The sequence below is a fragment of the Spinacia oleracea genome, chromosome 4 (assembly GCF_020520425.1).
Source record: "Spinacia oleracea cultivar Varoflay chromosome 4, BTI_SOV_V1, whole genome shotgun sequence".
Lineage (NCBI taxonomy): Eukaryota > Viridiplantae > Streptophyta > Magnoliopsida > Caryophyllales > Amaranthaceae > Spinacia > Spinacia oleracea.
Window position 1 is genome coordinate 168764798 of NC_079490.1, and position 122318 is coordinate 168887115.

A 122318-nucleotide genomic window follows, 5' to 3' on the forward strand; every position below is an offset into this window, starting at 1 on the left:
AAGCCCAATTTGAGGTACATGGACCAGGCCTTAACAACCACCACTCCATCCATTTCCCCTATACCGAAAAACCCAATCACTGCACTTAATGACCATAACTGGAAAAATGCTATGCAGGATGAATTTAATGCTCTCATTGAAAATGGGACTTGGGATCTTGTACCCCGTCCTCCTAATGTTAATGTCATTCGGTCTTTATGGATTTTTCGGCATAAGAAGAAATCTGATGGTTCTTTTGAGAGGCATAAAGCCCGTCTTGTAGGTGATGGGCAAACTCAGCGGGAAGGCATTGACTGTGATGAGACTTTTAGTCCGGTTGTTAAACCGGCGACTATTCGGGTGGTCCTTAGCATTGCTTTATCTCATTCTTGGTCTATTCATCAGTTGGATGTCAAGAATGCTTTCCTTCATGGCAATCTGAATGAAACTGTTTATATGTATCAGCCTATGGGATTTCGGGATCAGACGAAGCCAGATCATGTTTGCTTGTTACGTAAGTCACTTTATGGTCTAAAACAGGCCCCCCGGGCTTGGTATCAACGATTTGCAGATTATGTGGCTCGTATTGGTTTTTCTCACAGTCAATGTGATAATTCACTTTTTATTTATCATCTTGGCAAAGACATTGCTTATCTCTTGTTGTATGTGGATGATATTATATTGACTGCTTCTTCAGATTCCCTTCGGCGTACCATCATCTCTCAGTTGAGCTCCGAGTTTGCCATGAAGGACTTGGGTCCTTTGAGCTATTTTTTGGGCATTGCCGTAACCCGGGACAAAAATGGTATTTTCATGTCTCAGAAGAAATATGCAGAGGACATCATTGATCGTGCCGGCATGTCACATTGCAAGCCTTGCCTAACTCCTGTTGACACAAAGGGCAAGCTTAGCTCTCGATCTGGTTCTCCTTATGCGGATCCTACACATTACAGGCGCTTAGCAGGTGCTCTTCAATACTTGACTTTCACCCGACCTGATATCTCTTATGCTGTTCAGCAAATATGTCTATTTATGCACGATCCCAAAGTCGCGCACATGGATGCTTTGAAACGGATCCTCCGCTACATCCAAGGTACGATCAATTATGGCTTACATTTGCATTCGTCATCCCTACATTCTCTCATTTCATATACGGATGCCGATTGGGGTGGTTGTCCGGACACCAGACGGTCTACCTCGGGTTATTGTGTGTTTCTTGGTGACAACTTAGTTTCTTGGTCAGCTAAACGTCAGCCTACTTTGTCAAAATCTAGTGCCGAAGCTGAATATCGGGGGGTTGCCAATGTTGTTTCCGAATCCTGTTGGATCCGTAATTTGCTACTTGAGCTACAATGTCCCGTCACGAAAGCCACTTTGGTTTATTGTGACAATGTGAGTGCTATTTACCTATCTGGAAATCCGGTAAACCATCAACGCACTAAGCACATCGAAATGGATATCCACTTTGTCCGGGAAAGGGTCAAACGTGGTGACGTACGAGTTCTGCATGTTCCGTCCCGCTATCAGATTGCCGATATTTTCACTAAAGGTCTTCCGCGCGTTCTATTTGATGATTTCCGGGACAGTCTAACCGTACGTGAACCTCCCGCTTCGACTGCGGGGGTGTGATAGAATACATATTTTGTAATTAATGTAAATTAATTATATTTGTAATTTTGTAATTACTAGACTAGCCTTAGCCAAAACCCTAATCTAGTGATGTATATATTCTGACAAATTTAATGAGAAATCACGGCAAATATTTCTCACAAAAATACTACTCATCAATCTTCCAATATTTTTTTTTCACAACTGAATATTACTATGGCAGATATATATAGCTCACTACTTGATCATATGCTTCGGCTCAAGGTGCACCCAGGTGCATATAAGAATTATCAGTCTCCTAGTTATCTTCATTGTCAATCGATACGACTGTTTCAGACCTAAAAGGTGAAATTAGACTTTCAACATAATTCCATATGTCATCTATACAATAAAAAATGTCATCTAAGTAAGTTCCTTCCAATTCTTCAGATGCAACGTTAGCTACTTCGTTATGGTCAAGTAGCTTAAGCTGATCTTCTCTACTAACCAAACACTTCCCATTCTCTAATACACAAACCAAATCCACACCTCCAATATCGAAACAAAATGTCTTCTCCCACGAATTCCAGTCATCATGTTGCTTCAACATCCAAAGATCAGAAACACGATTATAATAATTACCATTCACATATTTAACACAACACAATGACAAACAATCTTCCATCCGAAATACATTAACTGTGTCATAACCAGTAAGCAAATTCATCAATGGAAATTTCTTTAAACGGCCAGTAAATAAGTTTAACCCAACTATGTGGTTTTCCTTACCCTTGTTTTGCTTCTGAACTTTGGGAGGCCAGTATATAGTATCATCAACTAACACAGAAACGTTTCTTCTAGCCATTGTAAAAGAGTAATTCAAAGTATCGGTTTTTCTCCATTTTCCAGATCTTAAGGAAAAAATATAAACACAACATAACCCTTCTTTATCCGTCAATAAAGACCCGACCCGGTAATCATCGATGGAAGATATATAACCAAACCCGATCGACACCAGTAAAATTCGCACCTAGACTATTATTTAAAGGAAGATTATGAACTTCGTGACATTGTTTCGTTGCAGGGTTCCATATATGGTAAAAAGATACACCAAGCAAACAAATAAGCCCATTACAACAACCCACGACATAAGATCCGACCCGTGAAATCCGACTAGAAGAGTAAGGAGGGGTTGTCATTGGATATTTGTACTTCAGTTCAACAAATTCTTTCACATTATTGAATTTGTCAAATGACAACACATATGAGCCTTTATCAATATGGGTGATGATAAAGGTCGCAAGTTGCGATGACATTTAGTTGTCGCAATCTTACGTGTCGCTGTTTAATTGGTACATATAGGCGCCACGTACGCTATGCATCATTAGAATATTTTTACTATCAATGCATTATTTTTACTATGAAATTATGTAAATAAGGTAGTCGATATAAAGAAGGAAACAAATTAGAATATTAAGATTTTTTTACCTTTTTTTGAAAAATGTATAATAGTTATATAAGTTAAATATTTTAGTTTCCAATTTAAATCATGACACACAAGTATGCCATGTCATCATTGTGACACGGCTTAAAGGTCACATGTTGCGACCTTTATCATTTTCGTATCAATATTTCCACCCTTAAATATGAGAGTTTTAGGGGAGGAAGAGGAGTATTTGAGGTGGGTTTTATGGAATTTATCGCTAGAAATAGTTGAAAGCCAATGTTTGGAAACACATTTGAAGCGATTTAGGGATTTTACAGGAAGTCTTGGTAGTATATGATCTAGTATGAGAGGTTCGGGAAGAATTGGGAATTGGGGTTTTAATGAAATAAAACTGTAAAACTGGAATTGATCGAAAAGAAGGATTAGGTTAGATATATTGACTTAAATAGGAATTTTATTGATAATTTGAAGAATATATGATGAGATCAAGGTAATTGTTTTCAAACCATTTATGACTATAACTAAAATTAAAATCAATAGGAATTTGACTTTCGGTTCTCCAAATACGTATTACTAGATGACTACTCTCCTTCCAAAACATTGACTGTATATTTTCTATCTTTTCGTTTCCATCCTTAGATTCTGAAAAGCTTTTTAAGTTCCCGTCTTTCTGTTTTCCATTCATTGTAGCAAGAAAAATCTTTCTAACTTTTTTTTTTTTTTTGACATACAGCTTTTACTAACTTTCATGGTTGATTTCGTGTGAACTTTTGTCGTGAATTGTTTTTCCTCATACTTACGAACAAAAGGTCTTGGCGCGCACCAACATATGATTTATACACCCGGTGCACAATGCTCACTGTGCACCCTGTTTTACAAAGAACATATAGTTCAAATACAAATAATATATTGTTCATACCCAAAGAACATATAGTCAATGAACATGTAGTTCAAATCCATAAAACATATAATTTAAATATTTCACTAGTACATATACATTGAAATTGTTCTCAATGTTCATTAAATTTTCAATAAATGTTCAACAGGGTGCACAATGAACACTGTGCACCCGGGTGTATAATCCAAATTGCGTTGCGCGCACAAAGTACACAATAAATTTATTATAAACCAAGATAATTTTTATGCAGATTATTGTAACTTTAACCTAGTATTTTATAACTTTTATCTTAAAAAAAAAAAAAAGTTGATAGATAAATATTTTAAAGAGTTTTTTTTTTAAGGTAAAAATTAGTTCATTGATAAAATAGTCATACGACATCTAGAATAGAAATCAAAATTAATAAGTGCAAAATAATTTGGATCAAATAAAATTCCAATCCGGCAAAACCACGATCGTTGTAGATGAGATCTGACAATGATGAATACACTCTTTCACATCGTTGTTTGATACAGCCTTCCACGAGGAGGTCTTTCGATCTGTTGTAGCTTTGGTATTGAATTAAATCTGATTCAATTGATTGTAGACGTAAGAATGACATCCGTTGTAACCCCACACAAATCTTCATCAATAAATCAACTTTCCCTGCGAAATTAAAAACATGGCCCCAAACTTTCACAAGGAGAGAGATAAAACTCAATAAATGGGTACAGATAACCCAATAAATGGGTAAAAAAGCTCTCCAATAGGGAGAGAATGGAGTTTTTATTCCGAACATGAAATCAAAATCTATAAAAAAAAAAAAAAAAAACAAGAAAAAATGGGCTTACCATCAACCTAATAGTTGGTGGTAGCCCCTAGAAAATTAGGGTTTTGAAAGAGGAAGAGAGAAAAGGGAGAGAAAAAAAAAAAAAGGATGAGCGGTTCTATATTTTAAAGAGTTAAATGATTAATTTTATACATTATTAGTGGTTTTGAAGAAATAATGTTTATTAAAATAAAAAATATTATCACTAAAAAATACATAACTTTTGCATATATAAATGTAACTTTTAATTATTTAGAGTCAACTTTTACTCCGGTGTACAATATTTATTGTGCACCCCTTGTAAATAAGAATTTGTGACTTACGAATCTACTACTTACAATAGTAACAATACGAACAATAAAGATATATAATTGTTTAAATTTTAGTTTTTTTAACAAATACTTAAATATTCAAACGTAAAGATTAAAATGGAACAACCATGACTGAGCACGTAGATAGTAAGAAAAAATCATTATTAAAAAATACTTGTTATAAACATATTGTATTGTGGATGCCCATTATATCCCTGACATCCCTATCATATATAATATATGTATATGTACATATTATATTGATGTGAAATAAGATTATAACCGTCATTTTCTCTCTTTCTCTCTCTCCCTTTCTCTCTAGTTTTATAACACGTTATCAACACCATCTCTAATCGACGAAGATAATTGAAATTGTCAACCCTAATTATTAATCTTGTTCGGTGACGGAAAAGGAACGAATCAAGCAAATCGATCAATAGATTCTGGTATGTATTTTAATTATTAAATTCTAGTGTTTATTTAATGACCGTAATCTGTTAGATTCTTTTATCTAATGGTGGCCTATGCAATATAAATGTCTTTAATGGTTGCCTATAGTTTTCTGTTTATAGTAAATGTCCGTAAATCAAACTCTGCTTTTGTTTTTGTGTTTGCTTTATTATCTTAATAGTATTCAATATCCATGATTTTATGATGTATATATATATAGTTCGACATAGTGCATTAGTGTTTATGATGTTGTGGCTTGTGATTATTGGTGTCAAATTGGGTAATTCATGAGATTGTCTTGTAGACATGCATCTCTTGACCGGTGGTTTCCCGGTGGTTTGCATATGACAGGTGGTTTTCATATTATGGTTATTATTTACTTTTTTTTTAATATTGTTTATACTTTTTAATGGCATTGCAAATTAAAGTTTTAATTGTATTTAACATATATGGGTAGTTGGTAGTTGGTTACGTTACAACGGCATATCTTTCCGGCAAACCATGCACGGTGTGAATTTATTTTGTTTTATTAAAGCATGTAAGGTATGAAATGTTATACTGCCATTATATATAGTCTTCTTACGTATGTACTTACTGTTTATTTATCACAACTTAGTATGTATTATATAGTGTATTTATGAATCATTTGGGTGATTTATATTATGAAAAGTCTTGTTTGTGAATTTGGAGAAATTGATTTTAGACAACCATTTGAACATGGTTGATTTCTTGATTACCACTTCTGAAGGAAATAATTGGTTATTAAAGTTTATGAATGCCCCCTCATGCATCAATGAGAATAATTATGAAGAGATGTATTTAGTGGGGAAAACAATATTTCTTACAATAGTTAAGAATATAATATATGTAAAGATCAGTGGGAGATAGCTTTTTAGTTTACAAAATAGTGGTATATATGGATTAAAATGATACATGAATGTTAAATGTGGTACTAGTTTTTGTTCATAAATCAATGACTCCTTTTATGAATACGAGTATGAGTTTATGATATTGATATCATGAAGATGAAGAAAGATGTATATGTTTATTGAAATTGATATATATGTATCACATTTACAATGTATACTTCAGAAGAGTACACGCTATCTTTCTACAAGTTTTGTTAAATTGTCTTGCTATTAGAAATGAGACACCAGTTTGTGTCGTTATATCACATCTCAACATGTCCAAATTATAGTATTTTATAATTAAAGTAAATGATCACATAGGGAAGATAACCAGCAGTTATCGAATGATATATTTTATATGATATTACATACGTACGATGTGATAATTCAGGCCATCCAGGTTTAAGAACACCCGTCATGAGAATTTGAAAATTCTTGTCAAATAAAAATTTATGTGCTGACATATGTTGTATATATTTTCAAAGGCAAGACATAATGATGAGGTCGAACTGTATTTCAATCAAATATTTATAATGAATCGATTGAGAATATAAATACAAGAGATATTAATTACTTTGAAAATTTGTATAATGATATGATAGGTGACTTGAAGTTCACCATGATAGTAAGTGACCCGAAGTTCACCATAATGATAGGAGGTGACTTAAAGATCACCAAGAAGTTAACAAGTGTTTTGTGATTGATTTAAGTATCATAAATCTCTTGATTGGGGCAATCATACGTCAGCATGTGATGAGAAAATATGAAGAAAAAAAATACAACTGCGCAGTGTATCTACTCCCCATGATCAATGTTAATCTCCAGAAGAGAACGAAAATATGAAACATTTATTAAAACACATGTTAAAAAGTGTATCATTAGTTGGTGAAAGATTGTATGCCCCATAATATATTGAAAATATTTTCCCAACTTAGGGGGAGACGAGCTAGAATAAGTTGGTAAAATTGAAAGATAATATATCGATCTCCATATGAGTAAGTGTAAATGCCAACTGTATGTCCTCAAAGTATGTTTGGACATAAATATCTATGACTTGATTATGTTAAATTGTTACATGTTCAGATGCATAAATGTGTATAATGGTCATAGTGCTCGATGTTGCTATAATGATCTTGCCAATATTTATTTAAATCTCTGCACCTGAAGTGTAGATTATATATACGGTTCCAACACAGTGATGAGATATAGATTTATTTATATGAAAAGGGCAAGATAATACAGTTGATGATATTATTGAAAATAAAGAAAACACTAATATATAGTGTATGAAACACCCTTGAAGTGGTATAGATATCTGAACTATAATAGATGGCCCGTGTGAAAGATGAATGGTGCCTATTGAATAATTATTCAGATATCATTGATGAATAGCATGCAAAGTATATGTTGAAGAATTTGATGATACCGGTAGATGATGGAACTGAAATATAATGGATTGAATAGGGGATTGTAAATCTATGTCTATTTCGATGTAAACATCATTATAATGATCAAAAGAGCTCATGGACCTGAAGTCCAACAAGTTATGGATTTGAAATATCCACACTGTACAGTGTTATGCATTTGAATCTTACATTCATATACATGTGTAGTTAATAGGTAAATGCATCATGCATGCATCATGCATCATACATCATACATTTAGTTTGTTTTATGTTTTATCATGGTATGATGTAGAATTATCCAGTTATAATTTCGTAATACATGTTTCAAAACTATTTTGATGCCGCATATGAATATGCATCCAAAGAATGGTAAGACGGATTTGCAACTTTATGAATATTATAAGAGGAGTTTCTTACTCCAATGGGCGAATAATTGCAAAAGAAGTATGTTATTCGGATGGAACACTACAAGAGGGGGGGTGAATTGTAGTATGGAACTTTCTAGCCAATTTTGCGGAATTATAAAGAAACTTTAAGCAAGTAGAGAAACAATGCAAGAGAGATTTTACGAGGAAACTTTCTAGGCCCAACTAGAAAAAAAACCTCGACCCACTAGGGATTTCAACTTAAACTCTTTTCACTATAGGGCAACAACTCAGTTACAAACCTATAAGGAACTCGGGCATTACTTGAGTTCCTCTACGAACTCAAGTTCCCAATAGTTGTTCCTCAAACAACTACGCTCTCACTGACTTCCCTAGAAGTCTCTCTTGACTCTTTTTCTTCACTCAAAGCCTCTCTACTTCTCTCTCATAGACTTCACTCAAAGCCTACCCAAATACAACAGGAACTTAGGGATGTCAGTGGGGCGGGTTTTGCGGGAGACCCGCCCCGCATCCGCCCCAAGTAGGCGGGGATGGAGGTAGGTTTGGCGGGTGATGGGGCGGGGATGGGTATAAAAATCGTACCCGCAATGGGTGATGGGGCGGGTGTGGATTTTGTGTTGAACCCGCCCCATCCCCGCCCGCCCTGCCCCATCCCCACTCGCCCCGCTTCATACCCACCATGAGTGATGTGTGAGTTTGGATTCATTTGCATCTTTAGGTGGTAATATGAATTTAGGTGAGACTAAGTTTTTTGTTTGAATTTTTTTGTTATGACGAGTATTATTTTTGATTATATATGTTAACTTTAGTCATAATGTATTTTTTCAATAGTTAACTTTCATTACTCCGTATATATGGCAAATGATTGCTAAATAAGAAAAATTAGGCGGGTATTAGCGCGGGTATGAAGCGGGGATAAGATGGGGATGGATACCCAGTTGGGTGGTGGGGCGGGGATGGATTTTAGCTTACACCCGTTGGGGCGGGGATGGGGATGAATTTTGTACCCGCCATGGGTGATGGGGCGGGGATGGGGATGAAAATTTTAGGTGGGGATGGGGATGGAGGGACCTACATCCGCATCCGCTCCGCCCCATTGACATCCCTACAGGAACTCACTCAAGTTCCTACCCCGTACACATCAGGAATTCACTCAAGTTCCTACCCAAAACTTATACAAGAATTCACTCAAACCCTTGACAAATTACCCATTACAAGAGCTCACTCAACCCTTGAACAACTCTTAAAATATAGACATTTGATAATTGATTAAACTCTAATATGTAGAGAGTGAATAACTGTAAAGGAACTCGAAACTGACAGGAACTTGGAACTGCAGGAACTGACTCAAAAACGTGGAACAAATATATTTTCTTTAACTACCTTCCACGTAAACCAGACTCTGTGGAATGACTGAGAAGTCAAACACACTTGAATGAATGAGAAAGCTCTCCTTTTATAGAGGAAGAAACCTCAACCACTTTCTCCTCCACTAACAACCACTAAGCCCTTCAATTTAGGCATGATCCCATGACTTTAGTCAGTAGAGAAAATCATGGAGTTAGGGCCAAGCATAATCAGGTTTTCCATGATCTCCTATTATTTCTCCACTTATGTAGTTTTTCCAAAACAACGTAAAACAATGATTTTAATTTTCTAAAACAAAACCTTTTATATCTGAGTTTAATAAAATAGAAAAATAAAGTTTATTAAAATAAAATAAATAACAATCAGATTTTATTTTACAAAAAGATTAATTCTTTTTTTATTTATTAAAAATAAAATTTTAAACACATAAAAACGCAAAAGATATTCAAAAAAAATCCTAGATTAAATAGGACTTTAGTAAAAACGAAATTTAAATAATAAATAAATAAATATATGATATTAAAATCAGAATCCTAACCTAGATAAGATTTTACAAAAATTATCTTTTATTTTAAAAACATAAATAAATAGAGTTTTACTAGGAGATAAATACTCAAAGTCAAAGGTAATTCCCTAACAACTAGGAGTTTTAAAAGCCACGTTATTGACACTTAAAATTACCTTAAGACTAGGAATATTATTGGAAAATAAACTGACGTTATTTCTCATAAGTTCCGACATGTTCCTTTTGGCACCGTGTTCCTTAATTATTCAAGTTTCTACATACTTACATGAATCCTATAAAATAAACTCTTATTTTCTTCTTCATGCTTCATGATGCTCCAACTCAAGAGCCTCATGTTGATAGTTCCGCCTCTGGAACTTCTCCATGCTTGTTCCTACTCAGGAACTTTATACTCGTTGTTCCTCTTAGGTTCTGCTGAGGAACTGATCTGTTTGTGTTCCTTTGAAGAACTCTGTTGCTGCTTGGATACTTGATTTATTGACTTAAACTCTTCATGTTTGTTTCTTCATCAAACCTATATTTGTTTAGCATACATATTGGAACTCAAACATAGGTTAGTCGTTTTCTAGTTATCATCAAAACCATAAAGTCGGTGATGACAACCAATACAAGCAAGATGAAAAAAAAAAAAACTAAACTAATAAACAAGTATGCAGTATTTAAGGAAACAAACTCTAAGTCTAATGGCACACTTATATAATTAGACTTCTCTTCTGAAGTTCCTTTCACTTCTAGAGTTCCTTTCAGGAACTTCACTTCTTCTTGTATATATCTTCAGAATCTTCCAATTAAATGATCTGTATTAACCGTCATTACTTGTTCATGCACATCTAAACAATACACACATTAGTTAGATAATCATCATTTGTTCATAATCATCAAAACACTATATTACTCAACAAAATATATATATGATGTTGATTTAATAACATGCATGTTATGAATCATGCAAATAAGAAAAGTTCCTGAAGAACTTATACATGATGTTCTTAAACATCTAGCCCTTTAAGTTTTACATATGAATGTCATAACATTGATCAAATATTATCAAAAGTCTTAAAGAGTGATTTTGAAATGACCGTCTCAACCAGTAGTTTGAGTTATGAAATATACATATTATTTTATTCACAGAAGAATTCTTGTTCGAATATGAGTTGATTCAAAATTTGAAGATAAGAGTATATAATGTCCTTACATTGAGTTTTATTTTATGGTCCAGAAAAACCATAAATTATATTATACCCTAAGTTGGACAGGATATTATTATTTTTCATGTATTGTCATGAAAGTATGACTAGAGAAATTTTGATCAACATTGATGATTACTACTACTTATGACCTCCAGAAGAAGGCTTATATATATGTCCAATATGAAAGGGTACATTTTGTAATATTATATGCAAGAATATATATTTATTTCAGGTATTATTTTCAAAAGTTTGGTGATATAAATACTCACCTAGTGCATACAAGTGAAGATTTGAAAATTCAAGTCAAATGGTGGAGAATCAAATTTCAAGGAGCTGCATGTTGATACATTTGAAAAGTTATCAACAATATTATATTCATTGAACTTGAAGATCTCAAGTGATGTATTCATCAGGGGGAAAAAATACGCGTTGCACTCTTTTTCCCTTAACCATGATTTTGTCCCATTGGGTTTTCCAGGTAAGGTTTTTAACGAGTCAACATCCCAAGCGTATTATGACGAATGTTGTACTCTTTTCCTTCACTAGGCTTTTATCCCACAGGGTTTTCCTAGAAAGGTTTTTAATGAGGCATCATCTCATGTACATTACAGGGCCATTGTATTTTTTGTAGATAATGGACATCCAAGGGGGAGTGTTATAAATATATTGTATTGTGGATGCCTATTATATCCCTGACATCCTTATCCTATATAATACATGTATATGTACATATTATATTGATGTGAAATAAGATTATAACCGTCATTTTCTCTCTTTCTCTCTCTCCCTTTCTCTCTAGTTTTATAACAATACTCTATCCATCCCTTTATAATCTTTATGTATTTTGTTTTGGGCATCCCTTTTTAATTTTTATGTTTAGAATATTTTTCTTCTTGTATTGTAACATTAAGGATTCATAACATACCGTCAAAAAAAAATAAAAAAAAATAATCATAACATAAATGCCAATCATCAATCTATTACTATATACTAAAAGAGACACCAGGAATGACACGTGTCAATTCCTAGTGCGATTTTTTCCCGCCTAAAACCACTTTCCTAAAAAAAGTATATATATTTTATTTTATTTTTATTCTCTGCCTTTTTAATAAAATATTTCTGTATGGAAATAAAACTTAGTTTATAAATCATGGAAATAATAGATACTCCCTCCGTATTTTTTTAAGAGATACACTTGCCTTTTCCGGCCGTATTTATTTAAGAGATACACTTGCCATTTTTAGTAACTTATCAACCCACCATCTAATTAAATAATACATCTAATATACCCTACCACCCACCATCCTATTAAACAAATATTTTCATAAACCCACCCCACCCTCCACCCACCAAAATGACATGGTCCCCACATATTTAATTATTAAAATATCTATCCAACCCCACTTGCTTTATTATTTTATTTCATTCAATTATTCTTCTTAATACCCGTGCCCGGCCAAGTGTATCTCTTAAAAAAATACGGAGGGAGTACGACGTAATAATAATTATTCTAAATTGGTAATATTTTAGTCAAATCGCTATATTAATAATGGAAAATATATCACTCAATATTTATGTCAAGTTACCATATTAGCATCTTAAATATGCACCTTAGATGAATAAATTTAAACGACTATGTAAAAAATGTTAAAACTATGCAGTAGTTTGGGAGATAATCAGTTAAATATATTGTGAAAAACATGATCAAAATCCGTACGTGCACAGAATGTAATCTAGTATTTAACAAAAATCGTACCAAATGATTTGAATTTATTAAATCATTTCTTGTAAGACCTAACATGCATGTATAGCGAAGATCTTTTTGCGTTTGTATTTGTGTAACCCTGCGACAGACCAATGTCGCTATATTTATGGTCATGTGCTAATAATTATAAAATTAAATTTGCCGGGTTTGGTTATGTGGTTCGATATAAGGGAGTCGGTATAAATAAGGAAACAAATTAAAATATTAAGATTTTTTTTACCTTTTTTTTGAAACATGTATAATGTATAGTTTATATAAGTTAAATATTTTAATTTCTAATTTAAATCATAACACTCATGACATGCCTTTATTGTGACACAGCCTAAAAATCGCGTATTGCGTCCTTTTTATCATTTTCGAATAAATATACGCATGTAAGTTTCCAAACCATGCATGGCTTCTTCTATTAGATGTCTTGTGGCCGGAGCACAATTAAAATACCTTGTCAAAGTCCATAAAGCCAAACACAAATACGAAGCTAACATGAAAGAATTTGTCTCAACATAAAAGTGATTCCAGATCACAGTAAGGTACCTATTACATTAAAGAGACCATATAAAATTGTTATGGAGTAATCACGTTCAAATTGTGGTTCTTGTAGAGAAATATTAACATTAAATATTTATGTTTAAAAAGAAACTCACCCTCCCAAGGGCGGATCCAGAAATTATAAAATGAGGGTCCCAATTTTATACTCCGTATTACACACGCACGCAAAAGGAGGAAAAAAATCCTAAAACTACATTAACTAACAAAATGTCTTGTGCGGACAAGGTGTACAATAACCTAACTTTAATGCAATTTGTTGTAACTTTAACCTAATTTTTTGTAACTTTATATTATAAAAATAAAAAGTTGATAGATAAACATTTTAAAGGACTAAGTAATTAATTTTACACATTATTAGTGATATCGAAGAAAATAATTGTAATTAAGAAAAAAATTATCTCTAAAACATAGATAACCTTTACATATATAAATGTAACTTTTAAATATTTTGAGTCAACTTTTACTCTGGTGTACAACATTTATTGTACACCACTTGTAAATAAGAATTTGTGATTACTAACTAATTGTTCATAAGTTAAAAAGATACGAGTATACAACGAAGTGATTAAAATGCAAAAAATCAGTACAGTTCATGAGTTCATTCGAAATGCGAAAGTTATGACAAGCTAACCATGATAAAAAAACAACAACACAATTCATACTAATCTAACAAATTAAATTAACACTGACATTTTACCACAAAGGGACATAATTAACAATAAATCATATGATAAAAAATCAAATCAACATAAACTTTTTGCCACAACTAGAAATCTTATGTACAAAAAAAATAGAAATCAAATCAAGCAACTATATTATTTGAGCTGAAACACTACAAACTTAGCTCAATTATGTTACTTGGAAATTGACATCACCCAAATTTCAATTAAAAATAAAAATTGATTCAATTGTTTACTTGAATGTTAAAGACTCAAGAGGTGATGGAGCCTAGAGGCACTGAGCGGCGTAGCGACAAGCTTACAAGGGTGGCAATAACTTAACAATGGTGGATCCGACGAGCATGTAAGGAAGAGAGAGAAATGACAGAGTTTTTCACTTTTATTCTTTTACTTTATTTATTTATTTACATTATATTTTATTTATTCTTTCCACTTTTACAGTTTCACGTGCAATGTACTTCTTGGACGGTTTCCTACTTTACCTTTTTCCTATGCACAATGCAGTAGTATTACTCCATATACTTAGAGCAAGATTAGCGCTGGTATAAGCTAAGACTTCCACATCATCTTTTTATTAATTTTTATTTATTTTCAATTTCTCATATTCTTGTTGAGATCCTTTCAGACTTACTTAATTTTTCCACTTCACCCCTCATACTCATTCAAGACTCCTCAAACTTAAGAAAATAATAAAATAAAAAAGAAAATATAATAATAATTAAGATTGAATTTACGGTTTAAGAGTCTTAAGTAGAGTCTTAAAATTCCTAGACTCTTGCTCAGACTTTTTTCATACTCTTCCACTTAAATGGGAGGTCTTAGGTTAATACTCAATAAGACTGTTGCTCAGACTATTGCTCAGACTAGCGCTAATCTTGCTCTTAGCTGCAATTTTAACTTTGTCTTTACCTTTTGTTTTTTTATAAAAAATAATGGGGGCCCTTGTGGACCCCTTGAGGTCTACATGGGTCCGCCCCTGCACCCTCCCCCTTAAACAAGAAAAGAGGAAATTAAGAAACATCAAAGAAAAGAATACATATAGGTGAATCCTAGGGATGGAAATGGGTGGGATTTGGATAGGGTGGAGCATCACCCGCATCCATCACCCGCTTTCATCCGCTCCACCCGGTCCATCCTTCACCCGCTTTACTCATCACTCGCATTCCGTCCATCCATCGCCCGCGGGTGAACCGGGTGGATCGGGTGATATTCGGGTGAAAACTATTAACCACTACAAATTCACCACCTAAGAATATGCATAATAATTAACCCAAAAAAAAATTCTTATATACCTACATTTACTACCGAAACATATAATTGTTTCTCGTCATGCATAACTTGGAACCCAAAAAAATTAAACAAACACTAACTTTAATAAATAATGGATTTACTAACACATTTTTATGTTTAAAACAAAAATAAAAATAAAATATATAAAATAAATGGGTGATGGATCGGGTGATAAACGGGTGGTGGGTCGGGTGATGGATGAAAAAACATCACCCGCATCCGACCCGCATCCATCACCCGCTTTTCATCCATTTATTTCGGGTTTTCATCCGTTTAATTAGAGCGGGTGACCGGGTTATTGGATCATCCAAATTTAAAAGAAAATTTAAATCATTAAAATACTCCATTTATTAAAGAAACAAAAGACAATACGAAGTAATAATACTTCTATTAATTTCATTATATCTCTAAAAAAAAAAACTTAAAGCATAGCGCTTAAGATCACCATGTTGCTGAATTATTACTAGCATATTCGGACTTAATTTCTTGATGATGATGGCTCTGGTTACAATCGCAATTACCACAAAAAGTTGATGACCCTTGATAGTAAAATTGTGGACACGTTGGACAATGCTTGCATTTCCCATATATTATTGTTGTAACTACAACCCTTTTGTTATTCTCATTAGAGCCACTACCATTATATCGTTCCATTATAAAACATAGGTTTTTTTTTTAATATAATTGAGAAAAGCTTGAATAATATTGACCTAGCCAGCCAATATATATATAAACATCATATAGTTGTGTATTAAACTATACATATCAATATGTTCCAAAAATAACAAGAATATTATACGTAATTACAAGATATTCATGAATCAAATTTACCACAAATTTCCACATAATAAGAAATGTTGAATAAAATAAGAATTTTAGTATGGAAATAATTGTAATACGATGCAATAATATTTCTTTTGTAATATTAACGGCAAGTATATTACTTCCTCCGTCCCAAAATTATCTTCCTGCTTTCCTAAACGAGCGTCCCAAAAATATCTTCCTGTTTCTAATTTTGGCTACTAAGGTCTCCACTTTCTCATGTACTATATTAATTAAAATTGAATTGAAAACCCCACCCATGTACTATATTCCACTTTTCCCATGTACTATATTCTCTTTCACATGTACTTTATTCCACTTTTCCATACAACTCAATCATCATTTGTACTTTATTCCACTTTTTTATGTATTATATTCCACTTTTCTTAAAATCCGTGTTTTCGGTCAAACAGGAAGATAATTATGGGACGGAGGGAGTAGTAAATAGTAGCAAGCACTCCGTGTAAATTAGGTAATACTTGTATAGTTTACTACGTTTATTAGTACAATTCCACTTGCATGGACCCGGTCCACCATAAGATTACCATGGACCAGGGTAATTAGGTAATTTTAACAGTGAGTAAATTATAGAAACTGTAGGTTCTGTAAAGTAACTATATCTCCAGAATAATAACTATGAACATAATAATGATAAGAATAACTATTCTATTCAAAGAGTAACTATATCATATAGAAAAGTAATTTTAACTGTAAAACAATTACTACTATATATTCATTCTTGCAGACAAAAAGAGTAAATTATAGAAACTATAGGTTCTGTAACGTAACTATATTTTTAGAATAGTAACTATGAAATAAATAATAATAATATAGTAATTTCGATGAGAACAATTATTCTATCCAAAGATTAACTATATTATATAGAAAAATAACTTTAGCTGTAAAACAATTACTATATTATAAAAATAAACAATATGATATAGATGGTTTAGAGGTCATATAGTAATTTTTTCTATTATATATCACATAATTACTGAAATATAAAAGAGTAACTATATCAAAAGTAACAGTAATTATAACTCTTGAACAATAATAAAGAAAACATTAACTACTTGGTTAGTTGTTTTAGCTACGACATTCTAATTCTTTGCATCTATTAAATAAACCATGTTAAACTCAAATGTTTTTTGAACTAAAAAATACTAATCGACACGTCCACGTGGACCACGTCTCTTTTTTCCACCAACACATCATGTCCTTCCTCTACCACGTTCTTGGTTTCCATTGTTGTCAGGATTTTCTTCTTCTCCTCCTGCTTTTGTTTTCCTTGTAGAATTTATTCTTTGCACGATTTCAATTCTGGGTGCATCATCTTTGTATTTCTGAATCAATAATATTTAAACTAAGTTAATAATTTAACATTTAAATATGAAAAAATAACATAGTAACTATGTAAAACGTGTAGTTTCTATTATGCATCATATAGTAACTCTTACAATTAACGATGGTAAAATACTTGCAGAATTGCATATATAGTTATTGTTATAGTCATATAGTTATTGTCAAAATAATATGGAAAAATTACTTTAAATAATCCTACCTTTTGACGATTTTCCGTTAATAATCCAACTTATGAATTATTATTTAATAATCCAACCTTTATACCCCATTAACTTTTATTGAACCCAAGTTACCGATAACCGGTTAAAAAGGTCAATTTTTCTACCTCCTTCCTCATCCTTCTTCCTCTTTCTTCCGCCTCCATATTCATTCTCTGATCTTTCTTCTCCCCCCTCCCAACAACTACCATGCTGCCAACCCCACCTGAAAACCACCCTCTAGCTCACTCATGAAATCCTACCCCCCTCCCTAAACCATTAACCCACTCTTGATACTCTCTACCTCTGCCAATCTACCATCCTCATCTTCATCTCCAACAGCAATCAACACCCTAATCCCATTCACGCAACCCCGTAACTCCAATTCCAACCAATTCTTCTCCCATCGAACCCGACGTGCGGTCGCAATTATGTTATATACAAAATCAATTTGGGGATTATGGTGTTCTTCTGTAGGTGGTGCTGAAGATGTCCTTAGTGGAGTCCGGAGATGCGATGGGGTGCGTTGGAGGGGGAGGAGAAAGAAATGGGCATTGATGTTGTTGGAGTTGTTTTCATCGATGTTGTCAATGGTGTAGATGTTGTGGATGGTGTTTATTGTTGTTTGAGTGAAAAGGTTGAATATGGTATGTGTTGTTTGCGTTTGACATTTTTAAGCATTAATATATTTATTTATTTTTAAATCAAAAAATAAACTAAACAATTAGGATTATCAAAAATAAGATAATGGTGGTAGGATTTAAGGGTGGGCATAGAAGGAGGCTGCTATGGCTTATGTTGTTTACTGTGGAGGAAGGAAAATAAGGAGGAGTGAAGGAAAAGAAAAGAGGAATCAAAATTTTACTTTTTAAAATAAAAATAAATTATAACGAATAGCAGAATGACACGTGTACATGGTACCTGTTGTATCAGGTTGGTGACCGGTTAGGTGCAATAAAAGTTAAAGGGGGACAAATGTTGGATTATTAGATAATAATCAAAAGGTTGGATTATTATCGGAAAATGGTTGAAAGGTTAGATTATTTAAAGTAATTTTTCCAAATAATATAGTCACTTTTATTAATAATAACATGGAGTACAAAGAAAGATCATAAAAAGAACATAATGATAAGATAATAACTATTAAAAATATATAGTTACTATTATACATGATATAGTAACTCTTAATATTAATGATAGTTATATACGAGCAAGGTTGTAGATATAGTTATTGTTATGATCATATAGTTGTTGTGATCATAACATAGTAACTCTTATTACTAATAACATAGAAGACAACAAAGAACATGAAAAGAACATTATAATATACATAAAAACTATACCAAACATATAGTTACTATAATACAAGATATAATACCTATAAATATTATTGATGGTCATTTATTTACAGAGTTGCAGACATAGTTGATGTGATAATAATATAGTAACTCTATCCATAATACAATAACTATATCATTAAAAATATAGAATAACATAAAAACATGCACATAACATAATAAAATAACATAGTACCTATTTCAAAAATATAGTAACTATATAAAACGTACAATAACTATTAAAGAAAATAAACATATGGTAACAAGTCATGATAAAATAAACATAATATCTATTTCAAACATATAGTAACTATATAAATAATATAGTAACTATTGAAGAAAATAAACATATGGTAACACATCATGATAAAATAAACATAGTACCTATTTCAAACATATAGTAACTAATATAATAATATAGTAACTATTGTACACATATAGTAACCATTATAATCACACAACTAGCTTAACATATAGTGACTATTATTATAATATAGTAACTATTGTACAAATATAGTAACCATTATAATCATATAGTCACTATCTAAAAAGCAGACACAAATATACTCGAAATAACGTATTACATAATGTAATCGTATAGTAACTATTATTTATCAAAAAGTCACTATAAACTGTCCTTAACATAGTAACTATCTTAAACACATAGTTATTGTTTTAAATTTATAATAACTTTCTAAAAAATATAGTAACTATTTTAAACACATAGTTACTGTTTTAAAGTTATAGTAACTTTTTAAAAAATATAGTTACTCTAAAAACTACTATTAACATAAACACAATGAATATTCCAATGACTATTAAAAACATTATTTCGCAACATAAATTAAAGGTAACTATATCATTTATATACTAACTATATGAAACACTAACCCAAATTTCACCCAAACAACAAACACTATTTCTACCTCTTGTGCTTTGCTGCATCAATTCTTAAAGTTCACAGCCTTTGTCTCTTTTTTCTAAATTTAAGGCATTATTTCTTCTTATACAAATGATATTGTAAAGTATTTTTGGAGATTCGTCACTAGATAGTGCAACTTTAGGACCTGGAATAACATGTGATTGATACTTCATATTATTTTCTTATACAAATATCAAATATATAGTAACTATATAATGAAGGAAATAATGCCCTTGGTCCAAGTATGCATTCTATGTTAAGTCTAATAAATGCGGTTCAGTATTAATTAAAAAGTTAATAATTCAGTGAGATCAAGTGAGCTGAATGCCTAGCTAGAGGCCGCTTCAGTTCAAGTGGAATTAATGATATTAATCCACAGCTTACTCTTGACTGAACCCGTAGGGTCACACAAATAGTACGTAAACGGATCAAGTATTTAATGGCATTAGATACTCCATCTATGGATATTCGGAATCGACGGATCTTGTTTTCAGTGGGAGCTGAGATCGTCACAGGGAAGAAATGAATGCTCCGGAAACGATGATGTTGCCGGAAACGGAAATATGGATCGTATCGGAAATATAAATATTATCCAAGTCATAGATGTTGCCGGAAACGGAAACATGGTACGTATCGGAAAATATTATCGGAAATGGAAATATTGCCAGAATCGGAAATATTGCCGGAAACGGAAATATTGTCAGAATCGGAAATATTATCGGAATCGGAAAATAATTCCGGAAACGGAAATATTAAATATTTGTTCGAAACGGAAATTGATTCCGGAATCGGAAATATTAAATATTGTTCGTATCGGAAATGAATTCCGGAACCGGGAATTTAATCGGAAGCGTATCGTACGAATTAGCATCGGACGAGGCCTGCCGGACGAAGGCCCAGCACGAAGTCGGGCCATCGCCCAGCAAGCCAAACGCGCGCCACAAGCCCAGCCAAGGCAGCGCCCAGGCCTACCGCAAGGCAGGCCCAGCGCGCGCCAAGGCCACGGCTGCGTGGGCCTCGCTGCGTGGGCTGCTGCTCGCACGCACGCGCATGGGCGGCCCTTGTGGCTGCCGTGTGTGTGTGAGTTTGTGTTCATGCATGATTCCTAAAACTATTAGAATTAGTATATGATTAAAATCCTATTCCTAAAAGGATAAATTAATTAATTAGAGTTCTTGTAGGATTCTAAGTTTAATTAATTCGTATCCTACTAGGATTCCAATTCCCTTTCCATAACTCTATAAATACGTGCCTAGGGTCACATATTTTCAGAGATTAATTCAAGTATTCAAAGTGAGTTTTGAGAGAAAAATTCAGCCACATTCCTTGCTCAATAGTGCCGAAAATTCTAGTACCTTAAGGGCGATTCTAGTTGGTCAATCTTAAGGCGGATCCGGACGTGCTGTGGACTATCTACGGAGGGACGACACTTGGAGTCCTAAAGACTTGTTCTTGTTCGGTTCGGGCGCAGATAGGGAAGGCACGCAACAAAGAGTATGCATCTAAATTATGCTATATAATTATGTGTAAATAATATGTATTCCTGGCTAAATGGTTTTTCCGCATGATTTATGAATTGTCATATGTATCATAACCTAACAGTGGTATCACGAGCCCCTTATTATTTTCATAATCTAAATTGCATGAACATGGTTAAATATTACAAATTTGCAAGAATTAAAAGGGGTGATTAATTTTCGTAATTGTTAATTAATTGCAAATTGCGTTTATTTAATTATACGAACGCAGTTTTTCGGCAGTTTCTTCGTTACTCATCCAAATCGAGTGATTTTTGTGTCAATTCCGCATGTAAAAGGCATTCTAAAATTTTGACAAAAATAGTGTTTTTCTGCCGAACCCAGAATTCTCAAATTCGAAGCCTAACTATGACTTTTCGAAGGTTTTAGTTTTTCGAATGCAAAATTTCGTAAATTTAAGATGTTAAATTAAATATTTGCGATTCTTGTTGTTAAATCTTGAATTTTTGATTGACCTACTGTATATGTTTAACAAGTTTGAATGCCTAGCCTTGTTAATTATGCAATCTAATTTGTAATTATGATTAATTTGTTGAAAATTAGAATAATTTAGAATTAATTTGATTTTCATAATTAATTATAATTTAATTAGAAACCTATGATTAAAAACCACCATAAAAATTGTAAATTTATGATAAATTTTAAATTTTTATGACCTAGGCTTGAATCCATAATAATCGGAAATCAATTGAATAATAAATTTTCGATTTTTTCGCCCTAAAATTATGAAATTAATATTATTTATTAATTTGTCATTAATTTTAAAAATAAATTTTAAATTTTATGCGATTCGTTCATATAACTTGCACGCACAAAGCAATGGACGCTTCGTGTTACCCTTAAGGGGTGTTGTATAGTGCGGGCATGCGACGACGAGCAAGGGAGCTCGTCGCCCGTGCGGCACGAATGCAATGAGCAAGGCATGGTGCACGAGCACAAGGCAACAGCCCTGCCTTGTGTCGTGGGCCAGGACCTATGGACGAATGGGCATGGGCGAAAGGCAAGCCAAGTCAGTCGCGTGTGGGCAGCAAGCGAGCTGCGCCACGACGCGCACTGCCTCGCGCAAGAGCGCGCAACCTCGCGCGCAGCGAGCGCAAGCTCGCGTGCCACGAGCGCTGCGCCCAGCGATTGATCGCGCGAAATTGCTCACGCGCATAGCGAGCGATGGCTCGCGCGCACAGCGAGCAATGGCTCGCGCGCACAGCGAGCGATGGAGCACGCGCAGCGAGCGCTGGCGAGCGCGCACAGCGAGCGATGGCTCGCGTGCGTCGAGCACTGGCGCGCGCGCAACAAGCACCACAGCGTGCGATGGCTTGCGATGGAGATGCAGCAGCTATGCGACGAGCGCATGGGCTGCGCGCACATGGCCAGCGATGGCTGTGTGCGTGCGGCCCATGGGCGTGCGATGCGTAGGGTGTTTGCGTTGCGATTAGATCGTTTTGAATGTTTAATTTGAAATTTTTCAGTTTACGTAATTTTAATTAATTTTAAAATTAATAATTTAAATTATTTTCTTGGATTTTGATTTTGAATATTGTAATTATAATAAATTTTATTTATTCTAATTATTTTACTAAAATTAAAATCATGAATTAATTTAAATACGACTGAAATTAAATTAAACTTTTGGATTCAATTATAAATTTATATGAGCTTTAAATTTTAATTAAATTTGTATGTTTCCGGTTAGACTAGAAATACATTTTTATGTTTAAAATTAGTAAAGCATATGAATTTATTGGTTTAAGTGGGAGCCCTTTTAGTCATAAACTCTTGATTAGGTCTACAAATCCTTAAGGTTAAAACAACTTGATTAGAATTAATAAGGACTGAATAATTGGTAGATTATTGGTGCCCTTGATTAATTGCTGCAAATGTTTACGTGATGCATAATGTGTTTTACTAACCAGCTATGTGGGCCATTCATGATAATGAATGGGTGAATGGTATATATTGTATATGTACTGTTTTGCAGGTTATGAAGTGACTAGTATGGCCCAAATAGGATAGAAAATATGGTCTGCGTACCATTAATTTGAATGTAATTGGTTTAAAGTACCAAAGTTATTTTTTAATTCAAATATGGTCTGCGTACCATCAAATAGTTGTAATTAGTTATAGCTTATCCTATTTGAAGAAAATGGTGCCTCCCACGGAGATTTTCAAGACGGACTTTGAAGTCAAAGCTTCAAGATGAAGTCGGGCCATACTAGATCACATTTATCTTATGCATGTTTTAAGTTATTTATTGCCTTTAAATATGTCTTAAAATGCATGAGATCAAAATCTTGATTATGTTGCATGATTAAGGATTTTAGTTCACTTAAAATCTAACCAACATAGTAAGAGCCTTAAGTTCCAAACTTAAAAATTGAGTTAAAAGGTGCCATGCCAAAATATACACTTGCTTGGATATCCTTTACATCAATCTAGTAATTGTTTTCGCTCAACGAGGTGTTACTTATTGGTCCTAAAGGGGCAAGGTACACAAATAATTGTGAGTACATGTTAGTTTTGGTGAAACTCAACGATATAAGTAAGGAGTCCTTTTATGTCGTGGCAAAATCGATAGGTTTACCTAATAAGTTCTTAGACGTACCTATCAACCAAGAATAGTTTCTAGACTATTAGCAAAAGGCTTTTGCTTACCTAAGATGTTCTAGGATTAAGTCGACAAACTGTGCTTAGTTCTTCAATGATTTTAGGATCTTGGAATCATTTTATTCACACCTGCCGGAACACATAACTTGAATAAAATGCTTAATAAACATTGAATTATGCATGTATGCTAGAATTTAAGTTTATTAAGAGAAACTGTGAATGATTATTTATTTGTTTATTCTTTTCAATTGTAGTTTTAATATGGCAAACAACAATCAAAACATCATCATGGGTTCTGAGCTTATGGTCAAGCTGAACCTGGCAAATTTTCTTGAATGGGAAGCTAAGCTAGTTGAAATAGTCAAACTCAATGGACTTGAGTATGTACTGTCACATCCCATGCCAAGCTACTATGCCAGAGACATGACCCCTGAGAGATTTTACGCCTGGGATGCGGATCTCAAAAAGGTTATGAGTCTCATGCTGAACAATATCCCTGATGATTGGGCTAAAAGGTTTTTAGCTTATGAACCTTTTACGCTCATCAAGAATCTGAGGGATATCTGTCGTGGAAGCACGGAGGACAGGGACCTGAACGTCCATGAGTTGATTGAATCAATGTCTGGTCTAAAGGTTAGTTCTCCCAACAGGTGTTATAGGATGGAGGTCCAAGAAACACATGTTCAGCTCCTTCGCACTAAACAGAGGGTAGGCGTCCCACTGAGGTTCCATGTGGATCTTATGTGTTCATACTTTGGTCGCCTAAGTCTACTAGGAACACCAATAAGCGAAAGGATGGCAATCTCTATCTTGCTCAATTCACTACACAGTGGGTTTGGTCGCTTCAAGCAACTATACCTAAGTGAACCAAGAGAAGAAACAGTTGCAGAATTTGTTCACCTTGTCAGAAAGGCTGAAATAATACTGGACTGTGAAGCCAAAGATTTACTCAAGGCTAGAAGGAGACCGTTCAAGAAAGGTGGAAAGTCCAAGGGCAATGCTAAATCAAAGCAGGACAAGTCCACATCAAGCTGTCTTTATTGTGATGGAATAGGCCATTACAAAAGAGAATGTCCAAAGCTAAAGGAAGATCAGAAGAACGGAACAGTCGTTCCATCTTCAGGTATTTTCGTTATAGACTGTATACTTGCTAATTCAACTTCTTGGGTATTAGATACAGGTTGTGGCTCACACTTATGTTCCAATCCACAGGGACTAAGAAGAAGTAGAAAGTTAAGCAAGGGTGAAGTCGACCTACGAGTGGGAAATGGAGCACGGATTGCTGCATTCGCTGTAGGAACTTACTATTTGTCGTTGCCCTCCGGGCTAGTTTTGGAACTGGAAGATTGTTTCCATGTTCCAAGTCTTACTAAAAACATCATTTCAGTTTCTTGCTTAGATGCTAAGGGATTTTCCTTTTTAATAAAAGACAATAATTGTTCGTTTTATTTTAAAGAGATATTTTATGGATCTGCTAGATTAGTCAATGGACTTTATTTATTAGATCACGACAAACAAGTATATAACATAAATACCAAAAAGGCCAAAAAGGATGATTCAGATCTCACCTATCTGTGGCATTGTCGATTAGGCCATATAAACTTGAAACGCTTAGAAAGACTTCAAAAGGAAGGAATACTAGAACCATTTGACTTAGAGGATTATGGTAAATGCGAATCATGTTTACTTGGCAAAATGACAAAGCAACCTTTCTCTAAAGTTGGAGAAAGAGCAAATGAACTATTGGGTTTAATCCATACAGATGTATGTGGACCAATGAGTACAAATGCTAGAGGTGGTTTCAGCTACTTTATCACTTTCACTGATGACTTCAGTAGGTATGGTTATGTCTACCTAATGAAGCATAAGTCTGAATCCTTTGACAAATTCAAGGAATTTCAGAGTGAAGTAGAGAATCAATTAGGCAAGAAGATTAAGGCACTGCGGTCTGATAGAGGCGGTGAATATCTGAGCTATGAATTTGATGACCATCTGAAAGAATGTGGAATTCTATCAGAATTGACTCCTCCTGGAACACCACAATGGAACGGTGTGTCAGAACGGAGGAACAGAACCTTGCTAGACATGGTCAGGTCAATGATGGGTCAGGCCGAACTTCCATTAGAATTTTGGGGACATGCACTAAATACAGCTGCACTCACTATAAATAGAGCTCCGTCTAAAGCTGTCGAAAAGACTCCATACGAATTATGGTTTGGAAAGCCTCCAAATGTGTCTTTTCTTAAGATTTGGGGATGTGAAGTATACGTCAAACGATTAATTTCAGACAAACTTCATCCAAAATCTGACAAATGTATCCTTGTGGGCTATCCAAAGGAAACAAAGGGGTATTACTTCTACAATACATCTGAGAACAAGGTGTTTGTTGCTCGAGATGGTGTCTTTTTGGAGAAAGATCACATTTCCAAAATAACAAGTGGGAGAAAAGTAGACCTCGAAGAAATTCGAGTCGAACAACAAACTCTAGAGAATGCTCAAGATGACATTCAGGATGAAACTCAGAGATCTTTAGAAGAATCTGGTGAGAATCATGGTCAATCTAGAAATGTTACCCCGCGTAGATCGCAAAGATATAGATCTCAACCGGAAAGGTACTTAGGTATTTTGACGAACGAGAGCTATGACGTTCTATTTTTTGAAAGTGATGAACCTGCGACTTACAAACAAGCTATGACGAGCCCTAGCTCCAAGCAATGGCAAGAAGCCATGCAATCTGAATTAGACTCCATGTCTGAAAACCAAGTATGGGATTTGGTCGATTTGCCAGATGGCTACCAAGCCATTGGAAGCAAATGGGTTTTCAAACTGAAAAAGGACAAGGATGGGAAACTTGAAGTTTTCAAAGCTAGATTGGTTGCAAAAGGTTACAGGCAAGTCCACGGTGTGGATTACGATGAAACCTTTTCACCAGTTGCAATGCTAAAGTCTATTCGGATAATGTTAGCAATCGCTGCATATTACGATTACGAAATATGGCAGATGGATGTCAAAACTGCTTTCTTAAACGGCGTTTTAACAGAAACTGTGTTTATGACACAGCTTGAAGGTTTTGAGGATCCAAAGAATGCTAAAAAGGTATGCAAGCTAAAGAAGTCAATCTACGGATTGAAGCAGGCATCCAGGAGCTGGAATATACGTTTTGATGAAGCAGTCAGTGACTTTGGTTTCATCAAGAACGCAGACGAATCTTGTGTATACAAGAAGGTCAGTGGGAGCAAAATTGCTTTCCTAGTATTATATGTCGACGACATATTACTTATCGGAAATGACATTCCTATGTTGAACTCTGTCAAGATTTGGCTTGGGAAATGTTTTTCGATGAAGGATCTAGGAGAAGCACAGTACATATTGGGCATCAAGATTTACAGAGATAGATCTAAAAGGATGATTGGACTTAGTCAAAGCACTTATATCAATAAGGTGCTTGTTAGGTTCAAGATGGCGGACTCCAAGCGAGGCTACCTACCCATGTCTCATGGAATGACTCTAAGCAAGACTCAGTGCCCAAAAACACTTGATGAGCGTAGACGAATGAATGGGATTCCATATGCATCATTGATTGGTTCAATAATGTATGCTATGATATGTACACGCCCGGATGTTGCGTACGCACTCAGTGCTACGAGCAGATACCAGTCAGACCCAGGAGAGGCGCATTGGACTGCTGCCAAGAACATTCTGAAGTACCTGAAAAGGCACAAAGATGACTTCCTGGTCTATGGTGGAGATGATGAATTAATTGTTAAAGGCTATACGGACGCAAGTTTCCAAACCGACAAAGATGATTTCAGATCACAGTCTGGGTTTGTCTTCTGCCTCAACGGAGGAGCAGTAAGCTGGAAAAGTGCTAAGCAAAGCACCATTGCGGATTCTACAACTGAAGCGGAGTACATTGCTGCACATGAAGCAGCAAAGGAAGCTATATGGCTAAGGAAGTTCATAGGTGAACTTGGTGTAGTCCCCTCCATTAAAGGACCAATAGCCCTGTATTGTGACAATAACGGAGCTATTGCACAGGCAAAGGAGCCTAGACACCACCAGAGAGTCAAGCATGTACTTCGTAGATTTCACCTTCTACGAGAGTTCGTTGAAAGAAAAGAAGTCGAGATAAGCAAAATTGGAACTGATGACAACATATCAGATCCATTGACTAAACCTCTGCCGCAGGCGAAGCACAACTCGCACACTGCAGCTATGGGAATCAAGCATATTGGAGAATGGCTTTGATGTCTCTGTTTAATGTTTTAAAGTTTTAGAGTTTAAATCTTTGTAAAACATTATTGGTTAATCATTCACAATAAATGAAAAGAATTCATTTTTCCATTTAATTTGTGGTTTATTAAATGATGAGTCCCTTCAATTTGACGATATATTCAAGATAGACTGTCAGGACCAGTCCTGTGACTAAGAAATTTCTATCAAGTGAACTTGAATGTCAAAGGTTGAAAATGGTCCCTAGTCGGAGTTTTCTATAAAATTGAACGCATAGAAAACGTTAGACGATTAGAATGCAAGATGACTAGTAGTTTTGTTTCTTGAACTATGTGGACATGGCAATGTCATAATCATTTGCATAGATACTTACTTTGGGAAGACTAGTATCGGACAAGACCTATGAAACTTTACTGTAAGAGATGAAAATCTGTCATAAGTAAATTTCATTAAAATTATTAGACACTAAATCCTCAATACCTGAGTGATTTGAGATTACTTGTTTGAGAACTGGTTGCTTTGACGTTGACCAACCGTCGCACCGTAAAAGGAGGCTATAAAGGCAACGCTCAGGTAATCACCTATCAAACGAAGTCTAATCTCAAGATCGCAAGATTGGGATTGTCCTCCCATAAATCGGGATGAGATGCTTAAAAGTTGTACAAGGCCACTCGGAGAGCTAGAAACTGTGAAATGCATGGCCGTGCTCGGATGAATCATAGGCTATGATTATCTGTTTATTTGATCAGTTCAACTCTGAAACCGAGGAACACCTCTGGACATAATAAGGATGACAACTCTTACCTTATGTTCAAGAGCAAGCATCGAGCGACAAAGGAATTAGGAAATGCACACTTGTCCCTAAGGACAAGTGGGAGACTGAAGGAAATAATGCCCTTGGTCCAAGTATGCATTCTATGTTAAGTCTAATAAATGCGGTTCAGTATTAATTAACAAGTTAATAATTCAGTGAGATCAAGTGAGCTGAATGCCTAGCTAGAGGCCGCTTCAGTTCAAGTGGAATTAATGATATTAATCCACAGCTTACTCTTGACTGAACCCGTAGGGTCACACAAATAGTACGTAAACGGATCAAGTATTTAATGGCATTAGATACTCCATCTATGGATATTCGGAATCGACGGATCTTGTTTTCAGTGGGAGCTGAGATCGTCACAGGAAAGAAATGAATGCTCCGGAAAAGATGATGTTGCCGGAAACGGAAATATGGATCGTATCGGAAATATAAATATTATCCAAGTCATAGATGTTGCCGGAAACGGAAACATGGTACGTATCGGAAAATATTATCGGAAATGGAAATATTGCCAGAATCGGAAATATTGCCGGAAACGGAAATATTGTCAGAATCGGAAATATTATCGGAATCGGAAAATAATTCCGGAAACGGAAATATTAAATATTTGTTCGAAACGGAAATTGATTCCGGAATCGGAAATATTAAATATTGTTCGTATCGGAAATGAATTCTGGAACCGGGAATTTAATCGGAAGCGTATCGTACGAATTAGCATCGGACGAGGCCTGCCGGACGAAGGCCCAGCACGAAGTCGGGCCATCGCCCAGCAAGCCAAACGCGCGCCACAAGCCCAGCCAAGGCAGCGCCCAGGCCTACCGCAAGGCAGGCCCAGCGCGCGCCAAGGCCACGGCTGCGTGGGCCTCGCTGCGTGGGCTGCTGCTCGCACGCACGCGCATGGGCGGCCCTTGTGGCTGCCGTGTGTGTGTGAGTTTGTGTTCATGCATGATTCCTAAAACTATTAGAATTAGTATATGATTAAAATCCTATTCCTAAAAGGATAAATTAATTAATTAGAGTTCTTGTAGGATTCTAAGTTTAATTAATTCGTATCCTACTAGGATTCCAATTCCCTTTCCATAACTCTATAAATACGTGCCTAGGGTCACATATTTTCAGAGATTAATTCAAGTATTCAAAGTGAGTTTTGAGAGAAAAATTCAGCCACATTCCTTGCTCAATAGTGCCGAAAATTCTAGTACCTTAAGGGCGATTCTAGTTGGTCAATCTTAAGGCGGATCCGGACGTGCTGTGGACTATCTACGGAGGGACGACACTTGGAGTCCTAAAGACTTGTTCTTGTTCGGTTCGGGCGCAGCTAGGGAAGGCACGCAACAAAGAGTATGCATCTAAATTATGCTATATGATTATGTGTAAATAATATGTATTCCTGGCTAAATGGTTTTTCCGCATGATTTATGAATTGTCATATGTATCATAACCTAACATATAAACCATATAGTAACTATATAAACCATATAGTAACTATATAAAACATATAGTGACTATTATTAAAATATAGTAACTATTGAACACATATGGTAACCATTATAATCATATAGTCACTATCTAAGAAGCGGACAAATACATACTCTAAATAACATAATACATAATGTAATCGTATAGTAACTATTATTTATCAAAAAGTCACTATAAACTGTTCATAAAACATAATAACTATCTTAAACACATAGTTACTGTTTTAAACTTATAATAACTTTCTAAAAAATATAGTGACTATTTTAAACAAATAGTTACTGTTTTAAAATTATAGTAACTTTTAAAAAAAGTATAGTTACTCTAAAATGTAAAAACTACTACTAACATAAACACAACGAACATTCCAGTGACTATTAAAAACACTAATTCGCAACATAAATTAAAGGTGACTATATCATTTATATACTAACTATGTGAAACACTAACCCTAATTTCAACAAAACAACAAACATTTCGAATCACTCAACAAAATAATAACTATTGTACACATATGGTAACTGTTGTACACATATAGTAACCATTAAAATAATATAGTAACTATTGTACACATATAGTAACCATTAAAATTACATAGTACCTCTTTAAACCATATAGTTACTGTATTACTCATATAGTTACTATTTAAAATCGTGAAGTCACTGATCGAATTCGCGAATTGAAAACGATACTTTGGTAAAACACAAATATTAATTTCTTCAAAACAACAAATATTTTCAATTTTAAATAAAAATAGACTTAAAATTCTTTAAAAAACAACAAACCGAGATGTGATCTCTAAAAATTCTTGCGAAGATTTGTAGGCGAGCGCAAATTCTTCGATTCGATTTCGGCAACGACGAACCTCCTTCTTGATCTACTACTTCCTCCAATTTTTCCTCATCAAATAGATCCAATCATAAGAATTATAAGATAATTACGAAAAAAAATCGAACAAAACCTAGAAATTTGGGCTAAATTTTGTAAAGCATAGAGAGAAAATGAAGAGAGAGAAAATGAAAGAGAATGAACAGAATGTAGATCTGAAATTTTGAAAAATAAAAAAGTTTAAAGCGTATATAAAGTGGGCTAGACACAAATCCCATTAAAACTCTTCAAAACACATAGTAACTCTTTAAAACACATAGTTACGGTAATACGCATATAGTTACTATTTAAAATTGCAAAATAACTGTCACGTGATAGTTACATATGTTACCCATAAAAATTACTCCGTTGCCCTGGTCCACGCTAAGTTAGCATGGACCAGGTTTATATTAGTGTAAATATTATTAGTAAACTTTACGGAGTAGTTATAACATGAATGAAAAGTTGCCTCGCCTTAGTATTGACTTGGGCCGTCGTTTAACAGCCCGCCCGTGTTGAGTTAAGTTTTGGTTCGGAAAAGGTTAGTGGATTACAATACGACCCAAATAACATATGGGCCATGTCATTGTTCGGGCTGTATTTGTGATGGCTTGCGCAATGGGTAATCGACTAATTGGGCACGATTAGTGTGTCTGCTAGTAATAAATTTAGGGTAGGTTCAGTGTTATGATGAACACAGCGACCTGAAACAGTTGATGAATTTAGATGATGAACAGTTCCATAATATTAATGTTATAGACGACCTAGACATAGTGGGTAGTTGTGATGGTCTTGTATGCTTGTATTTCAAAGGAAACTAGATTTTGAGCCCGTTTAATGAACGGACAATTATGTAGTGGTTTTTAAATAATATTTTAAAGTGTTAATTTGTTGAGGACTTGTGATTTTTAGTGGGAATATATGATTATGTATAGGTGAAATTTGAAAGTTGATAAAATATATAAATTAGATGGTGAATTAATATTTAGTGTTAAAGAGGGAGATGAGGAGGGAGATGAGGAGGACGATATTATATAAATTAAATGGTGTGATGTTGAATGAGGAAGATGAAGTGAAAGAGGTGTTGAAGCTATAAAATACGTCATATAACAAACAACAAAATGAAAAAAAAAATAACAAATTAATGGATGAAAGATGGGGATTACACATGTCATCTAATAATCTGTGGTCTTCCTAGGTATAGACTAGGTATAGATGTCTTCAGTATACGGTAGACCAGTGCACCAAAAGAAAAGTAAATTTGCTCAATATAATTGATCCAATTCATGAACAAATCCAATCAAGTATTGATTTTCCTCAATTTGTAGCAAGGGCATGTGATTATGTTGAGAGTCTTATTTCACCTTTTGGAGAAGATAAAGTGAACTATCAAGTCATGCACAAGTACAAAAAGGCAAAGTAAGTACGCTTACACATTGCTCTAATGGTTCCCTTTTATTATTTGTTGGTGATCACACTCCTTACACTACAGCTAATCTTCTATTGTCTTGTTTACATCATGCAGCAAGCAGTGCAGCACGCATCAATACCCTTACAACATCAGCTACACCTGCTCAAGTCTTCTAGAAGAATCCAGCCTAACTGCCTCCCTTAATTCTAGGATTCAGTTAGCATTCTGTTAGACTTGTATTAAAGCTGTTAGATTGTATTCATTCTGATGTGTCAGAATGCTGCCTTCTCATTGGCTTGAACACGTATTACTACTGCTGTATATATACTGAATCATGCTGTAATAATCATTCATTCAATGAGAATCACAATTTTATTTCATCAAATTCTTTCTTTCTTTCTCTCTTTCTTCTTTCTGTTTCTCAATTCAGTGATTGTCTATAGACAATCATAGTTCAAGAATCACCTAAAAGGCTGATTCTAACATGGTATCAGAGCAGGTGATCTGTTGATCCTGCTACATTTGTTCGTTTGATAATCAATCTGAATTTTACAGTTGATTTTGTTTCCAGAAAATTTAGAATTCAACCACAATGCCTGCAGATCAGCAAGATCAAACACTAAATCCTAATTCTGCTTACTATCTAAGCAACAGTGATATGAATGCCACAAAATTAGTGAGCATTGAATTTGAAGGATAATTTTTCAATGACTGGAAACGATCTATGATGATTGCTCTTTCAGCAAGGAATAAACTGTGCTTCATAGATGGCACTCTCAATCAACCTGCAGCAAATTCTCCAAACTACAGATTGTGGTGCAGATGCAATGACTTGGTGATTTCTTGGATGCTAGCCTCACTTGAGCCCAAAATAGCAAGGAGTGTTTTGTACTTGAAGACTGCAAGAGCAATTTGGCTAGAACTGGCTGATAGATATTGTAGAGAATCTGGTCCACAGTTATTTTCTGTTCAACAGCAGTTGAGTGAGTTGACTCAAGGAGAAGATGAAGGAATTGCTAGCTTCTTTACGAAGATCAAGCTGTTTTGGGACCAACTTGATGCACTTGAACCTCTACCTACATGTGTTTGTACTGGTTGTAGTTGTACATTGACACAACAGCTTCTCAAAACTCAACAGAATTAGAGACTCATTCAATTTTTGATGAAGTTAAATCAAAGGTATGAACATCCAAAGAGCACTATCCTAATGATGAATCCTTTGCCTACAATATCAAAAGCCTATGGCCTTTTACTTCAAGAAGAGCAACAGAAAGAGCTGCATGATCTCAAGCATCAACCACATTCAGAAGCAACTGCTTTCAATGCCAGAAGATTTGATCACAAACCTTATAAACCTCAGTATATACCTCAATCTAGTCAATACAATTCTGGTACTGGATATCAAGCTGCAGGAAATATAAATCAGTACAGAAATTCAACAAGGAACAATTTGTTCTGTGATCACTGCAAGATGAAGAATCACACCATTGATAAGTGCTGGAAGCTACATGGATATCCTAAAGATTTCAAAGGAAAAGGAAAAAGAGTAGCAGCAGCAGCTTCATTGGATGAATTTCCTACCAAAGATACACAAACTGAGAAAGAACAAGGGGTGGTTCATGCTACTTTCACTGAGGAACAATACAGTCATTTGATGCAGTATTTGAACAACAATCAGGTTGCTAACCAAGCTGAGAATTCTAGCTCTCACTCACTTGGATTAGCAACAACCTCTCACAAAGGTATTTTTTGCTTGACTGCTAATTTTAAAAGAACATGGATTCTAGATAGTGGTGCCAGTGATCATATGTGTTCTGACTTGTCATTATTTGATTCATTTGAAACTGTGAAAGATAATCAACATACCATAACCATTCCTGATGGAATTGAATTGCCAGTTAAACACAAAGGCATTATTCATCTAGGTGCTGGCATTACACTCAGAAATGTGTTACATGTTCCAGAGTTCCATTTTAATCTGATCTCTGTGTCCAAATTGTGTTATGATGCTGGCTGTTCTGTTTCTTTTACAAATAATGATTGTTTTCTTCATGACCTTTCCAAGAGCAAGCTTATTCTGCTTGGTAGGTCAAATAAAGGACTGTACAGATTAAATGATGAATTGTTAGCTTCACACAAGATCTTGCCTCACAATAACTATGCACTTACAACTGCTGGATCAGCTGCTGTTCAAGAAGCCAAGTTATGGGACCTTAGATTGGGCCACATGTCATTTGGGAAAATAAAAAGTCTAAATGGAGTTGATGTTCCAGGCTGCTTAGCAGAATCATTTTGTCAGATTTGTCCATTAGCAAAGCAAACTAGGTTTCCCTTCACAACCAGTTGTATTAAGACCACTAAGGCTTTTGAATTACTACATATTGATGTATGGGGACCTTACTCCACTTTAGATTCTTCTAGGTGTAATCAGTTTTTAACAATTGTTGATGATTATACCAGAATGACATGGACTCATCTTATGAGAAATAAAACTGACTCATTGAAAATTATGGATCAATTTCTAAATTATGTTGAAACTCAGTTTGCTTTACAAGTTAAACATATCAGATCAGATAATGCTCCTGATTTGATTGAAGGAGGAATGAAGGATTTATTTCTTTCTAAAGGGATTTTACATCAGAAAAGTTGCAGCTATACCCCTCAACAAAATGGTGTTGTTGAGAGAAAACACAAGCATCTCCTTGAAACAGCTAGAGCTTTGTTATTTCAATCTCAACTTCCTGACAAATACTGGAGTGAGTGCATTCTCACTGCAACATATCTCATCAATAGAATGCCCTTGAAAAGCATCAATTTCTGCACACCCTTTGAGAAACTCTTTAACAACAAACCTGATTTGTCTCATCTCAGGGTATTTGGCTGTCTTTGTTATATCACAACACCCAAGATCAACAGGAATAAATTCAATCCTAGAGCAGATCCCTGTGTTTTTATAGGATATCCATCAGATCAAAAAGCATACAAAGTTCTTAATCTAGCCACAAATAAGATTGTTACATCTAGAGACATTGTTTTTCATGAGAAACATTTTCCATTCCACTTTTCACCAACACCAACCACCACCTATAAGAATCAATTCTTCCTACCAGTGGCTACAGAATTCACTGACTTGTCCACCCTTCCTGTTTTTGATTCAAATCCACCTTTTCACTCTTCTGATTCTACAACCACTCCTGACACAATCTCTCCCCCTCTCTCACCTACTTCTTTCCAATCCTCTCATCCAAATTCTATACATTCTCCTTCTCCATCTCCTCCTCCTAATCTCATATCTTCTACTGTTTTTCCTTCTTCCCCACCAAATCAATCCTTGGAATTTCCAATTCTCTCTCCTAGAAAATCCACTAGACAAACTAAACCACCATCTCATCTCAAGGATTATGTTTGTCCTTCAGCTACCAGACACTGGTGTAATATTGTGGCTTATGACAGCTTGCCTGCTAAGCACAAAGTGTTCATTGCTGCACATATGGATCTTATTGAACCTACTTCTTATTCAGAAGCTGCTGCAGATACAAATTGGGTTACAGCCATGGAAAAGGAGATTACTGCCCTTAACAACAATCACACTTGGGATTTTGTTCTTCTTCCCAAAGGCAAGAAAGCCATAGGCTGCAAATGGGTTTACAGAATCAAGAAAAATCCTGATGGTTCACTTGAAAGATATAAGGCAAGGTTGGTTGCAAAGGGTTTCACTCAAAAGTTTGGGATTGATTATCATGAAACATTTTCTCCTGTGGTTAAAATGTCCACAATCAGATGCTTAATATCTCTTGCTGCCAGTAAGCATTGGAAATTATTCCAGCTAGACATCAATAATGCATTTCTACATGGCACTCTTGAAGAAGAAGTTTACATGAAGGTCCCTGAAGGTGTTACTGCTCCTGATGGTCATGTATGCAAGCTCACCAAATCTCTTTATGGTCTTAAACAGGCATCCAGACAATGGTTTGCCAGACTTTTAAATGAACTTACCACTCAAGGTTTCAAACAGTCAAAGAATGACTATTCTCTCTTCATCAAGCATGATTCTACAGACATCACAGTGGTGGCAGTTTATGTTGATGATATCATCATCACAGGTTCTAATGAGGACACCATTACTGAGTTAAAAAGACACCTACACCAGACTTTTAGCATCAAGGATTTAGGGCTTCTCAACTACTTTCTTGGTATTGAGGTTTGTCACACATCAGATGGCTATATTCTCACTCAAAGGAAGTATACTAAGGAGTTGTTACAAGATTGTAAGCTTGACATTACCAAACCAGCAGTCACTCCATTTCCCTTGAATCTTAAGCTTTCTACTGATGGTGATCTTTATGACAATCCAGAACTCTATAGATGTCTTGTTGGCAAGCTTAACTTTCTCACTCACACTAGACCAGATTTGGCTTTTGCTGTTCAGTCATTGAGCCAATTCATGCATTCACCCAGAATTCCACATGTTAATGCTCTCTCTCACACTCTGAGATATGTTAATCATACAGCTGGTCAAGGTATTCTTTTAAGAGCTACTGACAAGCTTACTTTACAAGCTTTTTCAGACTCTGATTGGGCTGCTTGTCCCACAACAAGAAGGTCTGTTACTGGCTATATTCTTTTACTAGGGAATTCTCCTATTAGCTGGAAATCAAAGAAACAATCCACCATTTCCAAAAGTTCATCTGAGGCTGAATATCGAGCTATGTCACAAGCTGCTGGTGAAGTTTCTTGGATTGTTAGGCTCTTAGAAGAGTTAGGTGTTACTGACCTCCAACCTGTTCAGCTCAATTGTGACAATCAATCTGCTTTGCACATTGCCAAGAACCCCATCTTTCATGAACGCACTAAACATATTGAAGTTGATTGCCACTTTACAAGAGATAAGGTTCTTGAAGGTCTCCTACAACTAAGTTATCTCCCAACACAGCATCAGTTAGCTGATATCTTTACTAAGATCCTACCTAGTCCTCAACACAGAACACTTTCATCCAAACTTGGCATGATACATGTTTCTCCCATCCCAAGTTTGAGGGGGGTGTTGGTGATCACACTCCTTACACTACAGCTAATCTTCTATTGTCTTGTTTACATCATGCAGCAAGCAGTGCAGCACGCATCAATACCCTTACAACATCAGCTACACCTGCTCAAGTCTTCTAGAAGAATCCAGCCTAACTGCGTCCCTTAATTCTAGGATTCAGTTAGGATTCTGTTAGACTTGTATTAAAGCTGTTAGATTGTATTCATTCTGATGTGTCAGAATGCTGCCTTCTCATTGGCTTGAACACGTATTACTACTGCTGTATATATACTGAATCATGCTGTAATAATCATTCATTCAATGAGAATCACAATTTTATTTCATCAAATTCTTTCTTTCTTTCTCTCTTTCTTCTTTCTGTTTCTCAATTCAGTGATTGTCTGTAGACAATCATAGTTCAAGAATCACCTAAAAGGCTGATTCTAACATTATTCATCATATTTAAAACTACTCCGTAGTACGTAGTCTGTTAATTTCAATGATTAATTTATTCATTCTGCTTAATTTCAGCAAAAACAGAATTCTCTTAATACGTTAGCAACTGAAGAAAAAGTAGAGGAAGAAGAAGAAAGATGGTAAAAGTGGTCAGAAGAAGGAGATGATTTCTAGCATGGGCTGCTCTTGGGGTGTGAGATCCACGCGATCATTTAGAACCTTGAAAATTTATAAACGTTGTAAATTTGATTAATTATTATTTACATTTCAAAATTTTAGCAGAGGGCTCTTAACATATTTAAGACAGCCTAGCTAGTTTTAAGGTTTGTATTAAATGTTAAATTTATGAAGTTAAATCATACGTAATACTTCATAATAATATTTTTTGAATAGGTGGATTATTACCTTTGAGTTATGGGGAAAATAATGTCATTTGGTACGCCGGAAATAGAAAACAATACTATAATATTAGGATATAAGGAGTAGTAATTTTAAGAAATATAGAGGGAATACCTACAAGATAATTTCCATTTAAAACAAAAGAAGGGCTAACATAACATCATACATCAACAATGGCTGTAACAAGAGGACAACAAAATTATAACCTTGACAAAATGGCAACATTATGCCCACATAACATTTGCGGTATACAACACAACATTTGCGGTTGATGGATCAACCTTCCTACAACAAGTATAACAATTCGCCATCTACTTCCTTTCCTCTAGACTCTTCAAGTGCAAAATGCTCATACACTTAACATTTGCGGTTGATGGATCAACCTTTTCTACAACAAAAATATAACAATTTGCCTTTCTTACCTCTAGACTCAAAGTGCATTAGCACTCCTACTTTCATGACAATTGATAACAATTATATATCAATGACTACCAAAATTAACAGACAAAACCCAAATGATCGGGGAAAAAACCGGCTTTGATAGAACTGATAACAACGGAACCTGCTCAAGTGAAGCTCTTCTCATTCATTCACCACAAGAGATTCTCGAAAATTAACTCGAGAAGATCTTGAAAAGCAAACCACCGTGAGTTGCAAAGAATGGAGCGAAAACAAGTGACTCAACAGCCATAAGTTTGATCAAAATGTTCAACGAAGGGCCCGATGTGTCCTTGAGCGGGTCGCCAATGGTATCACCAATGACTGCTGCCTTGTGTGGATCAGACCCCTTTGGCCCAAGAGTCCTTGCATGCTCCGAAGCACCGGCCTAACAGAAAACGGAAGGGGGGAAAATCAAAAATTGACCGAGAAAATCAGTTGTAAAACTTAAATGAGCTCTTTAGGTGCTCTTTAGGTGCCCTTTAGTTCTAAGACAATACCTCGATGTACTTCTTGGCATTGTCCCATGCACCACCAGTGTTGGAGGCGGAAATTGCTATCTGTTACAAGCCAGTCAAAGAGAATGATAAGCAAAGAAACAAGAAGTAAATCTCTATTATATAAGTGAAAAGCTGAGGTTATTTTAGTAAATCCACTTTTGGTGTTCTCCTTAGGTTACTAAAATACCTCAACACTTATAGAATAGAGAATATAATTACAACTTACCCAATAAGAAAGACCAAAGAAGCATTTTAATCAATCTGTTTATATGTATTCGGCTCTATCTAACTTATTTGTTTCTTATATTTACATGCATCACATTTATATTATACTTTTTACATGTTATTTCAGGTTTAAATGTAATAACACAAATCAGTTTCTTATATTCGCACGCATCGCGTGCATATAAGACTAGTAAAATAATATGTTTAAGCAATAACATAAGAATTCTCTAGCTAGAAAACTCTACCCTAGACCATTTCCTACAGACTAGAAAAACTTTGGTTCTCTGTTTATATATAGTCTACACGCTTCCACTTCTCTATCTTTTGTTTGCTCTCAAATAAGGCTTACGCAAATCCATATAGAAAAAGAAATGTTCAAAAGCATGCACACTTGGGAGTTAAGCTTCAATTTAATCATTTACTCACAAATCACAATCAAGTTCAGATAGGAAAAAAAAGGTTAAATATAACTTAGAACGATTTCAGCATCAAACCCACACTGAACAAGATCACAATCAGTTTCAATCCATCAATTAATCTGAAATATTGATTAGGGTATTCATAATGGTAAATAAATAAATAGTTAAACAAGAACAAATACCTGGACTCCAGAAACAAGGGATCCAGCCAGAACACCAGAAAGAGTCTCAACACCAAAGAAGGTTCCAACAATGAGTGGAGTGAGCATGACCAAGGCACCAGGGGGAATCATCTCTTTAATAGATGCATCAGTAGAGATCTTAACACAATTGGCATAGTCAGGTTTAGCAGTTCCTTCCATCAAACCCTCGATAGTGTTGAACTGCCTGCGAACTTCCTCAACCATCTTAAGAGCAGCGCTACCCACACTCTTCATGGTCATGGCAGAGAACCAGTAAGGAAGCATGGCACCGACAAGCAAACCAATGAAAACTTTGGGGGTCAACACATCAACGGTTGAAATAGATGCGCGACTGACAAAAGCACCAAAAAGAGCTAAGGAGACCAGAGCAGCAGATCCTATAGCAAACCCCTGGAGGCAGAAAATAAGATCAGAACACATACCCCATTACATGGTTACATGAATTTTGTGCAATATGAAGAAAAACACACTAAGTTTCTCATTAGTCATTACAGTGTCAAACAGCCCTGGATGAAGCCCACAAGCAACTACTCGTACTTGAATCCAAGAGTAAACTACAAAAACTCCAAAAGAATAATGGAACAGAAACTCCAAAAGAGATCAATGGTTATTCTAAACCTCACTGTGTTTCTTTGTGTCTTTCTTTGGCTTGGGGTTGTACTATCTTAACTTCTCATTTTGGCAACAAAAATTTATGTTTACTTGAAGAAAAAAAAAACAGAGGAAGTATATACTGATCAACATTCAACACACAGTTTATGAATTCAAAATGCAACCAATTTGGCAATCCATTTCAAAAAAAGAGAGCAGGTGCTACCTTCCCAATAGCAGCAGTCGTATTCCCAGCTGCATCAAGGGCATCTGTTCTCTCACGGATTCGGGGGCTCATCCCTGCCATCTCAGCAATACCTCCAGCGTTATCACTAATTGGACCATAAGCATCAATCGCAAGACCAGTGGCAATGGTGCTCAGCATTCCAAGGGCCGCAACAGCAATACCATACATGGCAGCAAAGCTGAAACTGACATAGATGCTGAGAGCTATAGCAAAGATGGGGATGATGACAGATTTGTAACCCAAGGCCAAACCAAATATAACATTTGTGGCAGCTCCTGTTCGGCAGGAATCAGCAACGTCTTGCACAGGACTGGCAGATAAAATATCATTAAGAATGTTTTCCAAGTCAGGAATTACAGCCACTAACACTTCACAAATAGATAATATCATGTCCAAGATCCTGGAAAAATGCTTACCTGTATGCATTACTGGTGTAGTACTCTGTCACGAAGCCAATGATGAGTCCAGCCCAAAGACCAACACACACACATAGGAAAAGTTGCCTGCAATGTTATTTTACTAAAAATCTTAGAAAACCCCATGTAAAGCTTCCTCGTGTGAATATAGAAAAATTCAAATAAATTAATAGTATCAATTGCTAGAGTATTTCCTCCAAGATTCTCATTTATCAAAGTGATAAAGATTGGGAACTACCCACAAAACTCAACAAATATTATTCAACTCATAGAAAACACAACAATTAGGTCCAATTTATAAACTAATACCAACTTGGAGAATAAGAAATTTCCAAAGACAATATTAAGAAACTGAATAAAAAGGCAATATTAAAGCCTATTCCAACTAAGCCTACTATAACTGCTAAAGGAATGATAAGATAACAAAATACATCCTCCTCAGGCCAAAACCCATGAGCATAAGAGGTAGTATTTGAGCTTCTATGACAAGTTGAGACAAAAATTCCGCCACAAAGACACAAGGCTCTGATTTTCTAAACTAATATTGACGACAATTGATGGATATTGGCGGAAATTCCTTATACTTGATCCTCAGTAGCCACGGTATTTCTAATACAGAAGTTGATCCACATTTAGATAGTTGTGCTTAATTCCTCACTCTAAAATATAAGTCAAGTTAGGTGATTAGCACAAATATGTAACTAAGACAAGTAAAACCTAGCAAAATAGGGGCCTTTTCAACACTCAGTACTCAGTAGCCTTCCCAATTATATTAAAGCATTTAGAAACACTGGTCATATTTCACAAACACCATGCAATTGAGGGACTAGACTCACTGGGCATTAAGCTGCCGACTTTTAAAACAAATAGCCTTTTGTCATCATTTGATGCTTAAGAAATATGTACAGTGTAGGTGCCCACTCCTTTATACCCCTACCAAAACCAATGCTAGACATTCCTTGAAATGAAGAAGGCACGGCAATCTTACCAATTTTGGACGACCTTTTGAGTGCCAAAGTTGAAAATGGTGAAAGTGGATGGAACAGCAAGCCAAGTGACAATTGCAACACCGACAGTCATAAGAACAGTTGAAATAATAAGCTGCTTCTTCAGTGCTGGCTCAATTTCGTTGACCTCTTTAATTTCAAAGAAATCGGTAGCAAAGAGAGTTGTGATCAAACAAACTATGATCCCCATCGAACTGACAAGTAGAGGATAACACATGGCAGTAAACTCATGGTTGATGCCAAAGGAGGATATAGAGGCAACAACAAGGGCAGCACAGGATGATTCAGCATATGAACCAAAAAGATCAGACCCCATCCCAGCTATATCACCAACATTGTCACCAACGTTGTCAGCGATCACCTGAAATAACGGAAGATAATTGTGAGAATTAAGCCAATAAGAGCCCTACTTCATGAACAGTGAAGATACTTACAGCTGGGTTTCTTGGATCATCTTCTGGGATGTTCCTTTCAATCTTTCCTACTAGATCAGCACCTACATCAGCAGCTTTAGTATAAATACCTCCCCCAACTCTACCAAAAAGGGCCATTGAAGAACCTCCAAGACCATAACCAGTAATAGCCTCAAATAGGCCTTCCCAATCATCGCCGTAGTACAGCTTGAACAAATTAATGGTAACATAGAGGACCAATAGGCCATTTGCTGCAAGGAGGAAACCCATAACAGCACCAGATCTGAATGCAACAATAAATGCCTTACCAACCCCCTTCCTAGCTTCCAAGGTTGTCCTTGCATTGGCAAAGGTAGCAATCTTCATTCCTAGAAAACCAGAGATGACAGAAGTGACAGCACCGAGCACGAAAGACACAGTGCTAAAGAGAGCCGTAGCCAATGCAGGCTTGCACTTCTTGAAGGGGTTGTACGTGCATGCTTGGCTTTCGGTACTAAAGCCTTCCACTGATCCCAAAAAGAGGAAAATGAGGACAGCAAATGCAACCATGAACACTCCAACATACTGATATTCCGTGTATAGAAAAGACGTTGCCCCTGATAACCAAACCAATAATACAAGTCAATAAACTGCTGAGAGGAAGACATATCAAAAAAGATTGTTAAACAGACAATGGAGGTACAATTCGTACAATAGACGTAAATTCTAGCTGACCATGACGTGACTACAGTTGATGAGGAAATAGGAAGTTCACCCCAAAAAAAATCGTATACAGGAAGTTCATTAGCTCACCCAAAAAAATCATATACAGAACAAGGAAAACAACCTATGAAGCTAGACAGGCAGTGCTCTACTACTTTATTCTCCCCTTAACATTCTTCACTAACCATAACTAATAGCACCACCGAATTGGCAAGTACTATGTCAAGGCAACAGAGGAATAGGGTCATTCTAGATGCAACAGGACACTGAGAGAACTTCAAACTCTATATGATAGGTCACAGAAAACCCAACGACAGATTGACTAATATTTTCAATCTATACATGCTAGTGTTTTTGTATCCAGATGGACGCAATCATGCATTATGATGATCTGTCAAATTTTAGCAGACCATCATTTGTTTCAGCCATTTGTCTCGTGATCTTCCTCTTAGCACGATGATCATACAATATGTATTGATGCATTGATATACGGCGAGTTATTTATTGATTCTAATGAGTTTTGAAAATTCCAAAACAAATTTTCGTTCTTTTCTATACAGAACATATGAAATTATGAGCAACTATACAATTTGAAATCGCACTCATTTCCCCATTCAAGGCAAAAAAAAACATAGTTGATCTCCTAATAGCAATTCAAGAAAAAGGGATCAAATGTGTTTTATGATCATTAAAAAAAAGCCGAAAAAATCACTCTAAATAAAGGCCAAATCCTGCAATTAGCAAAGGGACTGCAGAAGTTTTGTCAGCACCCACAATTTTGTATCGTATATCACGTGCGACACACGTGAGCGCTAGAAACAGAACAAACTATACTGGTAAGTGGTAAGTGGTAAGTGGTAACTATATAAAATTATAAATCAAGGGCAACACAAAAAATAGCAACCGAATCCCCCTTTTGTAGAAAGTGACAACAATCATTCTTATTCAACCAAATAAAATGAGCGGCAAAACGCCTTCAAAAAGAAAAAAGCGAAATCTGATCAAAAAATATGAAATTAAGATAAAAGAAAAGCAGATCTGAGCACTAATCCAAATCATTTGTACTTTTAATCATGGGATATGCTAATCCGATAAGGGATACATTTTTAAGCATTTAAATATTTCCGAAAGGAGAAGTGGTAAACACTCTGTTTAACTACACAGGCCGACGCGTGAGTTTATCATAAATTGAATATTAAATCAGAACAAATAATTTTCAACTAAACATTTAAATCATATGAAAATGCTGAACAGATAAGGACAACATCTAAGTAATAAACACTTCCGAACTAAACATTTAGATCTGAGATTAAAGAGAAAGTTTTGTCACCTTCAGAAATGGCGTTTTGAATTTCGGCGCATTTAGCGACGACATTTTGGTCATTAACACCGTCTTCTTCCTCAATCAAGTACTCATGATATCCATTCTTAGCACTTCCGCCGTTGTTGACGTGTCTTTCCGACGAGACCTTAACTTTAGCGACAATAAACCATTGAACAAGAGAAAATACGATACCGACGACGGCGCACGCCGGAATCACGATCTGTGTAACTAGATCTGGAATCATTTCGTTCAACGAAACCTTAACTTCTCGCCGGAACCCTAAAAATCGCCGAAACTCCGGCAATCAACACACAAAACAAGTACGACAACGACGGCAGCTAAGACACTGTGTTTAGGAGTGTTGACAGTGTGAGTAAGAGAGTGGAGTGAGTTTTTATAGTGTGTGAGAAATTATGAGGGGTGAGATTGGGTGTTGTAAGGTGTAGTGAGGTTACTGTGGGGAATTAACTTTAGGCCGTTGGATTTGACGGTGGTGATGATAGGAAGTTGGGTTGTGTAGATTGTGGAGGTGGGATGTCGTAATCAAGGGATTATGGAGGAAAGGGATATACTAGCATAATATGCGGCCTTTTTAAAAATAGGAAAAATAAATTATGTTTTGTGGGTGAATAAAATAATAAAATTAAAAGAACGTGAGTTGGACTGTTGGAGACATTAATTAACGTTGGAATACGGAAACCTATTTTGAGGGTTTTTACGTTATTGTTCTTATCTACACTTTGTACCTCGTGGCCTCGTGGGACAGAAATGTCCTTATCTACTCTCTCACCTACTGGAAATAGGGTTCATCGACCCAAATTCGGAACGGGCCGAACCAATCCAGATCGGATCGTGGATCGAAATTTGATAATTCAAGACCCGATGACCGGACCGATGATGATTGAACCAGACTCAGATCGGATAGAAAATATCGGTCTAAAATTCGAACCGGACCGGTTTTAACCGGTTATAAACCTATTTCTATATATTTTTATTTTTTCTAAAAATTATTTAAAAAAGAAAAATATATATTAAAAACTTTAATTGTATAACTTTTTTGGAAGCTAAAATAAAATATATCACAATATAGTGATATTTACTGCAGGTTAAAAGAGAGAATTAAATTTTAAAATAGTTTCTATTATATTATATTTTATTAAGAAAATATCAATCCGGTCCAAAATCAGGTTTTAGACCGGATCGGACCAAAGACGAAAATTATATTTCTCGACCCGAAGACTGGACCGATTGACTTCGATCCGGTCCGATCCGATCTAGATCAGCCCGATCCGATTCAGTCTAAATCAGTCCAGTCCGATCCATTATTTCAGCCCGGACCAATTTTTACACACCCCTAACTGAAAATCTTCTCATTTTATGCGTTCGGATCCTCTAGAATAAAAAAATAAAAAAGTTCCCACACTTCCCACCAAACTTCCACCTTGTATTCTCTCTCCTCTTACAAAAAAAATGACGCTGTATTTTGACATTATCTATGCCTACGAAGCATTATGTAAAATGTCGATTCGCCGGCCACCACTAATCGCCGGCCACCGCTAATCGTCATCCATTTATGCCGATTCCCGTATTTCTATCGTCAGATTCGAAAATTGTTTGATTCTATAACAGGTACTACTTCGTATAATTTATGGGATTTTGATTTTTGTTTATTTATATTTTATTTTCGTGTAATTCAAAGTGGATTCATGTACTTCAGTTATCAATTCATGGAAGCCAATGGTTGTTGTTGGTTTGGTGTGTGATCAACTAATGGATTATTTGGGTATTTCTTGTGATTAGTGGGTTGATTTGTGTTGCCCCAATTTTTATTTGAGTTAATTTTCGTTTGGTATTGATGAATTAAAAGGGATTCAATTGAAGAACTTGAACCGTAGTTTTGCTGGTAGTGTATTTAAGCTTGAACTTTCATATTACTTGTTTGATTAAATGCAAATTTTGTGAGTCCTTCGATTGTTATTGCACTGATGCTCAACTCTTTAAATGGGCTTGCTTTATATGTTTCATGATTGGGACACTGAGAGTAAGTAAAACTCACTAATTGTTGCTTGCTATGCATTTCTTTACTTTAAAGCTAGTGGATTTTCTTTTATGGATTATGGTGTCTCTTTGATATTTTTGGCTCAACATAGTACAGCAAGTAAGAAATCGCCTACTTCTTTATAGCCTATTAGCTCAATATGGTAGAGCGTTGTGTAACAATAAACACACAAAGATGTAGGTTCAAGTCCTACGTAGGCTACATGAATATTGTCAAACATTTACAAATTACAAAGAAAGACCTTTGAAATAGTTATACAAAGGAAAGGGGACCAAAGTATTCCAATAAGAATAATAGTAAAACTCGAAATACATCAAAAGACAATATGTGACAGCTAGACTAATTGAAGAAGAAGCACAATCATCTGCATAATGAAATCAATTTAAAGCCGAACTCTTGATAAAACTTGCACCTATGATAATTTTATATAAAGAATGTATATTGTTTTATATATAATGTAGCTGACTGATAATTACCAAGAGTAATCGTGTGTAGCTACTGCAAGGTACTTCAAATTTTGATCGTTAGTTCCAAATGACATAAATTGTTGTGGTAAAACCCTCTGATTTTCTCCTTCCTAATTTTTTGGTTCCAAAAGAAAGATTCTGTTAGCAGTAAAAAATAACTAAGAATAGTTTATGACATATATTCATACCTACCTGTGGCAAATGCCTTTAGCTGGGTTTTAGTATCAGGAATGTCTACTGTGTCTTTATGCAGGTTATAATCTCTTCTTGAACAACGCAGTTCTCCTCTCACAGTTACGTATGTAAAGGAGGGGCAAGAGCTCAGTTTTAGTTCAGCCTTGTACTTGTTATTTCTTATTACATTGTTCCCGTCTTACTTGCTTAATTATTTTATTAGCTCCCGTCTTACATTGTTCAAGATCCACCACTACTTGTGTTATGCTCACAAGAATCACATCTTGATAAACGAAGATATGTCAAAACGGAGGAAGTTTATTATGAATGAATGCACCGAGTTGTTTCCTTAAATAAGTGTTAGCATTTGTACATTCCAATATCAAGACATCAATTTTATAGAGTAAGGAGGATTAGTAGCATAGCACAGGGGTTCATGAACGTACGTACTATAGAAAAGCAAGCTGTAACAGGGGAGATCCTTTAGCATAGCAATTAGCACATGCAGGGCTTCATCCGTTCATGTATATATGCTCGATACACCGAAACTAATAAGTCGATCTTCATGGGTTTCAGAAGATTGATTACTGAACAAAGAATCTCTTTTCATCAGGTAAGAATGGTTTTGGTTTGTAACTATATAAACATAAAGCATGTACAGTTGGTAAAGTAGCTAGATGGCTAGATGCAAAGACTTTGGTAAAAAAATAAGCAAAGAATCCCAAATTCTTACATATACACCCGAAGTAAAATTTAGCAAAGAATCCCAAATTCTTACATATACACCCGCGTCTAAACTTTACTTCGTGTGTATAATAGACAGATTGCCTACATTGATTGGTCGAAGATTGTAGCAATTTGAACAAGTAAAGAATGTTCTTTACTTGAGGCTGCAGGCCATGCATATAATTTACCTGCTCTGACAAGGTAGGAATTATTTCTTGTGGAAGTTGTGTGGGGGTTCTTTATAAGAAAAGGCTGGTTTCTCTTGTTTTAAACAGTCCATCCAAATCCAAATCCAAAGCTTCCTATAACGCACAGTACATTTGCTAAAAACTTAAACAAAAAATGGTTGAGAGTGTGGTGAACATTGCAATGGAAAAGCTATCAACATTCTTAAGTGTAGAGGCAGAGTTGCTAGGTAGTCTTTCAAAAGATGTTAGAGACTTGCAAATGGAACTAGGAAGCATCAAAGCAGTCCTGAACAATGCTGAGAGGAAATCTGAAGAAGACGATACCATCAACGAGTGGCTGATGCAAGTAAGAGAGGTTGCTTACAATATCGAGGATGTGATTGATGAATACCTCCTACTCAAACAGCAGCAGAAACATCAACAACAACAACAAAAACAGCAAGAATCCTACCAGCAAATACTGATTCTGAAATATCAGTTCATCCTGATGACAAACAGAATCAGGAAGTGGTTGCGTAAAGCAATTGTTTGTGTCTCACAGCTGAGACCCAAGCATGAGTTAGCCTCCAAAATCAAAGACATCAAAACAGACATAACTGAGATAAGCACCAGAAGGGAACGATATCGATTCAGCACCACAACAGAGGATGAGGGCTATCATGATGAGGGCTATGAATATCTGCAAGACCCTCGAGTTTCCTCACTCTTCATGGACGACTCTGAGGTTGTTGGCATCGAGGATCGTAAGGCAGTACTGTTTCAGTTAATGAATTTTAAGATGGAAGAACGATTAATGATAGCAATGGTTGGTATGGGAGGAATTGGGAAGACAACCCTTGCTCGAAAAGTGTACGAGCAAGTCAGGAAGGATTTCGATGTCTATGCTTGGGTTACTGTCTCCCAATCATACAAAAGAAGGGATCTGCAGAAGCTGTTGAAAAGCATTTTTAATCAAATGCAAAGGGAGACATCTCTTGAACCTGATGCCTCCGAAGAATCCATCATCAGTATACTAAGGACTCACCTGCAGGACAAGAGGTACTTTACTCTTAAGCTACTTCTATTCTACTCGCCTTATTTTTTGCTGCATTCAACTTATTGTCGTTGGCACTTTGTTTTACAAGATTCATTTGTAACGTAAGAGCATAGGAAAATCAGCAATCATAGCACCTAATTGTCGAAGCCTAATTCCAAGGGACAAATAAAACTCCAGCTTTTGTTTATAAGAACACTACCTGGTAGTGAATCATACAATCAACATCCAGAGTCACAATAAATCATGAGAAGCAGATACTAATATCCATATTCCAAGTACTAAGAAATCAGAAGTTCAGAAAATTCCTCCATTTCAAAAGTTCAATAAATTACCTGAGCAATTTTTAACATTTTTGAAAGCTCACTCATTTTAAAAAATATTAGCAATATGGTATATAAATTAAAGCTTCTTAGAGTTTCTTAGTTAAAAGGTATTGGACTAAACAAACCAGGCTACATGATAATTAGACATATTCATTAAGAAATAATATGAGAATATTATTCCAAATTTCTTATTTTTTTAACAAACACAATACCTTATTTAATTTTATGGGCGTACTAATTTATAGCAATCCTTTTACAATAGAAAGTTAGATTATTGTGTGTACTTCATCCGTCTCGATTTACTCGTACCACTTTCTTTCCTATGTAATTTATAGCAATCCTCTTACAAGTGATTCCAAATCATTTGCATAACTACTATAAGAACTTTTTTTAAAGGAATTCTCACCGTTATTTTCAAAAAGCAATGAACCCACTTCTCACTAACTATAATAAAAATTAAAAAATAAAAACTTCAGTCAACTACGAGACAATAGAATACAACGTCAATTTATTTGCCTACATTCTTGTATCAGTCAAAGTGGTGCAAGAAAATTGGAACTAATAGTATTTTGTAGGTGTACTAATTTATATACATCTTGTTACAATATGCGCGCAGTTACATTATTGTGTTTGACGATGTTTGGGATATAGAGCTTTGGAGATTGGTAAAAGCTACACTGCCTTCAAATAATAAGGGTAGTAGGATACTAATGACAACACGAGAAAACAATATCGCTCTAGAATGGGAAGCATCACTAGGGGGTCATGTCTTTGATCTTAAACCTTTGCCTAAAGAAGAAGCATGGGATCTTTTTATTCATAAAATCTTTGGTAAAGGGCAGTGTCCTCATGATCTTGAAGAGTCGGCACGTGACATGGTGAAGAAATGCAAAGGGTTGCCACTAGCAATTGTAGCAATAGCAGGGCTTTTGTCAACTAAGAAGAAGGTTCCGTTTGAATGGAATAAGATGCGAAATAGCATTGACTTCGAGCTTGGAAGAAACCGGCGTTTATCAAGCACTAAAAGAATACTACTTTTAAGCTATTATGAATTGCCATATTATCTTAAGCCATGTTTTTTGTACTTTTGTATGTTTCCTAAAGGTTTCTCCATTAACGGAAACAAGCTATTTCGAGTTTGGATTGCAGAGGGTTTCATACAAAATCAACAAGGCAAAACACTTGAAGATGTAGCGGAGGACTTTGTGAACGAACTTGTGAATAGAAGTTTGGTTGAAGTTGATATGGTGAATGAAAACATACTTAAAACCATTTCTAAAAGAAACAGATTGTACAAGGTTCATGATATTCTACGTGAGATGATAATCATTCCGAAAACAGAGAGCTTGGGTTTCTGTCTATATCTAGGCAAAGAAAGTGATTTCTCCACAACAAAGCATTTTCGGCGATTCAGCATTGATCCAGATTTTACCAGCAAGAGTGTCTTAGAGGTCCTTAATAGCTCTAGTACTCGGTCTCTCCTTTCAGTTTCCAACTTTAATTTATTTTCAGAGTCTTACTTAAACTCCATCCTAAGGGTTGCCCGACTTTTAAAAGTATTAGACCTTGAAGATGCTCTAATTAACCATTTCCCTGAAGAGTTGGGAAATCTGCAACACTTGCGATACTTGAGTTTGAGAAACACAGATGTCCAAGTGCTCCCTAAGTCAATAGGAAATCTAAGGAACTTGCAAACTATAGATCTCAAACGTTCTCTACTAGTTGAGCTTCCCAAAGAAATAGCGCACTGCCACAACTTACGCCACCTTCTTATTGGAAATCGAGAGATGAAAGCTGTGAACATACAAGATGGGATGTTAGAAAATTTCAAAGAGCTACAAAAACTAGCATGTGTAGCGGCCAATAAGGTCAACATACTAGATGAATTATGGCATCTGAAGTATTTAAGGAGGCTGCAAATCACAAAGCTCAGAAAAGAACATGGGATGCAACTTTGTCGCGCAATAGAGGAAATGAAACTTCTTCGATCACTTAGCTTAGAATCAATGAGCTTTGACGAGATACTTGATATACAACACATAACATCACCACCACTTCTACTCGAACGTCTCTACTTGGGTGGTTTATTGGTGAAGTTACCAGGCTGGATTGCGAAGCTTAATAACTTGACCTCATTGTACTTGATTTCTTCACGACTAAAGGACGATCCACTCACCACTCTCCAAGGGATCCCTAATCTGGTAGGACTAACTCTAGATGATGCTTATGTTGGTGAAAATTTAAACTTTGGGTTTACAAGCTTCTCCAAACTCGTAAAGTTGTATCTCCTTCGACTACACAATCTGCAATCCGTAGCCGGATCTCTTCCTTCCTTACAGAGTGGAGAAGTTGATGATTGTCCAGTTTTACAGAGTTATTCAGAGAGTATCAAAGAGTTGATGAAGCTTAGTATTATAAGAAAGATTCGAGCTCACGCTCAAGCAACGAGGGCTGCATTACTATTCAAAGAAGCGGGTGAAAAACTTGATCAACAGTAATAGGTACAATGTATCATTTGGTTGACCACAGGAAGTAAAACTATCTATGAATGAAGAAGATTTTCCTTTGTGTTGAAATTTCCTAGGAAGTAGCTAGGAAATGTAGTTTGGTGAACATGGAAGTAAATTTTCATGGGAAGTTTCACTTACCTAAGAAGACCTAGATGAGCAACTTCCTTCAATTTTTGACAAGTGGAACTTCTTAGGAACTGTGGCTTCCCATGTTTTTTCAATCTAAACAACATCACAATCTTCCACTTCTTAGGAGGTTACACTACTCATGTTTTTATGTTACTAGTTGTTGGACCGTTCGCTAGTGCGTACGATCCCCCAAGATATAAAAATCTATTGTGTAAAAAAGTTACGTAAAAAAACAGGTGTGAAATTCCATTTTTAATAATGCAGCGACGAAAATGCTAAAAACGTCATGCTTAAGTTGGAATTGCATGTAATGAACAACGTAATCGAAATCCAAACAAATCATATACATCCAATAATTCAATCAATATTCAACCTAAACAAAAATCGCCACAAATAAGGGAACAAAAAGAACATATCCATAGTTGAATGTCCCGAGGAAGCACACCAACTAAAATTCATAAGAATCCAGGTCTAGGTTGAGAGCTTATATTGGTGAAAGATTCCCTCATAGGTGAAGTACAAATCTATATTATAAAGAGATTGAGAATCACATAAGTTCAAGAAGATGTGTAGAGACTGTGAAAAACTGAAAACAATTGATTGTGCACCTTCGAAAACAACAAATGGTACTTACGAAGTATATGATTTAACTTCAATAACAAAGCCTTGGTCATACACTTTTGGATCCAATGTATAAAAATAATGTGTTAATGAACAACGATTCACAAAATTATCGAAAGAAATACATTGTTACTTAAAAAAAGGCCCAAAATAAATTGTATGTGTGGTGGATAACTTTAAAAATGTTCCAATAGAAAGTAGAGCTTCAAAAAATCCAGTAAGTTCGAACTGGCATATGATCAATACAACATTGTCATTCGTCAAGTACTCAAGTCCTTCTCCAAAATCTGAAAGCAACAGTTGTATCACTAGTGGTACAAACAAACAATGTAATACAATACAAGTATATACGCCGTAACAAAGATCATCTCTAGTAGATTCAAACCCTTACTTTCAGAGCTAATTAGTCCATTACAATCTAGTTTCATTATAAATCGTACTATTGATGAAAATGTTATCATTATTAAGGGCATTTCTCGCATTTTCAATAAAGCGAGTAAGAAAGCTAAATGTATGGATTTAAAGATTGACTTGAGCAAAGCTTTTGACCGTCTTGAATTGGGGTTTATTCGTGATACTCTCTTATGGTTTAAATTCCCAATTTCCATGATTAATCTGATTATGAGTTGTATTACAACCGCCTCGATTTCTGTTTTTTGGAATGTCCAAATAACAAATTCTTTTCATCCTTCTAGGGGTATTCGTCAAGGGACCCGCTTTCTTCCTATATTTTTGTCCTTTGTCTAAAACGTCTTTCTCATATGGTTGAATTAGCTGTTAATGGAAAACTTCGGAAACCTCTTAGAATACCTAAAGAAGTGTCTATTCTATTTGTTTTATGCTGATGATGTTTTCCTCTTTGGTGCGGCCACTATTACTAATATGGAAATTATGCTGGAAACGCTAGAGGAGTTTGGAAGAATTTTAGGTTTACAAGTAAACTTTGCTAAGTCTTCTCTTATATTCCAAGGAAAATGGATTACAATGTTAGGAATTCTATTAAAAATGTTTGTGTTTTCCAAGACATTACTTCGTTTATGAAATACCTAGGATGCACCATTTCCCCAACAAGTCTAAAGAAATCTGATTTTTTTGCTCTTCTAGACAAAACTACTAGTAAAATTAGAGGATGGCAGGCTAAGCTTCTCAACATGGCTAGTAGAAACACTCTCATTAAATCTGTTTTTGATGCTTATCCCCTATATGCCATGCCAATTGATATCCTTCCTTCTTCTATTGTTCAAGAATTAGAAAGTAAATGCAAAAAATTTCTTTGGAGTAGGGTGGATCGTTCAAGATATACACCACGTACAAATTGGAATAGGGTTTGTGATCCCATAAACGTACCTTGGAGGTTTAGGTATTAGGAATCTAAAAAGATGAAAAATTCTAACCCAACCTAATAAAGTGTGGGTTAAAATCCTGGCCTCTAGGTACCTAAACCATTCCAATTTCCTGATTGTTTCTCTAAATCCACAGCTTTCCTTGTATAGAAAGATATTCTCAAAGGCAGGGATATAGTTAAGAAATAAATAATTATTAAAATTGGGAATGGTAAAGACACTTCTCTATGGTATAATCACTGGGTAGGGGAAACTCCTTTATACCTCCTCCCAAACGTCTGCATTCCTGAAGGTATAGCTCACCTAAGGGTCTCTCATATCATCAAAAATAATGCTTGGGACCTCTCAAGAATTAAACATTTACTCCCTAATTCTATCCGCAGTCTAATTAAAGCTACCCCTCTTTCTTCTTTCAATGTCAATCAAGACACTATCCGTTGGACTCTTGATAAGAAGGGAGGTTTTACCATCAAATCAGCCTATCACTCAATCCCCTTTTCCCACCAGTGTTTGTTTGGCTAATGTGAATTGGAAAAAGTTGTGAAAAATCCCTATCCCTTACGAATATAGGATACTACTTTGGAACGTTTGCCATTCAATTCTTCCTACTACCTTTACTCTTTCCCTTAAAATCCCTAATTTTGATCATGTTTGTGTGCGTTGCATGACAAGTATAGAAGATAGTTTTCTTCTCTTTAGGGATTGCCATAACACTAGTTGTAATACCTCGTACTTTTTGTAATTTATACATATATTTTAATATATTTATAAAGGTTTTTTATGAATTTAATTACATTTAATGTGATTTGAATATATTTTAATTTAAATAATTTAATTATTAATTATTTACGAAAAATCAGATTTTTATTAAATAAATTAAATGAATTTATTTATTCGGGAATTGTTGGGTCGTATTTCAAAAGCTATTTTAATTATAATCCAAGCCCAATCCAATTCCGTTGGTAAACCAAACTAGGCTTGCAAGAAATTAATTATAATTAAACCCCATAGTAAGCCCATCTCAAAACCCTAAAACTTGGCCCACTAGGGGAGGAAAACCTATAAATACAACCCACCCTTCAATTGATCCCTCACAAAATTCTGAAAATTCTCTCCTCTCCTCTCTTTTTTTCGTCTCTCTCTCTCCCCTTGCCCGAGTTCCTTCGGCCGCAAGCAAGTGCACACTCCGTTCCCTAGCTCTCACCCTCACCTTCGTGCACGCAGCCGAGCACCCCTGCTCACTGCTACCTTCCTCACGCGCCTCACGTGCACCGTCTCTCTCTCTTTCGCTCGCGCTCTCGCTCACCCTCGCACACGCACAACGACGAGCTACTGCTGTGTGCCGTGTTGTGTGGTCGATGAATCCCAACGCCCCTCGCTCCTCGCCCGTTCCGTGCGCGCTGCCCTTGCCCGCGTCTCTCGTGCCCGCTGCTGCTGCGTGGTCGCTGCTCCTTGCGAGCCTTGCCCGTGTCCCGCCTTCTGCTGCTACTCGTGCTCGCTGCCCGCACGCAACACACAAGGGTATGTGTTGTGTGTTGTTGTTGTGTTTCCGAATACTCCGTATACTTTTTGACCCTTTTCTAATTCCGTATTAAATTATTAAATTATTATTATTGTTTTGGATTATTTAAACTGTTGGGAATGGTTATGAACACCGTATTATAATGTTTTCGTATTTGAATTCATGAGATTGATTTTAATTATACGAACTATTATTTTCAGATTTAATAAACGATTAAAGTGCCAATTTTATTATCAAAACGTGGTTTTTATGATGCTTTATTGATAGGTTTTAATCCCAACTGTTTAGGCATATGATTTACATAATTTAATGATGATTTAAATTATGGGAATCAAACTTAATTTTCAGATTCAATATAAGGCCGTAAAGTGTTGATTTTTAATGATTTTAAAGGCCAAAAGTCAATGTTTTTGTACTAGGACTTTAATTGACCAATTGAGACTATTAATTTTTTTAAGAACGATTAATTTTTAATCAAAACAAAGGTTTTAGAATCTATAATAGTTGCTGAAAATTTGGTAAACATGGATAATAATTAAGTTTCTTTATTGTATTTATAGGATGTGATTTCTAGCTTTGAGTCGTGATTCGCACAGTGGCCCCCCGTACTTAGGTATTCCAGGTATGTACATGACTAGGGTGACCACCTATTCCATGAGGATTATATGATGTGTATTGATTGTGAATCATGTGAACTTAAAGTGTTGAGAATTGATGTTTGATGTGTGAACAAGCATGTTGTGAATTTATTATTGAATCTATGAATTCTATGTGGACAATCATGTTATGGACTTTTATAATCGTTGAATTATGTCAAGCATGTTGTTCAAGTTATATGCATGTATGAGTGTTTCGCATGCAAGTTTTTATGATTATGCTATTGTACGGGATGTCTGTCATACTTTGAGCCTAGTGGATATGCCTCAGTGCATCATTTATTTTGCCGCCGAGTAGATTATGTTTGGGAAGTTTATGTGAATTGAACTAAGGACTATTCGTGCTATGGGCACACCCCGCTTGTTAACTGGAAATGCCGGGTTATCTCAACAGTGTTTGAGAAGGAACAATGGGAGTAATTTCACTTGAGTCCTATGTTTGATCACAAGTTCTAAAGGATTAAAATAAAGTGTCATTGTGTAATTGCTTGCATGTTACGTTTTATGTTGAGTCTTGAGTCGCCTTGAACATAAAACATTAATTAACGTAAAGTGTAACCCGAATGATCTTCAAAACTCTTGGAACGTATATACCTTGACTCCTTGAGTATGAACAATTGGGGGGGGGGGGTCTTGTCGGAAACTTACACTCCTTGAATGATACAAGACGTTGTTTCATTATTTTGTTTTATCGCTTTTATGCGTAGGAATTCCGTCCGTATGGCCCGAATGTCGGTAGAAAGTCCACCCCTTATTATTTGGTGCTTGGTTGGCTCCCAACACCCTTATCTTTCCCTTTGTGGTTATTATATTTTTACTCGTTTGAAGCTAATTCTTATTAATCTGTGATTCAAGAGTCATGTCGAGTATCGAGTCTGTCTCCATGATTAATTGTTTATTAAATGGCTTTTGCATGTGGATTATTATATTGTTGAGTGAAGCATGTTAGTCTAGGTTTTCATTCTAGCTTGTTCGTACTCAGCTTTTGCTGACTTCGTGCTTCATGTCTTTCGGTCATGACCTTCGCCTTAATGACCCTATGATGATACAACATTGCATTTGCGTTGTTGGGGAGTAGTTTTCAATAAATAGGTTTGTAGAGATAACTTGCGGGAGAAGTTATCATAGGAATTGTGCTGAGAGATTATTTATTCTTCCGTATTTATAAACTCTACTTTTATTTCTAGTCATGACTACGATATTTATTTAATGGGTTTTAAACTATTTAATGCTTTGGTTTTGGGGCCCTTAATGGTTCCAGGTTGTTGATTGACCATTAACTATTTATTATGTTTTGAAAGTTAGTTATTTCCGCTGCATAATTCTGGTAAATAGCCTTAGACGTTATCACGGTGGCGGTAATATCTTGGTAATTCTTTTATATTAGTCGGAAAAAATAATTATAAATATAAGGAATTATCAGGGTGTTACACTAGTGTTTTTTAGTCCATGATCTTCCAATATCATGCTTCAGTTTTTGACCTTAAATTTTACCTCCTTTTTTTTAGTCTAAATTGGCATGATTGGTTATTGTCCCGGTTGTAAATTTGAAACAGTGTAGGGTTGACTTGTCTCTACTACTGATTGTTGACCATATCCTGCACAATGAAGTGGTTAACTAGCCTCGGGGGTGATCCGAGAATTACCCCTCCAATGCCTAAGTCAGATTATGATGATTGCTCTGTAACAAAATACTTGTAGGAATGATTGAGTGAGATTACGTACCTTTGGCATTAAATGGGGGTCCATATTTATAGACGGGTAGCCCGTACGAAGGATACGGGTTTTTACCCGTTGGTCCTTGGACCCTCCTGCTAGGACCCGGGACACTTATATCGGCAGTGTAATGCCGACCGTAGTTATCCAGACCCAAATATTGACTGTAGTGATGATCTTCAATAGTGATTTAGCTCCATATCTTTGGTATAGGATATCCTACTGGCGTGCCGATAGGGCTTCCTGTACAACTATCCCCTCAGAGTGATTGCAACTGCTTTGGCGGTTGATTTCTCTAAATACGGAACACTCCATACAACTAGCCCCCTCATAATGACTACACCCCAGGGTGTTGTTGTTATGAAAAGATCGGCCGTTTAATGTTGGTGAAATTTTGTTCTGATGCCACGACTAGCCCCCATTAGGACAAAGATTACCATGTTAGGGATTTGTTTGTTACACGGAAAATATAGGTTTTATATGCTTAATATTATTTTTTTTTTATCAAAATATTGAGTAAATATATTTCTCAGTATTAAATATAACGATTTGACTAAAGTATCTAAAATTTACTTTTAACATATTATTATTACATGGTACCTATTCTTTCCATAATTTCAAACCATTTTTTTTTACATACATACAAGTTTATATAAAATATAATAATAATAAAAAAGATTTTTTTAGGATAAATATTTTTGGCTGGAGTTTCGCATGCACTACAAATAAAGATGGCTGTGGGCCGGGCCGGCCCGAAGCCCGACCCGACCCGGTACGAAAAAAGCACGAACCAGCACGAGCACGCAAAAAGCACGGCCCGGCACGGACACGAAGTCGTGGACCGTGGGCCGGGCCTGGGCCTTAATTTTTTGGAAAAAGCACGACAAGGCACGGCACGACTCGACCCGGCACGACAAAGCACATTAAGTTTAGTCAAATTAGCCCTAGGCACGTGGGCCCGGCCTGACACGGCACGAAAGCACGTGGGCTTGGCCCGGGCCTGGGCCTTATTTTTAACTTTTCGGCCCGACCCGACACGACACGAAACAACGTGGGCCCGGCACGATTAGGCCCATGGCCCGTGGGCTCGGCACGAAGCCCGACCCGGCCCACAGCCACCTTTAACTACAAAGTAACAAGTGCTATTCCTGGTGTCTATTCCTGGAGTATTGATTTATCTGTCAATTGCTATTGGTTTTACTCCGTAACTTTAATGATTTAAAGTAGCCCATTACTCTATAAATTCGTAATGTTTAATTTTTATATTCTATTATACAAAATGTAAGTCAAATCTGGTGAAATTTGATATCCATTTAAAACACATGGAATATCTTATTTTTTACATACTCCCTCCGTATTTATTTAAAGGATACACTTGTATTTTTCAGCCGTATTTATTTATGGGATACACTTGCCATTTTTAGTATCTTATCAACCCCACAATCTAATTAAATAATACATCTAATTTATCCTTTGACCCATCATTCTATTAAACAAATAATTTCATAACCCACCCCCACCTCCCAGGCTCCCACCCCCAAAATGACATGGTCCTTGTTATTTATTAAAGTATCTACCCAATTCCACTTGCTTTATTATTTTATTTTATTCAATTCTTTTTCTTAATACCCGTGTCCGACCAAGTGTATCTCTTAGATAAATAAGAAGGGAGTACTCTTTAAAATGATTTTTGTACATTTTTTTTTAAAAGTTTAACCAAAATATTGTGTGCATTTAGATCTGTTAATGACAAATCCAAAAACGTTATTATCCAAATCTTTTCTTTCTCACCTAATCATATTTCATTCCGAAAATAGTCCACATATTCATATGTATCAATCCATTTACGTCAGCATTGACTAACTTATCCAATCACACGTCATAAAACACAATCACATTACATCCACCATTATTGGATAAATTAGTCAACCTTTTTCCCAATTTCCCAACAATTAAAAAAATAAACAAAACAAATTAATTAGTTTCCCTCCTCAAATTTCACGCTATTTTTGTTATTTTTTTCTCAACGGTTCAACGCTCCCCCTTTTCTCATTTCATCTTCTTCTTCAGCTTGAAATTAATTGAAACAGAGGAGGAGAGAGAAAATTACAGAGATCAAAACAATGTCGAAAGAAGCAGCAGTATTCATTGGATCAATCGATCAAGGAACAACAAGCACTCGATTCATCATCTATGATGGATCTGCCAAAGCTGTGGGATCTCATCAGATCGAATTCACCCAGTTTTACCCAGTTGCAGGGTATGATTTCTTCGTTTTTATGTTATGCACATTACGTGTTTGTGAAATTGCGCCTAAGAGTTTTTGAATTATTTTTTTTGAAAATATTTGGTGGGAATTTCTGAGGGTTTTTGTGCTGATTTTGTTTTCATTTCTGGGTATTTGTGAAAAGGTGGGTGGAGCATGATCCGATGGAGATATTGGAAAGCGTGAGGATTTGTATTGCGAAAGCGTTGGATAAGGCTACAGCTGAAGGGCATAATGTTGATAGTGGGTTGAAAGCGATTGGGATTACCAATCAGAGGGAGACAACTGTTGTTTGGAGTAAATCAACTGGGCTTCCTCTTTATAATGCCATTGTTTGGATGGATGTTCGTACCAGTTCCATTTGCAGGTTCTTACATAATTCCCCCCTTTTTTTTGTTGTTTAATTTTTGGTTTTAATTCCTTGATAATGGTATATGAAATTTAACTTGTCTTGTTGGTTCTTGTGAATGGTACAAAGTAATTATTGTATCGCTCTTGTTGTATTAATTGAACGCACATAGCTCTTGTTGTTGTTGTTTTGATGAAGCAGCACATCACTCATGTTATTTTTATTGATTACCTCTTGGATGCAATTGTTATTTTTCTTACTCTCATCAAGAAATTTACAAACTTTTAGACCACGTTGTTGTCACCTAATGAAACTGATTAGTTAAGCAATGAGATCAATTAGTTAAGATATTTTGAGTTTTAGTTAATAATAAGTTTGTTCAAAAATAATAATAACTATTCGACTCATAAATTTAACTATTTGTCTTTATACCTTAACTATTTTGTTATTCAATTAGTTATGATTTTATTACTCTTAGTTATGTTTTACACTAGTTTATTTAGTACCAAAAAAGTGGTCTAACCGTTAGGCGGTCTTACACAAAAGCTTTTGCAAGAAATTATCCTGCCCTTGTAAAATGATTTATAATCAAGGTGAGAATGTCATTGTTCCTGTGTTTTTCTTCTGAATCTTCTCTATGCCTCCATGAAAACACTATGTAGCATTTGTTGGTCTTTTATTTGCACAAATGATGATTGTAAAGGAGGAGGAGAAACGCTGCCAAAAAAGGAGGAGCAAGGAGAGGGAGAGGGAGAGGTAGTGAAAATTGCCTGGGTTAGGGTCGGACTGTGTAATGCTAGTGCTAGATATCCTTCTTAGTGAAAATTGCCTGGGTTAGGGTCGGACTGTGTAATGCTAGTGCTAGATATCCTTCTTTCATGGTTATGTTAATAGCAGATGTTTGTGGTACTTTTCTTTCTCTTTTCTCCGAATTCCAATCAAGGTGACGAGGTCCTATATATGTAGTATCCAATTACAGATCATTTCCTTTCATATGCATTCTTTATTACTTGAGGTTTGCTTGATAAATATCTAGAAAATGAAGACATTACTCATAGTTTTAGGGCATTGAAAAATGCTTGTTACAACGGCTGCAAGGCTGCAATTCAAATAGTTTATCCCAGTTGTAATTTTTTTCCTCCTGCCAGTTAGTGCAATTCTGACAAACTGGTGTACTGTAATGTAGGAGACTGGAGAAGGAATTGTCAGGTGGGCGTAACCATTTCGAACCATCTTGTGGTTTGCCAATTAGTACTTACTTCAGTGCGACAAAGCTATTATGGTTGCTGGAGAATGTGGAAGCGGTTAGAGAAGCCGTGAATAGTGGGGATGCTGTATTTGGAACAGTGGACACTTGGTTGATTTGGAATTTAACCGGTGGGGTAAAGAACGGATTACATGTGACTGATGTATCAAATGCATCACGAACCATGCTAATGAATCTGAAAACTCTGAACTGGGATAAGGAAACATTGAAGGCACTTGAGATTCCCCCTGAAATTTTGCCAAAGATTGTGAGTAATTCTGAGATAATCGGGAAAATTGGGACTGGTTGGCCTATCCCAGGTGTTCCTATTGCAGGATGTTTGGGTGACCAACATGCTGCAATGCTAGGGCAAGCTTGTGGAAGAGGAGAAGCAAAGAGCACTTATGGAACTGGTGCTTTTATACTCCTCAACACAGGTGCAGAAATTGTTCATTCAAAGCATGGTTTACTAACCACAATGGCGTTCAAACTTGGGCCTTCAGCACCAACAAACTATGCTTTAGAGGGCTCTATTGCTATTGCTGGAGCTGCTGTTCAGTGGCTTAGAGATGGTCTTGGTATAATAAACAATTCAGCTGAGATTGAAGAGTTGGCTTCAAAAGTTGATTCAACAGGTGGTGTATATTTTGTCCCAGCATTCAATGGACTGTTTGCTCCATGGTGGCGTGATGATGCACGTGGTGTTTGTGTTGGAATGACAAGATTTACTAATAAGTCGCACATTTGTCGGGCTGTGCTTGAGAGTATGTGTTTTCAGGTGAAGGATGTTTTGGATTCTATGCATAAGGATGCAGGGGAAAAAGGCGAGGTTAAGAATGAGAAGGGTGAGTTTTTGCTTAGAGTGGATGGAGGTGCTACTGTGAACAACCTTTTGATGCAACTTCAGGTATTTTTTTCTACACTATGCTTATAATTTCAGAACTCTTCACTTATTTATGTCAGATTAAGGTTGTTTTGAATTCTCTCATTGAGGAAGTCTTAAGCCTATAATTGGTAGAGAATCGAAATGCACTCACAATAAAATAATATTTTACTGTGTTTTCTGCAATTGTTGCATTTTCATTTAGTACCAAACAACATAGTTTGGTAGAAGAAGAGTAGTTGCATTTTTCTCATGTGGTACCAAACAACATAGTTTGATAACGTGGTTGCATTTTTTCGTGGGCCAGACTCAATTTATTACGGGAAGTTACCATTTAGCCCTTAGTATATGATTTAAATGCTCTACCGATTATAGTCTTAGACAACCTCTTTTTTCATTAACATTTCACTGCTTTCTGTCAGGCTGATTTACTAGGTAGCCCGGTGCTACGACCTGAAAATATCGAGACAACAGCTCTTGGAGCAGCTTATGCAGCAGGATTGGCTGTTGGTGTTTGGAAACAAAATCAGATTTTTTCAACTGAAGAAAAAGCTAAGACAGCACGCATCTTTCATCCAACATTGGAGGAGGGCTTGAGGAAGAAGAAGGTGGATTCCTGGTGCAAAGCTGTGGAAAGGACTTTTGATTTGGCTGATCTTTCTCTGTGATCAGTGCGTTCTGCGGTTTGATCTTCCTATCTCTGCTTATAGGGCTTATTATCTGGTGGTTTCTCATCATCATATGTTCTCTTTTATAATTTTTTTTTTAAAACTGAAAATTTGTAGATTTTACTTGATACTTGTATTTATTCCTCAAACCACAGTGAAAAAGATCTGTATAGCTGGTTACATTCTTTCTCACATATACAGAATGCTTTATCTGGATGGAAGATTTTTAAATAAGACTATTCTTGCTATAAGTTTCTTGTTCCGTAGTGTAGTTTTATACATTTCATGTATGACTAGCTAGTTTCTTTGTCATTTTATTGTTTTCATTAAGGACCATTCCAAAGCTTTCAAAACATAATTATCAAACATTTATATGAGATTCATTAGAGAGCAGTATATGCATACTAGCATTGAAATGTATACTCTGCAGTTCCTGAAATCACGACAACACGAAGTTTGTTCAATCCGCCTATTTCCAAAATATCAAACAGATGGCCAAAAATCTGCTAGAGTTATCTATGTTTAAATTGACAAGTACTTTGGGGACATTAAAGTAGAAACTTTGGGGGATTAATAGAGGATATTTTGGGGCTATTAGGGGTGGCGATATGCAGAATTTGTGTATCAGTCTGATTCATTCTTAATTCGTCTGATGCTAAATATTCATCAGACTGAACAAACTTCTTATGCTAAATATGATAGATTATAAAAACTAATCTTGGGGCTTCAACCATCAGCCTAAGCTTTTGGTTGAGTTGGTCCTTTGACATGGTATCAAAGCCAGCGTGATGCAAAGGTCACGGGTTCAAAGCTCTGATGGTTGAATCCCCAAGATTAGTTTTTATACTCTATCAAAATATTATGCTATACTTCCATGAACAAACTTTGCAGGTTTTTAATATATCGTTCCTAGCTTGCATCATAAAAAATGAAAAAAGGTAATTTCTTAAACATAAATACAAAAACAGTTATGTCAATGGCCACGAAAACCACCAGAGAAAATGATAATCCACATACTCAAAAAATGCTCTACGCCATCGAGGGTTGATGTAGAGGATTGCTGTAGTTGTTAGAAACAGAGTAACACATGATATGCTGAAACTCCATAAGAAATCTACCATGTCGATTCCAGTGTGATCTTCATCTTCTTCCGTAGTATTATTAGGAGGCAATGCTTTGATTGGATTATGTAATCCATTCTGTTAAAGATCAGCAAAGAAGTGATCAAGGAGATTTAGAGAAGAAGGGAGAAGGGAATTGTTTTATTAGAATTGAAATGAATGAGATTCTGTGAACTCAAGCTGCCTTTTATAGGCTATTACAATCTGTAATATACTAACTAACTTTCCTGTATTTAAGGAACAAGCTAATAACAAAAAGTAACAACTAAGCTAACTGTTGTAACTAATTCTTTAACTGACATTCTTCATCAGTTTGCAGTAAGTGATCAGTATGATCATCATGATCACCAACATCCCCCCTCAAGCTAGAGGATGTATCAAACATACCTAGCTTGGACTTAAGCTTATCATGCTGAACAGAAGACAAAGCTTTAGTCATTATATCAGCAAGTTGCTCTGAAGTTGGAAGATATGTAAGCTGAATTAACCCTTCCAGAACTTTGTCACGTGTGAAGTGACAGTCTATTTCTATGTGCTTTGTACGCTCATGGAATACAGGGTTCTTCCCTATGTGGATGGCACTCTGATTATCACAATGAAGAGTAACAGGAAGAAGATTGCTTACCCCCAAATCTTTCAGCAATCGAACTAGCCAAGTAGTTTCAGAGGCGGTTGCAGCCATGGCTCTATACTCGGCTTCACTAGAGCTTCTGGAAACAGTGGACTGCTTCTTGGATTTCCATGAAACTGGAGAGTTCCCAAGTAAGAGAACATAACCAGTGACTGAGCGCCTTGTGTTAGGACATGAGGCCCAATCTGAATCAGAAAAGGCTTGAAGAGTCAGTCTGTCAGTTGCCTTGAGAAGTATACCTTGGCCAATGGTGTGAGCTATGTACCTTAGTACATGTTGTAATGCTGCAACATGACTTAATCTTGGTTGTTGCATGAATTGGCTCAAAGTCTGAACTGCATACGCTATGTCCGGCCTAGTGTGAGATAAGAAGTTCAATTTTCCAACAACTTTCCTGTAATGTTCAGGGTCAGAGTAAATTTCACCATCTTCAGTCAAGAGCTTAAGATTGAGAGGTAATGGAGTTTTTGCTGCTTTGGAAACGTCCATATTGCAGTCTTGTAGTAACTCCCTTGTAAACTTCTTCTGTGACATAATGATGCCAGATTGTAAATGAGTGATTTCTATCCCCAAAAAGTAATTAAGTAATCCCAAATCTTTGATACTAAATACTTTATGGAGATGATCTTTAAAAAACTTTATCTCTGATTCATCTGAGCCAGTAAGTATAATATCGTCCACATAGATGGCAGCAATTGTAATGTGTTCATTGGATTTTTTAATGAACAAGGAATAGTCATTCTTTGACTGAGCATAACCCATTTGCTGCAACTCTTCATTAAGCCTTGCAAACCATTGCCTCGAGGCTTGTTTAAGGCCATACAAAGACTTATTTAATTTGCATACCATGTTGTGAGGATTAGAGAGCCCCTGAGGTACTGTCATATAAACCTCCTCATTGAGATTGCCATGCAAGAACGCATTGTTAATGTCTAATTGATGCAACTTCCACTTATTGCTTGCTGCAACTGACAAAAGACATCTAACAGTAGCCATTTTGACTACTGGAGAAAAGGTTTCCATGTAATCAACACCATATCTTTGAGTGAAACCCTTGGCAACCAATCTAGCCTTTAACCTCTCTATTGTTCCATCGGCTTTAAGTTTAACCTTGTAAACCCACTTGCAACCAATCGCTTTCTTATCCTTTGGTAAAACAACCATTTCCCATGTTTGGTTAGCAACCAAGGCATCCAACTCCTTTTGCATAGCCTCAACCCAACCACTATGCTGACAGGCTTCCATATAACTCACTGGTTCATTTATTTGTGCATTCTGGTTGATCAAAGCCTTCAAGGGTGGAGGTATATCATCGAATTGCACAAGATTACACCAATGATCAGTAACACTTTCTGCAAAACACACATAATTATCAAGGTAAGCTGGTTTCCTTTTTGTTCTTTCTGACTGTCTGACAGTGCCTGTATTGGACTGAGAAACTGAAGTTTCAGTGGCTGATGTTCTATTTTGAGATGTGTTTGGTATTGTGTTTGGGTTTGTGTTTGAAGTTTCAGGTGAATTTGGATGTAGTAATGTGTTTGGGTTTGTATTTGAAGGTATGTTTTGAAGAGAAACAGAAGAACTGGAAGTGATGTTTTGTGTACAATCAGACCTGGTAAGATCAGTATCTGACTGAAATATAAAAGGTTCGGGTATATCAAATATAGTATCCATGTCAAAAGAGGTGTTAACAGGCAGAAAAATAGGAAACTTAGGTATAGTATGGTTAGTTTCATAATGATAGGGTAAGTGCTTCTCATAGAACTTAATATCCCTTGAAACAATCATTTTTTGTTTTTCCAAATCAAAAACTTTGTAAGCCTTTTGATCTGGTGGGTAACCCATCATGACACAAGGAGAAGATCGAGAATCGAATTTAGACCTCCCAGCTTTCAAAGTAGAAACATAACATAAACATCCAAACACCTTCAAATGATCAATTTTAGGAGCAAAATTGTTCAATCTTTCATATGGTGATAAGAAGTTGATACTACTTAGTGGCATTCTATTGATCACATGAGTAGCAGCCAATAAACACTCTCCCCAAAACTTGACAGGAACCCGAGATTGAAAATACAAGGCTCTAGCAGTTTCTAGAAGATGCCTATGCTTCCTTTCTACAACTCCATTTTGTTGGGGTGTGTCAGAACAAGATTTTTGGTGTAAAATGCCTTTTTGTCTATAAAACTTCAACATATCCCCTTCACACAACTCTTTAGCATTATCAGTTCTTATACATAAGACTTTGCTGGCATATTGTGTATCAATCATAACAACTAAATCAACAAGAATGACAACTGCATCAGATTTATTTCTCATGAGAAATGTCCATGTATTTCTTGAGTAATCATCTACAACAGTAAGAAAGTAACTAAAACCATCATAAGTTTTGATTTTATAAGGTCCCCAAGTATCTATATGTAATAGATCAAAAGCCTTATTTGTTTTACTGCTACTGACAGAAAAACTAAGCCTAGGTTGTCTTGCTTTGTGACATACTTGGCACACAACATCTGAGCCTATCTTGCTACTTAAACAAGGGTGAACAAGATGTATTTTATTGAAAGGCATGTGTCCTAGTCTCAAGTGCCAAAGCTTGGCTTCTTCTTCATTATTCTGGGAAAGTTCTGCTACTGCAACTTGTTGATTCACTTTACCCTCCTCAACTGCATAGAGACCAGCAGTAAGATTACCAAGAACCAGAGAGTGTGTCAATGCTGGACCCTGAATCAAACACTTGTCGTGAGTGAAAGTAACCTCACAACCCAAATCTTTGCACAACTTATGTGTTGAAATCAAATTGAACTTTAAACCAGGCACATGTAACACATTCTGTAAAATAATACCATTATCAAATTTAACAGATCCTATGTTCTCAACTATCACATGTTTACCATCTGCTATTGTGATAGTGTTAGGAACCTTGGCAAACTTTTGATAAGAATCAAACAGATCAAGATTTGAACAAATGTGGTCAGTAGCACCACTATCAACAATCCATTTAGAATTGGAACAAGTTAGAAGACAAGTACCTGCCACATGAACCTGTGACTCAGTGTGTGTGTCAACTTCCTGAGATTGAAGAACCTTAATGAGGGTATTGTACTGCTCCATTGAAAGATGTGTCACAAGACTGTTCTGATCACCAACAGAATCACCATCTCCTTCATTTTGTGCAATAGCAGCATATTTTCTACCCTTAGCTCTATTGCCAAAACTTGGTGGATAACCATGTAACTTATAGCACTTGTCCATGGTATGACCTGGAATTTTACAATGATCACAGATCACAGCACCACTTCTTTTACCAGTGATTGTCAGTTTATTACCTCCATTTCCACCCTGAAATGTCATTTTTGGACCATATCCTTGTTGTTTAAATGACTTCTTGTAATCTGCTGCAAAGGCCATCACTCTTCCAGATTGCTCTTCATCAACAAGACTAGCTTGCCTTTGTTTTTCTTCTTGAATCAAGAGCTTATATGCCAAAGAAATTGATGGCAAAGGTTGCATCATCAATATGCTAGACCTGACAGTGGAAAACTTGTTGTCCAGTTTCATCAACAATTGAACTAGTCTCTCTTCTTGTTGTTGTTTCAGAAAAATTTGTGTACAAGTACACCCAGCACTAATACAAACAGGCAAAGGATTCATCTGATTAATTTGCTCCCAGATTGCCTTTATTTGAGTAAAGAACTCAGTTATTGAAATATCTGATCCTTGCTTGAGATCTGCCAGTGCTTGCTGCAATGTATAAAGTTGAGGGCCTGAAGTTTGTGAAAACCTCTCCTCAAGATCCTTCCAAATCTCAGAGGAAGTACCAAGGAATATCACGCTACGTGCAATAGAGTTCTCAAGAGAACGCAAAATATATGAAATGATGATAGCATCACATCTCTGCCAGGCAGAATATGTAGGATCTGTAACACTTGGCTTAACCAAGGTTCCATCAATAAATCCCAACTTATTTTTTGTGGCCAAAGCAATCAACATACTTCTCTTCCACTCACCATAACCTTCTCCATTGAATTTTTCAGAAACAATTGGCAAAGAAGAATTTTCAGAAGGATTGATATAATATGGTGAGTTAGGATCAGAAGTTGCTGGCAAATTTTCTGGCATTATGAATGTGTTTTAATGAGAAATATGTTCAAACTCTCAAGATTTAACTGCAGAAATTTGAACTAAGAAAGAAACACAAAGAATCTGATCAAACTCTCAAGATTGAACTGCAGAAATTTGATCGAAAAAAACTTTACAAAATATGAACTTCAATTGTTCATGAAGTGTCTTTTGCGGAAGAAAAAAAAAACTCAGTAGCAGCATGAATTACTCACCCGCTCTGATACCATGTTAAAGATCAGCAAAGAAGTGATCAAGGAGATTTAGAGAAGAAGGGAGAAGGGAATTGTTTTATTAGAATTGAAATGAATGAGATTCTGTGAACTCAAGCTGCCTTTTATAGGCTATTACAATCTGTAATATACTAACTAACTTTCCTGTATTTAAGGAACAAGCTAATAACAAAAAGTAACAACTAAGCTAACTGTTGTAACTAATTCTTTAACTGACATTCTTCATCAGTTTGCAGTAAGTGATCAGTATGATCATCATGATCACCAACACATTCACTTGATGATACCCATAAAGTCTTGGATTCCCCAAATAGTTACGCTCATCAAAGCTTGCAAACTGTCCTGTTTGGGGCACTCTCCCAGATAAGTTGTTGTATGACACATTAAAAATCTCTATGAAGTTGAGCTCGACAAGACGGGATGGGATTGTACCGCTCAAATAGTTGTAGGATAGGTCTAAGCTTTCGATTTCTTGCAAGTTTGAAATACTACTTGGGATTGATCCTGATAACAAGTTGTGGGACAAATTCAAGGACTGGATCTGTTTTAAGTCACCCAATTGGGGTGGTATCTCACCAGTAAGCTTGTTGCAGGACAAATCCAATCCCGACATAAGAATTAGATTGATACCCATATAGGACAGACGCTGGTTCTTATCTGAAAATTCCACTTGTTCGGGTATAGCATAGTATTTAAACTGTGAACCATCAGGATAACTACCAGCGTAGAGATTATTTCCAACAGTTGAAGAATCACTCCCGAAAGACATATTCCCAAAACAAATGGGTATTACTCCATGTAAGTTGTTGCGCGAGAGATCTAATATATGAATATTACTTGCCTGACACAATTGTTGGGGGATTGATCCGTATAGATTATTTCCAGCTAACAAGAGTACTGTAAGGGTCGAAAGTTTATCCATCCACAACGGAATCTTACCCGAAAGTTGATTGTTCCTCAGATCAAGTATTTGTAACTGTGAGCAGTTTGATAGAGAATCTGGTATTTCTCCTGTCAGACTGTTACTATGCAGATGCAAATGGGAGAATTGACAAGAGTTATAGCATGAAGGTATAGGTCCACTGAAGTTATTTTGTGAGAGGTTTAAATATAAATTACCAATTCTGCAAATTTCCTTTGGAATATGACCTTTCAGATTGTTTTGTGATACTGACAGTGTACCCAAACCAGAGAAGTTGCCAATCCAAAAAGGAAGACGACCACTTACATTGTTGTTGGATATATCCAAGTAGAATAAAGAAGAGCTTTTTCGAAGGGCTTCGTTTATTCTTCCTCCAAAGTAATTGTTGTTTAGCTTCAACCACTGCAAGGTTGGAAGGTTCATATCCTCTGGTATTATATCCCCTTCCAATTTGTTGTTTGATAGCCCCAGAAATCCCAACAACTTACAATCACTAAGAATTTTTCTTGGCACTTTCCTAGAGAAGTTATTGTTTGACAAATCTAAGCTGTATATTCCCCACATCTGAACAATTGAGGTTGGTATACGCCCTTCAAAATGGTTTCCTGAGAAGTTTAGAAATGCGATATTGGGGTACACCGTACCTATATTTTCAGGCAGCTTATCGTTGAAATTGTTGTTGGAGATATCAAAAATATTTAATGACAAATTAGTGGATTGAGGTAAGTGAAGGCCTCCTGTAAAAGAGTTGTTTGCCAGGGACAAAGTAATAAGGTTGTAGTTGGTCTTAAGCAACCGAGAAGGGAAAGCCCCAAACAGGTTATTATCGGAGAGGTCAAGGTAACTAAGATTGCTTTGACGAGACCAGAATTCGTCTGAAAAACTTCCGAATGTTTTGTTCAATTTGCAACCTTGTAAGCCCAAAGTTTGGAACTGAAATGTGGGTCGCCATGATGAATCTCCCAATTGGACTTCTAAGTTGTTTCTAGAAAGTCGTAAAACATGAAGTTTTGAATGGTTAGCCAAAGAAATCAAAGACATCTTGCCTTCGAAATGGTTGTCAGAGAGGTCCAAGTACTCCAAGTATTTAAGGGTTGAGAGAAACTTTGGGATCTTTCCACTAAAATGATTCCTTGACAGATCAAGAGTTTGCAAAGAGGACATGTTTTGGATACACGAGGGAAAATCCCCAGATAAGTAATTACTCCCAAGATGCAACTCATGAAGATTCTTCAGTATACAAATACCTGTATAGGAAGTTGAGTGGTCAGATAGCTTTTTTTTTTTTTTTCTTTTTTTTTTTTTTATACTTCTTCTGTGATGTGTTGAAAGAAACCAACTTAGGTGACATACCTTGGATATCACCAGAGAAAAAATTCCAACTCAAATCTAGTATTTGGAGCTCTCTTAAATTTGTCAATTCTGAAATAAGGAAAACCAAAGAAAAAAAAAATGAAGAAAAAAAACGACACAAAAGGTATGTATCAGTTGGGAATTGAGGATGGCTAATCGTCAAGAGTTTGTGACCAATTGGACACAAGTCACCCCAATACAACTACTTTTAGTACCAACACAAAATTTTGTATGTTAGAAAGTAAGTGTGAGTATTGTGTCCCACGTAAAAAAATAAAGTAAAGAACTTCTAGTTTATAACCTTAGTGGGCTACACCTCCTATTGCCAATTGGTTTTAGGATGGAACTTCACTTGGGTTATGTTAGTGGGCTTCTGTTTCCTCCTTGATTTTCCCGCTTGTTACAACATTGTCAATACCAATAAGGCAAATGACTCGTATTATGTACTCCTTAGTAGTGTATTGGTATACCAATACCCAAACCAAATTAATGAGTACTAATAAGAGTCACTTAAGTTCATTTTGGACACAAGCCAGTTGAGACTTAGTTCCTCGTTGGGAATTTGAAATAAGTGATTGATAGAGGTAAGAGCTAGAACAGAAACATAAAAAATATACCTTGGGATAATGGAAAGTTCGTATCATTCAACCCAGTGTCTTGGAGGGTTAGTCATATTATTGTAATGCTGGTTAAGAGGAAGATCGAGTTATAACTTATTGATGTAATTCTCAGACAAGTCGAGGGATATGAGTTGGGTAAAAGGACAGAGTAGTGTGATGTTGAACAGCCATTGCTTGTTGTTGTTGTCCCTCGCAAAAGCTTTTCCTTTTAGGTCCAGTTTGGTTACACGTCCAGTGGACACATTACAATGAACCTCAGCTCGGACCATTGGCAGCAATTATCTCCTTGTTTATCGGCGAATGACCATTCATTATTGCCATAATATTGTGGGTTTGAATACGATTTCATGTAGGTTTGGATTTCGAGCAAAGCAAGGCGTTCTTCTTCTACGCAACATTGTACAAGAACAGAATGAAGCAGAGCAGCCAGTAAGAATACCCATTGCAACTATCTTATTGCTCCTCTTACCCAACAACCCATACTTAATTACCCCCAATACCAAAATTTCATGTTTTTATTTTTATTTTTATAAATGCAATATAAGCTCAAGTCAACTTAAGCCAAGCCAAGGTGATCAAAGTCAAACCTTTGAAATTTCTTTATTCAGGAACTGCCCTACCATGTAGACATTTTTATTTGTTTGGTGTTTATTAGTCAAGTCTTATAGTTTTGGGTCAGAATGTGATTTCATGTAGGCCTTATTTGCGACTTTGCGAGTAATGCAATCGGTTCTTATTATTTCCTTTATTTATTTCTGCCCCGTGCTTTTATTATCTCCATTATATATATAGGGCGTGTTCGGTAGCGTTTGAGGTAGTTGGTAGCGTTTTGATCGATTCAAGACGCTACTTGTAAAATTTGTAAGTGTTTGGCGAGGTAGCGGTTTGAGTAGCTTTTATCAAACGTTAAAATTAGTAGGGCTTACGGTAGGCAGGTAGCGGGTAGCGTTTGACATATTTATATTAAAGTATTAAATAATATTTCAGCTTTTTATTTATTTATACAAATTTGTCAAAACCTACCTTATAAAATTGAATTTTTGTGAAAAACTACCTTATAAAAAAAAAATGTTGTAAGTAACTATCTTGTAAAAATTTTATTTTGTAAGATAATATCTTTCGTAGGATTATGAACATTGATTCAAGATTACGAGATTGACTTTGCTAGATGTATCTCACGTGGTATCTAACGGGAAAAATGGTAATCAAGTGGCACGTAAGATGCATATGCTAAAGTCAATCCCGAAATTTTGAGTCAACCTTCATAATTCGGAAAAAGGTAGTATCTTATTATTTTCATAAGGTAGTTACTTACCACAATGTTTTTATAAGGTAGTTTTTTCGCAAAAATATAATTTTATAAGGTACTTTTTGACAAATTTGCCTTTATTTTATAATATCACAATCGATATTTTTACCGAACATTCATTAGTTACCCGCTACTTTAACAACTAACCGTTACCCACTACTATTCACCGCTACCGCTACTTTTGCCGAACATGACCATAATCCAACTTTCACTACAAGAATTTGTATCTTTAATGACAAAAGTTCCGTCGCAAAAGCCTTTTGCGACGGGGCTAACAACCTAACAAAGACGGGAATAACAGTCGTAAATGTCTTTTACGACGGGTTAACGACGGGATTTTCTATTAACGACGACCCCCTTTTATGACGGGTCTGCGACAGGAAATCCCGTCGTTAATCAACAATTATTGGCCTTTTGCGACGGGATTTCCCGTCGTTAATAGTACAATTTCTTGTAGTGTTTTGAGATCTTGAAATATCTAAATGTTCTTCTTTTTTATGTAATCTTTTATAATAATTGTCGTACATTTTGGTCATGTCATGAGGATTAACACGGTTCGAGGTTTATTAGAGATTTGAAATATTACTAATATATATACTTTCTATATACTCCCTCCGTCCCGGAATACTTGACCTGTTTTCCTTATCGGGCCGTCCCTTAATACTTGACATGTTTCTAAAAATGGAAATATTCTAACAATATTATATTATTTCTCACTCCACCCCTATTAACTCACCTACCCCCTTACTCCATACAAAAAATAATTAAAAATTCAACCCCTACTCTCCCCCAACCCCACCTCTTAACACACCTCTCACTAACTATATTAAAATAATACCCCACTATCAACTACTACCTATTGAATTAAATAAGTCAATTCAAGTCCCTTAAACTCTGTGCCGGTCAAACCGGATCAAGTATTCCGGGACGGAGGGAGTATACATATACATATTTATTTTCCATATTCACTATTTCCCCTAGCTAAATCTTGTATATCTCATGTCTCTAATAGTCCCTTAAACAAAGCAAATGGTATGCATCATCAAATATTGTTGCAAGAGTGCAAGTTGTCTTCTTACTTCATTCTCCAAAAGATAATATTTCCTCCGTTTCGAAAATATCGCATCATTTGTTTTTACACTATTCACACTATAACTTTGGCTATTTTTTTGTGATTCGTACGTAAGGAAATTTTAGTCATGTGGGGTCATGTTAGATTTGTATGGACATATATTTTCTAAATATTAATTTTTAATAATTTTTACTTGCACACGGTTTGAGATATTAAGAGTTAAAGTACTGGTGAGAGAAGTAAAAGTCCACCATAATGCGATATTTCCAAAACAGAGGAAGTATTCAAACTCTAATACAAATGCTATGCATCATCATTTACTACTCTATACAAGTATACAACCAATTGTCTGTTGGTTCAGCGGTGATTGAGGCTGAACTTGGTAGGGAGGACCCGTGTTCGATCCCCCGCAACAACAATTGGGAGGGGAATGAAACCTATCCACCCAAACTCGTCCCGAATCCAGATTAGCCCTAAGGGTGAACCGGGTGCTAACAAAAATAAAATAAAAAATACAAGTATACAACAATACAACTTGAAAAAAAAAAGGGAAAATATGGAGTTATTTAATACAAAGAACGCCATGACATTGGCAACCACCAAAGAAGATACCAATCAACAAAATCAAAACATGTTTGACGCCACCGCGGATTAATATACATGATTATGATCGTAGCTAAGAACATAATTCCACACGACATTCCAAAGCTCCATAAAAATTCTACCACAAAAGCTCCTTCACGATCTTCATCTCCTCCATCTTTGATTTCAGTATTAGCAGGCGGCAATGATTCTGCTTTATTATTATGCAACTCATCCCCAGGAAACCCAGAAAGATAGTTATTTTCACCAAAGCTACCAAATTGTCCAGAAACAGGCACTCTTCCAGTCAAGTTATTGTACGATACATTAAAGATCGCCAAGGAGTTGAGCTCAACTAGTTGAGAAGGGATTTCGCCATACAAATTGTTAAATGAAAGATCTAAGCTTTCAACCTGTTGCAGATTAGAAAATCCACCAGGGATCGATCCTGATAACATGTTATGCGACAGATTTAAAGAATGAACATGTTCAAGTTCTCCAATTTCTGATGGAATGAAACCGGAAAAACTGTTGCAGGACAAATCTAAAACCGACATAATAAGACGATATCCACCTGTATAAGTGCGATAATCATTCTTTACAAGAACTGTCACTTCTTCTGGAAGATTATACTGCAACGAGGACCTGTCTTTTATAGGAGTAGCTGATCTTTTCCCAAATGACATATTCCTGAAACATGCGGGAATATTTCCTGACAAGTTGTTACGTGATAGATCTAATATATCTATGTTGGATAACTCACAGATCTCTAATGGCACTTTTCCTTGTAGTTCGTTACCACCTAGTTGGAGTACTCTTAAGTTCTGAAACTTATTAATCCACCATGGAATGATGCCGGTAACACGAGTATCTACTAGATCAAGGGTTACTATTTCTGGGAAATTTGACAGTATGTTTGATATTGACACTGTGAGATTATAATTCTTGTGCAGATGGAAATATTGAAGTGTTGAAAAGTTTGAGCATGAAGGTATTGTCCCTGTGAAACTATTCTCTGATAAATCTAGATAAAGAGGTTGCAGTTTGCATATTTGTGGTGGAATCTGGCCTTTTAACGAGTTATTTGAGACTGAGAGAATTTTCAAAGAGGACAAGTTACCAATCCAATTTGGAAGCATACCTTTTACCTTGTTGTTGGATATGTCAAAGGTAAGTAGAGTACTTGAACTTCTCATAAGACCGTCTTTGATTGTCCCACTGAAGTTGTTGTTATTTACCTTAAACAAAATCAAGGAGGGTAAGTGTTGTAACGGATGCAGAGAAAGATTAAATAACGTAAATAAAGAATGCAGAGATTTAACGTGGTTCACTAACAATGTGTTAGCTACGTCCACTGAAGTTATTGTTATTTACCTCAAACCATGTAAAGGAAGGTAAGTTCATATCTTCAAGCATTATATTTCCTTGTAAATTATTGTTTGAAAGTTGCAAAATGCTCAAGAAACGACTATTGTTGAGAAGCCGGCTTGGTAACTTCCCGGAGAAGTTATTGTTGGACATAATCAATGTTTCAAGGTACCTCATTTGACCAAGTGAAGATGGAATTTGCCCTTCGAAAAGGTTAAATGATATGTCTAACATAGTGATGTTGGGGAATACAAAACCAATACTTTTTGGTAGCTCACCTTGAAACTTATTGCTTGAGATGAACAAGAAGCTCATATTATGTTGTTTAACATTATTGTGAGGTAGCTCAAGATTAGTAAGAGAATTGTTCGAGAGTCTCAAAAAAAGGAGATTAGGGTAATTGTTTAACAACCAAGTTGGGAAAGGTCCAACCAAGTTATTATTGGAAAGGACAAGCATGGTCAGATTATATTGATATAACAAAAAAGTAGGGAAAGTTCCATGCGGTATATTCAAACTGCATCCATGTAATATCAACATTTGCAACTGAAAAGTTGGCCTCCAAAATACACCTTCGGTTTGAACTTGAAGTCTGTTTTCTGCTATGATTAAATTTTGAAGGTTTGAGTGGTTCGCGAATGAATGCAGGAAAAATTTGCCTTCAAAGTTGTTGGATGCAAGACCTAAGTATTCTAGGGACTTAAGATTAGACATGTCTGGCAACTCTTTACTCAACTCATTATTTGAAAGTTCAAGATAAGTTAAGGAAGTTAAGTTGTTGAGACAAGGAGGTAAGCGGCCGTTAAACGTATTGTTAATAAGAGATAGTTCCTGAAGATTCCTCAATCTGCAAAGCCAACTACCTGAAAGCAGAGGAAAAGGTCTAACCCAGTCATTACTGGACTCGTTTTGTTGTGGATGGAGTACATGATTGATAGAGTATAAAATTAATCTTGCGGTTTCAACCATCAGCTTAAGTTTTTGGTTGAGTTGGTCCTTTGACATGGTATCAGAGCTTAAGCTCATGGTTGATGCCCCAAGAATAGTTTTATACTCTATCAATAATAGAAGTGAATTGTTACTACGTGTGAGGCACATATGAGGTATATATATATGCTACTTTACTGATGCGACTGACCTTGGATTTCACCGGAGAAATAATTATCACTCAAGTCCAGTGCTTGGAGTTTACTCAAATTTCCCAATTCTGTAACAACGTACGACAACCAAAGTAATTAAAACATTCAAATTACGTGGTACTGCATCCGTTTTAAAATGATCTTTACATTTTGCGTTTTAGTCCGTTTCACAAAGTTCTTTACACTTTTCGTTTTAGTTCATTTCATAATGTTTAATTTTACACAATTTTTTTTTTTCTATTTTATCTTAATATTTGTGCAAATAGTAACTGTAAAGGTCATTTTAAAACGGAGGTATATAATATTTATTATCTCGCGTGAGGCACATATGAGGTACATATGCCTACTTAATTTACTGAGGCGACCGACCTTGGATTTCACCGGAGAAATGATTATCACTCAAGTCTAGTATTTGGAGTTCACTCAAATTTCCCAATTATGTAATAACGAAAACCAAAGTAAAACGTTAAAATTACGTGGCAAATGAATTAGCTATGAATTACTTGAACAAAAATATGTGCATACCTTGAGCTATTGGGAAGCTAGATTCGTTTAAACCAGCAGAAATGAGGGTCAATATCCTAAGTGATGTAAGAACACGAACAGAAATGTAGCCAATTTCAAGTTTGTTGTCATCCAGACTCAAACCTTGAAGATTCTTCAAAGTTGAGATATTTGTTGAACCTACGCATATGTACCAGAGGAAAATACTAATAAGATGGTAAGAACATTAACCAAATAAGTTAAGGGAGTTAATGTCCCCCCACACACACACACCCTAACAAAAAAAAAGTTAACGGAGTTTACATCCTTTGTTTACCAACACTACAAGAATTGTATCATTAACGACGGGGAATCTCGTTGCTAAAGGCCAATAATCGTTGATTAACGATGGGATTTCTTGTTGCGAAACTGTCAAAAAAGGGAACGTCATTAATGAAAAATTCCGTCGTTAACCCGTCTTTAAAGACATCTGCGTCGGTTGTTCCCGTCTTTGTTTTGTTGTTAGCCCCGTCGTAAAAGGCTTTTGCGACGGAATTTTTAACCCGTCGTTATTAGGTTGTCATTAAAAATACAAATTCTTGTAGTGCAAGGGTATCAGATACACTTTTATAAACCTCAAGGATATTTGGTGCAACTCTGAAAAGACGAGGATATTTCGTGTATTTTATTAAATATCATGTTTATTTCATAAAATAACCGGAAAAAAAAGAGTATACTGAAAACTGGCACTACAAGAAATTGTATCATTAAATACGGAAAATCCCGTCGCTAAAGGCCAATAATCGTTGATTAATGACGGGATTTCCTGTCTCGAACCCATCATAAAAGGGGGCCGTCATTAATGAAAAATCCCGTCGTTAATCCGTCATAAAAGACATTTGCGACGGTTGTTCCTGTCTTTGTTTGGTTATTAGCTCCGTCACAAAAGGTTTTTACGACGAGATTTTTAACCCGGCGTTATTACGTTGTTATTAAAGATACAGATTCTTGTAGTGTGAAAGATGATAGAATAATATAGATCGAGTAGTATTATAACAAAAGCAAGAGGAAATTAATAGTGATATGAGATATTACCGTCCTCCTCTACCAAGCCGTTGATGTGGTTGCTAGACAAGCTGAGGGAAATGAGTTGGGTAAAAGGACGAAATAGTGTGACGTTGAACAACCATGGCTTATGGTTGCTTAGTATCACCTTCGAGCCGAGGTTCAGCTCGGTTACACGTCCAGTTTTGACATTGCAGTGAACCTCAGACCATTGGCAACAATCCTCTTTGTCTCCAATGCCGAACGACCATAATTGTTGTCCATTTCTACCACCATAATAGTTTGTGTTTTGATACGATTTCATATAGGTTTGGATTTCGAGTAAAGCAAGGCGCTCTTCTTCTATGCAACATTGTACAAGAATGGAATGAAACATAACTAGCAGTAATAATACCCATTGTATGTATCTTGCTCCTACCCAACAAACCATACTTGAAAAAAAGATATTGTTTTTTTTTTATAATGCGTGTAAGAATTTTATTGCAATCTAAACACCCATTTATAACCTAGAGTTAACTGGCGTCATAAACCATCTAGGATGGACCATAGAACATAGTCAGAGAACTCAAAAAACCGCTAGCTAGGCTATCAAGCGTAAGAACTAACCTTAATGCAAAAAAAAAAAAAAAAAAAAAAAAAAATCAGGGAAAACCTTAGTGACAAATGTTGTCAAAGCCAAAAAGATGTTATTAGCTAGTACTACCTCCGTTTCAGAAAGTTATTTACGCTTTGGAAAATGTGTCAAAAGTATGAAAACTTTGATCATAAATTCCCACTATTATATACATCAAAATGTTAAATGTAAGAACTTGTTAGATTGGTCTCATTATTCATTTTCAGAATATTAACTTTTTATATTTTTTTTTCATACAAAATTGGATATATTAACGGTCAAACATTACACCGGAGTCCGTGCAAATAGTAAGTGTAAAGATCTTTTTGAAACGGAGGAAGTAATTACTAATTAATGTCTTGAGTGTAAATATATTATATATGCACTTTCTTAGTGTGGACAAGACTTTTGTGTAAGCCTATTAATTTGACTTGAGAAATCTCATTGAATTGATTTTGTAAGAGAATTGATGCTCGTTTTGTAGCCAAGCAACTTCATTTTCAAGTGTTCCGATCAAATAAAACTGTAAGACTCTCTAGAAGATTATTAACACGTGTCAATTTGTTTTATCGATCTGCTGAAAATTGATTTGGGATTGTAATTTAGTTAATGGCCACAATTTTGTAACAACTTGCATCTTGTGCTTGTTAACTGCAAATAAATATCGACGAGTAGTGATTTGTCCAACTTAAATTCACACAAATACACCGTTGATGCCTTGGGGTAATATAAAAGTCTAAACGAAAACGAACTCCATTTCGACATTTAACTAAGAAAGCTTTCCAAAGTCAAAGATCGATCGAATTGTGAAACCTTTGAAATTTCTTCTTTCAGGAAACTGCCTTACAGGCTTATACTATACCATGTACGGAGTATATTTTATTACTCCCCATCCCTAAATGATTAGCCCATTTTAATAGTAAAATCTTGTCAATTTTCAACATCAGCCCTGCATCTACGAAGTATATCTACACTACAAGAATTTGTATCTTTAACGACAACCTAATTACGACGGGTTAAAAATCTCGTCGCAAAAACCTTTTGCGACGGGGCTAACAACCAAACAATGACGGGAATAACCGTCGCAAATGTCTTTTACGACGGGTTTACGACGGATTTACGACGAGATTTCTATTAACGACGGCCCCCTTTTATGACGGGTTCGCGACAGGAAATTCCGTCGTTAATCAACTATTATTTGCCTTTCACGACGGGACCCGCCATTAATAGTACAATTTCTTGTAGTGCTATATCTAGTTTTATAATACGTAGTAAAGATATTAGTGGTCAAAATTGTGCATTAACAAGCGTGTACTGTTAAAACAGTACGAGTATTTTGGGACAGAGAAGTATTACGTATTAATAATGATATCGACAATTTATTTCCCCTCCTTTTCAATTTTTAAGCAGTTCCCCCTTTTTTCACGTAACAAAAAATAGTGAGTCCAATACAACAAAGGATTGACACAAAGTCAAACAAGTCATAGTCGATGACTCCCCACCAATTATGCATAGACGGTGTTTTGCATACACATTAATTGTTTGCTTTATTTTGTGGTGTATTGCATTGTAAGCTGCCTAAAGTCCTAAAAGACAAAAATCAAGCACTACTTCTATAGTTCTATTACTAGTATAGTACCCGTGTGATGCACGATTTTTATAATCTATACATAAATTTGTATGAAATCTGTTAGGAAATTATAACAAAATAGAGATTATATATATTTTGCAAATTAAAATTAGTTACTGATAAGTTTGTCATTGCTCATTTATCAAACCAACTAAAACAAATTAGAGTACATAGATAAAATTATTTTCATTCTCATTCACCACTTGTGTCAATCATAAGTTATCTCATCACTCTTTACTTCGATAGTAATGCGCACTTAATACTCACAAAATATCCCAATCAACTTCATTACCTGATCTCTTAACAACTACCTACACCATTTATTTTACTAAGTTAAAGATGACTTTTAGGAGAAGCGGGGCCTGCACACTCGTGCCCCCCTAAAGTTCTCATACCCATCATTTTCCATCCACGATGGAACGATACCCACCCCTCTCAATCCCCGTCTCGAGAGGTACAAATTAAAATAAAATTCATCCCCTCTTCATCACCCCCCTCGCGTGTATCTACACCCGCCTCAAACCCACACCTAGACTAAACTTTGGTAAAGGAGTTTTGAATTTTACAACTCTATTCTAGATTATTTGACAATTTGTTTGTCTAATTAGAGTAATTACATTGAGTAAATAAAAAAACATATAATATATAAGTTAGTAGTAAATTTTATTTAATATATTCATAATCAATTAGATGAAAGATTAGAGACGCAGGCGGGTCCAATTTTAAAATTCATTTTTGTCCCGTCAACCACGCCGTATACATTTTTACCCCCCACCACCCACCAAATTCTCCTCCATCCCTGCCCACTTGGAGAGGATCTACGGGGGGATCTTCCAAAAGATTCGTCCCACTAACAATCTGACATCCCTATATTCGATAAACAATCAACTTTTTCTTCCAACTAACTTTAAATGTATTGACATTAGTTTATTACAAAGTATTTTAATTGATTGTATTAGCTATAATATTGATAAAACAAATATATTTAAAAGTGACATAAATAATTAAGATTGGGTGAGTGTTCCCAAGTCAAATCAATTCAAACTCGCCCCATCAGTAAAGTGTGTACATGTTATCCTTATACCCGTCTGCCAACAACAAATCTCTATTTGTTAGTCAGCATTGGTCAACATTAGGCAATCATCTACGTTTATCTTTTTAGTCAGCCCAATCTAAAATTGAAACTCGCGCCATCATCAATTGGGATGCACCATTTACATATAAAAATTTAATTTTGCACAAAATTTTAATGTGACATTGCAATCATTTACATTAAGATATAAAATATATTTTTTATTGCAAACATATTAATAATAAGTAAAGTTAATCATCTAAGTCTTATGATTTTGGAAATAATTGATTACGATTAGTTAATTATAATCAATATGCCCTTAAGAGTTCAATAATATGAGCAGATAAATTATTATCCGTACTTCGTATAAAAGTATTACGATAATGAGAATGTGGCAAATTTTGTTTTTGATATTTAAGATTAAGTATAGGTCAGGGCCCGTCATGAAAAAGTATGTGGCTAGGGATCTCATTTTGTTAGTCAACATCGGGCCTATAAAATATTTGAAACAACCTTGTCAAATATATTAAATCAAGAGTTATCGTTTGTTATGCATATCCTGATTATTATATGACACAAATTCTTAAAAAGTTGATAGTATTATAATAATTTAATTGATAGTACATGTTCAACTATAATAAGATTTTCTATGTCGATCGGTTATCATAAATTTCATGCAAAAAAATTTATTTGGATTACAAATAGTAAACGATCAAAGGTAAACGTTCATTATACATTATTCACATCCATTATACGTAGTATGACACAATTTCTAAACAAAACATGATATTCGGTTATTCACGTTATAAGAGAGGAAAATTAGAGAGTGACATTTTCACCACCACGTCGATTTACTTCTCTTTTATTATAATATATGGAGTACTCCTTCCGTTCTCGAATATTAGTCATATCTGTAATCTTTTAACTATTCACAATCGAAGAAAATCTTCTAATTTATTTCCAATACGTATTTCAAAACATATTTATATGATATTTTATTTTGTTCTTCTCAATGTTTGGTTAGAACAATATCAAAATTTTATACTTTTTTAACATACGTATTTGGAGATATTTACGTTTAAATATTGAGTTGAAACGGGTGAAAAAGTCAAAAGATGACTAATATTTAAAAACAGAGGGAGTATATAGATATATATATTTAAATTAAGAAATTTATTGACATAAATAAATAAGTACGTAGTTCGTAGTATGATCGATTATTACCATAAGTAATTAGAAGATTTTAGAAAAAATATATATGAATTATATTAATTATTGCGCAATAGAGTAGTAGATAGATTAGATTACGCAAGTTTTTACTCATGTTTAAGAAAGTTACATAATTACTATCAACGACGGTGATAATTATTGAAATTAGTTTCTAAATATACTACATTAAAATAGTAAAATAATTGGCGGTTATATTTATCGAATTTAGTTGTTTAAATATTATAGAGTACTATAGTAATTTTTTTATACACTCTTATAATCTTATTCAGACTTGGTTGATTCTCTTATTTATTTGTATTTTAATTATGTAAGTACAAATCAATAGACTACTCTTAAATTTTTATAAAAATACTACTACGTACTCCATATAATGGATTAATTATTCGTAGTATAATGTTTATTACATTATACTAAAACAAACACCAGGAGTGACACGTGACACTTCCTTGTGCAAATTTTCCCACCAACTTTTGATAAATTTGTCTATAAAACGTTCGTAGTATATAATTAGGAAATGGTTATTAAATTAATAAATCAAGAGTACATACTTTTGTAAGATAAAAGTTCACGAATTTTTAATGGTGCTAGAAATTAAAACATTAGTAGATACATAGTACATGCGTAAGTAAAATGGTAATATATATTTTAAAAATTTAAGTTATTTTTTAGACTTAGCTATATATTTCAATTCAATTTTGTTTTACCTTATTTAGCTAGCTTGATATACTATTATAGGAATGATTAAGTATGTGTTGGTTTATTTTGATGAAATAAATACATCTTTTGTACTAATTGATCATATTTTTATGTGTCATTTAATTGTGTTAAAATAAGAATTTTCTAATCGATACTGAATATATTATAAATAAATTAGTATACATTTTAACGAATGAGTTTCCGTATTTCTTTATTTATATGATGTACTACCTAAATCGAGATTTTATATCGTTGCCTAAATGTCTATACAATGGTAATGTTTCCTTTTATAAAAAGATTTTAAATTGGTTATATTTGTTATGAAAGTATAGAAAAGATAATTTACACAATATTTCCCATGTATAGAGTGATTTTTTTTTTAAAGGAAAATAGAATCAAATATTCTTATGAGATGAAAGTTAACAAAATAACTATAGAATGTTTTAATTTTTATAATTTTTTTATTTCTAAAAGAGAGGCCAATCAATGAGTGACATTTGTCATCACCACATTGATTTCCTCTCTTTTAGTATAATATATAGATTATAATTGAAAAAACACACTGGTATAGCGGTATGGGACTGAAATTCATTACACGAACAACATGTACGAAGTAATTATATATTTTTGAAACATAAATACAAAGAAAGCTATGTCAATGGCCACGGAAACCACATGAGAATATGATAATCAACATACTCAAACATTGATCTACGCCATCGTGGGTTGATATGCTAAAACTCACTACAAAATCTCCCATCTCGATTCCTGCACGATCTCCACCTTCTTGAGTAACAGTAGCAATTCCAGGGGGTAATACTCTAATTGGATTATGTAATCCATTCACTTGATAATACCCGTAAAGTCTTGGATTACTCAAATAGTTAAACTCGTCAAAGCTTGCAAATTGTCCTGTCTCAGGCACTCTGCCAGATAAGTTATTGTACGACACATTAAATATCTCTAAGAAGTTAAGCTCCACGAGCTGAAAAGGTATAGTGCCACTCATGTTGTTGTGGGAGAGGTCTAAGCTTTCGATTTGCTGTAATTTGGAAAACCGACTTGGAATTGCTCCTGATAAGAAGTTGTTCGACAAATTCAACGATTGGATTTGCGTTAAATCACCCAGTTGTGGTGGAATATCCCCAGTGAGCTTGTTGCATGATAAATCCAACCCTGACATAAGAACTAGATTTTTATCCATGTAGGAGAGATAATTGGTTCTTAGCTATAAATTCCACTTCACCGGGCATAGAAGAATAACAAATGACTCTGGAATTTGGTTGTTGTCTCTATCAACTCGATCCGGAACTCACACCATATGGGTTATTACCAAATGTTGAATCGTCGTCCCAAAAGACATATTCCAGAAGCATTTAGGTATTCCTCCGTACAGGTCATTGCGCGAGAGATCTAATATATTAATATTACTTGCCTGACAAAGTTGTTGAGGGATTGAACCATATAGATTATTTCCTGCTAACAACAATATTGTGAGGCTCGAAAGCTTATCAATCCACAAAGGAATGCCACCTGAAAGTTGGTTGTCCCTCAAATCAAGGATCTTTAACTGTGAACAATTTGATAGAGAGCTTGGTATCTCCCCTGTTAGATTGTTACTGTGTAGATGTATATAGAAGAATGAACAAGAGTTGGAGCATGAAGGTATAGGTCCACTGAAGTTATTTTGTGAGAGGTCTAAATATAAATTATATTACCAATTCTGCAAATTTCCTTTGGAATTTGGCCTTTCAAATTGTTTAATTTGTGATACTGACAGCGTCACCAAAGAAGAAAAGTTGCCAATCCACCAAGGAAGTTGACCATTTACATTGTTGTTGGATATATCCAAGTACTGTAATTGAGAACTTATTTGGAGGGAAGTACTGATTATCCCCCCAAAACGATTATTGCTTGCCTTCAACCAATTCAAGTTCGGAAGGTTCATGTTCTCCGGTATTATATCCCCTTCTAAATTGTTGTTTGATAGATCCAGTATCTCCAAGAACTTATAATCACTAAACATTCTTCTTGGTAATTTCCCTGAGAAGTTATTGTTTGATAAATCCATGTTTCTTATTCCTCGCATTTTGACTATTGAACTTGGAATATGTCCTTCAAAGTTGTTTCCTGAAAAGTTTAAATGGTTGATATTGGGGTACACCTTGCCTATAATTTCAGGCAGCGTATCACTAAAATTGCTGTTGGAGATATCAAAAATATTTAGTGAAAAAATCGTGGATTGAGGTAAGTGAAGGCCTCCTGTAAAAGAGTTGTTTGCCAAGGACAAAGTAATAAGGTTGTAGTTGTTTTCAAGAAACTTAGAAGGGAGATCCGCATATAGGTTATTATTGGAAAGGTCAAGGCTGAGATTGGTTTGATGTAACCAGAATTCATTAGAAAAACTTTCAAATGTTGTATTTAGATTGCAACCTTGTAATCCCAAAGTTTGGAGCTGAAATGTGGGCCGCCATGATGAATCTCCCAATTGAACTTCTAAGTTGTTTCTAGAGAGTCGTAAAACATGAAGTTTTGAATGGTTAGCCAAAGAAGTCAAAGACATTTCGCCTTCGAAATGGTTATCAGAGAGGTCCAAACACTCCAAGTATTTAAGGGTTGAGAGAAACTTTGGGATCTTTCCACTAAAATGATTCCTTGACAGATCAAGAGTTTGCAAAGAGGACATGTTTTGGATACACGAGGGAAAAATCCCCGGATAAGTGATTACTCTCAAGATGCAACTCATGAAGATTATTCAATAAACAAATACCTGTGTAGGAAGTTATTGAGTGGTCAAATAGCTATAGTTTTATGCAGTTAATTTTTTTTTTTTTTTTTTTTTTTTGTTCTGTTTTTTGTTAATAGAAGCCTACTCAGATGATCACTTACTTTGGATGTCACCGGAGAAAAAATTCCAACTCAAGTCTAGTATTTTGAGCTCTCTCAAATTTGTTAATTCTAAAACAACAAGAAAAACAAAGATTGATATTATATGAATCAGTTTGAGATTGGTGTTACATAACCGTCTCTAATTAAGGGGGCGTTCTATTCACCTTAAAAAAATAAGTTTCAGATACAGTACCTTGGTATAATGCTGTGAGGGGGTCGAAAAAGCGCGAGGCTAATGCGTGACCTTGTCCCTCGTGGGTGTGACGATTCTTTTTATTCAATCAAGTGTAATTGGATTTCCTGTGAGTATACACCCAATTGACTAGTAATATAGGAGTCGCCATTCAGTTTTTAACGACAATGAGAAAAACTGACAAAACCCGATTATCGTGACATAAAGGGAGTGCAATTATGTTTGACCACGACGGCCGTAGGTTCCCTTGTGATCCCTGGTGTGGGGATCTCTCAATATACACCCGCAAGGTAGAGATTGAAGGTTCGGGGGACTGTAACTACCGAGAGGAGTAATTCGCTCGTCGATAACTTCAGAGGCAGGATATCCTTACTAGCTCAGCATAAATAATTGAAGGGACATGCGTTAACTATTAAACTAATCTGAGTTGATTTTAGCAATATGCAACATATAATACTAATTTGATCGTGATTATCTGATTTAAATAGCATTAAGGGACCTAGCATGATAATCCGATTTCCCAAAAATATTATATTTGTTAGGCGTGATAGAACAATCAGATTAGGTTAGTTTAACAGTTCATAAAAAGGGGCGAGGAAAGCAGTTACATCATCGAAAGGGGACACATTACGACGCACCCTTGAGAGGTGCGTCACGGTTCTCATAAAACTAACCACTTTGACTTTGCTATTTCTCCTTTTTATTTAACGAATCTCAATAATGGGACAGGATACGTTCTGTTCGATTTATGGATCGATTGCGACAGAACGCGTGAACAGTTTCGCAGCGAGAGGCTTAGGCTAAGGGCTGGAGTCAATACTCAGAATATAATTATGTGTTGTTGTGTGTTCTTTCACGTCGAAACTAGGGGCCTATTTATAGGGAAGAGTTCGTGGAAAGATAGAATTGCAGAGTTCTAATCCACAAAGAATTAGGAAAAGAGACGTACCCAGGTATTTTCAGCGCCCAGGCCTGGGCGCCGAAGATTTCGGCGCCCAAAGCCAGGCGTTGAAAATAGGGTCTGGGCAGTTTTGTTTAGTGAGATTCGGATTCCTAAAATCCGTAGAGTTTGAGATTAATTCGAGTCTTTTAGCGCGTATCAATTTTATGACGGAATGCGTCTGGGCCCGTTACGAACTCTAGGTTCGTTAGGATTTTAATTAATACGTGACTCCTATTTCCGAATCCTATTAGGAATAGGATTCTCGCGGTTTTCTATCTCATTTAGGATTTATGTTGGAGTGCAACACCTAATTCTGACAGGTTTCTATCTTTTATGATTTGCCACTTTTAGACGCTACCTTTTACGGCAGTTACTATTTTTAGCAGGTTTCCATAAATAGCAGGTTTCGGGTGAAATGAAATGGGGAATCGAGATTCGTTTATTTTATAGGAGATGCGTTGTCAAGTGGAGTTTTTATGCTTTAATCATCGAACCTTTCCCTTGCGGGAACGGGGACAAAAGTAGGTGTCTACAAATGCGAACTTTGATTTATAGAATCCCTCAGTAACACCTTCGAGGGTTAATATCTAGAGTGATATAAGAACACTTATGGGGATGATGCCCGTCCTAAAATCATTGTAATCCAACTTCATAACCCTTAAACTCTTCAAGGTAGTGTTTGGATACATGGAATTGATTTGAATATGTTGAATTGAAATCTAACTTGAAATGTAGAAATTGAATTCCAAATCAGGTGTTTGGCAATCACTAGTAATTTCAATTCTGAATTTCAATTCCATTGTAATGTTTGGAAAACAGTAAAAAAAATAAAAAATAAAAATACTGGGAGTATTTCAAATAAATACAAATTTCTCAAATAAAGACTACCGAGTATTAGTCAAGCACCAAAACCATATAAAGTCAAAATCAAAAAGTAAAATGGCAATCAATGAGACATAAATCATGAAATTGATTAAATAATCAACAAAAAATTACAATTATTACAGAAAATATAAAAATTAAGATTTTGATCAAATTTGGGAAAAATTCGATCAATGAGATCCCCATCAAACCACCATTCCTCTCCTCTATAAACTCAAATCATCTTGTTACTTAAAATGGAGTACCATTCGAATTTGGGGAAAAATAAACCCTAACTTTTCAAATTTTATTATCTCATCTTCGATCTCATCAAAGTGGTGCATGGAGCCGAGAAAGGAGATGGGAGGATCAACGCCGATGTAGATTGTCGGTGGTGGCTACGACGAAGCTGCGACGACACCAAGGAGGCTGCGACGAGGTTCCGAGAACAAGATCGGAGTGATAGAAGAGTGAGAACTAGTGGTGATGGAGAAAGAACAAGGGTGAAGAGGAGAGAGAATCAATGGAGGTTGAGAGGAGGAGAGATGATGGAAGATAGTCATCAATGGTGGTTGAGGAGAGAGAAAGGGAAAAGAAAAAATGAACGGCTTTTTTTTTTCATTTTGTTGGACCGATTAGGTCAACAGGTAGGAGGAGAGTAAAAAAATAAATTTCAAATGACAGCCATTTAGTTTGTATTTCAAATTCTTTACAATGGCCTTATTTTTTAAAGTCTTGTGGCCCAAATTCAAATCCAAATACTTTAGTTTCCCAAACAGATCATTTAGCCCAATTCCATCATTTGAAATGAAATTCTTGTTTCCAAACAGGCCACAAAGTTGAAATCTTTGTTGAACCTGCAAAGAAATTAAAATGGTAGCTAGATTAGGCAATTGATATTCTTCTCTAATTTAATGATATTGTAATACTGTAAAAAAAAAAAAAAAAAAAAAAAACAGAGGAAGAGTTATACTCCCTCCGTCCCGGAATACTTGACCTGTTTTCTTTATCGGGCTGTCCCTTAATACTTGACCTGTTACTAAAAATGGAAATATTCTAACAATATTATATTATTTCTCACTCCACCCCTATTAACCCACCTACCCCCTACTCCATACAAAAAATAATTAAAAATTCAACCCCTACTCTCCCCCAACCCCACCTCTTAACCCACCTCCCACTAACTACATTAAAATAATACCCCACTATCAACTACTACCTATTAAATTAAATATGTCAATTCAAGTCCCTTAAACTCTGTGCCGGTCAAACCGGGTCGAGTATTCCGGGACGGAGGGAGTAGTAAATTATACCGTCATCCTCTACCAAACCATTGATATCATTCTCAGACAAGTCGAGTGAAATGAGTTGAGTAAAGGACGGAATAGTGTGACGTTAAACAACCGTGGCTTATGGTTGCTTAGTATCACCTTCGAGCCGAGGTTCAGTTCAGTAACCCGTCCAGTGGTGATATTGCAGTTAACCTCAGACCATTTGCAACAATCCTTTCTCCCTCCACTATCGAACGACCATTGTTGTTCATTTCCAATGCCATTATCAAACGATTTCATATAGGTTTGTATTTCGAGTAAAGCAAGGCGCTCTTCTTCTATACAACATTCTAGAAGAACAGAATGAAGAAGCAGAGCAAGCAGTAATAATACCCATTGCAAGTATCTTGCTTCTTCTCCCCCATAATCCATTTGGTATAATGTCTTTAATTTATGAAATTAGATGTTGATCATATACAGTATGTAGTCTATAAGTCAACTTAAGACTTGTGGGAGCCCATTAATTCGACTTGTGCTCTTATTCTACCCTAACTAAGTTGACTTGATCAAGTTGGATATGTAATAATTTCGATCAACTCCATTTAATTTCGACATTTAGCTAGGTAACTTTTTCAAAGTCAATGATAACATATTATTGAATTGTCAAACCTTTGAAATTTCTTTATTCTAAGGTACTCCGTTTGGTATGGATTTGCATAATGAAGTGATGGGCTCACTTTAAGAAATTGAACATACAAAAAAAAAATATGATTTATGCACTTAAGTGCATATTGATCACTGTGCACCCTATATATATAAAAAAAACATATAGTTCAAATATAAAGAACATATAGTAAATAAACATATAGTTCAAATATTTCACTCGTAGACGTACGTTGAAATCATTCTCCATATTCATTAGACACTCAACGAGTGTTCATCAAAATGCACAATAAGCACTGTGCACATAAGTTTATAATCCAAAATACGATTCCTTAATCATGCTATCATTGTAGCCCTGACTCTACATAACGTCATATATAAGTTCATCCGATCCGTTAATGATGTTGATATTAGGCAAGATGGATGTTAGTTGTAATTGATTTAAGTCATTGTAGCTGAAAAAAGAAATGGGTTAATGGATATTTTTTTAAAAATGATTTTTGTTCCCTATTATCTTAAGCGATTTATGATAATTACTACGTATGAAAGAATGTTTGGTTTAGGTTTGCATTCCTTGTATAATTGTATTTCCACAACTCCTGATATCTACTTGAGAAGTTGCGGTTCACAACTATGAGAAGTTGCGGTTGCTCCGATAATCCGTTTTCAGCTGGCAGCGTTTGAAACCAGTACCAGTTGCACAAACATGAGAATTTTCAAGTGATTCAGGCTCTGTTTGGTAGGGTGTAAAACATTTTCATGGAAAACGATTTTCCCCCTTTTAATCATTTTACGTTGTTTGGTTGGGTAAGGGATGGAAAACAATTTTTCATGACTCCCTCCAAGGTGGAAAACCCTTTTCCATTTGAAAGGGAAGGAAACTGTTGATCCCTGAGTTTTGATGATGACAAGCCTATTTGTGCTTACATTCTATAGTCTAGAATGACAGGTCTATAAGTGAAAGAGCTACTCTCAATATGGATTGACAAATGAAGCAGCCTTGAAGGAAAGAGAACAAGTCAGATTAGTCCGTGAAGCAGCAATAGAACAAGTTGACAAAGTCAAGGCCTACAAATGAAGCTGCAAGAATTAAGCTTCTATGAAGCATTAGGAAGTATATGGTAAATACGAAAAGGTACAAGGTTATTATATCGATCATACTGCTAGGTCTGGGAACAATAGTCTTAAAGAGTCATCACCTAAGTTCTTATAGTTAGCATAATACACTAGGTGTAAGACCAAATGATTATCCGTATTAAAAGAAGTTTTAATATGATTAAATTAACTCGGTAACAATTAAAGATAATCTTTGGAAAGAGTTCGAGGAGGATTAAAATCTTTAGGTATATGGTAAGTAGAATCCGAATAGGTGTAAAACCTGTTTAAAGATTAAATAGTTTCTTAATGGAATTCTATCTTTAAGAGAGTCCTAATTTGATTAGAATTAGGAGTCTAGGATTCTAGGGTAAATCACAGAATCACTATAAATATACCAAAAGATCATCTCGAGTTTTTTATCAGACTCATTAGCATTAACCGGAGCTTTCAGGTATCACCTTTAAAGTCTTTATTTTTAAGAGTCTGTTCCTGTTCCCAGTTAGAGCAGTATTGGTTGGTAGGTCTTGTATCTTCGTATCTACTTTAGTTTTTATTTATTCTGTATTTCATTAAAGTTGAATTGATGTATGTTAAGCCTGAGTCAGGCTTACTAGAGCAAGAGTGAAAGATCTCAAGAGAGATCAGTGAGTTGGAACAATTGAGGGATTGTTTCATAGGGAGAAGGGAACAACGAGGGGTTGTTCCTAGTCATCTGTAATCTGAGGTGATTTACAGATTGTGGCCCGAGTAGATTAGGCTTGTAAAGAAATTGAGTTATTTTGCCTAATTAGTAGAAGTGTTTAAGTCCCCAAAGGGGCCGTGGTTTTTTCCTCTCTATTGGGCCTAGAGAGTTTTCCACGCTAAATTGCGCTTGCTCTATTTTGCTGTTTCTGTTCCTTATCGCATATAAATTATAAAACTGCAAAAAATCAATTCACCCCCCCTCTTGTGGAACTCCACGAAACTAACAATTGGTATCAGAGCCAGAACCCTTTACTGCAGGTAACTCTGACGGGAAAAACGATTCTGGAACAATGAATACTACGGAGAAACTAGAAGAGGGGTACTCTACCCAAAGACCACCCATGTTTAGTGGAAAGTACTACTCCTACCGGAGGAATAGAATGGAAATTTTCATCAAGGCTGAAAATTACCAAGTTTGGAGAGTCATTGAAGTAGGAGACTTCCAAGTCACCAAATTGACCACCTCTGGAGAAACTGTTCCTAAACCTATAACAGAATTTGACAAAGCAGACTACGAGAAACTTGAGCTTAATGCCATGGCTGTAAAGATCCTTCACTGTGGGCTTGGTCTAAACGAGCATAATCGAGTAATGGGTTGCAAAAATGCAAAACAAATTTGGGATCTGCTCCAAGTTACCCATGAAGGAAAAACGAAGTCAAAAGATCAAAAATTGATCTCCTGATGCACCAATATGAATTATTCTCAATGAAGACTTCTGAATCAATTCAAGACATGATAACTCGATTCACAAATATCATCAATGAACTGAATTCTCTGGGAAAAATCATAACTCCTGAGGAACAAGTGAGAAAGGTACTAAGAAGTCTTCCTCAAGATCCTTGGATGGCCAAGGTTACTGCCCTACAGGAAACTAAGGACTTTACAAAGTTCAACCTGGAACAACTGGCTGGATCTCTCTTAACCCATGAGCTACAACTAAATGCTAGAACCTCTGAGAACCCAAGAAACAAAGCACTGGCTCTAAAAACTGAAAACGATGAAAACTCAGAGGAAGATGAGGAAACTGCTCTATTTGCTAGAAGGTTCAGAAGGATGTTTAGGAACTACAAAGAGGGAGATCATCGAGGCAAACCAAATAGGAAATTCTCCAAAACTGACAATGGATTTCACAAATGTGGGAACTTGGAACACCGTATTAGGGACTGCCCACTATGGGAACAAGAAAAAGGAAAAGGAAAAGAAACTCCCAAAGAAAGATTCCGAGACAACAGAAACTCCTTTTCAAAGACTGATGTGAGGAAAGCTATGATTGCTGCATGGGGTGACTCTTCCTCAGATGAAGAACAGGAGCAACCAAATGAGGAAATTTCTCACCTGTGTCTTGTAGCTGATCATGAAGAAGATGGTTCAGATTCTGAGTCAGACAAATTCCAGGCAAGTCTTTTTCAAATTAAAAGCAAACTTGATTCTATGTCTAAACTAGAAATATTTGACTTACTGTCTTGTCTCACATGCGATTATGAGGATCTCTTAAAAGAAAAACTAGAATCTGAAAAAGAACATAAGTCCACCATTAAAAAACTCACTGAAGGATTAGAATGGACAAAAATCACCAACATAGATATTGACAACCGTTTCTTCAACCTGTTTGATCAGAACCTTCAAATAAAAGAAACCTATGAGGCTTTGCGGAACGAGAATTCCTGGCTAAAACAAGAACTGATTGATCTAGAAATTTCCAAGACTAAAACCCTCTATAAAAAGGAACTAGAAAAAATTCAACTAGACTTAGTCAAAGTCCACCAAGAAAAAACCTATCTAGAGGGAGAATTGGCTAAAAAGACCAGACACAGAATAGAAGGAACACCAAAATGGATAGAGGAAGCTAGAACCAAACGCACCGAAGGTTTAGGCTTCAACCACAAAAAACGTCACCATAGAAAAACCAGAGTAGATCTCTACATTGATATTGTTTGCACCTTTTGTGGCTTAATTGGTCATTATAGAGTCACATGTCCTAAAAATCAAAGGGGCTTGGAAAAGAATATGGATCTTGTCAAGACTAAATGGGTAAAGAAAAGCGATTTGATTCTAAGCAAGGAACCCAAGCTATGCTGGGTTCCTAAAAACTCTAACTAAATTCATTATGCAGGTCGAAGTGAGGGGGAACAACACATGGTACCTAGACAGTGGTTGTTCCAAGCACATGACAGGAGATAGAAACAGATTTCTCTCACTCACGACCTATGAAGGTGGAACTGTGACTTTTGGCGATAATAAGAAAGGTAACATTATTGGCATTGGTAAGGTCGGTAAGTCAAAGTTTCACTCCATCGATAATGTATTTTTAGTTGAAGGTCTAGGACATAGTTTGTTAAGCATTTCTCAATTCTGTGATAAAGGAAATTATGCTAAGTTCTCTTCGAATAAATGTAAAATTATCAACAGTAACACTAAAGCAGTAATCTTAGAGGGACAAAGAAAAGGGAACACATATGTGGTCAACCTCAGCTCTGTTCCTCACTCCAATCTGACCTGCCTCAGTGTTATTGAAGATGATCCATTGTTATGGCACAAAAGATTTGGTCATGCTAGTTTTTCTCTAATGAACAAACTAAGTTCGAAAAATCTAGTTACAGGTCTTCCGAATACAAAGTTTGCAAAACTGTCAGCCTGTGATGCCTGTATCAGAGGAAAGCAGGTTAGAACATCTTTCAAATCTAAGGGAATAATCAGCACAACAAGACCACTTGAGCTGATCCACATGGACTTATGTGGACCAATGAGAACTCAAAGCAGGAGTGGAAAGAAGTATGTGCTAGTGATTGTGGATGACTTCTCAAGATACACATGGGTAATTTTCCTAGCCAACAAGGAAGAAACATTTGAAGAATTCTTGGCCTTCGCATCTAAAGTCCAACGACAAAGCAATCATAAACTGGTCCACATCAGATCAGATCATGGTACAGAATTCCAAAACAAAAGATTTGACGATCTATGTAAAAACTCAGGAATAGATCATAATTTCTCTGCTCCTAGAACACCTCAACAAAACGGAGTGGTAGAAAGGAAGAACCGAACTCTTGAAGACATGACAAGGACGATGCTGAGTGCTAGTGGACTCCCCAAAAGTTTCTGGGTTGAAGCTCTAAATACTGCATGCTACATACTTAATCGAGTACTAATTAGAGCCATCAAAAATCAAACCCCATATGAACTGTACAAAGGAAGAAAACCCTCAATAACACATCTAAGAACCTTTGGATGTAAATGTTTCGTCCACAACAATGGAAAGGATCAACTGGGAAAATTTGACGCACGAAGCGATGAAGCCATATTCCTAGGATATGCCACAAACAGCAAAGCATATCGAGTATTCAACAAAAGGACCATGTGTATGGAAGAAAGCATTCATATTATATTTGATGAAACTGACTCCCAAAACTTTGCTACAGGTACAGCCACTGATGGAAACTTTGAACTAGGACTTACAAGAGAAATAGAAGACGAAGAAATAAGAAAAACTGTTCAAATAGAAGAACAAGCTCAGAATGACGAAGCACCTGAAGGAGGCACAACTGAAGTGGAACAGATACAAGCTGATGATCATACAGAGCCTAATGAACAAGAGGAGCAGCGTACTGAAGAAGTCACAACACCATTCCAACCAAGACCTTGAAAACATCAAAGTTCACATCCACTTAACCAAATAATTAGTGATCTAGGACGAGGAACAACAACAAGATCACAACTTAAAAACTTTTGTGCTTTCTATGCTTATTAATCCATGATTGAACCTAAATATTATAAAGAGGCACTAACTGACTCTGATTGGATCATTGCCATGCAGGAGGAACTCAATGAATTCGAAAGGAATAAAGTATGGCACCTTGAGTCCACACCTCTGAACAATCGAGTAATAGGATTAAAGTGGGCATTCCGAAACAAACAAGACGAACATGCAACTATAACCAGGAACAAAGCCAGATTGGTTGTCAAAGGGTACAATCAACAAGAAGGGATAGACTTCGAAGAAAATTTTGCCCCAGTAGCTAGAATGGAAGCAATACGCATACTCGTAGCATTTGCCTCATACATGGGCTTCAAACTCTATCAAATGGATGTAAAATGTGTGTTCCTAAACGGATATCTTAAAGAAGAAGTTTATGTGGAACAACCACCTGGATTTGAAGATCCAGAATATCCCTCACATGTGTATAAGTTAGACAAGGCATTGTATGGACTAAAACAAGCCCCAAGAGCCTGGTATGAACGTCTCTCTCATTTTCTCTTAGACAATAAATTCAATCGAGGTAAGGTTGACAGAACCCTGTTTCTTAAATCAAGAGACACAGACATACTAATTGTACAAATATATGTTGATGATATTATATTTGGTGCTACTAATGAGGACCTTTGCAAAGAATTTTCTGACTTGATGCAGCAAGAATTTCAAATGAGCATGATGGGAGAACTAAACTTCTTCCTAGGTCTTCAAATTAAGCAAACGGAACAAGTAATCATGATTCACCAACAGAAATATATCAAGGATCTCATAAAGAAGTATGGAATGGAGTCAGCAAAAAGCAATCATACACCCATGGGAACAACCACAAGGCTAGATGAGGATCAAGAAGGTAAAAGCGTAGATCAAACAAGGTACAGAGGTATGATTGGTTCACTACTTTATCTTACAGCAACCAGGCCAGATATTGCCTTCAGTGTAGGTGTTTGTGCTCGTTTTCAATCTAACCCTAAAGAATCTCATCTTACAGCAGTCAAAAGGATTCTAAGATACTTAAAGGGCACTGACGATTTATGTTTATGGTATCCTAACTATGATCATTTTGACCTCAAGGGTACACAGATGCTGATTATGCAGGTGATCTAGTTAACAGGAAAAGCACATCAGGAATGGTCCAGTTCCTTGGAGCATGTGCAGTCTCATGGGCATCTAAGAAACAGAACACGGTTGCTCTATCTACAACAGAAGCCGAATATGTTGCAGCTGCATCATGTTGTTCCCAAATGTTATGGATCAAGCAACAACTAAGGGACTTTGGCATGAAACTAAAGTGTGTTCCCATACTATGTGACAACACAAGTGCCATCTGTATATCCAAAGATCCGGTTCATCATTCAAGGGTCAAGCACATACATATCAGGCATCACTTTCTAAAAGATTATGTCGAAAAGGAATTGGTAAAACTTGAATTCTGTCCCACTGAAGACCAAGTAGCTGACATCTTAACAAAACCCTTGAATAGGGACAGACACGACAAACTGAGGTTAGAACTTGGTATGATTAAAATTAAGTGATACTTTGAGCCAATATGTTTCTCTAACCTTACTTAAATGATTTAAAAAAAAAAAATATTATTATGTTTAAATATTTTTGAATGGACTAACAAATACAATCTTGTTGCAAAACCCAGCTGTGTATTACCACAGTCACGTCTGTGCATCACTAAGGTAATTACACTAATCACTTGACTTGTATTTATTTTGCATTAGTGTGGGAAAATAAAAAATGAATGGAAAGCATATTTTTGGTTTAATGAATCATATGAACCCGGTGCATGCATGACTTTTCATTTTGTTCACTCACACACGCTTCCCACACACACCAATTCCCAACACCAAAACCCTTCACATTCCAAATTCTTCGCCTATAAAGTTAAGAAGCATCAGATCAAACCCCTCACACTTCCCGGAATTTTGAAATTCAAACCCTCATCCTTATCACTCCTCATTTCTCGTCAACCACCTCTCCTATATAATTATGACCCTCTACCTCCTCACCTTTCCAAATTCCACAAACCCTCATTCTCCCTCAATTCCGATTATCACCGCCGTTCCCCTTCAAACTATTCCACCACCACCCACTGACAACATGGCCCCAAAACCTCAAACTAAGCAACCAGCTTCCAAGTCTGCTGCGAAATTGACAACAAAAAGAAAGTTCTTAGTGAAGAAGGAGCAGCCAGCACCTGCTCAGGGGGAACTCCAACCACCGATGGAGAAGAAAGTCAAACCAGAGGAACCTAGGTATCATTTCTTTCCTAATGATCGCATGCTTCAAGGGTTAAGTGTCGATTTTTCTTGGTGTAGGGAAGTAGGGTTTGTCGAACTATTGGAATGTCTAGAGTCACAGGGGTGGACGTTTTTGTTTGAAGTCTGTTCAAATACTTGCATGTTTCCAGAAGCTATGTGGGAATTTTGTTCGAATTTTGTGTATTCTGAAGGGGTCTGTCAGTCCAGTGTCAATGGCACAAAAATTAGGTTTACAGCTGAAAAATTGGGATCATGGTTTAAGGTTCCTGTTTTGGGGGAAGAAGTGTATTATAAGGGGAAGGGTCAAATTGAACTAGGGAGAACTACAATGAAAGAAGTCTACTCGTACTTTGGGGGACCAGGGAAGGTACCAAAGGCCCTTAACCAGTCGTCTCTCACCCCTTTTCAAAAGGTTCTATTCAATGTGGTCCGCAGGGGTCTGGTTCCTCGTACAGACAAAAGGGCCTTAGCTAGCAGACTCGATCTGATCTATATCTATCTCCTTGAAAATCAACATCAAATTAACTTTCCTGCTATTTTCATCGCCCACCTTACCCACTGCATTTCCCAAAGTAACTTTATTGGCTATGGGTCTCTTCTCACCTTTATCATGAGAAAAATGGGAGTTGATCTTACCTCTTACACCTCTGAGCCACTTACCCAAGCCCATATCCTGTCTCGAGCCTGTCTAAATGGGATTAGTCTGAGGGTCATAGATGGTGTTGTCTGTGTGGGGAAGATGGGACCAGGTGACCAAGCTCAGCTTGAGGAAGAAGAAGGTGAGGAGATAGAGGAAGAGGACGATGTGTTTGAAGAAGAAGGTGAGACTGTGTTTCCTTGATGGTCAAAGGAGGGAACTCGGAGGGAGGGCCAGTTGATTTGAGGCCTAAAGAAAGATCCCCCCCTCTGGTTCCTGCAAAATCACAGTCTCTTCATCATTCACCCGCTTCTAACCCTCCTATTAGGCGCAGTCGTCGCATAGCTAGCTCCTCCAAGGGTGTTCCTCCATCAGCGTACCATGTTGATGTCTCTGATTCAGAGAAGGATGGAGAAACCCAGTCTGTGGCACCATCACATGACACCACTCTCAACATGATACTGGACAAGGTGGATCAGCTACAGCAGGACAACATTGCCATTCAAGCCTCAATCAAGTCACTTCGGGAGCTGATGGTTCAGGTGCAGGTGGATCAAGCTCAATTCTTCAATGATATGACAGAGCGGTTAGCTGATATGATTCAGGAGGAGGTGGTCCATACTGAAGAAGTTGCTGAAGATGATCCTGCCACTCCTCACCCCTGATCCTGCCAAATCCTTACTACAAAAATCCCCCCTTCCTGTTACCTATAAACAATTTTTTTTTGGTTTTTGGTGTTTGAAACTTGAACATTGTGTTTTGTGTTGCTGCGCCGGGTTTATCATGGCTAATTTTAATTAGCGCGCTTTTCCTACGTTCTGATGGTTTGATCTCACTAACTTGCAGGGTACTTACATTTCTTGTTTTATATGCTGTTTTTGCCTAAAGTTTTGCTTGCAGGGGTGCGGTCAAACTCGTTGACCGACTTGAGCTGCAATGAGGTTCACTGTTTGGGAGGGTAATATTATTCTGCTTTCTTTCCTTCTTTAAATCGTTTTTCACATCCCCTCTTTTTGATCATTCCAAAGCGGGAAGAGATTCCTATATTGGCAACTTGGTTCATTCTGATTTTACTCATACATGGTTCAAGCTATAGTTTCGAAATGTCTGTTTCCATGCTCATCACCATGTTATGTTGTCAGTCAAGTTAAAAGGTTGTCATCATCAAAAAGGGGGAAATTGTTGATCCCTGAGTTTTGATAATGACAAGCTTATTTGTGCTTACATTCTATAGTCTAGAATGACAGGTCTATAAGTGAAAGAGCTACTCTCAATATGGATTGACAAATGAAGCAGCCTTGAAGGAAAGAGAACAAGTCAGATTAGTCCGTGAAGCAGCAATAGAACAAGTTGACAAAGTCAAGGCCTACAAATGAAGCTGCAAGAATTAAGCTTCTATGAAGCATTAGGAAGTATATGGTAAATACGAAAAGGTACAAGGTTATTATATCGATCATACTGCTAGGTCTGGGAACAGTAGTCTTAAAGAGTCATCACCTAAGTTCTTAGAGTTAGCATAATACACTAGGTGTAAGACCAAATGATTATCCGTATTAAAAGAAGTTTTAATATGATTAAATTAACTCGGTAACAATTAAAGATAATCTTTGGAAAGAGTTCGAGGAGGATTAAAATCTTTAGGTATATGGTAAGTAGAATCCGAATAGGTGTAAAACCTGTTTAAAGATTAAATAGTTTCTTAATGGAATTCTATCTTTAAGAGAGTCCTAATTTGATTAGAATTAGGAGTCTAGGATTCTAGGGTAAATCACAGAATCACTATAAATATACCAAAAGATCATCTCGAGTTTTTTTATCAGACTCATTAGCATTAACCGGAGCTTTCAGGTATCACCTTTAAAGTCTTTATTTTTAAGAGTCTGTTCCTGTTCCCAGTTAGAGCAGTATTGGTTGGTAGGTCTTGTATCTTCGTATCTACTTTAGTTTTTATTTATTCTGTATTTCATTAAAGTTGAGTTGATGTATGTTAAGCATGAGTCAGGCTTACTAGAGCAAGAGTGAAAGATCTCAAGAGAGATCAGTGAGTTGGAACAATTGAGGGATTGTTTCATAGGGAGAAGGGAACAATGAGGGGTTGTTCCTAGTCATCTGTAATCTGAGGTGATTTGCAGATTGTGGCCCGAGTAGATTAGGCTTGTAAAGAAACTGAGTTGTTTTGCCTAATTAGTAGAAGTGTTTAAGTCCCCAAAGGGGCCGTGGTTTTTTCTATTGGGCCTAGAGAGTTTTCCACGCTAAATTGTGCTTGCTCTATTTTGCTGTTTCTGTTCCTTATCGCATATAAATTATAAAACTGCAAAAAATCAATTCACCCCCCCCCCCCCCCCTCTTGTGGAACTCCACGAAACTAACAGAAACCACTTTTCCTTCTTCCCTCCTTACCTCTCTCTCCTTTCTTTCACTTAATCTTCACCATCTTCTCCCATTTTCCTTTTAGGTACCAAACAAAGGAAAACTAGTTTGTAATTGTATTTTCCCTTGAAAAATATTTTCCATGGAAAATCATTTTACAATGAAAACGTTTTACGCCCTACCAAACGGATCCTTAGTTTCTTTTGAACAACTTCCGGATTTTGTTGGAGGATGGATTTCCATAGAACTTGGCTTGTACGTAGTAACTATTAAACTATTTATTTATTGAAGTTCCTTGCTTGCATCGAAAAATAAACATTAGGCATGGTAACCCGATGTTTAGTAGAGTACTTGTACTACTATATATTAAAAAATATTTCTAAAGTAGTATGTGTGACGAAGAATGTGACATTCTCTCTAAATCTATGTCACCCAATAGATTTTAAAAAGTTGGACTTTCGTTTGTAAAGTACTCAAATCAGCGACCTTAACGTTTAACATCATACATCATAATATGTTATCATTTTAATATTGTTGTTAGTATAGTAACGAAACTCTAAGGGCATATTTGTTATAAACTTAGGAAATGAAATGGAAAGGAAATAAATTAGAAGGGGAAAGGGCAGTGTTAGTTATTTTCAATATTAGTTGTTTGGTATACCTTAAGAATAGAATCACTTGTAACAAATTGGGGATACAGAACGGATACAATGTTATTACCATAGGGTTGGGAGAGGTAACAAATGGTAGTAATGGTTACCATTAGAAAATGGATTGTGTTACCACTCCTCTCATACCAAACATTAGGTAAAATGAAAATAGTTAAATTGATTCCATTTCCATCACTTAAACAAACTCTATACCAAACACTCTATACTCTAACTTGTATTAACGATTCTATCACAAATGTCATGCATAAGGATATACGAGTAATTATTAATTCTAGCATTCTAGGAACAAGTACTACGTGCCTATATATAATTAGTAGACCTGTTTATTGAACAGAGTAACCAATCGAGCAAAGGATTAGGGTTCATATAGGGTCAGTAACACAACCCGCTAATAATCCGCACCATTCCTGATCAGACGGGCCCGAAAACCAAATCTAGTAGTTAGCTTTGAAAAATAATCAATGTGTATGGGCCTTAAGGGCCTAAGGGGCCCAGACGGGCAGTATTGGGTCATATCGCTCATGCGAGATTGCAAGAAGCAGCAAGAAACTCAGCTCAACATGAGTACTCTATATGTGACATGGTCTTGCTTCATCACAGGAATAGACGGAACCGACGTCAGCACGCGAGCCACGTTGGAAAACAAGTTGACTTTGACTTTCGCTGCAGTTTTTAACCGTATATTTTATTGTTTTGTTGATGTTCCGGTGTTGTAAAGGTGGAAACAATGGGCTTCGAATGAAGGCCCTTTCGTGTGTGTTGAAGATCTTGCTTGTTTTGTATGAGTCGAGTCCGAATTCACCTGCACAAGAGTAAAATCACTAGCCTCGGGGGTGTTTCCGAGGAAAGCCCCTCCGATGCCTAAGTAAGAACGATGCTCGGATTCTAGAGAGAAGTTCCCTAGAAGAGTAGTCTTAAGGCGATAAATTGGACGTACCTTGAGGTGTGAGCCTTGGCGGCCTATTTATAGTGTTTGCATAATAAATGCCCATAGGTCATTTATTGCTATTGGGCCTTGGGCCTTAGTGGATGGCTGAATAGCCATGTTGGTTTGTGGCAGGTTTGATATTGCTGTTTTGAGCCATTGGGCTTTGGACTTAGTGGCCCAATTGAATATCAATTGGGAGCCCAAACAACATGCCCCCCCAGACCCGGTCCATTTAGAATTAAATGGGTGGGTTTCCAGCTGTCAGAAGTCCAAAAGTTCCCTCTCTTTTTTGAAAAGAGGCGACTTGCATTGATGACAAGTGTTGGGACTTGTTTTGAGTCGTGGAGATCGTGGGTTTGAAAGAAGTTAGTGCGCCCTTTTTTCTCTATAAATACGAGGCGCAAGATTTCCTTCAAACCTTTACTTTCTCTCTCTTTCACACAAAATTCCTTTCTTTTTCCGGCGATCGCAGCTTTCGAGTTTCTTCGGATCTACGGATTTCAGTCAGCTTTTATCTTCGGGAACTTGTCTCATTCACTTTGTCGGCGAATTCCGCTTCGGAAAAAGGTAACTTGTTTGTGAATTTCCCTTATTTTTTCGCTCTTTCTTCTACTCCTCAATCTAAACCCTGGACCGAGAATTTGCAACCATGGCGAAGAACAAAGGCAAGAGTAAGTTCGTCGTTGGTTCTTCCAGTGAGAGGGAGGAGGTGCCCTCGGAAAGGGTACCGAAAACTTCGAAGGGCTGGCCTTCGGATAAGGTGGTGGAGAAACGTTCGACTGGTTGGGATGCCTCCAAAGATGGCGCTGTTGGAGGATCTGGTGGGTCTGAACGCGCTGCTTCTGGTAAGAAGGCTGGTTCTTCGGGTCTCCGTCGGCCTTACCCTGAGTTTCCAGTTCATTGGACTGAAGCTGATCCGAAGGGTAAGTATGCTCCAATTTTGCATGAGACCACCAAGATTGATGGTCCGTTGGAGAAATCAGTCAGTGGTGACTGGTTAGTGGAGGCGAAGCTGGGGGCCTATCATCGGAAGGCCGAAGAACTATATGGAATCCAGCATGCTTTGGGGTACTGGTGCGAACTTCCCGATCAGGAGCGTCCTCGGGTGACTCATCCGCCGAAGGGGTTCATTTCTGTGTACACTCATCACTTGGAGAATGGTCTCCGTTTTCCCTTGGATCCGTTCATTTACGAGCTCCTGGTGTCGTACAACATCAGTTTGGCCCAACTTACTCCCAAGTCTATGAGGCACATCATCGGATTTCGATGGGTGTGCGATTTTGTTAACTTTCCCTGCTCCGTCTCCGTTTTTAGAGATCTTCATGATCTGTCCTTCAACCATGCTTCCAAGGGTGATGGGTATGGCTGGTGGACCATCATCAACAAAAAATCTCGACGAAGGGGCGAGCCGAACTATGTTACGGCTTACCCTTACCTCAGCTCTGACCATAAATGGAAGACGGAGTGGTTGCTCGTTCGTGTGCCGACGGATCCGAAGCACCCCAATTTCTATCGTCCTCCCAAGTGGTTCGTGAGGCCTGATCCTGATATGGTAGGGGTGGCTGCTCCGGATCGGAATCATCAGCACTACGTGGATCTCCTCCAGTGGTTTCTGGCTCGGGAGGATAATTACAAACTGCCGTCTAGCTGGCTCCCGAACCTTAACTACATCTTGCGGGAGGACATTCTTGCTGTCGCCGGTCTCAGCAGGATTTTTGACAGGGGTAGGTGTCTTTCGGCTGGGACCATGTTTCAGTGAGTTTGGCCTCCTCTCTTTCTCTTCGATTTATTGACTTGTTTCGTAATTTATTTTCGCTGAATACGGTTTCAGTTGTCTTGATCCTAAGATTCTGGGCATTTCTTTGGATCTGCGAACTATTCACGACTCGACTCCTGAGTACAAGTTCGGGAAAGAGAATCCTCGTAATCCTCGTCTGAAGGATTACATGTTGTCTCCTTCGGGTGTTGCTCGGATTTCTGAAGTTCGAGCCGATCCGTTTGATTCTGCTTCTTCTCCCGAAGTTGTTCCAGTGAAAGTCGTGCTTCCTCCCTTAAGGACAACTTCGGATCCGGTGAGTGTTTCTATCTCTTCGGTTTTTATTCGTCTTTTACTCTTTTTTGGTTGGCCATCGGCTAACGTCTTGGTCCTGGACCATCTTTTTAGTGTCCTGGGACTGACGCTGTGCCGCGCGCCGTTCCTTCAGTTTCATCCCCGGCTCGGATAGATATCTCTTTATCTAGGAACCGGGTACTTCACCTTTTTCTTTATTCCTTCTTTTGTTTTCTTCTGGTTTATTGACCCTCGATCTCCTTTCTTAGGATCAGAAGAAGAGGAAGGGTAGCACTCTTCTGAGGTCTACTGCGCATCCAAAGAAAGCGAAGGCTTCTCAGACTTCGGAAAAGGTATTGCTTTGATTCAGGAGCTTTCTTGTAGTCCATCTTTTTCTCTTCCGAAGTTGACCTTTGAATGCGCTTTTGTAGGAAACGGCTTTGGAAGATATGCCTCCTCCCAAGAACCTTCTTCACTTCATGCCCTGCCAGGGCAGAAGTTAAAGAGTGTGGTGGTTTCGGAGCTGCCGCCCGTTGATCAACCGTTGGCCGAGGAAACTGCCATCCCTTCTCCGCTGAAGCCTTCTACTCCTCCAGGGATCGTGATCCAGGATATCACCAAGGCGGTGGAGGCGCTCGAGACCGACTCAGTTCCTGGCTCGGATGTCCCCATCGTGGCCGAGGAAAAAGAGAAATCTGCTGATGTCCCTCTCGAAAGGGAGAGAAGTCCAGATAAGGTGATGGTAGATCTTACGGGTCCTGATGTTGAGATTCCCGAGGCTTCGGTGGCCGAGAAGACTGTCCCTTCTACTGAGGAGGAGCAGCCCGAACAGGGCAAGGGGAAGAAGAGGCGCTATGAAACTTTGGGCTCTACCTCTACTTCGGCTCTGGATAGGCTGATTCATGCTGACCCTTCCTCGGATGTTCCGCTGAAGCGAATTCCCGAAGAAGTGAGGGAGGCGATGGCTCAGTATGCTAGGCCTTCGGTCCTGGGGGAGGATCCCTTGGCTCATGTGGGTTTGCTGGTGGGTCCCGAAGCTGCTAGGGAGAACCTGCTTCGGGCCAATCCGCAGTGGAGGGTTCCTGGGGTCGAAGAGAGGAATACAGCTATGATGGCCCAATATTACCTGAATGAGGTAAGTGTTGGGATTTTCTTTGGGTTGTCCCTTTGTTTTATGCTTCTCCTATTTTTGCTTATCCTTTTCTCTTTCACAGGCTGTCTTCTGGTCCTCGTTTGCTTCCGAGTTCAGCTCGGTTGAGGAGAGAAAACTGAAGAAATATCAGGAGGCTTATGCACGTGATATTCCTATCTTGGACCAGAAGGCTGGGAAGCTATTCTCCGAGCTTGTGGAAGTCAAGCAACTGTACCTCCAGTACAGTCGCGAGGCTAGAGATATTGCTGGGAAGATCGGGGCCGAAGTTGGCAAGCTCACCTTCCGAGTCGAAGAGGATGCTGAGAAGATAGCTTCCTTTGACAAGGAGAAGAAAGATATGGCCACCAAGTTCGCGAGCGAACTTGAAGAAAAGGATAGACTTCTCCAGGAGATGAAGTCTAAATTTGAGGCGGCTGATAAGGAGAGCAAGGATGCGGAGGCGAGGCTCCAGCAGTTTGTCAAGAATCGGGAGATGATTCAGAATCAAGCTGACAAGGTGCCCGTTCTTCAGCTGAATATCCGAGAGAAGGATGAGTATATTCGGAAGCTGGAGCAAGACCGAGCTGACCTCTATACTGCCGATCAGTGTAGAGAACAGTATTGGAATGGTATCCTGGGTGCTCGGCGCATGTTTGCGAAGCACATGCCTCATTTCCCTTGGAATGAGAAGGTTCCTCTCTGGATGCGGGCCCAGGACCACTTGGAGGAATGCCAGGCTGACCGAGATAAAGCCGAAGCTGAACGCCAAGATGCTCTTGCAGAGGCTCGGGCACAGAAGGCGATTTCCGAAGGTGACACCACTGCTGGAGGTTCTTCGAAAGATGCTCCCCCAGGGGCTGTTTCTGAGACTCCCAATAGTTAGGGATTCAGGCAGTCGTCTTCCTCAGAGTCGGTTGGTTCCAGTTGAGGACTTCCGAATGTGTGCTTGCCTTTCCCCCTTTTGCCTCGGCGCTGCGTTGTACTTATTTCTTTTTGCTTTCTTAGTACTTCGGTAGGCCGGTATTGTCTGTTGATGGCTGCCGATTTTAACTGTTTCATTTTGTTTTCAATTTTTGAGGGTCCTCGGGTATGCACCGAGTTGTTTGATGTATTTGTACTTCCCCCGAATATTGAATGAAAAATGAATGTTTGTTACTTGGCTGCCTCTTTTCAATTTTTTGCACTTTCGAAGTTTTAAGTCTTTGCCTTTGAATCCGTAGATTTTCGAGCTCTTCTTTTTTGCAGACTTGCTAAGAAACCCTTTGATTTTGCGAGTTCTTCAAATCCGTAGATCTGCTAAGAGACTCTTTAATTTGCGAGTTCTTCAAATCCGTAGATCTGCTAAGAGACTCTTTAATTTTGCGAGTTCTTCAAATCCGTAGATCTGCTAAGAGACTCTTTAATTTTGCGAGTTCTTCAAATCCGTAGACATGCTAAGAGACTCTTTAATTTTGCGAGTTCTTCAAATCCGCAGATCTGCTAAGAGACTCTTTAATTTCCAGACTCTTCAAATCCGTCGATCTGCTAAGAGGTCTGAATTGTTCTTCCGATCTCTTGTGGTTCGGAAACCTGGGCAAGAGATCGCTAGTCTGCCTCTCAGTTATGACTTTGGCGATCCATGGATCTGAGCCGAAGTTTTATAACTTGATTTGAGCGACTGTTTGTTGCGAACAAGGTTTATCGAGGTGTCGCGAATCCGAGGATTCTGGACGATTCCCCGAAGTGTATGATTTGGTCATTTCTTGCATTTTATCAAGGAATGGGCAAAGTCAACCTGTTTTTAGTCTCGGATTGATCAGATCTGAGGCTGCATGTATATATAAAAGGACAATGAATTTGAAATATAGAGATAGGTTTAATGAAACACATGGTGCCAAACGGCTTTCCTCTTCTCATTAAACAACTTACTTGGTTTACAGACAGAGATCATACAAAATATTCCACTACTACAAAATAGGCTTATAGCAACGGCAATAAACCGTTACCATAGATCAATTAATTGTTGTAATAGGCCTATAGCAACGGTTTAAAAACCGTTACCAATAAGGGGCGTTGCTATAAGTCTATGGCAACAATTTCCTGGATTTAGGCAACAGTTATAATAAACTGTTGCCATAAATAACTATGGTAACGCTTTTTATAGGCAACGCTTTTAACCTATGGCAACAGTTTTCTAACGACTTTAGCCAACATTTACACATTTAAGGCAACAATTTTAGCCAACTTAAGGCAACACTTATTATCTTATTGTGGGTTGAATTTAAAACTAATGCAACACTTTCTTACACTTATAGTAACACATCCGGCCAATTGTATCTGTAGCAACACTTACTACCAAGTTTATGACAACGCTTTTAGTTTTCATTCTTGTAACGCTTACAATTGAGTTTATGGCAACGCTTTCATTTGAGTTTATGACAACACTTACGATTGAGCTTATAAAAACGCTTTCAATTGAGCTTAGGACAATGATCACTATTGGTCTAATATTATGCATTTAATAAATTTGAACAACGTATAATAAGATTTTCATAATAAATAAGTTCAAAACAATGTATACATATATCTTATTACAATTATCTCAATAGTAAAAAAAATATTGGTTCTAAAACTACATCCAGTATAAAAAAAAAAGTCTCTTGCAATCACAATACAATAGCTCTATTCTAATATTTATGTGCCAAAAACACTATCAATCTTCACATACTTAAAGTAGTCTTTCTTTGAATATATGCACCATCCTGCACAACAAACAAATGAAGTGTAACATTTTAATAAGAAACTTGTTATCAATGAATAAAATCCACATACGTAAGAAAAAAGAAGACCAAAATGAATGACAAAAGATAAACCTTAATATATAATGGGTAAAGGGCAGCGTTTTTCAATACCCAATGTCTCATGAGAATTCATTAAGACTCCCATTCTAGCTTATCTATTACAAAAGTATATAACGTAAAATGACAGTGAAAGTGGAAAATCCGATAGATTTTCGTTTAAAATTGATCTGTCCACAAAAATGTAACTAACTAAAACCTATTCCAAGAACACCAACAATTTTGAAACGATAACCAATATTGTGAGGGGGAGAAGGGTAAACTACCCAAATTCCAAGAAAAAACATAAGGAGACATGACCAAAACTTACAAAGTCATGAATTCCTAGTTAGGAGTGACTAAGAGAATGAAAATAGTGAATTAATATAAAGTGGAATGGCTGAAATAGTAAATGAAGCATTTCCAAGTTACTGTTAGACTATGTAATTTTAGATTAAACATGAAATAATATAATTTGCAGCATCATGGACTGAGGTGATTGGTAGACATAATTTACAAAGAGGCAAACCAACTATGAGTATTATGTAACTTTGAATAAATTCATCCTATTATTGCCTAAGGAGGGGGCAAATCTGAAATTTAAGGAAAAAAGAAACGAAGTCTCACATTTCTTTCTCCAGTAGCTTGCGAATAAAATCTTTCGAATGTGAAGTCACTTTCTCAGTTTTGTCGCAAACAATTAGTAGAGGAACTCTCTTATTTACAACACTGGCCTTGGTTAGGATATCGTACAAGTACCTTAAAACAAATCAGATAAACAATCGGACTTCAGAATCATTACAAGTGTGAAGTGAAAGGAACGTACAACAAAAGGATTGGAGGAAAAAAAATTACTGAGCGGCTGCCTAGCAGTTAGGCAAGAACTCCAAAGAATCAGCAACAAAAACAACACCAGCCACCTAGGGCATCTAGTTATCAAGCTAACTCCAAAGAATCAGCAACAAAAACAACACCAGCCACCTAGGGCATCTAGTTATCAAGCTTAGGACGAAGGCGTGAGTGCCCACTGTCCAGGAACATCAACTAAATGCGCATGCTTGATTTACCCTTCTCTCCATGTAAAAATGTGGAAGATTTAGTTGCAATTTTCATTATGAGATTTATGACCAAAGTAAATAACAGGGAAAAGGGGGTACTAGGAAATCAAGTTTATGAGCATAAATGAGAGCAATTGTCAGAAAATTGTGAGTCGAGCCAGTAAATTATTTAAAATCAGTCCCGGAGAGCAAAAACCTCAAAACCTAAACAATTAATTTTCAAACAAACACAAAAACTATATCCTTTTGTCCAACTCTAATGTGAAAATTAATTAATTAAATTAGTATAGTACCTTAGTGAGCTTAGAGTGCAGCATAAGAGTACCCTCATTTGGATCCATTGAAATCACAATTCCTTGATGTGAAAAACCATCTCGAAGATAACAAACAAGAGAAGACAATATTTTCATTCATATTATATACAGAAGAACACTCAGTGAATTGACCAATAGGTCTTACTAACTAAACAAAAAAATTGAACCAGCAAGTCAAAAAGAAAGGTCATACACAAACTTCTCAGACATGATGGTTTCAGAAACTAGAGTAAAAAACAAAGACCTAAGGACATAATTAACAATGAATGCAAAATGGAGATTGCTCACCTGGTAGAAAAGAACAGTTTTCCCACTCCCAGTGAGTCCGACAAACACAACAGTATTAGACTTCTTTCGCTTGAACAAACTCATTGTTTTGGGTGAAATTAAAGGTTAAAGATTAGGCATCATTTCACTTTTCCTATATATTAACCAAAGCGGCAACTTAACACGTAACAAGTCAAAGATATCCGAAGGTGTAAGAAACTGGCAGCAACGAACAAATCCAGATCAAAAACCTTTGTGGTGACACGAACACCAGATATAATTTATTAAGCATCAAAAGCTTAAAAAACAAATATTGAATCTGCGCTCATAATAACAACAATATAATTCGATTTGTCGATCCCTTGGGTGGTTTTTTGGTTAAGGGTCAATCACTCCAGCATTAAATGGCTTTCACTTAGTTCCTAGACCACTCCAAAAAAAAATAATTGTATTAAGATAACCTTAGGAACATCAACCTCCCTCAACTGAAAAGAAAAAAGGCCAATATTAAATGTCATACACATACACTTGCCAATGATTTAAAACAGCATGCATATGTGCATACTAAATCGACTGTATATGCGTATACTTCTCAAAACAATACTTAATCTATTTAATGGCAATAAACTAAGAATGTTAGACTGTTAAGTAAAAGAATGTGTTGTCCCAACCATGAAGGAAAAAACCATACTTCTAGTCGCAAGAAGACTACTTCTACTTCCTTGTTAGATCACAAGAACCGGGGAACACTTGAGCGAAGAAAGAATAGACATTCGGCCTTAATGGTAAGTTTTTTGAGCTGAAAATTGTTAACCCTTGATGTCTGTTAGTTAATTACCTGTCACATATATGAATAACATGAGGTGGAAGGCAGGATCTATTTAATTTTCATGTGAAACACTCAATCATTACTGCAAAATTTTGTATATGCCACTCAATTTTCATCCCCCCTACTCCACCCAGATGGGAAAAGAAAAAAACAGAAAAGAAGAGTGGAAATAATTAAGCCAGATCCATGTATTCCCCACATTCTTCCTGAATCAGTATCTTCTACGTAAGGCAGGCAATTAAAGCTAATCCAACACTTCCAGTAGAACCCCCAACTCTTATGCAAAAGAAACCTCAACTCATAAGGAATGTGTAGTATAAAACTATAAATAGAGAGTACATGTTAGTATAATGTTAGGATTAATAATACCTTAATAATATTATGTCCAGATGTTATAGCTGACACAACATAAAACACCAAAATTAAGAGGGAATATAATGTAGATCATACCTATATGTCCAGATGTTATATATATATATATAGAAAATGGGTATAATTAATTAAGAGGGAATATAATGTAGATCATACCTATATGTAAATTAGTAAAGACTATCACATTCCAAAATTTCACACCATGGATTATCGCGTCGATCAATATGGACAACCTGCAAATGCAAACCCCTTAAAGGTTAGTCTCAATGGACCTCTCTTTCCTTCCCCTGCCTCTGAGATCCCTTCTGTTCATGTTCACTTGCTCTTCAATGTTTTCAAACTTTCGAATTTCACGGCCAAGACAAGTTAGCAGAGAATCTGAGATATGCATGGTTTGATTGGAACAACTAGTAAATATGATTAACATAGTTGGATAACATTGACCAAATTCCTTCCACATTATATGGATTAATTAACTGAAAAATATCTTCTATTAAAAAAAAGCAAGAATTATTAGAATATAGAATTGAAAAGATGCGATTACCTTACAAGTCGTATCAAAAAGGACTTTGTGAGGTAAGATTTTTCACTGAAACTAGAACATTGAATCTCCTTTTACATATAGTAGTTATATTCTAAGATAATGGGCGGGAAAGTACGAGAAGATTGGTCTAACATGCAAATCAGTAGGCAATATAGTATTCTGCCCAAGTAAATCAATTAATTTAAGGAATTCATTGAATACTTGTAAACTATATGAAGCTATTCTAGTAACTATCACGACATTATTTGTTGTTAGCACTTTTAATGAAAAACTCATGTGTCAAGAAGATGGATTTACAATCCAATTTGGTTTCCATCTCTTTGACTTTTTCAGTATCGTATACTTACAGAGTTACAGGAAAGCAATGTGATTTAACTGAATTTAGAGGAAAAAAATTGAACAAGAACAATTAGTATCCCTTCAATTCAAGGGATTCCAAACTCCTAAAACTTCACAGATTCCCTTTTGAAGAAATAGGAAATCTAAGATTCGGTTTCTTATTGCATCTATACTAAGTCATTGATCTAAAATATGTACAAAATAAAAGCACAGGACAAGAAATTTGTATGGACTTAATCATTAGCCTAAACAAATATCTTGAAAATATAGGTTGCACCATCAAAAGGGATTTATATAAAACAAATAAAGTAAGGCCTGCAAGTTTATAGGTTTAGTAATTAACAAATCCTTGAACATTAAAATAATCTTCTATACAAAAATTGCACACTTGAATCATACTGTGGGACTAAACCCTCAACGGAATTCGCAGCCTCAATATCAACCCTAAATCTTAAGAATTCCCTACTTAAAAATCCCTAATTTAATCCTTTTTACAACACAAAAGATTAATGTACATAATTTCGATCAATAAATTAAAATTAAAGCTTGAATGGTGAATGCTTAGACCAAATTAAAAGGGAAAATTACATATTCACCTTGTTCCAGCTTTGAGGGATGCGAAATTTGATTAACGCTACTCCAATTTTCCATCGCCAATTAAGAAATCCAATAGCCATGAATTTGGTGCTCACCCCTTGCCATTCAAACCCAAAGAGAAGCAATGGTTCATACGACATAAATTTATTGAACTTATGTTTTTTTTTGGGAAAAAACTAAATTCAGGAAATTAGGTTTGAATTAAGGTAGAAAAATCAGAGATTGTAGATTTGAAAGGTGGAAAGAACAATCAATGTTGAAAAATTGCGATTAAACGAAGAATTTCAAAGGCGACCGGCAATGAATTAATAAGGAGTAGAGGAAATTCCAAGAAGAAGGCGAATGTAAAGGGTAAATGAAACTAGTTTGAGGGCTTTGTAAGTGTAGGAAATATAAATAAAAGTGAATGAAAATTTTGATAATAGTGGAAAACTGTTGCACTAGCTAAGACGAAAAAACATAACGTATAACTGTTGCCTTTAGAAAACTATTGCAACAGTTGTATTCACAGAAAATAAAATAAACCTTATTAGTGAAAAACCGTTATTATAGACCACTTATTGCAACGGTGTAAAAACTGTTGCTTTTTCTAGCGTTGCTATAGGCCACTTTTCTAGTAGTGTTTCTTGAGAACATCGGTATTCCAATGGTTCTTCAAGATTGTTCCATCTAATTGTTTCAGCATAAAAGTGCCTGGCCTTTTTTCGGAATGGATGATGTATGGTCCTTCCCAGGTGGCTGAGAGTTTGCCATGGATCCGTCCTTTCTGAACTGAGGCGGCGTTTATGAGTACTAGATCGCCGACCTTTAGAGGTCTGGCGTTGACTCTTCGATTGTAATGCTTGTTGACCCTCTGCAAGTAGGCTGCGTTGAGTGTTCTAGCATCGTTCCGAGCTTCATCTAGTAGGTCAAGAGCTTCGGACAGAAGTTGGTCGTTGCTTTCTCCTTGGAGTCCATCATACTTGTTGTATGCCTTGATCCTCAGACTTTCTGTTCCGATTTCCACAGGGATGACAGCCTCGGATCCGTACACTAGATGGAATGGTGTTTGCCTAGTGGCTTCCTTCTCGGTGGTCCAAAGGGACCATAACGTTCCAGGTAGCTCTTCTAGCCACTTGTTTTTGTCATCCTCGACTCTTTTCTTGAGTGCGTTGAGAATGAGTTTGTTTGCAGCTTCGGCTTGCCCGTTTCTTTGTGGGTGGCAAACTGCCGAGTAAGCTAGGTGGATGCCGAATTGCTTGCACCATTTTTGCAGCGGGGTGTTGTCGAACTGTTTCCCGTGGTCAAAGACTATTAGCCTTGGTATGCCGAACCTTGTGATGATGTTCTGCCATATGAACTTGCGGACCTGAGGTTCGGTGATGGAGGAAACAGCTTCGGCTTCGATCCATTTGCTGAAATAGTCGACTCCTACAATCAGCCACTTCTTTTGGTTCGCAGCTGAGGGGAAGGGACCAATGATGTCTAACCCCCACTGTGCGAATGGTAAGGGATATAGTGTTGATTGTAGAGTTTGAGCTGGTTGGTGGATAGCTGGTGCGAATTTTTGGCACTTCTCGCATTTCCTTGCCATCTTCTTTGCTTCAGAAACCATAGTGGGCCACCAGTATCCGGCCCGAAGGGCTTTGTGTGCCAACGTCCTGCCTCCGATGTGGTTTCCGCATATTCCGAGGTGGATTTCCCTTAGGATGTAGTCAGCGTCGGTTGGACCCACACACTTCAGCAATGGAGCAGAGAATGATTTCCTCATGAGTTCTCCTTTGGCGTCGATGATGAACCATTTGTTGAATCTTTTCAGCTTTCTCGCCTGTAGCTTGTCTTCGGGAAGTTCTCCCCTTTCTTTGTATGCAATCACTGCGTCCATCCAGCTAGGCTCGGTACGTAAACTGCATATTGTGGGGGGTGGCAAATCAATGCTTCTCTCTTGGTGAACCTCCACGTGGACCGACCTGTTTAGCTCATTGAGCGTTGAGCTTGCGAGTTTTGACAGTGCGTCAGCTTGCGTGTTTTGTCCTCGGGGAATGAGGATGACTTCAAAGGATCTTAACTTTGACGTTAAGGATTTAATTTTCTCTAGGTAAGCTGTCATGCTGGGCCACTTGGCCTCATACTCCCCTCGGATCTGGTTGGCTACAAGCTGGGAATCAGTTTTGAGACAAACATGTTCGGCCTCCAGGGATAAGCAAAGCTCTATCCCTGCAATCGCGGCCTCATATTCGGCCTCGTTGTTAGTTTCTTTGAAACCGAACTTCAATGCATACTCTATGCTTTTCCCTGTTGGGGGGATTAATACAACTCCTGCTCCCGAGCCGTTTACTGTGGAAGATCCGTCAGTGAAGACTTCCCAAGTGCTTTTCGTATCATCCAACATCTCTTGGTATGAGCACTCGGCCAAGAAGTCTGCCAGCGCCTGTGCCTTGATGGCTGTCCTCGGCTGATATTTGATGCCGAATTCTGATAGCTCGAAGGCCCAGGCAGCCAATCTTCCCGACCTCTCTATCTTGTCAAGTACTTTCTCGAGTGGTTGGTCGGTCAGTACTCTGATCTGATGGGAGTCGAAGTATGGCCTCAGTTTCCGTGCAGCTACCACCACTGCATATGCAACTTTCTCGATGAGTGGGTACCGAGTTTCGGCCCCTGTGAGTGTTCGGCTGGTGAAGTAAATCGGTTGTTGCTTTTTCTCTTTTTCCCGAAGGAGTACTGCACTGACGGTTCCGGGGCTAACTGCGACATATAGATATAGGGTCTCCCCTTCCTTTGGTCTGGCCAGTGTCGGCAGTTGGGCTAGGTGGGCTCTGAGCTGTTGGAAAGCCTCTTTTTGCTCTTGTTCCCATATCAGCTCGGGGTCCACTTTCCTCGGGACGCCTTTTTTCTTGATTGGCTCTGCTTCTCCTCCGGGGAGATTTTTTGGTTTTAGCGCTTTGAAGAAAGGGGCTCCCTTGTCCGAGGCCTTTGATATGAACCTTGTCAGTGCGGCTAACCTGCCGGTTAGCCTCTGCACGTCTCTCTTGGTCCTCGGCTCGGGTAGATCCAATGCTGCTTGAACTTTGTCCGAGTTTGCATCGATTCCTCTTTCGCTTACCATGAATCCGAGGAACTTTCCTGACTTCACCCCGAAGACACATTTTTTCGGGTTCAGCTTCATGTTGTATTTCCTCAGATTTCCGAAGGTCTTGGCCAAGTCCTTGACATGGTCCTCCTCCTTGATGCTTTTTACGATGGAGTCATCCACATAAACCTCGACGTTCCTCCCTTTCTGGTCGGCGAAGACGTGATCAACTAGCCTTTGGTAGGTAGCGCCGGCATTTTTCAAGCCGAAGGGCATCATTTTGTAGTTGAACACTCCTGCACTCGTGATGAATGTTGTCTTCGCCCTGTCATCGGGGTGCATGAACACTTGATGGTACCCTGAGAAGGCGTCCATGAAGATGAGCAGTGCATGACCGCTGGTAGAGTCGACCAATTGGTCTATCCTCGGCAGGGGATAGCAGTCTTTGGGGCAGGCTCGGTTCAGATCTGTGAAATCCACGCACATTCGCCAAGAGCCGTTTGCTTTCTTGACCATCACCACGTTGGCCAACCATTTTGGGTACATGCATGGCTCGATGAATCCAGCCTCCTGCAAATTTTTTACCTCTTCGGCGATGGCTTTGTTTTTCTCCGAGGAGTAGTTCCTCTTTTTCTGTTTGATTGGCCGAGCTTCAACGTTGACGTCCAGCTTGTGACAAATCAGCTTCGGATCTATCCCTGGCATGTCTGCTGCTGACCATGCGAAAATGTCTTTGTGATCCCTGAGCAGTTGGATCAAATCGATTCGGAGCCCCGAGCTTAGGGTGTCTGAATCTTTTTCGAGGAAGATATCCTCCATTTCTTGATCTGGCTCGGGAGATAGGGTTTCGGGGCGAGCATCAACCTCCGCGGGAGATAGGCTGCTCGTGCCTGCTTTTCTCCTCTTTGCCTCGTTCTCCTCTTCTGGAGTATCTTTCTTTTCTTCCTCAGCCTCGGAACCGTCTCCTAATTTAGGCTTTCGGTTGACGGTGTGGCAGGTTCTTCTTGCCACCTCTTGATCACCTCTAATTCGCTCGGCAAATCCTGCGTCCGAGACGTATATCATCAGCTGATGGTATGTGGATGAGATTGCTTGCATCTTGTGAATCATGGTTCTTCCCATGATGACGTTGTATACTGAGTCGCAATCCATCACTAAGAATTCGTCTCGAAGGGTTTTTGCTGCTTGGCCTTCGCCCACTGTAACTAGTAGGGTGATCTTTCCGCGAGGGATAGCTGCGGATCCGTTGAATCCGATCAGGGGGTAGCTGACTTTCGTCAGCGATTCTTCTGACTCCTCGAGGATCAGTTGCTCGAAGCAATTTATGAAGATGATGTTGACGACACTTCCTCCGTCGACCAACACTCGGTGTACGTTGTGGTTATTGAGATCCATGGAAATGACCAAAGGATCGTCATGTTTGTATTGGACCCCGAAGCAATCATCAGCGGTGAAGGTCATGTTCGGGGGGTGTGGTTGGCTGTCTCCCACGACGCTGAAGTTGACTCGATGGGAGAGAGCTCTTAGGTGTTTATTGCTGGCCTGGCCAGACCTCTGCCCCCCGAACACCACTAGGATGTCATTCTTCTTCTGCCCTGTTGCTTCGTAAACCCTTTTCTGGGATTGCTCGTGCGGGTTGCCGCTTGCGGCCTTTTCTTTTTCCTCCCTTCGGTCTAACAAGTATTGTTTCAGGTAGCCTCGGCGAACGAGGTCCTCAATGTTATCTTTCAGCGAGTTGCATTCTTCGGTGTGGTGACCGAAGTCATCGTGAAACTTGTACCATTTGTTCTTGTTTCTCCGAGCTGGGTTGGACTTGAGCTTCCCTGGTAGCTTCCACTTCTCATCATTTCTGTTGAGGCTAAAAATTTCCTTTCGGGGCAGAGCTAGTGGAGTGTAGTTAGCGTATTTGGGTTGAAGTTCACCTCTTCTCCCGTCTTTCTTCGGGCTCATATCTCTAACTCCCACTTTCTCTTTCCCTTTCCTAGAGCTGCCCTCGGGCTTACTCTAGACATTTTTCGTATCTCTCGGATCCGACGACCCTTTCAACCTTGCAGCAGCTTTGTTGAATTCTTCGGTTCTGATGAATGCATCAGCCATTTGGAGCACGTCGGCTATTTTGGAGGGGTTTTTCATTGAAAGTTTGTCACGGAATTTCCCCTCCTGGAGTGCGTGTTTCTAAGTGAAGATGGCCACGTCTGGCTGCAAGTTTGGTATATTTGTTGATTCCTTCATGAATCTGGCCATGAATTCTCTTAGACTTGCGTCTCTTTCTTGTTGGATTGAGGTTAATTCTGCGGTGGTTCGTTCGGGGCGATTGTTGCTCACAAACTGCGTGCAGAATCTCTTCTTCAACTTCTTCCAGCTTTTGATAGATCCCTTCGGCAGCGATCTGAACCACTCTCCCGCCACTCCGGTTAGCGTGGTTGGGAAATATTTGCACCAACATGCTTCGGAGTAGGGGCTCAAGAACATTTGTTGTTCGTAGGAGATGATGTGGTCCCTCGGATCCGTGGTTCCGCTATATGTCAGGTGTGCTGGCAGCCTGACCTTGGGGATTTCTTCCATGATCAGTTCGTCCGAGAAAGGGGATGACGTGGGAGTCATGATTCTTTTCCCGAGTCTAGCCCTGATGCCTTCGTTTGCCGGGGTTCTGTGATTAGAACGCTCGGGCGTACGACGGGGGCTAGGGGTTTGATCATGCCTCTTGTCTCTTCTTCTTTCTCGGCTACTGACCTCGGGCCGTTCGCTGGATCTACTTGATTCGCCTACCCCGAGCCTTGAATGGATCGAAGGTCTTAACCTCGAATGGACCGAGGGCCTCAACCTGCTGAGTACCGAGCTTCGGATCCGAGTGTTAGGAGTAGTCGATTCGCTTTGGAGAGCTGTTGGAGTAGGCGTTGGTCTTGCAAACCAATCTGGTTGTTGTTGTGCTCTTTTTTGGGTGTCCCACGTTCTTTCCATCCATCTCGACGTCAGGTGTGTTCCTGTCAAGGGAGGGATTTCTCGTTCGGGTCTGGACACCTCTACACTGAGCGGCTCGTTCAACCGTCGCTTGGTCCTCCTCTCCTCTCTGCGGTCTTTTGCCAATCCTTGCTGTTTCTCGTTGAAGAGGAAGTTTTGCATGATGGTCATGGCCGCAGTGAGCTCTTCCCTAGTTGGGATCAGAGGTCCTGCGTTTGTGGCGGTCGTAGCTCTGCTTGGCTGTGACCTCGCCACTGATTGAGGATGCGCTTCTTCGTCAGATTCTGAATCTGACCGCACTACCATATCGTCATCATTGTTGTTGACAACATCATTAACCATTTTGCAGAAAGAGGTGGTTAATGTCTTTCAAGGCTTTGAAGTGTTCTTCCCCACAGACGGCGCCAAATTGTTCCGGTGTTGTAAAGGTGGAAACAATGGGCTTCGAATGAAGGCCCTTTCGTGTGTGTTGAAGATCTTGCTTGTTTTGTATGAGTCGAGTCCGAATTCACCTGCACAAGAGTAAAATCACTAGCCTCGGGGGTGTTTCCGAGGAAAGCCCCTCCGATGCCTAAGTAAGAACGATGCTCGGATTCTAGAGAGAAGTTCCCTAGAAGAGTAGTCTTAAGGCGATAAATTGGACGTACCTTGAGGTGTGAGCCTTGGCGGCCTATTTATAGTGTTTGCATAATAAATGCCCATAGGTCATTTATTGCTATTGGACCTTGGGCCTTAGTGGATGGCTGAATAGCCATGTTGGTTTGTGGCAGGTTTGATGTTGCTGTTTTGAGCCATTGGGCTTTGGACTTAGTGGCCCAATTGAATATCGATTGGGAGCCCAAACAGTTGATATTTTAATCACAAGTAGCGTTACACATAGCATCCACCCATATCCGGATTCGACCTCATCGTACACTTTGATTTTGGTGAGTGATTCCCAATAAGAGTTTCTGCATACGGCGATGTTTTAATCCGAGATTGAGATCACATCTCATCCTATATACAATTATGTACCATTAAATAATGTAAAAGGACGTTTATATTAAAAGAATCATGTAAACGGACG

General features: G+C 37.0%; 6 protein-coding genes across 6 annotated transcripts; 2 read left to right on the plus strand and 4 right to left on the minus strand.

Annotated features, from left to right (window-relative positions):
- Positions 1 to 39192: 39192 nt before the first annotated feature.
- LOC110801873 (pyrophosphate-energized vacuolar membrane proton pump) lies at positions 39193 to 46010 on the minus strand. Its single transcript, XM_022007281.2, has 8 exons — positions 45504 to 46010; positions 43493 to 44067; positions 43040 to 43419; positions 42052 to 42138; positions 41615 to 41945; positions 40777 to 41187; positions 39951 to 40010; positions 39193 to 39838 (listed from the first exon to the last, which is right to left on the minus strand). Exons 1-8 carry the CDS (start codon positions 45739 to 45741, stop codon positions 39626 to 39628), a joined length of 2295 nt encoding a protein of 764 aa, XP_021862973.2. The 5' UTR covers positions 45742 to 46010; the 3' UTR covers positions 39193 to 39625.
- Positions 46011 to 49265: 3255 nt separating this feature from the next.
- Positions 49266 to 52968, plus strand: LOC110801882 (disease resistance protein RPM1-like). Its single transcript, XM_022007289.2, has 2 exons — positions 49266 to 50149; positions 51087 to 52968. Exons 1-2 carry the CDS (start codon positions 49266 to 49268, stop codon positions 52966 to 52968), a joined length of 2766 nt encoding a protein of 921 aa, XP_021862981.2.
- Positions 52969 to 60883: 7915 nt separating this feature from the next.
- LOC110801862 (glycerol kinase) lies at positions 60884 to 64630 on the plus strand. The gene is made up of 4 exons (XM_022007272.2): positions 60884 to 61227; positions 61379 to 61600; positions 62769 to 63735; positions 64134 to 64630. The coding sequence occupies exons 1-4, from the start codon at positions 61091 to 61093 to the stop codon at positions 64377 to 64379; spliced, it is 1572 nt and encodes a 523-aa protein (XP_021862964.2). The 5' UTR covers positions 60884 to 61090; the 3' UTR covers positions 64380 to 64630.
- Positions 64631 to 70680: 6050 nt separating this feature from the next.
- LOC110801883 (receptor-like protein 15) lies at positions 70681 to 72646 on the minus strand. The gene has a single exon (XM_022007290.2). The coding sequence runs from the start codon at positions 72570 to 72572 to the stop codon at positions 70695 to 70697; it is 1878 nt and encodes a 625-aa protein (XP_021862982.2). The 5' UTR covers positions 72573 to 72646; the 3' UTR covers positions 70681 to 70694.
- Positions 72647 to 76018: 3372 nt separating this feature from the next.
- On the minus strand, positions 76019 to 81006 carry LOC130459468 (receptor-like protein 14). Its single transcript, XM_056826849.1, has 5 exons — positions 80430 to 81006; positions 79377 to 79535; positions 78851 to 78919; positions 77719 to 78575; positions 76019 to 77582 (listed from the first exon to the last, which is right to left on the minus strand). The coding sequence occupies exons 1-5, from the start codon at positions 80827 to 80829 to the stop codon at positions 76329 to 76331; spliced, it is 2739 nt and encodes a 912-aa protein (XP_056682827.1). The 5' UTR covers positions 80830 to 81006; the 3' UTR covers positions 76019 to 76328.
- A 5289-nt stretch (positions 81007 to 86295) lies between these two features.
- LOC130472150 (receptor-like protein 56) lies at positions 86296 to 92229 on the minus strand. The gene is made up of 5 exons (XM_056842616.1): positions 91957 to 92229; positions 91289 to 91383; positions 87359 to 88006; positions 87076 to 87259; positions 86296 to 86868 (listed from the first exon to the last, which is right to left on the minus strand). The coding sequence occupies exons 1-5, from the start codon at positions 92227 to 92229 to the stop codon at positions 86296 to 86298; spliced, it is 1773 nt and encodes a 590-aa protein (XP_056698594.1).
- Between the last annotated feature and the right edge of the window lie 30089 nt (positions 92230 to 122318).

Coding starts and splice junctions, on each gene's coding strand:
- LOC110801873 (XM_022007281.2), bottom strand. CDS start 45,741: ATGATTCCAGATCTAGTTACACAGATCGTGATTCCGGCGTGCGCCGTC. Junction 43,420..43,492: donor ATGATCCAAGAAACCCAGCT/GTAAGTATCTTC, acceptor CCGTTATTTCAG/GTGATCGCTGACAACGTTGG. Junction 41,188..41,614: donor CGACTGCTGCTATTGGGAAG/GTAGCACCTGCT, acceptor TTCTGCCTCCAG/GGGTTTGCTATAGGATCTGC.
- LOC110801882 (XM_022007289.2), top strand. CDS start 49,266: ATGGTTGAGAGTGTGGTGAACATTGCAATGGAAAAGCTATCAACATTC. Junction 50,150..51,086: donor ACTCACCTGCAGGACAAGAG/GTACTTTACTCT, acceptor ATATGCGCGCAG/TTACATTATTGTGTTTGACG.
- LOC110801862 (XM_022007272.2), top strand. CDS start 61,091: ATGTCGAAAGAAGCAGCAGTATTCATTGGATCAATCGATCAAGGAACA. Junction 61,228..61,378: donor CAGTTTTACCCAGTTGCAGG/GTATGATTTCTT, acceptor ATTTGTGAAAAG/GTGGGTGGAGCATGATCCGA. Junction 61,601..62,768: donor CGTACCAGTTCCATTTGCAG/GTTCTTACATAA, acceptor ACTGTAATGTAG/GAGACTGGAGAAGGAATTGT.
- LOC110801883 (XM_022007290.2), bottom strand. CDS start 72,572: ATGTCCTCTTTGCAAACTCTTGATCTGTCAAGGAATCATTTTAGTGGA.
- LOC130459468 (XM_056826849.1), bottom strand. CDS start 80,829: ATGGTTTGTTGGGTAGGAGCAAGATACATACAATGGGTATTATTACTG. Junction 79,536..80,429: donor CGGCTTGGTAGAGGAGGACG/GTAATATCTCAT, acceptor ACATATGCGTAG/GTTCAACAAATATCTCAACT. Junction 78,576..78,850: donor TTTCTCCGGTGAAATCCAAG/GTCAGTCGCATC, acceptor CTCTGCTTTCAG/GTAGTTGGCTTTGCAGATTG.
- LOC130472150 (XM_056842616.1), bottom strand. CDS start 92,229: ATGGATTATGGGGGAGAAGAAGCAAGATACTTGCAATGGGTATTATTA. Junction 87,260..87,358: donor AAAGGAAATTTGCAGAATTG/GTAATATAATTT, acceptor ACATCTACACAG/TAACAATCTAACAGGGGAGA. Junction 86,869..87,075: donor TCCCTCAACAACTTTGTCAG/GCAAGTAATATT, acceptor TGGAATTTATAG/CTAAGAACCAATTATCTCTC.